This window comes from Eleutherodactylus coqui, chromosome 11 (assembly GCF_035609145.1).
Source record: "Eleutherodactylus coqui strain aEleCoq1 chromosome 11, aEleCoq1.hap1, whole genome shotgun sequence".
Classification (NCBI taxonomy): Eukaryota; Metazoa; Chordata; class Amphibia; order Anura; family Eleutherodactylidae; genus Eleutherodactylus; species Eleutherodactylus coqui.
This window is the reverse complement of record NC_089847.1, coordinates 101,305,688-101,426,379: the sequence shown is the minus strand read 5'-3', so window position 1 is coordinate 101,426,379 and position 120,692 is coordinate 101,305,688. Positions and strand designations below refer to the sequence as shown.

The 120,692-nt window shown below is 47.5% G+C and overlaps 3 protein-coding genes across 5 annotated transcripts; 2 read left to right on the top strand and 1 right to left on the bottom strand.

Moving 5' to 3' along the window:
• Positions 1-12,934: 12,934 nt before the first annotated feature.
• Positions 12,935-51,307, bottom strand: DDB1 (damage specific DNA binding protein 1). The gene is made up of 26 exons (XM_066583177.1): positions 51,159-51,307; positions 42,173-42,321; positions 41,593-41,709; positions 41,154-41,490; positions 39,039-39,136; positions 38,771-38,929; positions 35,131-35,214; positions 30,819-30,935; positions 30,642-30,744; positions 30,379-30,454; positions 30,182-30,290; positions 27,740-27,918; positions 27,503-27,666; positions 27,315-27,422; positions 26,875-27,082; positions 25,283-25,378; positions 25,060-25,171; positions 22,910-23,033; positions 22,656-22,820; positions 19,497-19,591; positions 19,234-19,404; positions 16,842-16,951; positions 16,527-16,696; positions 16,345-16,447; positions 14,356-14,479; positions 12,935-14,270 (listed from the first exon to the last, which is right to left on the bottom strand). The coding sequence occupies exons 1-26, from the start codon at positions 51,217-51,219 to the stop codon at positions 14,187-14,189; spliced, it is 3,423 nt and encodes a 1,140-aa protein (XP_066439274.1). The 5' UTR covers positions 51,220-51,307; the 3' UTR covers positions 12,935-14,186.
• A 263-nt stretch (positions 51,308-51,570) lies between these two features.
• TKFC (triokinase and FMN cyclase) lies at positions 51,571-96,619 on the top strand. Of its 2 annotated transcripts, none has more exons than XM_066583176.1 (18): positions 51,571-51,669; positions 76,979-77,016; positions 77,104-77,293; positions 78,556-78,666; positions 80,703-80,884; positions 84,131-84,209; positions 84,602-84,691; positions 84,816-84,850; positions 88,016-88,100; positions 90,964-91,053; positions 91,147-91,263; positions 91,359-91,475; positions 92,456-92,593; positions 92,670-92,776; positions 93,057-93,160; positions 95,519-95,552; positions 95,630-95,719; positions 95,799-96,619. In XM_066583176.1, exons 2-18 carry the CDS (start codon positions 77,011-77,013, stop codon positions 95,955-95,957), a joined length of 1,734 nt encoding a protein of 577 aa, XP_066439273.1. In that variant the 5' UTR covers positions 51,571-51,669; positions 76,979-77,010; the 3' UTR covers positions 95,958-96,619. The 2 variants fall into 2 exon arrangements, with proteins under 2 accessions (XP_066439273.1, XP_066439272.1); XM_066583175.1 differs by lacking the exon at positions 51,571-51,669 and adding an exon at positions 66,044-66,142.
• Positions 96,620-99,552: 2,933 nt separating this feature from the next.
• On the top strand, positions 99,553-115,741 carry TMEM138 (transmembrane protein 138). Of its 2 annotated transcripts, none has more exons than XM_066584169.1 (5): positions 99,553-99,690; positions 105,821-105,968; positions 109,786-109,957; positions 110,045-110,120; positions 115,259-115,741. In XM_066584169.1, the coding sequence occupies exons 2-5, from the start codon at positions 105,841-105,843 to the stop codon at positions 115,369-115,371; spliced, it is 489 nt and encodes a 162-aa protein (XP_066440266.1). In that variant the 5' UTR covers positions 99,553-99,690; positions 105,821-105,840; the 3' UTR covers positions 115,372-115,741. The 2 variants fall into 2 exon arrangements, with proteins under 2 accessions (XP_066440266.1, XP_066440265.1); XM_066584168.1 differs by having other exon boundaries at positions 99,554-99,690; positions 105,824-105,968.
• The last annotated feature ends 4,951 nt before the right edge of the window (positions 115,742-120,692 follow it).

Here is a 120,692-nt window from a genome sequence, read left to right as displayed (position 1 = left end):
GGAGCCGCCGCTAAGGCCATGGATACATCTGTGCACACAAAACGCAGAGAATAGAACACATCGATTTGAACACATTTTCATATTTTGTGCGTGCATTTCAGCGTTTTTTCTAGTCGTATTTGTGCACCAATGGTCCCCATAGAAGTCAATGCTGGGGGGGGGGGGGCATACGCAAAGAGATGCATGAAACGCTGCGGAATTCCGCTGGAGAAACAACACATCTGGAACTCATTAGACAAATTAGCCATTTCTATGGGTGCGCCTTTGTTGCCTGCAGACAGAAAACAAGTCCAGTAAAATACGCCGATCTGCTCAAAAAAACCTTGTTCATAGCGCAACAATGTCCCACTAGGGGGCGTGCAATTACACGTGCGTCCGTGTGCAGCTGGCCTAAGTATAAACCTATGGAAACAAATACTGACTTTTGATTCTTGCTCAGGGGTCCAATCACTTCTGGTAGGATAGTGTAATAGAGGACCGAGACCAGACCGCACTAAAAAGATGGTGTCGATTGCCTAGACCAAGTGGCAGGCCCGATATTCGGGGACTCGCCCCTTTCTGGTTCTGCACACCAATCCAGAAAAGATCCCGATGCTGAAACAGGAAAGCTCAGGAACGGGGAGCCATCGGGGAGAGTTGGCAAGTATACCATAAACTTTTATGGCATAGCAAATAGGGGACAACTCGTGGTGGTTCCCACTGATTTCCATTCCGGATGGGTCCGGGCCCTAGGGGAAAAATGGCATATATGTACAGTACTTCTCACACTATTAAAGAGGCTGCACCAAGATCTAAAGTTATCTCCTCTGCATAGGATAGGGGATAACTTTATGATTGGTGGGGTATGACCACTGCGACCCCACTGATCCTGTAGACGGGGGTCCCGATTGTCCCTGTTTGAATAAAGTTCGGGCAGCAGTAACTACTATTAACTGATAGTGACCCCATACGTACCGCCACTTCTCCACCAGGACCTCTACTGCAGGTTGGTGGGAGTTCTGCATCTCGTATGCCATAAAAGCCTATGACCCTTTTCATTCAGTATGCATCCTGATCGTCTCGCGGTACGGGGAACCAAGGTCAGACCGGTCGAATTATAACATATCCAACTCCAGGGACGTAATCTACACAAAAGGAATTTGTCATCTGATTATTTCACTACCCTTATTAAAATAAATCAAGTGGGAGCCCCGTGTTCATGGGGAGGTCATGGAAGAAAGCGGTTGACGGAGCAATGTGTATGGCCAAGGGGAGTTCCGTGTTTATCATCACTGTTCCAGCTTTCCAACCATTATACACAACATGTCGTGATGTACTAGCCGGAAACCTATGGAACTTGGCGTCCTCACTAGATTGGAAGAGTCAATCTTTAGTGGCAGATTAGGCCTGCTTTCTTGTAGTTCTATGGATTAAGGCCGGCCGCACACAAAATTTGCATGCACAAAACGTAGCAAATAGAACCCATTGATTTCAATGGCTCCGTTCACATGTGCGCGTTTTTTTCCTACGCATTTCGGTTGCACCAAAAAAGCTCAGCATGCTCCATTTTCTTGCACATTTGAGCACCAAAAGTCCCCCTAGAAGTCAATGGGGACGGGCAAATGTGTGCGCAATGCGCTAGTAGATGCGTGACACACTGTGTAATTGGGCAGGAAAAAGAACAAATCTGGAGCTCAGACTAATTAGCCATTTTAATAAGTGTGTCTTTGTTTGCCACGAGCAAATTAAAATGCCTTGAGGGTGGAAAAAGTACAGTAAACTATGCCGATGTGCACGCAAAGAAACATGGTTCAGCCTGCAAATATGCTGAGCTCAGCCGCATGCACATAAGCAAACGCTCGTTGGAAGGGGGCCTAAGAGCTCTTTTACACAGACCAATTCTTGGCCTGATGTAACAAGTGTGAGCTGAAACGATGCTGGCCTGCTGTGCCTCCATTCACTTAAATGACTATCACCACTGTGTAAGTGCAGGAGTAATAGTCGGGTGTCAGTCGTCCCATGTAAAGAGAACGTAAGAAAAGTTCGAATGCTGGAGATGTTTTTGAGGTGCAGGTGGCACGAGTGTGACGTGTTCAATGTGAAAAGTGAAGGAAAGATCTAAGTCTAATAAAACCTCAAGACAGCGGGCGCGATGCCTAGTAGTTATGGTGACACCACACACTGAAATGGAAACATCAGATTTAGGTCAATTAGTAAATAGAGGAGACACGAGAAGTTCAGTTTTTCAAAGCTTCCGTTTCAGATAGAGAGAAGTGAGTCAGGAAGAGTATTGCTTTCCTTAGGGAGAGCACTAGAGATGAGCGAGTATACTCGCTAAAGGCAATTGCTCGGCGAGCATTGCCTTTAGCGAGTATCTCCCCCGCTCGAGACTGAAGGTTCGGGTGCCGGCGCGGGGGAGCGGTGAGTAGCGGCTGTCAGCAGGAGGGAGCGGGGGGAAGAGAGGGAGAGAGAGATCTCCCCTCCGTTCCACCCCGCTCTCCCCGGCAGCTCCCTGCCCGCTGCAGGCACCCGAACCCTCTGTCTCGAGCGGGGAAGATGCTCGCTAAAGGCAATGCTCGCTCAAGCAATTGCCTTTAGCGAGTATACTCGCTCATCTATAGAGAGCACCTAAAGGGTGTAAAGAGACTTATAAGGCCATCCATGCTCCTCTGGGAAATATGCAAATGGAAAGATGGAACAATACCTCTACAGCACCACCTATTGGAAGGAAGCATTCCTTCAAGTCAATGTCAGGCCTTTTAACAAGCCTTGCAACACTTAGAGAGAGCACCTAGAATGTGTGGGGAGACTTATAAAGCCATGCAGGCTCTTCTGGGAAATATGCAAATGAAAGATGGAGCAAAACCTCTACAGCACCACCTATTGAAAAGCAGCATTCCTGCAAGTCAATGGCAGACTTTTTAACAAACTTTGCAACAATGGCTTGGAATTGAAAGCCAAAATCTTCTCCAGAAGAAAATGATTAGCATGCACAGACAGCTGTTTCGGGGTGATTGCCCCTCTGTTAGAGACAGCTTCGAGACAATCACTGGTGTTTTGTAGTAGTGAAGTTGTGACGTCATGGAAAGAGGTATATAATTGGGTGTCATCAGTGTAGAGATGCTACTAAAACCAAATCTGCTAATAGTTGGTCCAATAATTTTTGTATAGGGCTAAAAGAAGAGAGGACGTAGGACCAAACACTAAAGAACCTCAACAGCAAGAGGGAGACGAGAAGAAGCAGAGCCGGCAAATGATACACCGAATGAGTGGTCAGAGAAGTCGGAAGAAAACCAAAACAGAGCAATGGCAAACAGAGGAGGTGACTGATCTACAGTGTCAAATACTGCAAGGAGAATCAGGGGAATCCATACAGAGTTGTCAGAGTTACGTTTAGCCTTCAAGAGATTATTGGCGACCTTAATAAGTGCGGAGACCAGAATGTAGGTTGTTGAGAAGAGAGGATAGAGCTGATTAGGCGAGAATAGACCAAACATTCCAGTAGCTTAGAGAAGAAGGGCAGATTAGAGGCAGGTCAGTAGTTACCGGAGTCAAATGAGTCAAGAGTTTTTTTTTTCTTTCGGCAATGGAGTCATAAAAGAGAAGGGAAAGTCATGCAGAAGAAGGAGAAAGGTGAAATACTTTAGTTAGGGGAGTAGTGACATCCAGGAAGAGACTAAACAAGGTGTAAGAAAATAGGATCACTAATGTAGGTAATGGCGAGAAGAGCCTGGAGAGTGAAGAAGAGGAAGGGAGGGAAGGGGGTAGATGCTGCTTAGGGCCTTCTTACACAAAATGATTATTGTTCAAAAAATTGTTTAAACGAGCGAAAATTAACTATAATCATTCAGTGTAAACGCGATCGAACAATGAACGATAAATTCATGCAGGCGTAAAAATCATTGTTGACTCGTCCGCTAATCGTTCGGTTTAAATACCGATCGTTCAGTCATTTACTTAGACAATGAATGATTATTTGTTTGAATGAGCCAACAATGTATCAGCCTGTATTAATAGCTGCCCGAGCGAACTCTTAGGGACTAGATGATCATTTAATTCTGGAAGTTGCCAATTTTAGCATTGAAGTAAGTGCTAGGGGTTTCTATTTACCTGCTCCGTTCTGGAAGTAGGAGAACGGAAACCCCTGGCCAAATGGAACGGTCATATGACGGAACCAACTGGTGCCGAACGGACCCTATTGACTACAATGGGGTCTGTTTGGTTATTGCCGCATTTTGCCATATTTCACATTCCGAAATAGCGCTTTCTTGTCCTGAAATCAAATCAAACAAAACCTCCGCCGCTGATGTGAATAAACCTTAGTGGCCGGGTCTTCAACACCGAGATCAGTCGTAGGCTGGTGCACTGTAGGATGAAGAATGTGAGAGGTATCAAAGAGTTGTTTAGTATTATTAGTTATTCAGGGGGGTGATTAGGCGTCTTTGGCGTGGTGACAGGCAGAGTCAGAGTTGGTCAACAAGGAAATGTAATGGAGGAAATCTATTGATCTGTTTTTGTTCATAGATGTTCGGCGCACCACTGATGAGAAGGTACTTGAACTGTGTGCCCAAGGCTGCTGCCGCCTGGATTAGATGGGGTACGGTTTTTTTGAGTTTTGTCGTAATGTCTGAAAACCAGACTGAGAGGGAAGAGATTGAGGACAATAAAGAGTGTAAAGTGTCTATAAGTTGTTTAGCCCCTTAACAACAAAGGACGTTCAGTTACGTCCTGGTGATTCAGGGTTTGTATGGAGGAGGATCAGGAGCCGATCCTGCTCCAAACATGGCGAGTACTGGGTGTTTCTGACAGCTAATAGCAACGATCAGCATTCACACCGATCGTGACTGTTAACCGTGTGAACGCCACAGTTCTGACAGCGGTATTTAAATTTCCTGATTGGTTTTCCGGGGTCCTGAGCAGCCCAATCGCAATGAGCTGAAGGTGAACATATGCTAGGGTGGAATCTTCCTGGAGACAAGTAGCCAACCTCATCTTTTGAGTCTTTTATGAAATTTTCCCTCTTATCCCCTCTGTTTGTCTCCTAGCTGATACACTATCTGGGTTCAACGGCAGCATAAATGATTAGAGGTTATCTGCATAGCCACTAGAAGTCATATTGCCTCTCAGTGACTTTCAGCCAATCTTTCAATTGGTTCTGTTCAGGCTCGGGTCTCCAGAATACTTTATGAAACGTTTTTGGCTATGGGACGAGAGGATGGAGTTCTTTATTAAGACCTGGTCCACCTACTTCCAGATTCCAAGCCTACACCGATTACTACTCATCGCATGCTGTGTGTATCTCGCTTCAGCTTAACTCTTTCTCCCTTGCAAATTGATACCAATATCTACTTATCTTATCTAATGATGATATATGTGATTACAATATTAGAGCAAAATTAAATTCAGTGGAGACTCTAGTACCTGGTTCTACCGCCTTTGGCCTGGAAACTTGATATGGTCAGGCATGGTTCCATATGTCATCCTGGGGCATATTTGCCCATGGATGTTGCCAATGGGCCTCTAGATCCTGCACACTCGTAGGCTGCTAAAGCTGGTGTCCCAGTAGGTCCCATATATGCTCAATCGGGGATAAATCTGCTGACTGGCAGGCCAAGAAAGTGTGGCAACCTGGCGGAGACATTCATGGGAAATCCTTGCTGTGTGCGGGCGAGCATGATCCTGCTGATAAAGGCCTCCTGGAAGCCTTGCCATGACAGACAACACGTGGCCGAAGGATTTTGTGCACGTATCACTGAACTGGTAGTGGCCCTTGATCACTACTAGGGGTTGACTGACTGTCATATGCAATGGCCCCCTAAATCATCACAGTTGAGGTAGTGTGTTACTGCACAGCAGGATTGAGGCGCTTACCACAAGGCCTCCATACTCAAACACAACTGTCGGTGGCTCCCAAACAGAACCTGCATTTATTTCTAAAGACAATACCGTTCCAATCCGTAGCAGTCAAGGTTTCTCACTCATTGCAAACAAAGGCATCGGCGTTGGGGTGTTAATGGCCGTGACTCCACACTTCCTTTTGCTAAGTGCCTGAAAATGGTCCGGGAGACAGAGGTAAGGGTTTGTAATGTATGCACCCCCTGTGTCTGGATGGTGGACAACAAAACTGTTGGCTCTACTTGTGCTGGTCAATGGATCAAATGATCCTCTCCACTGGTGGTCTGTCTGGGTTGGTGCATGCCCGCACATAACCACTGCTCTCCTCCCAGCTTGGTCATCCGTCAAAATGACCATCCTGCTTTTTGCAATCCAATGCTGCACCCCCTCTCAAAGTCTGATAATTGGGCAAAATGTCTTCAAGTGCACCATGGAGGCATGTCTAGTGGTCAGCGATCTCTCAACATGACGTACACTACACAAACGTCGTCTCCGAGAGCCTTTGAGAGGCAATGGGGGAAGCACCTTTACGACTACCGTGGCATGACCCACAGACTTGTGTTTGTTAGGAGATCTCACAAAACAACTCCAGGCTGGTGACAGATGACTTTCATATTCCACCTACCATGAAGAGTCTTGGCAGTCAGGAGGAACGCTTTGTACGAGGTTCTGATTTTTATGCATTGCTGAAAAGAATGTTTCTCGGCGGATAGAATAAATACAACGATCATAACAATAAGAGCCGATGCACACGGCCATATTACAGCCCTGTTATGTATAGAGCCAGACTAGGACGTCCATAGTGGTTCATGAGACCTACTCTACCTCTGTACTCCTCCAATTTCATATGTATGAAGCGGTCATTAAAAAAAAATCATTCCCTGCTCAAACGGACTCCATAGTTCTTCGCCTCTAGGAGCTTTTCTACTAGGGGAGAAAGGCCCCTGTGAATGTGTGGGCCTATGAAGCCAATACAGAAATTCTTGAAGGCCCCATAGTAATCCCTACCTATCAGACCTTATTGTGAAGCAAATCCAATAAGATAATGTCCACACACAGCAAATTTGTTGCAAAAGTTTTATAATTGAGTATCCAGTCTCCATTGGTTTCGACTGTTCATTTTAGTTTTCTTTAAATATTGTCATTATTGTATGGATCATTAACACTAAAGTGTCCCCATACACATAAGAGAAACATCGGCCGATCCAGCCAATTATGATGCATCTGTGGGAGCCTCCTGACTCTCAAAGAAGGGAAGCAGCGCACAACACGTTGAATCCTTTTGTTGTCAGGGAAAATAAGCCAGTGACTTACTCCCCTGTTCCCATTCAGCGCATGAGACCGAGCATACATGTATATGGGGGTCTTGGGGGAAACAGCAGTTTGCCGAAGGTGCATAGGCAACTTGAAGCATAACTGCACTTTTTACAAAGTTTTAACATGTTACGTTTTGATCAGTCGGGGTCCTGCTGCTTAAATCGCTGAAACAAGGGGGCTGCAGTGCTCACCCACCCAAGCGCCATGCCCTTTCTTCGCCGCTTTTCGACCCCTGCCAGCAGCTGAAGACAGCCTCATAGAGGTCTGTGGACCTCTATGCATCTGTCTTCAGCTGTAGCGAGAAGACAGCCGAAGGGGGCACAGCGCTCGGGTGAGCGGCTGCAGCTTTCACTTTTCTGCGATCAGGCATCTAAGTAGTGGGATCACCAGTGATCAAAACTTTTGACACGTGGCTTTGACAAACTTTCAAAAGTTTGTAAAAAGTGCAGTTACACTTTAAGAGCTCGGTTGTGGCTAGTCTTTGGCTTTTTGCATAGTGGTTTGTCTTTTCCTGTGGGTTTCTGAGTTGACGACGCTTTTCTGTCCTGAAATACAAGAAAAGAACAGAAACCATATCAGACAGACACCAAAGTAGTCTCAGTCTGACATAATAAAGCCTACGGTTCTGTGCAGGGTTGCATCTAAATGCAGTTTTTGGATTTTGAGATAAAATTTGAGATGGAAACGAACAGTGAAAGACAAAGTGCTGCGTCCAAGAAGTTGTTGGATTCTTGTTTTTATGTTTTTGTTGTATTTTTTAACTATTCTTCAGAACGACATAGTACACACAAGAACCCTTTTGAAACCATCTACATGGTTAGGGATGTAGATGCCTCAGAATGAGGACCCTGGTGGGTGACATACCTATAATTTCTGCAGTATACGATCTTCAGTTTTTGTAAGCAGCAGTTGAAGGAGGGGGGGGGGGGGGGTTAAGATGGCTTTAAAGCACTTTTTGTACATCTAAAGAGATGAGTTAAAAGGGGTTAACCCAAGTTTGACTTTTATCACCTATCCACAGGATAAGTGGTAAAAATCTGATCGGTGGGGAGTTTCACGGCCGAGACCCCCACCGATCCTGAGAAATGGAGTCTTCTATATCCCGCTCTGCTTACTGTGGGCTCACTGCATACCCCACAGTGAGGAGATTGAAACGGCAGTGAAGCGTGTGTGGTGCTTCTCCATTCATCTTCAGTGGGGCTGCGGAACATAGCCGAGCGCCTGTACTCAACCGTTTCCATCAGCCCCATTAAAATGAATGAAGCAGCTCCGTTCAATCTCCACGTCACTGCAGAAGGTGCAGCGAGCCCACTGAGAGGAGGACATAGCTTCCACATTCTCAGGATTTGTAGGGGTCTTAGTGGTGCCAAGGATTAGGCCATGACTTCACACCCAAAGAGGCGACTGTTGTGCAAGTCAAGTCTTGCAACTTTCACAGACCTAAGGCTCCTCACAGCGGAGTATTTGCGCATACAGAGAAGAGAACCCATTGATTTCAATGGGTTCGTTCACATTTCTGTATTTCGGCTGCAGAAAAAAACCCCCAAAAAACAGCATGTTCTACTTTTCTGCACATTTGCGAACTAAAGATCCTCATAGAAGCCAATGGCAGGGGCGCAAATGCATGCGCAATATGTAAGGAGATGCTTAATTGTGTCGGTAAACACACATCTAGAACTCAGACTTATTAGTCATTACAAGGGGAAATGAACATGCCCTGCGGGTGGAAAAAGGAGAGTATACGACGCCGATACGCCCTAAAAAATATTTAAGGAGCCCTAAATGTTGCAGATGCATAGGGGCCAACTTTCTCATACTGTCTAACAGACAGCGCAAACTAAAGGCTCTGCAAATAATCGTAAGATCAAGTTTTTTCACAATAATTATGAGATGTAAATGCACACAGCGACCGAACAATCAGCGCTGGCAATAAGGTTATCGCTGATTGCATGTTTCACGTGGACCTAAAAATCATTTGTCTGCTGCAAATCCTTTGGTATAAACAGACGTCGTGATGATTGGTGGGATAGAAAGCAGCAGCAGAAGGGCTGAGTGGTGATGTGGTTATGATGCAGGGAGGATAGGTGATAAAAGTCTGATTGGTGGGGGGCTCAGCACAGAGACCACCCCTGATCCTGAGAACCGGGATCCTGTTATTCCCCCTCCTACACACTGTGGGCTCGCTTCGGCTCCTGCAGTGAAGGGTTGAATGACGTAACGGTTTTGAGATAACCCCTTTGGGGCCTTTCACACGCGCAAAAGAAATTGCAGCATGCTCCATTGTAGTGCAGATTCTATGCAGACGGCTTCCATTGAAATCAATGGAAGCCGTCCAATCCCAGACCCCCATTGACATTGCAGACGGGCCGCGGATTCCATGGCAAAGTAGGAGATAGGCTAAAACAAAGAAAAAAACGTAAAAAAAATAATGCGCATGTGCGCCGGCCAGTACTTCCACAGTATAGAAAAAAGAACCAGACAGGTACACAGGGTCCTCAGCAATGGGCAGGGTCGGATTCCGCTGCGGGCTCCCTGCATAAGGTGTTGCCTTAGGCTGCCTGTCCACGGGCTTTTTTGAATTGCGTTCCCCGTGACAATAATCCGGCCGTGGGGAACGCAATGAACACTTTCCATAGTGTTGCTATGGAAAGCGCTTCCCCAGTCCACAAGCGGAGAATCATAGCGATTTCTCCACTCGCGGCCGGCAATTTGTAGCATGCTGTGAATTGCCACGATTCTCCGCAGTAAGCCTATCTGTCAGATAGGCTGACAGCGGAGATCCGTCTGCAGGCTCCTGCTCTTCGCAACGCCCATAGACAGAAGGCCTTAAGGTGCCATTTGGGGAAGTGACTGGGTGTATTTCTTATACTCACCCACTTCCTCGTTTCCTTTGATGAAGTCTGCATGTGGTCCAAAAATCGGACTCTTTTAGACCGCTGTGCGTGCTCTGTCCTGTAGAAGTCTATGGGAGAATGACAGAATGAATGATAGAATCTGAACACTATAGGTGCCCATGGCTGCTGTAAAGCACATCTCTGAATGGTGCTAACAGCAAGATGCATATAATAAATCACAGACACCATAGTCGAATACTTACTTAATATCTTGGACACTTCAAACCCCTTGCTTTTTCTTTGGGCCATTCTTAACACACAGGTTTTGAGCGAACCCTTTTTCTATACTGCATCTATAAAGTCACCCTGCAAAATCGGAACCTAATGGATGTGAATGCAGTCGCTTTGCGGCACGCAAGTTGCCATGTTTCTGATAGGCACAAGTACTTCAGACCTGCTGGGCTTTCTGCAATTGTCGGGCTGCAGCAAAGCGAGACGCAATGTGACCGCATTCACATTTCGATTGCACACAAAGCTGTAACTGCAATCTTTAGCCAAGCCAAGTGTGTTGCAATCACAATCGCGGTGTATCCCTAACCTTAGCTATGAGTTCTGGATTGATTTGCTCAGAAAGAAAAAGTCTGTATCCTGTGCACATTTATGTGTTTTAGATACTTTTTGTGCCTTGGTCAATAAGGGGGCGCACTTTGAAGTGTACCAATGGATTCAAAGTTAGACAAAAGTGCCTAAAAGTTGCACCAATGTTGATCATCCAGCATGGGTCACGGTGATAGATCTGACAGGCCTTTAGACTGGTTTAAGTCTGGGGAAAAATTTGTAAAAAATCTGGCCATATGTCTACGAAAAAGCACAAATAACATTGTACCATGTGACATCTTTTACTCCAGCCTATCCCGCTTGTTCTATGCTAGTAGTAGTACTGGCTCAGTCACACCCCAAGTATATGTACAGAGCCCTATGATGGAAGTGCGAATATAAAAGGTTTTAGGACGATATCCTTTAAATGAACATTATTTCACTTCCCAACTTTTCTCCTACCACCCCGGAATATGTAACATCTTCTGCGGTCAGCAGTACAATACCTCCAGGATGGTGCGATTTCCTTTTGAGAAACTTTTTGACACCGAGAGGGTTCGCATTCCCTGTACAATGGCGCTGTCTCTACAGATTGGTGGGACCTGAGCACACTCTGAAGGAGTGGATTCCCCTTATTTGGGAAGCACAGGAATAAAAAAAAGGTACTAACCACTGCATACCAGGAACACCCCAGAAGATCTACCGTCTTGCGGACGCTCTGACCCAGTCGTCTAGACATCAATATAATTGGTCCTTGTAAATGTGGCTCAGAACTGTATGCTTCCCACACATCAACTAGAACTGACTGTTCACTTGCAGCCTAGTATATCACAACCCTTGACAGGCGCCGCTGTCACAAGATAATCTCAAAGACAATTTTTTTTTTTAAAAGCACTCCAATGTGCAGGACCACCCAGCAACTTAACCCCTTAAGGACCAGGGTGATTTGATCCTAAAACACTTATTAGGGATTTTACCCATTTGGTGGTTTTTCTGGCCTACTTTTTTTTTCCCCTTTAGCTACAAAAGTAGAACCAGAAGTAAGGCTGCCTGTCCATGGGCGAGTTTGAATTGCGTTCCCCGCGGCGATAATCCGGCCATGGGGAATGCAGTTCAAGCTCTGCATAGCATTGCGATTCTCCGCTAGCGGCCTGCAAATTGCAGCATGCTGCGATTTGCAGCGATTCACCATGGTCAGCCTATTAGATAAGGCTGACAGCGGAGATCCGTGTGCTGGCTCCTGCTCCCGGGCAGCAGATCCAGCGGCGGATCTCTGCCGCGGGATACTGCAACGCCCGTGGACAGGCAGCCTAACATTCCTGCTTTCCGTCATTAGTAAAGAGTGCTCATTGAGCGCTATATTGCCTGGAAAGGCGAAGGCAGAAGCGGCTAAAACCCGCTTCTACCTTCTCCTAATGGTCCTCGGCTGTTAGTTACTGCTTGATTGCAGGAGCTTTAATCCCACGCTGTACTTTTGCTGTCAACCAGGAATAAAGCCCAGGACCAAACGCCGTGAATTTACCACGCTTGGTCATTAACAGTTAAATACACAAAAGGTTGAAGCTCCCATCTTAAGAGGTTGTGGCACAACTCATTCCATGCCTGTCAGCTGCTGCCTCCTCCAAACTGGTTGGATGCAGGAACATCTCTGTGACCGCTGGAATTAAGTACAAGAAGCAGCAAGAGGAGAACTTTGGGTTTTACTGAAAACCAATGAAGGTTTGGGAGAAAGGACTGATAGGTTTATTAGGGTAAGGCAACGTGTTTTGGCGCCGCACCAATGCCGCCTTCTTCTGGCTTGTCCAGGTAATCTTTGGCAAATGTTTCTTTCATGAGCAGCTGCTTTCTTCTTGCCTCCTTCACCTAGTCTTCGGAGGTCCTCAGAAATCTCCTTTTTCATGCTAGGATAGATCTCCACAAACGTGTTGTGCAGATCAGACTGTCATAGATCTCTAAAACCGGCTGCCCACTCACACCTGTCATCCCACTGATTGAAAACCCCTAATTCCGCCATCAAATTATCTGCTGATCGTTAAGGTTCACATACTTTTGCGGCACTGTAGCTATGGGTGGCATTGCATACGTCAGATGTGTATGTTGAAGGAATATTCCCATCCTATAGATTTCAAGCTATGCTAAGACATGATAACAGTCTAACCGGGGTTGTCAAAAAAGTGTGCTAATATACCAGTGCCTTTGAAAGGGATACGTCCATGCAAAACCCCGGAGTTTTATTCCTTGTGTATTGTCGCCAATTTACCAAATTCTATTTTAACCGAGCGTCTGAGCGAAATAATAAAGACACGAATATACAGCGTTACGTCATACGTTTCATTAAGTTGTGCATAACAATACATATACAACCTATTCCAGACAATGTACTGTACAACATTAGTAAACGCTATGCATCTCCTGCCAATTCATGACACAAACTCTGTTAATTGGCGTTTCTGAAAGATACAGATTCAGTTATTGATTTTAGAGACTAGAAGAAAAAAAAAGAAAAAAAATACAAAAACAAACGGAAACCCAAGTTTTTAGAACTAATCTAGGAAATGGTCTGTCTCACCGCTTGGCTTATTTCAGCAGCCATGTATTGCCCCCACAGGTAGAACTAACCCGCCGACTATCCTTAAGCAAATATTGTGCGGTCTGCTTAAAGGAGCCGTCCTACCAAAAGAAGTTACCTGGTAACTATCTGATCAGCGTAGGGATTGATCATGATTATGGTAGGCCCAGAAGTCCCCAAATGAATGGAGCCTTGGTCATGCGTGCACACCACCACCTGAGCCCGCTTATCTTTGACAGTCCAGCTGATACCAATACAGCAATGATACGCATCGATCAGCTAGTTATACCCTATCCTGTAGATAGGGGATAACTTATTTTGGTGGGACAACCCCTTTAAGCAAAAAAAACGAGCAAAAGACCAACACACGCAAGACGCAGGACAGGTAAAACACACTTCCCATACTGTGAGAGAGCCTCAGAAAAGACGCTAAGAGCAATTTCAATTCCAGTATGATTTATTTCCTAAAATTCTGGAAAATAACCTCCCCTTTTAACCCTTTTTTTTGTAAGGGAAGGGAGGGACACCATTAGGCGAAAACTAGCACTTGCAAATACCCCACAGTTGCTGCAGATGACGTCACATGCCCCATTTCCTGCACAGGTTATGATGTCACAGCTCAACCTTGCTATGCAGAATGTCCATAGGGTGGGGGGGGAACAACCCTACTTTTCACAACATAATATATGAAAAAATACGTACAATATAGAAGAACAGCAAAATGAATGGCGCAAAGGAGCGAGGCAGAGATCAACCTGTACGACAACTCTTTTTCTCCTATTGACGGTGGGAGGCCTTCATTGCACTGACTCATCTCTGGATGCAAAGAAGTGCCACTAGGGCAGCAAAGCGAGGTATTCCTTCCCTAAACAATGATGGGATGCATACAAGCTTATCTTGCTGTCCTTCAGGCCCATGGGAGGTTGCTCCCAAAATGCACGGAGGATACTGGAGAAGCCTAAGGGTAGGGTGAACAAGATTTGAAGGGACACAAATCAGTGAATCCTGGTTAGCTCTTCTACAATCTTTATCAGGTCATCCACCGTGGTCTCTCTCTTCATGCCGCTTCCATCGTCAATCTGCAAAATAATAGCTTGCGTTTAGGAGACAGCGATATGTGAGATCTGCTGACCGAACACCAGAGTAGAGCCGATATGTCCTCACCTGTAGGTTTGCTACCACCTCCTGCATCTTTGACCGACTGATGTCCAAAAAGCTCTCAATAAGATCTCCATCTATGAAGCCGGTTGCAGCTTCTGTCTTTCTCTCTGTATGGAATGACCTCCAGGTAGCAAATCATGTTAAGGAAACGTCATTGCGTACATTAAACCAGACCTTAAAAAGGGAGTTTCCTTAACGCTACAGGTCATATATTTATGTTCGGGGTTTGTATGGAGGGGGAGCAGGGGTCGATCCCGCTCCATAAGATGCGGGTGCCAGCTGTTTATTACAGCCGACACCCGCCCACGACAACACCGATAAGCAGCGCCGCTGATCAGAACAGTTAACCCTTTAAATACCGTCAATTCTGACAGTGGCACTGAAATGCTCAGATCGATTTTCGGGTGTCCAACACTGCCACCCACGTTAAGATCGCGGGTTGCCATGCAGCTGCGATGGCAGCTGGGGTCCTTCTGAAAGGCCCCGGGGCTGCCATTGCCTATCATGGGTTAATAGTTTGCTATGGCATTGCAAGTTCTTGTCACCTCTAAAAAAAAAAAAATATGTGAAAATAAGTTTTTAAAAATTGTATTAATTATTTTATAAAATGAAAGGTAATAAAAGTTTGACCCCCCCACCTCCCCATTTACCATATTCATAATAAAAATCTAAATATTTAAACAAAAAAACATATTTGGCATCGCTGCGTCCATAAAAGTCTGATCTATCAAAGTAATGCATTATTTAACCCGCACGGTGAACATTGTAAAAAAAATAAAATGGGTTTAAAACCCAGAATTGCGCTTTCTTTTGCTCACCTTGTCTCCGAGAAAAAATGTAATTAAAAAATTAAAAAGAGATCAAAAAGTCGTATGTACTTTAAAGTGGTACCAAAAGAAACTACAGGATGCCCCTTTTAAAAAGTTCTTCAGTACATTATACAATGCCCTAGAAAAATACAACTAGTCCCACAAAAAACAAGCCCTCAGACATCTACATCAACGATTAAATAAGAGAGTTATGATTTCTTTTAAAAGGAGGAAGGATACAACAAAAATTGAGGAAAAAAAAAAAAGGGCTGCGTCCTTAAGGGGTTTTGTCATACAAAAAAAAAAAAGCACCTATTCCTCCCAGTCAGTCTTCTTATTGCATCTTCTCCTCGCTGATCTTTTCCAGTCCCCTGCGTTACCTCATCTACAGCCAGCCGGATCATCTTCTTGTTAGGATGCATCTATTCTCTGCAGTTTTCTTCCTGCCAGTCAGTGTAGGTTATGTCACTAGTGTCGTAGCGTTCACTGCCAAGGAAGGAATGCCGATCTATTGCAGAGACTGCACATGAGCGCTGTCTTGCTGTGACAGTTCACATACTCATTGCAGAGAGACAGCAAGCATGCGCAGTCTCTGCAAAGCTCGGCACTCTCTGCTAGGCTATGAATGCTACGTCACTGCCCTACAGGAAGGAGGCTGCAGCTAAAGGACGCTTCGTCCCCGGAAGAAGAGGATCCGGATGACTGGAGGTGAGGTGACCGGGGAACTGCAGGAGCCAGGAGAGGATCGGCGGGGAGAAGATGCGGTATTAAGACTGCCTGGGGAGGAATAGGTAAGTATTGAATTTTTGTTTTCTAATGAAAGAACCCCTTTAAGGGATAAGTGTCTGATTGGTGGAGGTGCGACTACTAGGACCTCCCAGCGATCCCGAGAACAGCAGATCCCGTTCTATTCTCTTTTTGGGATAGAAGGAGACAGCCAAGTGCATTGATCTCCTTCCATCCCATTAAAAAGTGAATGGAGCAATGGTCACACTCATCAGATGAAATGATAACTTTTGTGTACATTAATGCATTGCAAAGTTTTGTGCCACACTAAAAAGAACTAAAACATACCCCAACTAAGAGGAACACATCACTTGGATTCACTCCATTATGTGGAGCATGGGAGGGCGGGCACAGCTACATTGTTGGTAACCAATCACCATAAAAACAAAAAGGATATAATGAGTGCTCAATCTTGCCCACGCTCTTGATAACTTTGTTGAGTCTGTTCTGAACATCTAGTAAGAGGTTGTACCAGCTCTCAGACACCGATGTCACCAGACCTAAGATACAAAAAGTTTAGCTTAAGTGGATTAAAGCATCATGGGACAACTGAGAGATTATTAACAGCTCCTTACTTACCAATCATCCCATTGACGGTGCCAAAGAGCACGGAGCCTTGTGTAGGAGGAGAGGTCTCCCCAAGATTCTGCATGACCAGCGAGCCATGACAGAAAACATTAACAAACTCCCCTAAGTGGAAGAGTCCAACTTCTTGTAAGTGTTGTCTTTCCTCATCTGTCGTAGCAGCGCTGGGAACAAAAACGGAAATTATGACTACTGGGCACTAATCAGATCATCATCGGCATCTAATGCACATGTGCATCATATAAATATCCCTCACAATAACATAAATCTGGGCTACTATTTATAGGCAGACCATCCGCCATTATTTACCTGTCTTTTTGGCATACAAATAAGTTAAATGCATTCTCCGCCCCCAAGAAGTTATCGTCGTCTAGTATCTCCACTGCACTCATCCAGTTGGGGTTAAAATCCCGGGCAATCTGTACAGAGAAAGAGCAAACATGTAATACAAATACGCACCAGCAAACAACATGCGGGCTTCTAGACTTTCACAAATAAGCCCAGGTTTTACATACATCACTCTATGGAAAGAACAGCTTCCCACAAGTGAAGAGTAATTGCGCTTTTCATAAAACTTTTTACATGTCGGACAGAAACGTCAGAAGTTTTGACTGATGGGGGTCAGCGTGCCAAGCCCTCTATTGATCGCTACAACAATGGAGCAGACTTCTATTTGCCGTTCTTCAGCTAACAACGCCTTTCTGAGCTTCACAGGAAAAAAGTTACAGCATTCAGGCAACCACTTCCGCCTCTTTGTATTAGCAATCGGTGGAGTTCTCAGTTCTTGGACCACCATCAATGAAAACGTCAGACGTGCAAACCTCCAGCGATGACATTAACGGGACCTAAACTTTTTACAGAGTTATTCCCAACTTCCAAGGTGGTTGCTTACCACTAAGATCTATCATTGGTCTGACCCCCACCTCTGGGACCTCATTCTGAAAATGAAAGGGCCGCAGTGCTGGTTTAGGGCCGTGTTCCCTTCTAAGTTTTCCCAGTACATAGGCGTTCCTGGTCGTCTGGCTGTGCAGGGAACTCCAGCCGGTTACATTCAATTAAATGGGACCAAGCTGTCTCTTCATTCTCAAGATCGGTATGGGTGCCAGAGGTCAGTCCTCCACTGATCATAAGGTGATATGCCATATCTTAAAATCCAGAAGCTTTATATAAAAGGTCTTTAGCACACAGGAATGAGTGGGGGAAGGAAGGGGGAGGGGGGAGTTTATTTGTACCAAAATTTATAAAATCTATGTTCCTATTACAAAACTTAGTGTTCTGGCCAGAGGCGTAACTTGAATTTTCTGGGCCCCAATGCAGAACCTGTAAGAGGGCCCCCAACTTTAATGGTTTATTCATAGTACTGGGCTCCCTATATGGAGAAGAGTGTCCTTATGGGCCCCCTAAGGCTCCTGAGTCTGGGTGCAACCGCATCCCCTATAGTTATGCCAGTGGTTCTGGCCTTCTTCAACCTTACTTTGTGTAGATCTAAAATACCATGCACATCACTATCGTCATTTGTGGCTTGTACACCGGCGGTTATGTGCGAACATTGATGTAGATGGGGTTTGGTTTAACACACAATCTCTGTAACAAAGGCTGAACAATCAGCACAGAAGCAGTAGATGCCGGGGTTGTAACTTCATATCCATCAAACATGTACATTTAAATGGCCTGTAAGTCCCATAAACTAAGGCCGGGCTCACATGAACATATGGTAAAACACTACGTATAAAACGTCTTTTACCCGGATGTTGTTGTGTTTTTTTGCCTGTGCATGACCGTGTATCTCACACACGCTGTAATGCGCTGGCTTCCTGGTTTCTTCCTTTTTTTATTTTAAACTTTCCTTCTATTGACTCTTGCGTACATATGCAATGTAACTACGTGCGTACAGCGTTTTTCATCCGCACCCATAAAGAACAACAGGGCTCTACAGTGCGTAATATGTGGTGAAATAGAACATGCTGCGTTCTTTTTTACGTGCATATTATATGCAATGAATATACGCAAGTGTGAGTGGAACAGCGAAAATCAATTTTATTTGAATTTCCGCGATTTAGCGTGTATTATACGCATTTCAAATACGCTCAAGAGAGCCTGGCCTAGGGGTAGAAGGTTGAGCCGAGTTGGAAGGTGTAATTTCTGACTTACATCCCCGAACCTACATATTGGCCGCTCATTACATAGAGCAGACTAGTGAGCACTCCCGCACATAATGAGAGGACTAGGTTTTTCATGATGTGCTTGTCACTCCGCTCTATACAGCAAGCAGCTTTTTATGGGCACATAGGGGGAAAAGTTTAAAAGTTACATCCTTCAACTCACCACCCCTTTTACTATTCCCCCATTACTGTACCTGGTTGTGCTCACCAGAGCTGACAGAGTCTCTGACGCCCAATGCCCACGGAAGGGGATTCCGCAGCGAGAATTTGTGCGGAATTTCCGCCGTTGCACACTGCCATAGGATTGCATACACGCACGCAATCCTATGCAGACAACAGCGATTTTGATTGCGGAAAATCCGCGCGGTAACAAAATCGCGGCGTGTCCAGTCGGCACATCGGAGAGCAGAGAGAGAAAACGCCGGACAGGTAAGTGAGAGATCACTGTAGGGGCACGGGTCGCATCCCGCCACGAGAATCTCGCAGTTTGAATCCGACCCAGCCGTATGCACGAGGCTTAACCATTCTCCATCTCTTACCTCCTCGAAGTTTCCTTCCATTGGTTTGTAAGCCAGCAGTAGAACTGAGCGCATCAGATCTCCCACTAGGATAAAATCCCCCTTGGTTTTCAGATATAAAGCCATGATATTGTTGTAATGGTTGCACTCCGTCCGCAGCTCCTTTTCTGCTGTCCATTCATACAGTCGCACCTGTGTAAAAACAGAAAAGTTGGCTTCGTGCCCCTAAACAATAGCACGGTTAAGTAAATGTAGGACTCCCATTTTAATCCTAGAAACCTTACTGTGCTGTTGATGCTGGCCAGTAGCTTTCCATTAAATTCAACCATAGAGTACACAGCGCCCTTAACTTCCTTCTCTGCAACCGTCTGCAGCTTCCCTGAGGAGATCAGCAATTGGATTAATTTAGTGCCGCACATTCCCGAAAATAGTTTATCATTTACAAATCCATCATTTCATTTCTAAATATGATGTAGGGAAAAATACTTCTTGTTAATTTAATCATAGATTTCCAGGAGGAATAACTGAGGAATGGCACAACCTAAAGTTCTAAGAAAATATGTAGCAGAATTGTTATTTGATGGAAAAGACATATAATAATAAAAAAAAAGACAGGTTAGGAAGCCCAAAAGATCCTATTTAACCCTTTACAATCACGGCCTATAATGGACACTGATTTTTGGGGGATTTTCATCCCCACTTTTCGAAGGCCATAACTTTTGTATTTCTCCGTCGACGCAGCCGTATGAGGACTTATTAGTTGCATGGTAAGTTGTAGTTTTTATTGGCACCATTTTGGGGTACATATAACGTATTGTATAACTTATGTTTTTTCATATCACCCCCGCCAAAAAAACTATTCTGCAATTGTTTTTTACAACGTTCACTATGCATTATTAATTACATAACTTTTCTACTTTTCTCCAGGCCAGTTTGATTCCAATGATATGAAAATTATGTATTTGGCTTTTCAGGTTTTTCAACTTTTTTTTTTAACACAATAAAAACCTTTTTTTTTTTTTTTTAAATGCTTTTTTGCTCTCGATCGCTGCATTGAAAGACCCATGACTATAGACTCTCCTTTAGCGAGTACCTGCCCGCTCGAGACTGCAGGTTCGGGTGCTGGCAGCGGCAACGGAGCTGCGGGGGAGAGCGGGGCGGAACGGAGGGGAGATCTCTCTCTCCCCTCCGCTCCCTCCTGCTGACAGCCGCTACTCACCGCTCCCCCGCAGCTCCCTGCCCGCTGCCAGCACCCGAACCTGCAGTCTCGAGCGGGGGAGATACTCGCTAAAGGCAATGCTCGCTCGAGCAATTGCCTTTAGCAAGTATACTCGCTCATCTCTACCCATGACTTTTTTTTTTCATTCTTCCATCGATGGAGCTGTGTAAGGGCTTAGTTTTTGTGTGCATGCTATAGTTTTTATTGGTACCATTTTGGGGTATATTGAACTTACTGATCACATTCATTGTGCGTTTCTGGGAGGCAAAATGAGCAAAAAGCATTCTGGCAGGTTTTTTTTTCATATTAAATAGTCTTTGTCGTTCTGCCTAGTTCAATTCACTCTGACCAAGTGGGCTTGATTCCTACGAAAGTACACTTAAAACCTTGGACATCATTCATTATGTCCAATCTCAGTATAGTCCTGCTTATGATTCTAGCACTAGAAGCCAAAAAGGCATTTAACCGGATAGTCTGCCCGCTTCTCATCACACCCTACAGCATATAGGCTTAGGACCTACATTAATTTCTAAAACATTTTCCCTTTCGGCCCCCTTCACTCTCTGTAATGGCAGCCGTCAGGGTTGCCCCCTATTTCCCCTTCTGTATGTTTTGGTCATGGGGCATTTGTTAGCCTCCATCAGGGGCTGTTTGGATGTCCAGGGTATCTCTATTCAAGGAGTGTAATACAAATGATTACCCTTTGGCTGATAGGCTGCTGGTCTATCTAACCAAACCTCATGTCCCCCTCCCTAATGTCCATGCTGCCTTGGTTTGGGGAATGGTCCAATTTTAAGATCAACATTTCTATAATTCTGAAGCTCTCATGGTTTTCTTTCTCGCATCCCTGGTTGCAACTCTTAAACCCAACTGGTCAAAACTGCCTGGGAATGCGACACATCCTAGAGAAGTCCACCAAACCAAGGGAGAAGGCAGCAGTGTGCAGACCCATTATCCAGCACAGATCCGGGAGGGCGTGATTGGACCGTAGGGCAGCTATAAGGGACGGACCGTGGGGCACAGAGCAGTAAGGAGAATACGAAGGGATCACTGGCCGTGAATACTTCTCTTTTCTGGAGTTCCCAGGAATTCCGGTATCTTGCAGCAGGCAGGTCTGCCTCCTATGGACACGTAGCTAAACTGATTTGGCTTAATGGCTGCAGGAAGGGTATAGCTGGTAGGAAGAGTTAACTCTTCTTTTGGTGTCAGCCTCCTAGTGACAGGGAGCTATACCCAAGGTCTTCGCTGTGTCCCCCAATGACACAGACGACAAAATAGACCGGATAAAAAGTGATTTCTATACTGTAATGGTTGTGACATTGCCAAACATATGGCTTTTTATTACTTTCAATGAAAAAGGGGAAAAAAGTGCACAAAAAGTTGATTTTTTTATGTGAATTTTTTTTTTCACCATTTGTTACGGCTATTTAGGAGACTTACACCCGCGATCTTCCCAACAGCTCAGATAATACAGTACTGTATTAAATGGTGCAGTGCTGATGACGTCACAGAGGAAGCTTCCTCCCTCTGTTAACTCCATATATGCTGTGATCAGTATTGACCATAGCATGTGAGGGGCTGATTAGGTCTAGGAGAGGGAGAACCTTTCACCGGCAGTCACAGCTACAGATAGCACAGGCCAACGTAAATATACTTCATTTCGTGCTAACACTTTCCCACTCAGGACGTATATACACAACCTGGGCTGAAAGGGGTTAAAAACGGTAGAGTTTCATTAGGGCAACCCCCCTTTATAATGAAGCCAGCCTGGCAATCAGCTGAATACTGATTCTGGCTTCTGAAACTCCGGGTGATCAGCGGTTATCACAAGTAGTTCTACTTACACAATACACTGAAATGTAGTACTTGGCAGACCATGTGATAAGTGGCCAGACAAGTTCAGAGTGGAAGTTGCTTTTTGTTATGTCTTCAGTGTAGCTAATAAAAAGGGTCTTCCCCCTCCATAATGTCCGTATGTTCTGATAGGGTACATGGAAACAGAATACATCTAACAGTAACATAGCTTAGAAAGTCCCATGCATGTTCTATAATACACTGCAGTACTAGTAAGGAGAGCCGCCTACGTATATAAAAGCCATTTCTGTGTATATATATATATATATATATACACACACACACACACACACACACACACACACACACACACACACACACACACACACACACACACACACACACACACACACACACAGCTTTTTCTCACCATCAGAATACTGGAAAACCACAATCCTTCCTTGCTTTGGTTCGGCCTCATCTGGGTACACCATGGCAGTTCCCACAATGAAATAAGTGCTTGGATCTTTTCCAAGCTTACAAGACACCAGGCTGAGGGTGTACTCGTTCTGCAAGAACTGATGAGTGTGCAGGACTAAGGGGCAAGAAATGAACACAACAAGAATAAATATGGCAAATCAACAACTGCATCAGATCTTCATGAAATCAAGTTTCATTCACTACCTTCAAACGTGTGTTGATCTATGATAAGAAGGTTGTGGACCTCGATTTCTTCTCCAAATGAGGTTTCGTGGGGGGATGTGCTCCCTGAAAACAACTTACTGCTGCTCACGCTGGAGGAGAGGGCCTGCAAGAATACAAGACGTGTTGGAAAGTAGCACAAGACACAAAGCCAATGGCAAAATATTATATGGAAACAATATGAGCTGCGGAGTCTCTAAGCCAAACTTCCGACTCGTTTACTTTTGATCTCCAACCCCTTCAAAAATTGCTCATGCGTAATTAGTGATAACAAATATTACCCAAAGTTGAAAAACTTTTTACACAAGGAATAGTCTTTCTTTGCTGGAACTAGAGTACCGGCATAAAGAGTAGCTGCACTTTTAAAAACCTTTTGACACATCAGAGCGAAATGTCAAAAGTTTTGATTGATGGGGCTCCAGGCGCTGAGGATCCCTACTGATCGCTAAACAAAGGGGCTGCAGGGCTCACCCGAACGCTGTGCTCCGACCAGCTACCTTCACTACCCGTCGACTCCTCTTGGCAGCTGAAGATAGACGCATAGACTTCTGTAGATCTAGGCAAGATTAACAATTCCTTCCTGCCCCACAAATTTCCTTTAGGACAACTATACACTGAATGCCCACTTCATTGAGGGTGTGGCAAAAAGCACACTGCCCACACTATTACTCCACTCCGTCTGAATTGCAGATACCTGACAGGAAGGGTTAATCAATTCATGCTGCGTAAGTTGTGCATTCAGACAAGTTAGTTGGATCACCAGTGTTTACTTGGCTGCATTTGCCTGACCGTGCACAGCCTGTTCATCAAAACAAATCTTGACATCCTTCTATGATCGCTCGTCGACGAGTTGTTTACATCCAAAGGATCCCCTTTCGCTGCATGTTTTTCCTTAATCACATCTTTCTCGGTATAATCTCCGCACCGTTGCAAGAGAAAACCCTACATGTTTGGCAGTGTATGAAATCCTGGCCCTGGCTAGTTCAGCACTGATGACAAGCCTTACTTAGGCCTCATGCCCATGGGCGGATCGGATTCCGTAGCGGGAGACCTGTGGAAACCATTTACTGGAGATCGCAGATGTGCTGCGGATCATCCACGCGGGAAAAAAATCTGCAACCCCACCTCCAGCCTTTTCCCCACCTCCCCAATTGATTTAAACCTTCAAATCTGCAGTGCATCCATAATTGTATTTGTATATGCACTGCAGATCGTCCGCACCCATTAACTTCTATTGAGTCCGTCCGCACGGAATTCGCACTGAAATAGAGCACGCTGCAATTTGTTTTCCACACCAAACGGTCCGTAAATCAAATCCGCATGCTTAAATTCAGTTGCGGATGACAATGCTTCCCTATGGGTGGCCCATGCAGATTCCACAAATCAAATCCGCCCGTGGACATTGGGCCTTAGAGATACTCAGACCGGTCGATCCTCCTAATCTAATGTGGATTCACACCAAGACTGATCCACGGGAAACTTGCTCACTTGATTTTACGCTGCACTTCGAGGTCACGTCTAATTTTCATACAGAGAAGCTCCAATCGTGAAAGAGCTGGTGTCTCTACTATAGTGGCCATTCGGTGTGAATTGATATATTGATACGCCATAGATAGAGATGAGCGAACGTACTCGCTAAGGCAAACTACTCGAGCGAGTAGTGCCTTATTCGAGTACCTGCCCGCTCGTCTCTAAAGAGTCGGGTGCAGGTGGGGGAGAGCGGTGAGTTGCAGGAGTAAGCAGGGAGGAGCAGGGGTGAGATTGTGAGAGAGAGATTCCCCCCTCCCCCCGTTCCTCTCCGCTCTCCCCCGCAGCTCCCCATCAGCACCCGAATCTTTAGAGACGAGCGGGCAGGTACTCACATAAGGCACTGCTCGCTCGAGTAGTTTGCCTTAGCGAGTATGCTCGCTCATCTCTAGCTATAGATAATTATTAATACCAAACATTGAAATGATAGTAACATGTATGTATGACATATAAAATGCCCGATAACAAACCTCTTGATAGAGAATCAGCCCTCTGACCATTATCGCTGTGTAGAGGTCTACTTTACCACTGTATGACCAGTTCTTGTTTAACTGCAACATCTACCTTTTCCATTATACGATGCTGACAGTAGTATTTCCACTGACCTGAGTACTGGCACTGGGTCGGAGTGGAGAGCTGCCTCCACTAGCATCTTGCACCTCCGTTCGGCTGGAAAGCACTCCGAAACATTGTGATACCTCCTGGTAACAAATCTTCCTGCAAAAAACAAGACTCATAGTTAAGAGTACGAATGTTTATACCATTTCTTAAGAGTCATGATGAGAGATCAATAAATCATGTCAACTGTCGTCTTCACTGCAAACCCACCTGGGAGACTCGTACAGAGGAACTGTGCGGATATGAAGCTTCTGTATTTCATCAATCGTTCCGATGGTGAGTGTGCTGTTATTCGCTAGGGCCAAGCTGTAAATAACAGAAATGGTTTAAAAGAATCGGCATAGAACTTATTTTCATACATAATGTCCTAAAAGATGTTTTCCATGGAAATACTATTGATGATTCATCCTCAGCATAAAATTATCAATAGTTGATCAGAAGGGATCCTCCGCTCGGGACCCTGGCCAATCAGTTGTCCGAGGAGCCTGCTGTCAGCGCCGGTATACACTGGGGTATAAAAGTGTAAGCTGCAGCTGCAACCCCTTTATAGTGGCCGGCGCTTGTATCTGCAGGCTGGGGTGTAATTGTTATTGTAAGCTGTAGTTACAAGTGCTGGCCACTACACAAGTATTTTAAGGATAAGTCACCAATAGTATTGTCCTGGAAAACCCCTTTAAAAACTATTTTAAAGTATTTTACAGTAATTTTAGCAGGAAATTTCTCATCATTTTTTGCTTGGTGCTGATTTGTGCTAATTGGGGCAGGCTGTGGATAGAATCAGTCTCCTTCCCCTTCTGGCAGTTGACAATTTAATCCTTTTCTTACTTTCTCTACAGAGACTCTCTGCTCCTTCTCTGACATGTAAACATAAAGCCATTTCCATTGGCTGCATTGCAGTGAACATGCGTTTCCCTCTTGGTGCTGAATTGTGCTGCTGGGTGCAGACTTTGGATCGTTTCAGTTTCCTTTCCCCTCTGGCAGCTGTAAACATAATCCCTTCTTTCTTCCACTACAGAACCTCTGCCTATTTCTCTGACAAGCAGGCAGACAGACATTTCTATTGGCTGCTCTGCATTGAACAGAGGATCACAATGTAGTGATTTGGCAGTGGGGATAGTGACTGAGCATGTGTGTCCACCAACACTCAGCTTATTTGGTGGGCGTGCACATTGCTATACACTTTGAACACCAGGTGGCGCAATACTATAAGCAAATGTCACAACTTTTCACTGGATTATATTTTTAACAGTATGTAAATGGAAAACATTGTTCACTGTTTATGATACAAATGAAGATGATATTTAAAGTGACCTTCCGGTTTCGGAACAAAGTTCTGTTTCAAGGCAGAAATGTACATTACCCACTGTCATTCTCTGCTGCCCCTGAAATCCACTGGTTTTGGGCCCAGTTTCCAGCTGTCAAAGAGGACTGCAGCAGTGTTCTGACTATCAAATGTGCACTGCTCTCTGACTGGCCAGTGCTGATCACATGAGTAGCTTTGGCCAATCAGAGAGCAAGTATAGTAGCATTAGTAGCCTATGTGGAGAAATAGGTAGTCTGAAGATTGCGTCAGCCATTTTGGACAGGACCCAGAAGCAGTGGATCATAGGAATGACAGATAACTGCAGGCAATGCACCCTCCTGCCCCTCCAGTCCCGGGACAGTTTTGTCTAAACATCAGATGGGTCGCTTTAATTGTGGGACAATTACTTTAATAAACCAACTGAAACAATATAAGCCCCAAACCAATTCACACACAAGACAATAAAACAAACTATAATCCAACTAAAAACATGACTTGCCTATCAGGATAACCTTCAGAGTTCAGGGGACACATATAGTTGACCTCTTTCAAGTTAACATTAGAGAAGACCAGCTTATGATTGCTGCTGTAGATGACGGTAGGCCGGTCAGAACAGGCAAATACATTTGTTGTGGATAGAGATCGGAAAGTCCTCAAAACGGTGGGCTGTGTCCCCAGGGTCACCTTCTTTCTGTCACTCAAAAGACCTGAGAAGAGAGAGGGATATGACTTCAATAAGGCCCCTGCACACTAGTGTATTTTGGGCCATGTGCAGTCCATGCCAATCCAGAACTTGGCCCCATTATATGCCTAGGAGGACAGGCAGATTGACAATTTTCTCTAATGCGAGATGCACCCGAGTCTCTTGGGCGCAACTCGAACACATAGCTAGTGTGAACCTAGCCTTATACTGAAGTTACTTCCAAGTAGATCACTAACCTGTTTCTGTGTTGAGGCTAAAATAGAAGAGCGCCCCATCCCCCAGTGCACACAGCAGGTAGTGACTGTTTTCGAATGATGTCATGAGAATGGACCTTGGGATAATCTCTGAAGTCATAAAAAAAGAATGACACATTATCTACAGATTACGCTACAAACCAAAGTACCAAGTTCCATTTCTGACTTACCTCCACCCAGCATCTCTTTGTGCAATAACTGAAATCCAGGTAAACTAAGGATTCGTGAGGAGATATCTGTCCACAAGCCAATTGCGCAAAGTGTGGACATGGCATCACTGCCGCCCAACGGAGTGACATCCAGGCAGGCAACTTCATGTTCCATTTCAGTACAACTGTTGGGAAAGGAGGGATTCTGATTAATGAGCAGAGCCATCAAGAGACAGAGCGCCCATTAATCTGTCTTACCTGATCTGTTTCAGCTCCCCAGGTTGGATTTCCAGGTAGTAGAGGACTCTGCCGACTGCAAGCAGTACTTGGCGGCTGTTGCAGGAGCAGACGCTGACTTTACGACCTTGTGGCTCTTTCCATTCACTAACCAGGTTTTGTGGGTCCTGTGATACAAGTCGCACTGAGGCTGATGTGATCTGAAAAACAGAAATCAACACAAAGTTGCATAAAAAAAAACTTTGAAATTTTAATATGTGCAGGTAGATGACTGCAAACAATGATGAGACTTCATATCAGCACTGAACCATATGTAACAGCCTTAGGTCTTATTAAACCTAACTAAGTAGTGTTCTATATAATAAATAATCCTGAAAACAATTGCGACCTTAAAGGGGTTGTTCCGTTTTGCTGCAAGAAGCAGACGGAGTCTTACTGAAGTAAATGTAAGTCAGCCTGCAGTACCAACCAGAGCCACTGCACGATATATGGAGCTGTCTGTTTCCTGCAGTAAAACAGCTAGATGTGGGACAAACCTGTTAAACCCTTCCCGACAAGTCATACATGTACAGTGTACCTCAGGGGTCTATTTATAGTGCGTGCTCAGAACTCCATACACGGCTGGTGTTGGTTGCCTTTGACAGCCAACACCCACCTGCTATAAATATGACTTCCATGTTTCCCCGAAAATAAGACCCTGTCTTATATTATTTTTGTGTCAACAGAGGAACCAAATCTTATTTTTGAGGAAGATCTTATTATACTTACCTAGCAGACTCTGTCTACATCCTTCCCACTGCCCTTCACCGCTCCGACACACTTCCCGCAGTCCTCAGCTGCTCATACAACATCACGTCCTGGTTACAGGATTCATAAATCCCGCCTCCAGGAATCTATGGCTGCGATTGGTACTTCGACCACTGCTCAGTCAATCAATGCAGCGCAGGATGAACCAATGCGATGGCTGTGATCGGTTCATCCTGCGCTGCATTGAATGGCTGAGCAGCGGTGGAAGAACCAAACAGCCATGGCGTTGAAGAGGTGGGATTTACGAATTGGCTGAGCCGCAGCCTGTCGCAGGCATCGCATTGGTTCATCCAGCGCTGCATTGATTGGCTGAGCAGCAGTCGAAGAACAAATCACAGCCATCGCTTCCTGATAGGATTTATGAACCCTGTAACCAAGAGGTGGTTGTAAATTCCTATTGGCATTGTATAGGAGTCTCACATGGCCTTTCTGTAAGGAGATCGCAGGGAGTTGTCCAGGTGTTATGGCAGCCAGAGGCATTCTGCCATGGGCGAGCGCCTATACAGAAGAGCCTGTGGTTCATCTTAATAGAATGTCTGTGGGAATACAGTATAATACAATATACTGTATATTACAGTATTGCGTTATACTGTATAAGCAATCAAACAATCGCTAGTTCAATTCCCCTGTGGGGGTCTTAAAAGTTAAAATGAGTGAAAATTTTTAATTACTGTAAAAAAATATTAAACGTTAAAAAACCCTATTCCAAGTCATCATGACAAAAAATGTTTAAAAAAAATGTATCGCTTCCATAAAAGTACAATTAAAATAACATTATTATTCCAGCACAGCGAACTCTATCAAAACAAAACAGCACACAGAAATGCAGGCATTGCGCATTTTTGGTCACCTCAACTCTAAGAAAATAAATAAGAGTTCAAACCTTTCAAAAAAAATCCCATAACCCCATCGACAGAAAGAAAAAAAAAATATGGACATCAAAAGATGGTAAAAGAAATTTTTTTTTGTTTCTTTTTAATTTAACACTACATTTAAAAAAAAAAAAAAGAAAACTATACAAATTTGGTAATGTTCCAATCGTACTGACCAACAGAATAAAGAGAACATGTCATTTTTTTTACTGCAATGTAAACGTTATAAAAGCAATCCCCCCCACCCCACCCCAAAATGATGCACACTGCCTTATTTTTCACCATTTCTCTCCTCTGACATTTTAAGTTTCCTTATACCTTATGGCATCATTGCAAAATACAATTTGATCTGCAAAAACCAAGCCCCCATGTAGCTATGTCACTGGAAAAACAAGAGCGCGAGATGAAAACGAAAAAACAAACAAGGTCTGCAGCAGAAGGGGTTACGCTACATACTCTATATACCATATATTTCTATATACGTACAGCATATATTTTACCTCTCTTCTTCACCTTTCAACAACCACAACGTTTAATATTTCTGACTGACTTAGCTTAGGGGGTCTTCCAGGCCCCACTATGTGATTAAAGGGGAAGGCCCCTTTGATTATGCTGTCGGTATTGAGTATAGAAAGTGTTGAGAAACGCTAACTGGTCATTGGCTGGTATGTGGGGTTCTTTTTCTTCAAGAACTGCGCTGCTATCTACGCAACTGCAATAAAACTAGTGACGGGGTGAGAGCTACAAGTCCTTCTTTATTTCTGGACATCTGCCATTCTGTTACCTGAATGAGTTGTTGATGTGCGACATTCCCACAGAAAAAAGTTTGCTGATCATCCACAAAGCCTGCGAGGTCCGTTTCTTCCACTTCTTCCCCCGACAATGTCAAAACCCTGCAAGACAACTGGAGGTTATTAGGGCCAAATACAGTCTGTGATGAGTTACCCGCTGCATAACCGACTACTTCAGTTCATTACGCACCTCGTCTGTCCCACAAAGGACAAAACCAACGTATCGTCTGTCTCACGACTGGCAGCAACCCGGAGCGGCCACAAACCTGACCGAGCAGAAAGTGGGGAAAAACAGAAAATCATTAAGTACCAGGAACATTTTTACTATTGACTATACACTGTACAGTAGTCTGATGGATCTGATGAGATCTGTCTGACCGCACACCATAGCAATCAGCAGAATTGTAAAACGCTAACAGAGCCGAGCTCCTTGTCTGCAAGTTTCAAGATTACCTTTGATCCCTGGTAGGTCGATGCTGGCGTGTTCATGGATACCAATGCCATTCCTGATAATTCGTAGTGAACCTTCCTTAAAGGCTCCGGAGCAAGTAACGAGCTGCAGAAAGAGAGTAGAAGTATAAAAAACTGTGTAGAGATATGATGGTAAATACATTAATATATTGATCTCACCTGTCCCTGACCCTGTCTCTCCAGGTCTACAACACACATGTCCACAATGGGGCCCAGGTTAGTAAAAGTTTCCATTGCCACGACATATGAGCCCTGCTCGTTGCTGTCCGCCGTAAGCTATGAAGAGACAACAATTATATGATGAGTGGTCAGGATGTCACAAGAGAAGTGTCAGCACTCACACAAACATATACATGAAATAGCAGATATAAATCCCCATACGCAGATATATGCATAAGCCAACCCATAGAGCTGATGAAGTGGGTTTCCTGTCAACGACATATTTATTAGGTATAGTATCAATGTCTGATCTGTAGGGGTCCAACCGCTGGGATCTCCACCAAAGTGCTAGAACACTTGGTAAAGCCTCAGCAACCTGAGGACTACAAATCAATACGTCAGCTATGGTATTAGGTACGAAAACCTCTGCTGTCTAACACTTTAAAATATTGCATTAGAGAATCCTGATAAAGTCTGTTCCACTAACAGGGTAGAAGTTATATTAGGAGTCGTGATTTACGCCGCTGTCCCTCAGATCCCGTTTTCGGTCTTCCAATATGGCCTCTACAGTTTCCGGACGCACGCTGGGCATTGCTAGTGTCCGACTACCCATGCACTACACCTGCTCACTGACTGGTCAGTGCTGCTGATCTGAGCCGCTCTGGCCAATCAGAAAGTAGCAGAGAGTGCCTCAGACTACTAATATACTGGTAGCACCACCACCTTGGAAGAACGAAGAGGGGCCAGGAAACCGCAGATAGAGGGGACCGTGACACAAAGGACATACAGCAGGCAGTATCACTCCCCCTCGGGGCAAATTATATCCTTGGGACCAAAGCGTCCCTTTAAGAGAGAAGGGTTTTTAAATTCAGGACTCTCAACTCTGTTTCAAGAAAGCCCGACATGTCCATAGCATTATATGAACGGGACTTTGATTGCAATGGGCACTTTGCTATACTTCATTTCCTCTGTGGGGAGACCACAACTGCTGGCATATGAGCTCACAAATACAACTGATCATTACAGAACATCAAAAGGGACAATTCTGATATAAAGGGATTGTTAAAAGCTCACAACTCCTTTAAGAACCAGGGTCAAAGTTGGCAATAACTAAACTACTAGTAATTATTAGGAAATTATAGTAACGGTGTTTCTAGCCACACAGCTGTGCTACAGACCCATCACACACACACACAGCACTGCTACATGCACATCACACACACACACACAGCACTGCTACATGCACATCACACACACACACAGCACTGCTACATGCACATCACACACACACAGCACTGCTACATGCACATCACACACACAGCACTGCTACATGCACATCACACACACAGCACTGCTACATACATTGTTCATCCCATACAACAGGGATTAAAAGCAGCCAGCACTGGAGATGAAGGACCTGTGAAGTCGTCACCGTCATGCTCCGCCCCTGATCACATGACTCTGACACTCATCCCGAGTGAATAACTTACATGCTCCGCCCCTGATCACATGACTGTGTCGTCATCAAAAGTCCTTCTTCGCCAGTGGAGTCACATGCTTCGCCCCTGATCACATAGCGGTGACACGATCAAAGGTCCTGTATCCTTGTGCAGATTATAGGCAGACTCTTTGATCGTGTCCACCGCTCTGTGCTCAGGGAGCGAACAGCAATCCGGACAGCAGCCGTGTCCGTACAGAACCTGTGATGACGCCATAGCCATGTGATCAGGGGCGGAGAATATAACTCCTGCACTTGGGATGAAGGACATTTGAGTTTGTCACAGTCACGTGACCAGGGGCGGAACATGTAAAGGCCCATTTACACGGAGCGATGATCGCTCAAACAACAGTTTGAGTGACAGTTTTGAGTGATCATCTTTGTATAACTCTAAGCGAATACCGCCGCAATAGCTCGGAGAACAATGCAGCTGTTTTGTATATGCAAACAGCTGCTTTGTTCTCGCGGTGTCCCGCTGAGCTGCTAGCTCTGAGAAACAGCAGGAGCACTGACAGTTCCTTTGTTCTCAGGGCCTTCAGGTGGTATCCCGCTGGGAAATCCCAGCGGGATACTAGTTGAAAGAATGCTAGCAGCACTGGCAGCTAAGTAAATCAGCATGCGGCACTGATAAGGCTCATCACTAATTTCTAGTTGGCTAGAAATGAGCGATGAACGAACAGTGCACAATGGCAGAGCATTTAGACAGAACGATTAATGCTCAAAAGATAGCTTTTGAGCGATAATCGTTGTCTACACTAAGGTCATGTCGCATATCCATGTGCTGCCATACAGGGCCAAATACCATCGCTGCATAAAATGAACGATTATCATTGGCGTGCATTCCACCTATAAGGGCCTTAAAGGGGTTGTCCCGCGCCGAAACGGGTTTTTTTTTTTTTTTCAATAGCCCCCCCCCCCGTTCGGCGCGAGACAAACCCGATGCAGGGATAAAAAAAAAAACGGGTAGTACTTACCCGAATCCCCGCGCTCTGGTGACTTCTTACTTACCTTGTGAAGATGGCCGCCGGGATCTTCACCCTCGGTGGACCGCAGGTCTTCTGTGCGGTCCATTGCCGATTCCAGCCTCCTGATTGGCTGGAATCGGCACACGCGACGGGGTGGAGCTACGAGGAGCAGCTCTCTGGCACGAGCGGCCCCATTCAGAAGGGAGAAGACCGGACTGCGCAAGCGTGTCTAATCGGGCGATTAGACGCTGAAAATTAGACGGCACCATGGAGACGGGGACGCTAGCAACGGAACAGGTAAGTGAATAACTTCTGTATGGCTCATAATTAATGCACAATGTACATTACAAAGTGCATTAATATGGCCATACAGAAGTGTATAACCCCACTTGCTTTCGTGGGACAACCCCTTTAATGACTGTAAGCTTTAGGAGTTACCTAGACGATATTCCCAGAGCCAGTTTAGTGCTTGTAGTAGTCAAGACAATCAGAACTTCCATAAACCTTAAATGACAACAAAAACTAGGGGCGAGCAGTAAATTTCCAGTAGCACTGACTACCTGGCATCTGACCAAACAACCAGATGTGATTTCTAACCCACCAGAAACCAAGGGAGGATTTTTCAACTTTGCTTTCAAGGCTACGGAAGTCCCCATAACCAAAGCAGTTCATCTTTTTAAGCACAGCTCCGAAGAGAGGAAAGAAAGAACTCTTCTAGCAGCTGCCAAGCAGATTAGTATTGTAAAGCCTGGTCTGAAGAATTGCTTCCATTAAGGGATTTTCTAGACTTAACTTAAACTGGTCACCTCAAATCAGAGAGTCCAAGTGCTGCAGACTGCCAAAACTGGTGCCGTAGACGATTTCCAGGCTTCATGTATGAAGCAAAATGCGCTTCAAGAAAAACCTTGCACAGTCAATATATCACTAACTATTGATGGCGGTCATGCCCAAAAGAAAACTAGAGTGCAATGAAGCCACCTGGTGGCATAATGAAGATACTGCAGGCCAATATTAAAGGGGAATTTCCACGGTTGCATCCTAATTTACTCTGTTAGATCAAACAAACATAAAAGTCTTCAGTTCGAATCATTAAAAAAAATGAAAAAAGCTCCCGTGTCCACATATCGCTGTTACAATGTTATGGTAACCCCTGATCTTTGTTTCCCCCTCCATCTAATGTGTTCTGTGCTAGTGAGAAGAAGCCAATTGTAGGATATCTACACGTTTCCTGCAGTGGAAACCATGCAATAATAATCTTTATTTATATAGCGCCAACATATTCCGCAGCGCTTACCTGCAATGAAAGTGCGTCAAAATCCTCTTGCAAGTAGCGTGGATAGTGCGCATCCCTTTCACGCTCTACATGGCTTGATACGATCCAGATCTATATTTTTAGTAGCCACCTTGCCTGGTATTACAGCTCAGTCGCATTCACTTGAAAGGAACAGTGCTGTAGCGAATTAATATAACAGGTACTGTGGCTACTAAAACTACATAGCTGTGCTGTATAGAGCGATGTAAGCAATGAAAAGGATTTGGCCTTCGCTGGAGAACCTTGGCTTGTTGAAACAGCTAATCCGCAAAGGAGCCAAAAGTTGGACCCCCGCTGATGCGAACCACAAAACCCTTTCCAATGCCTGATTCAGAAGAGGATCCAGAGAAGACAATGGACATATCAGATTACACCATTTGCCATTATTTTCTAGCTAGATGTTGTATGTTTTGCACAACACCATTGAATAACTGTATTGCCGGCCTTATAAAGCACTTCAGCAGAGGCAAATTGTGGTCACCGAAATGCCTCCTAAAACGTACAGCACACTTCACTGTTTCCAGACCATCAGCTTACCTTCACCAGTTGGGAATCTCCAAGTCGAGAGCCTACAAACACTACTCCATTATCCAGGTAAGTGAGGCATTCTGCAATGGAGGTCTGTAACAAAAAACAAACCTAATTTATAGAAATGTTCCCAATTACAGTGTATGAGAAAAGTCAGGTATTACCCCATTTTCCAATTTAATGTTAGACCTCGTACGGTCGAGATTTCCCTGCATAGCTCCAATGTCAGGCGAGGTACGCCATGTTTCTATCACTACGCAGGACAGAGCTCCGATGTGGGAGTCTGTTCTGCATCAGTATATTACACTATGCAGGACAGCGCTCCATTGTCCTGCATAGTGTAACATACAGATGCAGAACAGCCTCAGACATTAGAGCTCTGTCCTGCATAGTGTTAGTAACATATGAAAATACATTGTATGCAGTTATAGGATGGCGCTGCATGAGAGATAGAGATAAGAGACACAGAGAGAGATATCAGAGAAACTAGAAATGAATAGAGTCTTACTATATAAATGTCTGTTATCTACTCATATATTTACCGGATTATTACAAATGTTCTTCCCGATGTGAAACACTCATAACGCACGTTTAATTTTTTTTTTAAATTGCTAATAAAATCATCATAAGGGATAGTTTTTATGCGTTTCTGTAGGGTAATTCCAAGGAACCCACAACGCACTTTCCCACCCAAAATAAATAAGAGCTGGGGAGTGTGCGGGTGGCAGAGAACTTGGATTGGAAAGGGTTAACTTTCTGCCCACAGAAAATGAGGCCTAGATTACAGATTACCAGCTACTACATGTCTCATTAAAAGATGCTGGTACCTGTACATTACAAGGGTAAAAGGACATTCCACTTGCGGGTCGTTTTACGATTCCCCCAAGGGGTAACATCAGACCATCGGTGATTTTTACAAAACTTTGTACATTTGTTTGTTACTAGAATGTATATAAAAATCTCAATTTTCAGAGCTGCAGGGTCAAGAAATACAGGGGCTCAATTATCCAAAGTTCACCAAGAAACAATATTTGATCATTCATATCTCAGAAACAATGTAGCTTGTAGGAAGGATGTGCGGGGGTCATTCTCTTCATAAGAATTTGTAGATTTCTAAACATTTTCTTTCAAATTTTCTTTTTTTTGGGGGGGGGGGGGGGGGGGGGTTTGGGGGGGGCAGAGTCACTCCCGAGAGAAAGCTGAAAGAAAAAATGGTATCACTACAGCATGTATCCACATAAGGTTTTTAATATAGAACCGGTCAAGAAACAATGTCAAACAAGAACTTCTTTTTGTTTTCTTGTTGTTTAACATTGTTTATTTGAGTGGATCTTTATTAGAGACCTAATGTGGACACACGATGTTGTAATACCAAAAAAAACTATATATACGCCTCATACGCTGAAGTTTCTTATCGCAACATTTTCAGAAATCGATCTTTGTAAGAAAAAAATTTGACCTCTTTCACAGGGGCGATAAAATTGCACGATTATCGCGAGATGCAAAAGAGAGAAGAAAAAAAGCAGATTTATGAAACCGATGGTTTCCTCCCCGTTAGCAAAGCTTTCACTGATGCGACGTTCTGAGAATAAAAAAATTGCGGCGTGCTCTGTCTGCGGTTTCCAATTTTTTTTATCTCCCATGTTTTCCTCTGGAGCCTCTTTGTTATCGCATCATAACGCACAAACTTGTGCTGTGATGCAATGCAATTTTAACTTCAGAAAGTTCTATTGACTTTCGCAATAATTTTTTTTTTTAATTATTACGGGCGGCAGCGATGCGATATTATTCTCGAAAAAAAAAACGAACATATTTGATGCTCAAAAATCACAGGAAGAAAGACGCGATCACCTTTACTGACAATAAAATAATGCATCTTTTAGGATGGATTCCACTGAATTCCATTTTCTGTGTGATTAAGTGTCCCACAATCCGATCAAAGTCCTCAGTCAGTAATTGCACACTACAACCTAGGATTTTACCGGGACCGAGGCTCAATGGAAGAGAATCACAAGCAAGAAATGACATGATTGTCTGGCTGAACAAGTTGAATGTCCAAAAGCAGATTTCTCACCCAGTTCATGTTTTGAAGCATATTCTGGTGTATCTCATACCACTACAATGGTTCTCAGTATAGCGTTGGCCACCATCCAGAAGTTTATACTCAAAAACTCCAAAGAACACCTCCCTGAAGTTTTGTGGTTGAACAATTTCAATGTATGGGCTTATATATACTGTATATACTCGAGTATAAGCCTAGTTTTTCAGAACATTTTTCTGTGCTGAAAAAGCCCCCCTCGGCTTATACTCGAGTCAGGGAAGGCTTAAAAAAGAAAAACCTCTATACTCACCTCCAAGCCAGTGTGTGTGTCTCCGGCGGCGGGGCGTCAGGCTGCTTGAATTCTCTCTGCTGTTATCTCCCACCATCCTCTTTGCTCGGCCCTGTCATCCCCCGCCATCAGCACTTTGTAAGTAAGAGCTGTGATTGGATCGAGCGTCAGCCAATCACAGCCGGTGCTCGATCACTCACAGCCAATCAAGCTGCTTTAGAATTCTCCCTGCTGTCATCTTCTTGCTCGGCTGGCGCTTAATCCAATCACAGCACTTACTTAGGCCACCTGCAGACAGCCGGGTCAGATTCGGCTGTCAGAGTTCTCGCCGCGGGACCCGAACGCCTGCAGAGAGCAGCGCTTCACTCACCTGCTCTTGCGGCCCCGGCTCTTTCATGTGCCGGCGCATGCGCAGGGCGGAGCCGGTGAGTGAGAAATAGAGCATGCCGCAATCCTATGGCAGCTTCCAGGGGCGGAAATTCCGCGGGAAATCCCGCTGCGGAAATTCCGCCCGTCTGCATGCGGCTTTACACAGCACTGACAGAGCCGAGCAGAGAGGACGACGGGGGATAACAGCGTGGAGAATTCAAGCAGCTTGTCGCACAGACGCCGGCTGGCAGTTGAGCATGGAGGGTTTTTTTTACCTAGTATATACTCGAGTATAGCTCGGCTTATACTCGAGTCAATACGTTTTCCAAGTTTTTTGTGGTGAAACTTATTGTCTCGGCTTATACTCGGATCGGCTAATACTCGAGTATATACGGTACACATATATAGATAGCAGCAAACATTTCTGCAGCTTTCTCTCTGCAGTGGCTCACTTCCAAGAGATTTGAAATTTTTGTTTGAATTTTACTTTAACTTTCATTGAAACTACATTGTTAGGACAAATGTTATAAGTCTACATGTATATTATCATGAAGAGAATGCCCGCTCGCACATCCTTCCTACACCCAATAGTTTCCAAGATATAAATCAGCAAAAATTATCGAAAAGCTGACCGCCTTACCCTGTATCTTCTGACCCCATAACCTAATGAGTCTGAAAACAGAGATTTTTTAAATATACATTCTAGTAATAAACAAACGTGCAACGTTTTGTAAAAATAAGAGATGGTCAGATGTTACCCCATGGGCGATTTGTCCTGCAAAGACCCTGATAGCAATCCTTATGGAAACTGGAATGGCTTTCTGCAGATGAATAAATAATACTTGTATATGGTCTGCTGGATTTATCATTTCTTCCATATTGATCATTGGAAGACTCTAAGTCAGGCAACGGTTAAAACATACTAGAAGTGACCACTAAACCCATCTTACCTCCCCCAACAGCTCCACTCGGAGGTCCATCAGAGTGACGCTTCCATCCATCTGCTCCTCCTTTTCCAGCAGCAGCATAAACAAGCGTCCTTCCATGTCTCCGAGAAGATACCGGGAGCCATTGACATCCACACGATTGTGACACACAATTGTACTTTGCTGCAAAAAAAGAAAAAAAACTATCCTGTTCCAATTATACCATTCACAAATTGAGATAGAAAGGTCACGTTCATCTGAGCCCCTTTCAGGGAGTCTACAGACGGCTCACCTTAATGATTGGAGGAGCTATTGCCAAGTACTTTTCCCCGTTGTGGTAAGTTATAGATTCTTGACCTATTATAATGGCTCCTCCAAATGGCTCCGGAACTGAGAAAGCGAGACATAAATCAGGTTACGGATTAAGGCCACATTATGATATATGTACAGTATATTATGCTTAAAGGGGCTTTTCAAGTTATATTAAAAAAGGTAGGAAATGCTTAAAAATAAACTAAGTTATACTCTTTGTTCCAATTCCATGCCGATCTAGCACCGCTGCTCCAGGCCTCAGTGCCTCGTTTACTTGGGTTGCAGTGATGACGGTCAATAGAGATACATGACTGCTGCAGCCAATCAGTGGCCTCAGCGGGATACGGCCAGTGATTGGCTGCAGCACCCACATGTATCTACAGAATGTGACTGCTGCAGCCATGTAAACAAGATGGGCAGTCAGGATGGCAGCTGCGGTGATTTGATCGCAGAGGATCAGAGTGGCAAGCATACCTTTGTTTTATCTTTAACCATTTCCTGCACTCCCCCTTTTTTTACCATAGAAAATTCCTTTAAAAGGAATTTTCAATTATTCAAGTCCCAGTTCTGGAACCTCCTCGATCAACTGAGCACAAGACTTGTGGTTGTTCAGGAAGTCCAGCATTTTAAAAGCAAGGTTTGATCCCGAGTCCCCCAGTTTCAGGGGTAAAGGTACAGGCAATCTCCATTACAGTCCACGGGACACAGAGTTGCGCAGATGGTCACATGTTCTGTATATATCTAATACCTGTGTGCGATATTTTCTTTTAAGGGGTTGTCCCTGGGGCTGACTGCTGGGTCCACAACCGATTGAGAGAACTGGGGTCCAAAGCGTTCCAAAATGAATGGAGCAATGGTCACACATGTGCATCACTACTCTATTCATTTCAATGGGACTACACGAGATAGGCCGCCTGCACACGGGCATATTTGCATTGCGGAATCCGGGGCACATGTCCGCCTCTGGATTCTGCAGCAAATACCGCCCATGGCATGTTATGGAAAAGCGCTTTTTCCTGCAAATGAGTGGAAATCAATTGTGATTTTCTGCTCACGGGAGGAACCGCAGCATGCTCTATTTTTGAGAACTCAATGGACGCCGTCCAACTCACGGCCCTTCCTCAATTAAAGTGCGGAAAGGTCACAGAATCCGCGTTATCACCTAGCGACAGCGTGGGAATATTTGTACTGCGCATGTTCGACAGCTCGCTGGCCGGAGCATCCGCAGTACAGAAGAAAGAGGAAAATGGCAGGTACGAGGGGTCACCGACTGGGCACAGGGTCGAATTCTGATGCGGGATCCCGCATCCGGAATCTGACCTGGTTGTGTGCAGCTGGCCATAGTTTAAGCCCTTGGACATCTCAAGCAGTCCCATGGAAACGATTGGAGCAGTGCTGCACATATGCTACCATTCCTCCATTAACTGGGGGATGATTCAGACTCCCATATTCCTAATCAGCAACGGTCCCAGCAGTCAGATCTCTAATGATCAGTTACTCATCCTCTATTAACAGGACAAAGAAATAACTTAAAAGGGGTTTTCTATCCTCAGCATAAGTCATCAATAGTTAATTGGCTGGGCTCAGGACCCTGGCTTATCAGCTGTTCCGAAGCCCGCTGTTACCATTGAAGCACACAGTATGGAGTGGAAGCAGATCGCTCTGACTTCTGTGTAGTGGCCGGCACTGGCAATTGCAGGTACAGCTGTCATTGATTTTAATAGGAGCTACTGCTCCTGCAATTATAAGCACCTGCCCCTACACAGATGTCGGAGCTGTCTGCTTCCTCTCCGTGTCTTTGCTGGTAACAGTGGGCGCCAGAACAGCTGAATGCCAGGGTCCTGAGCAACAGAACCGAACCAATCAACTATTTATGACCTAGGTCACCCTAAGAAAAAAAATAAAAATAAACGTTAATGTTGGTGGTACAACCCCTTAAAGGGCTTTTCTAAATAGTTATCTCTGGGGTTGTGACTACTGGAAAACCAGAGCACAAACCCAATTGGAGTGAACTGGCAAATCTTTTACTTCTCCTCTGCAACCCATTTTGTAGTCTCCAATGTTTGCTGCAATATTGTGTAACCTCTATTAGTACCTGCGATCACCATAGACGCCTCAGCCTCCACGTTCTCCTGCTTCCACGGACCTTTACTGAACTCTTTTTCCCTGAGGGAGACCTCATAAGTTTTTACGTGGCGGCCTTGCGGATCTTGGTACACAAAGCAAATAGTGGGAGCTTGACAACTGTACAAGAACTTGACGTCGATAACATGCAGCTCTTCCAATCGGATGTTGAATGCTTTTAACTCCTTATTGTCTCTCTCGAGGGGGATTACTTTGAATAGACCGTCGTACAGACGCAATCCGATCATGCGGCAATCTGGATCAATAATTCCAATGATTCCCGTTTCAGACGGCCGGCCAATGCGATCCTGGGTGAAGCAGAAGATAAGAATTTAGGAACAGAAATAGGAAAAATGTCTCATAATACCATATAAAATGATTAGAAATGGCAAATCTGCTCTCGGCATTACCTGTACATTGCCATGTGCGCGGGTTATGATATCAATGCTGTCTCCAGTCTGCTTATATTCAAGGATGCAGGCGTTGTACTTAGCGGTCAGTACAAAAAGCAGATCTTTACTCTCACCCTGGGCAGAAGCAAGGAAACGTCATTTATTACTAGAGTCAAAAATTACAATTTTATGAATTCCATTGGTTTATGTTTTACTGATAAGGGATCGCTGATATCTGCATTAGGGCTTTCTGTTTAAATTCCGTCTCTCTGTTCCATTTTCGGAACCAAAAAATGAATTTAAACAGAATTAAGCGTTTCCATTTTTCTGCTCCAAAAACAGGATGGAATTTAAACGTACATCCCTAACGCAAATGTGAATGATCCCCTATCTATGTAAAGTCTTTACAGGATCAGACCTTACGACCCATTGAAAAAAAAACGGTCACCAAGACACGATTCTTTTCGATCTGAGAGATATCTTATCATACTGGATGCTCGGTAGCACTGCTCCAGCACATGGTGCCAAATATGCCAATCGGTTGGCCACGACACATCTACCATCTACAGACGCAACAAACGGCAATTAGTGCGGCTACCTTGGGTCTAAAGAGCTCCATTACAGCAATCTTGCCGTACATCCCGACCTCCTTTACAGGTCGCAGTCCCTCCGGTGTCACCACATAAATTTCAAGACGTGTATTCTTGGCTATCAGGAGATTCAAGTCATCTTCAGACGTGAAGTGTCCTGTTAGAAAGGGAGAATTCAATAAGGACGTTATTCAATTGCAATTATAAAAACATACATTTGGCTAAAACAGACCATTAATTGGTTCCTAATTAGATAAGAATATTTGTGATGCTAAATCCACATGAAGGATTGACTCCATATTAGATGTAAGTTTCTAGATCACTTCTGTCTGGATATGCTGTGCAGCAATTGGAGAGAAAAAAAAAAAGATGGTAGGTGGTCTGCCATTAGGCCGATAGTGGTGGTCTTCATTTAGCAGAGCTGCAGGCTTCAAACCTTAAGTCCCAGCATGTCTGGTATTTTACATTCTGGAAAGTGTCGCCTTATCGAATCGCTCCTGTAAGGGTACGTGCTCACATCCCAGTTTAAAGGGCTTGTACCAAGATTGTAAGTTATGTCCTATCCACAGGATAGGTATAACCTGCTGATTGGTGGGAATCTCTCTGCCTAGACCCCCGCTGATCCCCAGAACTCACTTCCCGTCATTGCAAGGGTCTCTTCTCCACCGGCAGTGACGTCAGCACGAAGGGATCTCGAGATCGGTGGGGGGTCTCACAGTTGATGGATAGGGAATAACATGCAATCTTGGTACAACCTCTTTAACTCCAACATGTACTTACAAGAGAATCTGCTGCTGAAAACTGAAGTTGTGGCACTTCTGTTGTGGATCCACACGAGGACCGGCCCACTGAAGTTGTGGCACTTCTGATGTGGATCCACACGAGGACCAGCCCACTGAAGTTGTGGCACTTCTGATGTGGATCCACACGAGGACCAGCCCACTGAAGTCGTGGCAGTTCTGATGTTGATCCACACGAGGACCAGCCCACTGAAGTCGTGGCAGTTCTGATGTTGATCCACACGAGGACCAGCCCACTGAAGTCGTGGCAGTTCTGATGTTGATCCACACGAGGACCAGCCCACGGAAGTCGTGGCAGTTCTGAGGTTGATCCACACGAGGACCAGCCCACGGAAGTCGTGGCAGTTCTGATGTTGATCCACACGAGGACCAGCTCACTGAAGTCGTGGCAGTTCTGATGTTGATCCACACGAGGACCAGCCCACTGAAGTCGTGGCAGTTCTGATGTGGATCCACACGAGGACCGGCCCACTGAAGTCGTGGCACTTCTGATGTGGATCCACACGAGGACCGGCCCACTGAAGTCGTGGCACTTCTGATGTGGATCCACACGAGGACCGGCCCACTGAAGTCGTGGCACTTCTGATGTGGATCCACACGAGGACCGGCCCACTGAAGTCGTGGCACTTCTGATGTGGATCCACACGAGGACCGGCCCACTGAAGTCGTGGCACTTCTGATGTGGATCCACACAAGGACCAGCCCACTGAAGTCGTGGCAGTTCTGATGTTGATCCACAGGAGGACCAGCCCACTAAAGTCGTGGCAGTTCTGATGTTGATCCACACGAGGACCGGCCCACTGAAGTTGTGGCACTTCTGATGTGGATCCACACGAGGACCGGCCCACTGAAGTGTGGCACTTCTGATGTGGATCCACACGAGGACCAGCCCGCTGAAGTTGTTGCACTTCTGATGTGGATCCACACGAGGACCAGCCCGCTGAAGTTGTTGCACTTCTGATGTGGATCCACACGAGGACCAGCCCGCTGAAGTTGTTGCACTTCTGATGTGGATCCACACGAGGACCAGCCCGCTGAAGTTGTTGCACTTCTGATGTGGATCCACACGAGGACCAGCCCGCTGAAGTTGTTGCACTTCTGATGTGGATCCACACGAGGACCGGCCCGCTGAAGTTGTTGCACTTCTGATGTGGATCCACACGAGGATCGGCCCCAATGTCATTCAATGTGGCTAATCTACAGCTTTTCAGAGCATGCTGCATATTCCACACGGCTTTCTTGTGATAGGGGTGTTAAACACCCCATTAACTTGTACTGAATGCAGGATGGCAGCACACTTGATGGCGTGAAATTGGAGGATATAAAATGGCTCCTTCATATGCGACAATGCTGTTTGCCAATTCTCACCCCCTCTCCGCTCATCATGCTGGAGACAAGGATTTATTATAAATGCTTGCATCCCAGATATTATAGTCATCACTGGAACTGTGACTGACTCAGACATCTAAGACAATGGAAGTTACCATCCTTGACCTCATTTGGTAACAATGTGTTCCAGTTTTCTTATATATTCTTAATTGTTTGGTTTAAAGAGCTTGTGCCTGAAAAATATTGTTTATAGTTACATCCGGTCAATAAGTATAAACACTTTTTGGAATTACACTTAATATTTTTTTTCTCTGTCCCCAAATATTCCAGGACTAATGTTAGAATAGCGCCACCCGCTGTGCCTATTCTGTGTCCACCTCAGTAACTGTTCCAAGGTGGTCGCACATGCTCAGACTTGCTTCCCTCTCAGCTCCGCTGGGTATGTGGGGGGATCCCTGGTGTGTTGAGCGGCTGCTGCTGTCAGAACAGAGTAGATATATGAAAACTGACGGAAAGAAAAAAACGGTCTCTGTTGCCCACGGCAACCAATCACAGAGACATTTTCATATTTGAAGAGCAGGAATGAAAGAAGAGTTCTGATTGGTTGCTATGGGCAACAAGGTGTCCGGGCTCAGACGGCCGTAATTCCTGGAGTGCCAATTGCCGATCACCATACATGTACCAGCTTGGCGTGCATGCACGTAATGTGTGCCAAGATAGAACATGCTGCGATTTTTCTTGCCGGCATTTTATTTGCGCAACTTGTGCGAGCGGCAACATGGCGCCTATGAGAGACTGGTACAGCATATTCTTCCCACAAAACCCGTACGCGGGATGCACTATAGCAGCACAGGGGTGTGAGCCCGGCCTACAGTTTCATAAATGTCCCCCATAGTGTAAAAAATTAGACTAAACAGTCTAAAAATACGCCGCACTTGTCATCCAGCGGAGACTTTGTGATAAATCTGGCGCTAAGCTTGTACCGTCTAAGTATCAGACAGTATTAGTAAATACGCTCCATTGTGTCTTAATAAGTGTAAATCCAAAAAACTTTATAACTCTGGGCAGGATTTAACTAGAAGTGTACCCTTTGTGGACGACTGCTATAAGGCTGGTGGAGGGCGGTGCGGGAGTTATTGGTAGCTTTCCTCCATGGCTTGCACTTCCCCTACATCGGTTCAGTGGTCATCTGGTTAAGGCCCTTTTACACACAACGATTATCGCTGAAAAGCCATCTTTTGATCAAATTGTTGCTTGTAAATGTGTGCCCATCGCAGGGTTCAGCTCAGCTGAAAACCCGTCATTCCTCATAAGAGGGACGGCATACTGTGTTCTCTGCGGGCAGCGCTGATAATATTCTTCCAGCAGCTGTCCCGCTTGAGAACAATAAAGATGTGTTTTGAGAACAGACCACCCGCTGTTCTCTAAATACATGCAAATGAAGCTAGTTAGCTACTAATGGGTTGATTAGCCCATTAGTACCTATGCAAATGATCACTCAAAACTGTCAGTTTCTGACGAATTTTAAGCGATCATCTGTGTGAGTAAACGGACCTTTAATCATTAGCTTTATCTCCATGTAAAAGGCCACTGGTCCTTTTATGTGTCACTTTGCTTTCCGACACGTACCCTCCCCTTTTTTTTTCTCCCTCTTTCTACTAACTCTTAATATGAACAATTGGATACTTTGTTAATTTGATGTTTAGTCTGGGTTCACACAGGGCGGAATCCCGCCGGAATCCCCGCGGTTTGGCCACAGCAAAAAACGCGAGATTTCCGCCGGGAGAACCGCCGCGGAAAAGCCTGCGGCGGCTTTGAGGCGGCCCAGCCGCTCACTCTTCTGCTGTGGCCGGCGCTCCCATAGAGGAGAGCGCGGCCGCAGCGGAAAGGAAAAATAAATAGACATGCTGCATATTGTAAAGCCGTGGCTGCAGTCGCCGCCGCCGTGGTTCCTGCCTGACTTACCGCAGCGGATTGGCCATCCCGTGTGGACGAGATTTCTGAGAAATCTCGTCCACATGGCTGGCTAATCCCGAGATTAGCGGCCGCAGGCGGATTTGCCACGGCGAAATTCCACGCGGAATTTCCGTGGCAAATCCGCTCTGTGTGAACCCAGCTTTAGAGAGCAAGGGGTGAATACACGGCGACAAAGTAACTGATTTTAACCAGCCAAACTAGATCCATTTTACCCAAAATAACACTAAAACCAAATGGGTCTCTGCCCCAGATGGACCCACGTGGCAGATGATATGGCATTTCCGTTTCTGCAGATCTCTTTTGCATCACGTCTTAACCAGGGATAAGTGGGTTTCACGTTTTCGGCGCTGCATGGGTTAGCAGGCTGCGGAGTCCGAAAGCCAAACCTCCGACTCCTCAATTTTCCCGGTCTCTGACTCCACAGCCCTGCAGGGAACTTACACCGGACTATTAATTCCTGCAAAGTTTATGGAAAGTTTAGATATGGTTATATTTGCCGTCTTCCCGTTCTGACATGACTGCCGGATGGCCAGCGCCCTTTTCCTCTGCAGGGGCGGAGCTTCACTACTGAGCATGTGCAGATACTGCAGCACAGACTCATCCCAAAGAAAAGCCTTGCAGCATAAGGACACTTCAGGCCCCTTTACACGAAACGATTATCGTTCAAACAAGCTAAAGTGGACAATAATCTTCAGTGTAAACGCAGCCAACGATTGAATGACGAGCGATAAATCATTCACTTTTCGTTCATTCTATGCAGGCATAAAGCTCATCGCTGGCTCCGTCACCAATTGTTCAGTTTAAATACCGATCGTTCAGTCACTTATACAGCGAATGTAAACGACTGAACGATTTCTTGTTAAAATGAGCCAACGATGTATTTGCCGGTATAAACAGTTGAACGCGCGAAGCATGAGGCCATTCAATCGTTCAAATGATATATCATTTGGTGTAAACGGACCCTTAAGGCCCATTTAGACGCAACGACAGTTTGACTGACAGTTTTGAGAGATCATTTTGCATAAACTCTTAAGTAGTTACTCCACTACTTAAGAGTTTATTAGCGTGCAATTGAAGCCTTTCGCTGAATGCAGATAACAGCTGGAGGTCTGTTATCAGCATTCAGCTGCTTTGTTCTCGAGCGGGACTGCAGCTGAAAGAATGCTATCAGAGCTATCCCGATAAGACACATTGCTGACTTTAAGCTGGCTTGAAGTCAGCGATGAACGAATAGTGCATGATGGGCATATGTTTAGACGCAGTGATTATTGCTCAAAAGACGGTTTTTGAGCGAATTTTGAGCGATAATTGTTGTGTCTAAAAGGCCTTTTAATCTAACGGAGAGGAAAGGCAATAACTATTTTTCTATTGCTGCTTCCACGTCCTAGTTATCAATGCTTTTGATAAATGGGGGCTTAGATGAATAAACATATTTATAGGGCACTTTAAAATTTTCCCTAAATTCCTGTGAAAGGAGAATTGCAAAAAAAAATCTGCCCTGAATTCATTATAGCTATAGATGAGCGAGTATACTCGCTAAAGGCAATTGCTTGAGCGAGCATTGCCTTTAGCGAGTATCTCCCAGCTCGAGACTGAAGGTTCGGGTGCCGGCGCGGGGGAGCGGTGAGTAGCGGTTGTCAGCAGGAGGGAGCGGGGGGGAGATCTCCCCTCCGTTCCTCCCCGCAGCTCCGTGCCCGCTGCCGGCCCCCCGAACCTGCAGTCTCGAGCGGGGAGATACTCGCTAAAGGCAATGCTCGCTCAAGCAATTGCCTTTAGCGAGTATACTTGCTCATCTCTAATTATAGCATATAATAGTGCAGCTCCCTGCAGTAGCCGTCTATTGGAGGCCAGTGATGCCATTCAGGATCCTATGGAAGCGTTTATCATGCAAATTCATGACAGTTGCACTAAAAAGGTACAGAAACAATGACTAAACCCCCTTAACCAAACTCGGCTTAGGGCCAGATCTAAGAACCATTTAAATAAAGCCAACTTTTAGGAGGATTTGAAAGGACTCTGCAAACTTCTCTAACTTTTTGGGCTGTGGATTCAGATTCCCATTTTGGTGGAGACATGTACTGACCCCGATGTATGGGATTTCATATATATATTATATATCATTATACACGTATACTACAGGGAGTTCCAGTGATATCACTGTCCATATATGAACATATAGATTCAGTTTGCAGAAACGGAATGGGCAGTACCCCGGCTGCAGGCGTATGGGTCAGACCCCAGAAGTTGGAGCGCTCTGCTATCTCTGGCACCCCCATGAAAATGCTGCCGACTTAATTGCAGGGCGGACCGGATCCCCATTATCGCGGATCACGTTAACCCCATCCTGTAGATAGAGAATATCTATCAAATTCATTTCATTTTCCCCGTTTCTCTCTACTTCTGCAGCGCTGAATAGAGAACGTAGACTGCAGCCGCACCAGGATGACACGTCCTCGCCATAACAAACATCGGCGGAGAGCAGACCCTTTTTTTTTAACCCATGTTTAGCCGCTATAAAATATTTTATGGGGCTGTAAAAATTCTTGAAGGGCGCGCTCACACGGGGCGGATACACCGTGGATTCAACGTCACAGGTTTAGGTGCGTGATACAAGCCAAGTGGAGGAGGGTTCAAAAATCTCATCCACCTGCTGCGGAGAAAAAAAACACAGCGCTGTATTCACCGTGAAAACCGCAAGCAGAACCAGATACGCAGGGAATATGAGGAATCTCGGTCTGTAAATACGCTGCGTTTTCACGGGCAGATTAAATACGCCAGTGCGAACGAGCCCTACGGCTAAATCCACTCGTGCGATTTTCGGTTCGAGAAAAAATGGGCCAAAATCACACGAAACAGGAGGTCATGGATCTGAATGCAGGTATTCACACGGGTGCTTTCTTATTCAGGCCGCACAAATATATCCGGCTGCAGAGAAAAACCGTGAGATTTCCGCCGGGAGAAGCGCTGCTTCAAAACCCGCGGCACTTTGCCGCAGGTTTTGAAGCGGCCTTGCCGCTTGCTCTTCTGCTGCAGCCGGCGCTCCCATAGAGGAGAACGCCACCGCAGCGGAAGAAGTAAAAAAATGAACATGCTGCAGCCGGCAAATCCGCGGCAGATTCGTTGTCACGTGTGGGTGAGATTTCTGAGAAATCTTGCCCACATGGTTGGCTAATTGCGGCATTAGCGGCTGCAGGCGGATTTGCCGCGGCAAAATTCCAGACAGAATTTCCGCGGCAAATTCGCCCTGTGTGACCCCAGCCTTAGGCTGCACGAGTAAAACTCTGCCAGAGTTGCGCTGGGTTTTACCACTGTAGTGTGGGCAGTGACCCAGCCCATCACCGTGTATGGCAGTGATATTGCCTGCACAGTATACTGCACATGACAGCGTATCTCACATGCAGTCTTCACGGTTTTTTTTTTTTGTGTGTTTATATTTCCGGCGCTGAAGCTTCGAAATGGCGCGTATACGCACCGCCCATAGAAAGCAATGGGCTCTCACACTTAATACGCCGCAAAACAGGGCACGCTGCATTCTTTTTTGCACTTGAGTATTATGCAATTCCTACACGCGGATGTCAACGAAACAGCGTAAGGCAATGTATTTGATTGCCTGCAAAATGACCGCGCATCCCACCCGTGTACGGCGCACGTGTAATATGCGGTAATCTTACACTGGTGAGAGTCCGGCCTCAGTGACATTATTTGGATCACCTTGGCATTTATTTTCACACATTTGGAAAAAAGGATGCAAACTGATAAAAATTGCGCGTGAAAAAAGAAAAAAAAATTAAAATAGATGAAAATCGAACCGAATCCCCCAAGTCTTATTACGGATATTGATTAGGAATCGCCGCAGAATTAAGCCATTTTCAATTTTGCAGATTTTGATGTGGAGTATACAGCAGCTTGTGGCGCTCAGAAGGGAACCATCTGCTGCGGTTCCGTGTCAAAAACCGCACCAAAATAAGTAGCGCAAATTATGCTGCGGAATTTGGTGCGGATCAGCAGCAAAACATAAAACCCGCACCGCCGGTCAATTTACGCGGCAGATTTGTTTCCCAGTGGGTGGATGACGTTTCTTGAAATGTAGCAGATTTTCGGCAGCCAATTGTTCCTTAGGCCGGCTCCACACGGGCGGACGCACAACAGCGCAATTTTTCCCCCAGCACAATTAGGCCTCATGTACACAGCGGGTCTGGATTTCGCTTGCGGAATCCTGCTCTGACCGCGGTGGGTGACCCTGCGGGTGCAGGTTGGCTTTCATCTCCGGAGTCCGCGTGGCCCTGTCTTCTTCCGACTTCTTTGTACCGCGGATGATCTGCACGGCTCACTTGACTTCAATGGAAGCCGTCCACGCGGAAACCGCTGGAAAATGGAGCGCGCAAATTGGTTTCCGCTCGTGGGCTTGAAAAATCACTAAGCTATAGCATGCTATGGAGGGCTATGGCTTCGGAACCTGGAGGCGAACGTCTGTGCCGAATTCCGCAGCAAAAATACGCCCGCGTGCAGCCGGCCTTATGCAGTTTTTCCTGCATCTCCTTACGTATTGCGAATGCATTTGCGCCCCCCATTGACTTCTATCGGAGCCTTTAGTGCGCAAATACGTTGAAAAATATAACTTGAAATGCGTGCAAAAAAATACAGAAACATGAACGAATACGTGTGAATGCGCGTGAATACGTCCGTGCGAAGCGCGCCTTAACACGTAAACAGACCCCGACTGGTCGCATAGACAAGGGCGACAACACTGGAGGAGACAACAAGGATTCAGGCTGCTACATAGGGGACAAATACAGATATGGCAAGAGCACGGTGCACAAGGGGTTAACCTGCAGTGAGCTCAGAGACCGCCCGCAGGATGAGCTCCACAGCGCCCCCGGGGACTGACCTGTCACACAGGCATTCACCGCAGTGGGCTTCTGCGCGGTCACCACGTAGTTGTAGGACATGTTGTCGCCGGGCTGAGCTCCTGTCGCTCTAATTCACGTAGCGACAGGCGCGAAAACAGACAGCAACAGGCCGTCTATCGCCGGAACCGGAAAGGGCAGACCATAGAGACCGAGCAGGGAGGCCAGCGCGCCTAACACACCATAGAGAGGAGGCGGTCTGACTAGAGCGTCTCTCTAAAAACGTAGATTACATAGCACACCGACTCCGTACGGGCAGCGCGAACGGTACACCGGGAAGCGGCTTGTTTAGGGCTGATAGTACGATAGGCCGGCGAGGATTTGTTGTTGTGAAACATAAAGGGCCGCGAGTGACTGAGTTCTACCATAGAGTCGGGGGTGGTGAGGGATAGAGCGCCGCTGTAAAATAATAGAGCGTTTATGTGTGAGGGGCAGAGCGACCCCTGGAGCAGCAGAGCTGGAGGAATGTAATCAGCTGGTATAACTAGCAAGGTACTATAGGCTGAGCATTGGCTGTAGGGTATATTCGTGCTGAGCTAAGGCCGCCTTCACACGAGCGTACCTGCGTTTGCACGTGCCTGAGCGCTGCGTTTTTGCGTGCATATTTTTCTGCACCGTTTTTTGCCTGCAAGTCGTGTTCATTTGCACGGGGCAAACAAATGACAAATTGGACTAATGAGCTTCAGATTTTTTTTTTTCCGCAGCGTATTGCGCATCTCCTTGTGTATTGAGTGTGCGTTAGTGCACCCCTCTGTTGACTTCTATGGTGCGCAAATGTGCAAAAAAATTGGAACATGCTGTATTTGTTTTTTTAACATTTTTTTAGTGCAACCGTAATGCACAGCCAAAATGCAGAAATGTGAAGGAACCCATCTAGACCAATGGGTTCTATTCTCTGCATATGGTGCGTGCAAATACGCCCGTGTGAAGGAGCCCTAGTGGTGTCGCGGTAAATCGGTAACTTGTAAACAGCATTTCCTCGAAGGCCACTTTCACACAGCTGAGAAAACAGCCTGAGATTTGTGCGTTGTGAGACGCGCCAATGTGAGCGCCATTCTTTTGAATGGAGTCATTTACATGAGCGATTATTTTTAGGGGGTTTTTTGACTCACATCATGGGAAACGTTTGGGGCATGTCCTGAGCGTGGAGCGAGGCTTCCCACTGAAAAAGGTTATGGAGAGGTCTTTAATAGAGATGAGCGAGCAGGCTCGGTCGAGCATTAACATACTCGTTGGTGCTTGTCACTTGCTTGAGCACCACGCGGTGCTCGAGAAACTTTAATGTCCCCTCCTCATGTTTAGCGCCATTTTTTGCCTACTAAACATGCAGGGAAGGCATTGCCACTTCCTGCTGAGACGTGCCAACAGTCTGCACGCCTACAGCGGTGAGTGGCTGGCCGGATCAGGTGACCGCCGAGTACTTAAACTGGTGCCACCCGTGGCTCGCCTAAAGCGCATGCTGGCAGAGTTTAGGGATAGAGCTGCTGCTGAGATAGGGAAAGTGTAAGTGTAGGGATTAGGTTGCGGTTAGGTAGGGATCCTGACTATAAGAACCCAACAGTCCTTCTTAGGACTACTCTAATTGTGTGCATTAGCATTTTGGCTGGCTGGGACCAGTAGTGCACCACATTTTTTTTTTTTTTTTTACAAGCGTCCCGGCTGTATTCTGCCCACTGTTGGAGATTTTGTGCAGTGTACTGCCAGGGCTGTACACAGAGTACATAGAAATTTACAAAACTCCTATTATTTCTTTTATTTTTAGTTTTTGGGGGGCTCAAAGTGTTGGTGCTGTATTAGAGCATACTGTATCTACCAGTCTCTGTATGCGGTGAATTAGCCCTAGTTCTCAGCGCTATACAGTGGGTTAATTTTTTTCTGGCCCTGCGCAGAGTCTCTCAAATCTACCAGTCTCTGTGTGCGGTAAATAAGCCCTAGTTCTTAGCGCTATACAGTGGGTGATTTTTTTCTGGCCCTGCGCAGAGTCTCTCAAATCTACCAGTCTCTGTGTGCGGTAAATAAGGCCTAGTTCTTAGCGCTATACAGTGGGTGATTTTTTTTCTGGCCCTGCGCAGAGTCTATCAAATCTACAAGTCTCTGTGGGCCGTGATTTAGGCCTAGGTATCTGTGGTATACACTGGTTAACTTTTTTTTCTAGCCCTGCACAGCGTCTCTCATATCTACCAGTCTCTGTGGGCGGTGAATTACCACTAGGTATCTGCGGTATACAGTGGGTTAATATTTTCTGGCCCTGCGCAAAGCCTCTCAAATCTACAAATCTCTGTGTGCGGTGAATTAGGCCTAGATCTCAGCCGTTTAGACTGGTTCAATTTTTTTCTGGCCCTTCTCAAAGCCTATCAAATCTACCAATCTCTGTGGGCGGCGATTTACACCTAGGTATCAGCGGTATAGACTGATTAAATTTTTTTCTGGCCTTGCTCTTTCCTTTATCCTACATGAAGAAGAATAGGGGTAAGGGTAGAGGACGTGGACGCGGGCGTCCGAATGAGGGTGTGGGCAAAGGCCGAGGTCCTGGGCGGGGGGAAACAGTGCCTGCTGCTGAGGGATTGGTAGAGCGCTGCATATCTGCACTCCCCAGCTTTATGTCACATTTTGCAGGTCTGCATGGTACACCATTATTAAAAAGCACAACAGTGCGATCAGCTACTGACGTGGATAGCGGATAACGCCTCCAGTACTTTATCCAACACCGAGTCTTCCATGCAGTCCACTCATGCCACCCAAGGTACTGTACCTCTGAATCCTCAGGCTGCTCCTCCTTCCTCCCAGCCTGGTCACTCCAGGAAAAGGAGAGATGATGATGAACAGGCATACACCCAAGAACTCTTCTCTGGTCCCTGCCCTGAGTCTGAAAAAACGGTTCCACAGCCACATGATGAGTTTGTCGTGACCGTTGCCGAAAATGTGGAACTTTCACAGACTCATGGCAAGGTGGGACGAAAGCCATTCACCGCATGCGGGTCACACCACTGCCTCTTCCCCATTGTCACAACCTGGCACAGAGATGCAATAACCCTCCCAGGACGCAGGCACGAGTGTCTTCCCGCCTGAACCCACACCCTCACCTCCAAGGTCCTTCACTGCCTCCACCAATGTGTCCCAGCGCAGTGTTCAGCTGTTGCTAACCCAATCGTTGGGATTGCGGAAATACGTGGCCACTCACCCGCGTGCACAATCTTTAAACGTGCATATCGCACAACTACTCAGCCTGGAGATTGCCATACAGGCTAGTAGAAACGGAGGCTTTCCACAACATGATGGCGGCGGTGGTCCCTCGGTACTCGGTCCCCAGTCGCCACTATTTTCCCGGTGCACCGTCCCCGCCCTACACCAGCACATCTCACGCAACATAAACCGTGCCCTCACCAATGCGGTTACGGGGAAGGTCCACTTAACCATGGACACGTGGACAAGTGCTGGCGGGCAGGGACACTACATCTTCCTGATGGCACATTGGGTGACCTTGGTGGAGGCTGGGACCGAGTCTGACCCTTGGTCTGCTCACCTGCTACCCACACCGAGGATTGCGGGTCCTACCTCGGTGAAAATTTCTCCGGGTTATTATGCCACCTCCTCCACCCCCTCCACCTCTCAATTACCACGTGTGAGTACATCGCCGGCAGTCGTTAGCTTGAGGCGCTGCAGCACTGTGTTGGGGAAGCGTCAGCAGGCCTGCTGAAACTACTCAGCATGGGAGAGAAGAGGCACACCACCCAAGAGCTGTTGCAGGGTTTCACAAAGCATACCAACCAGTGGCTTTCGCCGCTGAACCTCCAACCAGGCATTGTCGTGTGTGATAATGGGCGTAACCTGGTGGCGGCTCTGTAGCTTGGCAGACGAACACACGTGCCATGCCTGGCCCACGTGTTCAATCTGGTAGTTCAGCGCTTTCTGAAAAACTACCCCCATTTGACTGACCTGCTCAGCAAGGTGTGTCGCGTGTGCGCCCATTTCAGGAAGTCCACCACAGATGCTGCCACCCTCAGAACACTGCAACATCGCTTCCAGCTGCCAGTGCACCGACTGCTGTGCATCGTGCCCACGCGCTGGAATTCTACGTTGCACATGTTGGCCAGGCTGTACGAGCAGCGTAGAGCCATCGTAGAATACCAGCTGCAACATGGCCAGCGGAGTGGTAGTCAGCCTCTGCAGTTCTTCACAGAGGAGTGGGCATGGATGGCAGACATCTGTCAGGTCCTAGGAAACGTTGAGGCGTCTACACAAATGGTGAGCGGCGATGCGGCCATTATCAGCGTAACCATCCCGCTGTTTTGCCTGCTGAGAAGTTCGCTGCTAAGCATAAAGGCCGACGCTTTGCGGTTAGAACAGGGTATGGGGGATGACAATATGTCGCTTGATAGCCAGACCACATCAGTTTCTCAACACGTATTGGAGGAGGAGGGGAAAGAGACTGCTGCCCACACTGCAGAGAGTACCCATGCTACTTCCCTCAGATCTCTTCAGCATGTATGGCCTGAAGAGGAGGAGGTGGATCATGAAAGTCATCCTCCTAGTGAGGACAGCGATGTGTTGCGTACTGGGACTCTGGCACACATAGCTGACTTCATGTTAAGTTGCCTTTCCCGTAACCTTCGCGTTAGACGCATTCTGGCCAACCAGGATTACTGGGTGTTCACCCTTCTCGACCCACGGTATAAAAAGAACCTTTCCACTTTCATTCCAGGAGAGGAAAGGAGTACGAGAGTGATGGAATACCACAAGGCCCTGGTGGAAAAGCTGATGCTAAAGTTCCCATCTGACAACGCTATCGGTAGAGGACGTACTTCAGTGGCCCAACTAGCAGGGGAGGCGCGGGGATCAGGCAGCATGTCCAGCACAGGCAGGGGAACACTCTCCAAGGCCTATGTCAGTTTTATGGCACCCCAGCCAGACTGTGTCACCACTTCCCAGTCAAGGCTGAGTTGGAGGGAACACTGTAAGAAGATGGTCAGGAGTACATAGCCAACTGTACCAATGTCCTCCGTATTCCTCTGCTCCATACAACTATTGGGTGTCAAAGCTGGACACGTGGCAGGAATTTGCGCTGTATGCCTTGGAGGTGCTGGCCTGCACTGCCGCTAGTGTCTTATCAGAGAGGGTGTTTAGTGCTGCTGGGGGAATCATCTCGGATAAGCACACCTGCCTGTCAGCCGACAGGCTTACACTCATTAAGAGGAACAAAGGCTGGATTTCCCTTGACTTCTCTTCTCCACCGGTGGAAAGCAGCGGAACATAAAGATTATTTAAGCTGAAACAGGAGAATCATGCACCCTCCATCACCCCCAAAAAGGGGAGAAGTAGCTTGGTCTATCCTGCTCTAATCTTCCTCCTCCTAAACCAGCATGACATCATGCTGAATAGCCAATTTTTCAGAGAGCCAAAAGGCTCTGTTAAAACTATTTTTTTCGGAGGGCTGCCTCCAGGCTCTTTTAGCAAATTAAGCAACAACGAGCTTTATCCTTAAAAAATGTTTCTGGGTTTCACCTGCACTCTGGGTAATCCAATTTTTCAGAGGTACACCTGTACTCTTGGTACACCACTTTTTCAGGCCTTCGCCTATACTCTTAGCAAACTAATTTTTTCGGCCTTCGCCTATACTCCTGGTACAGAAATGTTTCAGGGGGTTGCCTATACTCTTGGTACACAAAAGTTTCAGGGGTTTGCCTATACTCTTGGTACAGAAATGTTTCAGAGGGTCGCCTATACTCTTGGTACACAAAAGTTTCAGGGGTTTGCCTATGATCTTGGTACACAAAAGTTTCAGGAGTTTACCTATACTCTTGGTGCACAAATGTTTCAGGGGTTTGCCTATACTGTTGATACACAAATGATTTAGGGGTTTGTCTATATACTCTGGGTACACAAAGGTTTCCCAGCGCAGTGTTCAGCTATCTGACACATACACAGAATGAATTGTCCTGCTTTGCACATTTCAATTTCTTCATGTTTCATGCTGTCTTGGGAGCGATGAAAGGAACCATAACTGATTTAATGAGACTTTCACAGAAGTATTGGCATCCAAGTCTGCTTTATGCCCACGTTTGTTGAGGGTGTGGGTAGAGGCCAAGGTCGTGGGCGGGGTGCAACTGTTCCATGTTTGGTCACTAGAATTTCTTCATGTTCATTGCTGTCTTTGGAGCGATGAAAGGAACCATAACTGATTTAATTAGACTTTCACAGAAGTACTAACATCGAAGTCCGCTTTAAATACCCTAAGGCCTCATGTCCACGGGGAAAATCAGATCCGCTGCAGATTCTCCATGGAGAATCTGCAGCGGGTCCCTCCTGCCCCGCGGACATGAGCGCTGAAAATAACAATAAATAAGAATAAACTCACCTCCCATCCGCTCCGTTTCTTCTCTTCGCTGCAGTGTCATCTTCTCTCGTCGCAGCCGGATCTTCTTTCTTCGGCTCGGCGGATGTGCATGATGACGTCGGTGACGTGCCCCGCGCATGCGCCGGGCCGAAGCAAAATGATCCGGCCGCGACTGAGAGAAGATGGCGCCGCGCCGAAGAGAAGAACCGGAGCGTGTGAGTAAAATATGATTTTTGTCTCCCGCGGGGACGGCTCCCGCGGGCTTCTATTGAAGCCTATGGAAGCCGTCCGGAGCGTGTGAGTAAAATATGATTTTTGTCTCCCGCGGATCCGGACGGCTTCCATAGGCTTCAATAGAAGCCCGCGGGAGACCCGCATGAAAATGGAGCATGGTCCAGATTTTTCCATGCTCCATTTTTTTTAAAATCACTTTTATTGACCATCCGCGGGTATTTATCTACCCCGCGGGTGGTCAATGCATCCCTATGGGGTGCGGATCCGCGCGCGGGAGAAGAGCTAAAATCCGCTGCGGATTTTAATTTTTATTTTGCCCGTGGACATGAGCCCTAAGTGGTAAACAGCCGGTTTGCTTTGGGTCTGATAGATGCACGCAGCCCTGGGGGTCAGCACTGGTCGCTATGTATTAGCTCTCGTGTTACCACAGTTATCTGAGACACTGGTTTGGACCAATCAAAAGAAGCGTAACTGATATTAATGAGACTTTCACAGGGTCACTGATGCCTGTGGTGGCAACTTTTGCGACACCTCCTGCTTTAAAGAAATCTTTTATATTCGAAAGGGTTGTTGAATTTTGCAGATGCTAGTTAGAAGTACTAGCATCCGAGTCTGCTTTATGCCCATATTTGTTGAGGGTATGGGCAGAGGTCAAGGTCCTGGGTGGGGTGCAGCTCTGCCATGTTTGGCCACTCAAATTTCTTCATACTTTATGCTGTCCGTGGAGCAATCAAAGGAAACGTAACTGATTTAACCCTTTCTAATCCATTTATTTTTCTCATCCGTTCTCCCTAGCTCCAATTTATTTGGAGCTGGGGAGAAGGGATGAGAAAAAATAAATTTTCCCTTCACCCTCCTGATCTGACAGAGTTCAGGAGGGTGCAAGTGGTCACTACACCGTGGGGGGAATGCAGAAGTAATACTTCTGCATTCTCCCTTCAGCCTCCCGGCTCGGCGATCATGTGATAGCTGGGGTCAGGTGGCACCTGGTGGTCACATGATCGCCGCATTCTCCTTTCAGCCTTCTGGCTTGGCGATCATGTGACAGCTGTGGTCAGGTGGCACCCGGCGGTCACATGATCACTGCCAGAATCTCCGTGCATTACCTAGCGCCTTCTCCTCGGGGGCCATTGATGGGGACCTGTGCAGGAGTGCATGTGCATGTGATGTTTCTGACGATCGGGTGCAGATGCACCCATGCACTGCAGTGTCGGGCCTGTCCAGACATCGGAACTGTGAAGGAAAATGATGGTGTCGGGGCAGGCCCGACATTGGATTGGAAAGCGTTAATGAGACTTTCACAGGGTCACTGTATTGCTGTGATGACAACTTTTGGGAGACCTCCTGCTTAAAAGAAATCTTTTATTTTAGAAAGGGTTGCTGAATTTGCTAGATGCTTAGAAGTACTAGCATCTGAGTCCGCTTTATGCCCTCGTTTGTTGTGCCTAGTAGTACGCTCTAGGCTTTCGCAAGCATCCCGGCTGTATAACAGGTCAACTCATTGTACACCACCTGTTTTTGGATGTCTGCTGACGTATAATGCCCTGAGTGGTAAACAGCCGGATTGGTTTAGGTCTGATAAACGTACGCATCGCTGGGGGTCAGCGCTGGTCAGCAAGGATTATCTCTCGTGTTACAATTTACCACAGTTATCCGAGATACTGGATTGGAGCGCTCACAGGAAGTGTAACTGATTTAATGAGACTTTCACAGGGTCACTGTATATCTGTGGTGGCTACTTGGGCAACACCTCCTACTTCAAACCAATCTTTGGTTTTAGTATGTGTTGCTGTATTGTGGAGATGTGTAGAAGTGCTGGCATCTGAGTCCCCTTTATGCCCACGTTTGTGGCTCCTGACAATTTTGTGACGGAGGTGGCACGGGATTGGAATTATGATCGTAGATTAATTCATCATCAATTCTCATCAGTAATGTGGGCTATCGCCCACAATTTCAAAGAGGGTCACTGCCAGGCCCTGCCAACCCTCTGCAGTGTTGTCTCCTGTTCCTTTTCATCCAATACGCACTTATAAATAGACATGAGGGTGGTGTGGCTATCAAGCCAGCGTGTGACATGAGGGCAACTGAACGCTGAGCTGGGAAAAATTTGAGTATGCTGTGGATGCAGGCTCGTGTGGGGGATTGGATAGCAATGTCAGCATGTAACACAGGAGAAGAGGCAGTGTTCTCACCCGCAGATGGTGATTGGCCGTCGTTGCACCTAGTGTGGTTCTTAGCTAAGATGTGCCAGCGCGTGTGCCTTGCTGATTATTGTCTGTGCTAAGTAAATTGTTAGGGGGGTGACCGCCAGGCTCTTGCCCCCAATTTGGCTTAATAGTGCAACCTGGAAACCCATGCATGCTGCCCCTGCCGTTCCCTATCCATTTCTGTGGTGTTTCCATGACTTTCTGATGTTTTCAGGTGATTCACACAACCTCCCCTATGCAGAGCATGGGTCACCTTAAAAAATGCTCGAGTCTCCCATTGACTTCAATGGGGTTCGTTACTCGAAACGAGCTCTTGAGCATTACGAAAAGTTTGTCTCCAGCAACGAGCACCCGAGCATTTTGGTGCTCGCTCAAGTCTAGTCTTTAACACAACATCACACGAAATTGTGCAAAAAAAAAAACACGCAGGTGTACCTGTGGGTCTTGTCGCAGAATTAAGCCATTTTCAATTCTGCATCAAAATGTGCACTGAGGCTGTGAATTTTGGTGAGCAATTTTTCCACGTCTATTGTTGCGGAGTAATGCCCAGCGTTTGTAAGAACCCTTAGGCCCCTCTCAGACAGTGTTTTTTTTCAGCTTTTAATGCTGCGCTTTCAGCACTGCACTAAATCTTGTCAGAGGCTCCCATTCTTTTCATTGGAGCCTCTCAGACATGCGCTCAATTGCGGCACTTTCCAGCGCTGTGATTTTCAAGCCCCGTCTGTTCTATATGGCCATTTTGATACACTCAAGAATGGAATGAACCTTAGCCTGGGATTCTTGAATAAGTGGAAAATATGAAAGGTCTAAAGGAGGTCAAGAGGAATGTCCTCCTCCGAATCATTTCGAATCATTTTTTTTTTAACTTCATAAAATTTCAGAACTTGACCTGTAATAATGTTGCAATCCAATAGGTGGTGCTGCATCTCCTTCCATCTGCAGGTTGAAGGAGAGATAAAACTGTCGCATTCCTGAGCTCAGTGGACTGATTTAAGTATTTATGTCTCAGCTCAGTCTGTTGTTTTTAAGTTTTGTGTTTTCTCTCACTGAGAACAATCACACTTTGCTCTACTGGCTAACACAGTGCCGAATCTTTTTTTCATTTTGTGCGTTTAGTGCACCTCATCACTGATGGGGTATACTAAAACCGTTTTTGGAGGCAGGAGCGCTGCCTCCGAAAGCAAAAGCACAGCAGAGCTCTCACGGTGCTCATGTGTGAGAGAAGGCATATTCATGCATCCATAATACAGATGAGTGTCCAATATGACCGCGGCCATCCGAATCTGAGCATCCTATGTTCTGAGTTCAGGGTAGGACTGGGACCCTCTTCCGTAACACAGCAAACAATTGACCTACTGCAGATTTGAAGGGGTTTTCCAGCTTTTCAAGACTGAAGACCTATCCGAAAGTCATTAAGGTATTCACACACAGTGGGAAAAATCCACTAGATTTCCGCATCAAAATCCACAATGAAATCTGGCCATGGGATTTTGCTTATTATATTGAAATGAATGAAATCCTCTGTGAATTTTCTGCAACAAGTAGGGCGGTGGATTTAAAAATGCGGAATGTGACTTGAATCCACAGCGGATTTTTTCTGGTTAGTGAGGAGGGTTTGTACCGTACGAACTGCGGAATTCTTGCTCACCAAAATTCCGCAACTAGTTTAATCCTTATATCAGCTGAGCGCTCTAAAAAAAACCACAGCAGCTTTTTTATGCAGCGGGAGCCTTCATTTGCGCACAAATAAGCTCTTAAGTAGCTAATTAGCTACTTAAAAGCTTATGCAAAGTGAACGCTCAAAACGGTCACTCAAACTGCCATTTGAGCGATCATGTTGCCGTATAAATGCACGCAATGATTATTGCTCAAAAGATTGCTTTTGAGCAATAATCGGTGTCTAAATAGGCCTTTCTGCAGTCAAGATTGTGTGACAATTGGCTGCCGTTGGTGGGTGGGGTTTCCACTGCAAGTCGTTTTTGCCGTATGGTAGCACAACCTAAAGCTGGCTTCACACGGGTGAGAAAATCGCATGCAATTTGTGCGTTGCGAGATGCACAAATATGAATCCCATTCTTTTTAATGCGGTTATACACGTGAGCGATGCTTCCTTGCATGGCACCGAAATGTGATGCAGCAAAAAAATCGCAGCATGTTCTATCTTGCTCCATGCTCTCACATTGCACAGCCCCTTGTTTTCAATGGGGCCGGCGGTAGCACCACACCACGTATTAGGTGCATGCGGTGCGAGGTCTCCCATTGAAAGCTGACAGCTGTGGCAAGAAGATTGCTTCTTTCCCGAAGTGATGCAAGGCTGTTTTGACATGAAAACTCCTGGCATCCTCAGGGAGTTCACATGGTGGAGAGCACGATATGGGGCTATGATTCACGGTCCCATATCGTGCTCACCAGTGTGAAGTTAGCCTTAAGGCCCATTTACACGCAAAGATAATTGTTTAAAAGGCAGGGAGAATGACAGTTTGAGCGATCATTTTGCATAAGCTGCTAAAGGCCCTTTTACACACAACGATTATCGCTCAAAATTCACTCAAAAGCCATCTTTTAAGCGATAATCGTTGTGTTTAAATGTGTGCCCATCGTGCACTTTTCGTCCATCAGTGAGTTCAGCTCAGCTTAAAATCCATCGAGACTGATAAGAGGGACCGCATGCTGAGTTCTCCACAGGCAGCGCTGATAGCATTCTTTCAGCAGCTCTCCCACTGGAGAACAATAGTGATGTATTTAGAGAACAGACCACTCGCTGTTCTCTAAATACAGGCAAATGAAGCTAAGTTAGCTACTAATCGTCTGTTTAGCCCATTAGTAGCTAATGCAAAATGATCGCGCTAAACTGGAAGTTTCTGATGAATTTTGAGTGATCATCTGTGTGTGTAAATGCACCTTAATAGGCACTAATGCCTATTAGCAGCTATTACCTTCATTTGCATGTAAATTAGACCACCTGCTGTTCTCTGCATACAATTCTTTGTTCTGCTGTAGGGCTGCAAGCTGAATATTTGTAATCGGCACTGCCCATGGAGAACACAGCATGCGTTCCCTGCTATCAGCTCTCCAGCTGAACTATGGATTTGTCCCAAATCATACGTTCGGCAAAAATTTGATTACGAGGCGCTGCACAATTAGCACATTAACCTTATGCACAATCGCCTTCAATAAGGTTTCTTTTAGCTGAAATGTTCATTAATGTCAGTAGCTGCTATATAAGTGCCACCAGCGAAGTCGCTGACATCCGAAAAGTTTGATTTGGTGGTATATCGTATATATATATATATATATATATATATATATATACCGTGTTTCCCCGAAAATAGGTCCTACCCCAATAGTAAGACCTACGGGGTTTAAAGTATAAGGCCTCCCCCGAAAATAGGACCTAGCTAAACTGCCCCAAAAATACTAAAATCAATACTCGCCTGGTCCGTGGCGTCCCGATAGTTTCCGGCGGAGCTGCGTTAAACTTCAGCCTTCTTGTCTCACAGCTGAGCTTCTGCTGGTGAAGGGGCTTTAAATACCCCACCTCCAGCAAGGCGAGCGCTGTGATTGGTCAATTGCCGCCTCAGACTATCGGAAGGCATCGGGACGCTGCGGACCAGGTGGTTAAACCCCCCCACTACCACCCTCCCCCCGAAAATGAGACACTGTGCCCTTTCTGGGGCGAAAAATAATATAAGACAGTGTCTTATTTTTGGGGAAATACTATCTACCGTATATACCGGCGTATAAGACGACTTTTGAACCCCGAAAAATCTGCTCTGCAGTCGGGGGTCGTCTTATGCGCCGGTAATACAAAAAAAAAAAAAGTGTAAAAAAAAAAATTTTTATTACTCACCTCCCACGGCGTTCTGTCGCGCTCCGGCAGGATGTCGCTCGCTCCGGCAGGCTGTCGCTCGCTCCTCGTCCCCGCCGCAGCATAGCTTTCTGAATGCGGGGCTTGAAATCCCCGCTTCCAGAAAGCTAATACACACGCCGGCAGCCATGACAGCATTGAATGGCTGTGATTGGCTAAAGCACACGTGGCTTCAGCCAATCACACTATTCAATGACATCATTGAATGGCTGTGATTGGCTGAAGGCGCACGTGTTAGCAATCACACCCATTCAATGATGTCATTGAATAGTGTGATTGGCTGAAGCCACGTGTGCTTTAGCCAATCACAGCCATTCAATGATGTCATGGCTGCCGGCGTGTGTATTAGCTTTCTGGAAGCGGGGATTTCAAGCCCCACATTCAGAAAGCTATGCTGCGCCGGGGACGAGGAGCGAGCGACAGCCTGCCGGAGCGAGCGACATCCTGCCGGAGCGCGACAGAACGCCGTGGGAGGTGAGTAATAAATTTTTTTTTTTTTCCTCCACTGAATACCGGCGTATAAGGTGACAGTTGGGGGGTCGTCTTATACGCCCCGTCGCCTTATACGCCGGTATATACGGTATCTCCTATCTATCTATATAAAAAATTACAGGGTAAGTCGGTGAGTTTTTGATTTTTAATTCGGCCAATATAAATCTTGCCTGGTGCTGAAGAACGTTCATGCACAATTTCACTCAAATCGGGCCAGAACTGTGGCTTTGTATACAACACAAACCGGCAGATTTTGCTATCATATATAAGATTTACGCTAGAAACTGGTTTAAATTAGACCAGAAATCTATGCCATTTAGAAGCTTTTTTTTTTTTTGTAGTCGCATAGAGCAGCTGAGATGCTAATACATGAAAAGATGAGCGTCTCATGTATCGGGCGCTTCCTGCACCAGCAGGGACACGGTTACGGGCTCCTTGTCACGGATGTATTTCCACATGCAATACGCAGTAAATAGAACCCATTGATTTCAATGCTTGAGCATTTTTGAACGTGCAAAAAAAAATATGGATTGTGATTGTTCCCAGCAAGAGAAACCAAGTAATCTTGTAAAGATGATACCTTTTTAATGGCTAACAAAAATACATGATGTTATAGCGAGCTTTCGGAACTAAGCAAGGTTCTTCCTCACGCATAATGGAACAGATCTAAAGACATATTTATGTAAAAATATATACACATGATCACATGAAAGGGCACAAACATGGTGTGATTAATTTACACTTGAAACGAATTCCAGAACAAGATAAGAGGGCACAGACATGATGTGATTAATAGTACTAAATACTAGAAAGGGATGAGCAGAACAGTAAATACTTAATTAGTCCAGTAACAAGGGGTGTGAAAGTTTTATGGCCTGTAAATTGGGGGTCACCACTAGAGATGAGCGAGTATACTCGGTAAAGGCAATTGCTCGAGCGAGCATTGCCTTTATCGAGTACCTGCCCGCTCAAGATGAAAGGTTCGGGTGCCGGCGCGGGGGAGCGGTGAGTAGCGGCTGTCAGCAGGGGGGAGAGAGGGGGAGAGAGAGATCTCCCCTCCGTTCCGCCCCGCTCTCCCCCGCAGCTCCCTGCCCGCCGCCGGCACCCGAACCTTTCGTCTCGAGCGGGTAGGTACCCGCTAAAGGCAATGCTCGCTCGAGTAATTGCCTTTAGCGAGTATACTCACTCATCTCTAGTCACCACCAGTCCAGCGTGATACCTTTACTCTGGGTTTCTCATATCTCATAATCTCCACTGATGTAAACCCCCCCCCCCCCCCCCCCTTCAAGATTCATACCGTTGAAGTCAATGGGGGGTGCAAATGCAAACAGAAATTACAAGAAGATGTGTGACGCATTGCGCAATTCTGCTAGAAAAAGAGCACATCTGGAACTAATTGGCCATTTAAATCAGTGCAGTAAAGTATGCTGATACCCATGCAAAAAAAGCCTCCTTCATAGCACAAAAAAATTGCACTAAGGTGAGCACAATTACACTTACTCCCATGTGAATTCGACCTAAGGCTGGTGTAAGAGGCACCAGTCTTAGGAAATCGCCTTCTATGTTCCTGTTGTATCTATGCTTCTTTTAAAGCCCACATTATTTTATTGGCCTTGCCAGCAGCTGCCTGGCATTGGTTTGTAAAGTTGAGATTGATTTCTGTTGTAGCGTAAACTACCCGGAATACACCATGGTGATTGCATGATTCTTGGCATCCGCAAAGTCACATGACCCTCCTTTCATACTCTGGCCTAAGGGTAAAGTTCTTCTTGCTGCTTTGCTCCGTAGATGTCCCTTGTGCTACGTGTAAGCACGCTGTATCTGCGCTCTGTAAGTTACCTCTTTTATTGCGACCATGTTCGCTGCATCTGCCTTGTTAAGGATTGTGCATCCTTGGCCGCTGCCACTATGTATCATGTGCGGAGGTTCTTCAGACACTGTGCATCCTGTACTGACCACCTCAAGTCATTGTTCATCCTTTACTAATATTCTCCATTCTCTGTTTAGTCTGCACTAATATTATCACTGTGCAGTCTGTGTTCTGATTCTCCAGGCATCCTGCACCCATAGTCTCCGGTCACTGCGCGTCCTGCACCCATAGTCTCCAGTCACTGCGCGTCCTGCACCCATAGTCTCCAGTCACTGCGCGTCCTGCACCCATAGTCTCCGGTCACTGCGCGCCCTGCAGCCATAGTCTCCGGTCACTAGGCGCCCTGCACCCATAGTCTCCGGTCACTAGGCGCCCTGCACCCATAGTCTCCGGTCACTGCGCGCCCTGCACCCATAGTCTCCAGTCACAGCGCGCCCTGCACCCATAGTCTCCGGTCACTGCGCGCCCTGCAGCCATAGTCTCCGGTCACTGCGCGCCCTGCACCCATAGTCTCCGATCACTGCGCGCCCTGCACCCATAGTCTCCGGTCACTGCGCGTCCTGCGCCCATAATCTCCGGTCACTGCGCGTCCTGCACCCATAGTCTCCGGTCACTGCGCGTCCTGCACCCATAGTCTCCGGTCACTGCGCGTCCTGCGCCCATAGTCTCCGGTCACTGCGCGTCCTGCACCCATAGTCTCCGGTCACTGCGCGTCCTGCACCCATAGTCTCCGGTCACTGCGCGTCCTGCACCCATAGTCTCCGGTCACTGCGCGTCCTGCACCCATAGTCTCCGGTCACTGCGCGTCCTGCACCCATAGTCTCCGGTCACTGCGCGTCCTGCACCCATAGTCTCCGGTCACTGCGCGTCCTGCACCCATAGTCTCCGGTCACTGCGCGTCCTGCACCCATAGTCTCCGGTCACTGCGCGTCCTGCACCCATAGTCTCCAGTCACTGCGCGTCCTGCACCCATAGTCTCCAGTCACTGCGCGTCCTGCACCCATAGTCTCCAGTCACTGCGCGTCCTGCACTTAAATTGTTCTGCGCCAACAGTCTCTGGGTATGGCGCGTTCTGCCCCCGTGGTGTCCTGCGCCATCAGTCTCCAGTCACTGCGCGCCCTGCGCCTATAGTCTCCGGTCACTGCGCATCCTGCACCCATAGTCTCCGGTCACTGCGCATCCTGCACCCATAGTCTCCGGTCACTGCGCGCCCTGCACCCATAGTCTCCGGTCACTGCGCGCCCTGCACCCATAGTCTCCGGTCACTGCGCGCCCTGCACCCATAGTCTCCGGTCACTGCGCGCCCTGCACCCATAGTCTCCGGTCACTGCGCGCCCTGCACCCATAGTCTCCGGTCACTGCGCGCCCTGCACCCATAGTCTCCGGTCACTGCGCGCCCTGCACCCGTAGTCTCCGGTCACTGCGCGCCCTGCACCCGTAGTCTCCGGTCACTGCGCGCCCTGCACCCATAGTCTCCGGGCACTGCGCGCCCTGCACCCATAGTCTCCGGTCACTGCGCGCCCTGCACCCATAGTCTCCGGTCACTGCGCGCCCTGCACCCATAGTCTCCAGTCACTGCGCGTCCTGCACCCATAGTCTCCGGTCACTGCGCGTCCTGCGCCCATAATCTCCGGTCACTGCGCGTCCTGCACCCATAGTCTCCGGTCACTGCGCGTCCTGCACCCATAGTCTCCGGTCACTGCGCGTCCTGCGCCCATAGTCTCCGGTCACTGCGCGTCCTGCACCCATAGTCTCCGGTCACTGCGCGTCCTGCACCCATAGTCTCCGGTCACTGCGCGTCCTGCACCCATAGTCTCCGGTCACTGCGCGTCCTGCACCCATAGTCTCCGGTCACTGCGCGTCCTGCACCCATAGTCTCCGGTCACTGCGCGTCCTGCACCCATAGTCTCCGGTCACTGCGCGTCCTGCACCCATAGTCTCCAGTCACTGCGCGTCCTGCACCCATAGTCTCCAGTCACTGCGCGTCCTGCACCCATAGTCTCCAGTCACTGCGCGTCCTGCACTTATATTGTTCTGCGCCAACAGTCTCTGGGTATGGCGCGTTCTGCCCCCGTGGTGTCCTGCGCCATCAGTCTCCAGTCACTGCGCGCCCTGCGCCTATAGTCTCCGGTCACTGCGCATCCTGCACCCATAGTCTCCGGTCACTGCGCATCCTGCACCCATAGTCTCCGGTCACTGCGCGCCCTGCACCCATAGTCTCCGGTCACTGCGCGCCCTGCACCCATAGTCTCCGGTCACTGCGCGCCCTGCACCCATAGTCTCCGGTCACTGCGCGCCCTGCACCCATAGTCTCCGGTCACTGCGCGCCCTGCACCCATAGTCTCCGGTCACTGCGCGCCCTGCACCCATAGTCTCCGGTCACTGCGCGCCCTGCACCCATAGTCTCCGGTCACTGCGCGCCCTGCACCCATAGTCTCCGGTCACTGCGCGCCCTGCACCCGTAGTCTCCGGTCACTGCGCGCCCTGCACCCATAGTCTCCGGGCACTGCGCGCCCTGCACCCATAGTCTCCGGTCACTGCGCGCCCTGCACCCATAGTCTCCGGTCACTGCGCGCCCTGCACCCATAGTCTCCAGTCACTGCGCGTCCTGCACCCATAGTCTCCAGTCACTGCGCGTCCTGCACCCATAGTCTCCAGTCACTGCGCGTCCTGCACCCATAGTCTCCAGTCACTGCGCGTCCTGCACCTATATTATTCTGCGCCAACAGTCTCTGGGTATGGCGCGTTCTGCCCCCGTGGTGTCCTGCGCCATCAGTCTCCAGTCACTGCGCGCCCTGCGCCTATAGTCTCCGGTCACTGCGCATCCTGCACCCATAGTCTCCGGTCACTGCGCGCCCTGCGCCCATAGTCTCCGGTCACTGCGCGCCCTGCACCCATAGTCTCCGGTCACTGCGCGTCCTGCACCCATAGTCTCCGGTCACGGCGCGTCCTGCACCCATAGTCTCCGGTCACGGCGCGCCCTGCACCCATAGTCTCCGGTCACGGCGCGCCCTGCACCCATAGTCTCCGGTCACTGCGCGTCCTGCACCCATAGTCTCCAGTCACTGCGCGTCCTGCACCCATAGTCTCCAGTCACTGCGCGTCCTGCACCCATAGTCTCCAGTCACTGCGCGTCCTGCACCCATAGTCTCCAGTCACTGCGCGTCCTGCACCCATAGTCTCCAGTCACTGCGCGTCCTGCACCCATAGTCTCCAGTCACTGCGCGTCCTGCACCTATATTGTTCTGCGCCAACAGTCTCTGGGTATGGCGCGTTCTGCCCCCGTGGTGTCCTGCGCCATCAGTCTCCAGTCACTGCGCGCCCTGCGCCTATAGTCTCCGGTCACTGCGCATCCTGCACCTATAGTCTCCGGTCACTGCGCGCCCTGCGCCCATAGTCTCCGGTCACTGCGCGCCCTGCGCCCATAGTCTCCGGTCACTGCGCGCCCTGCGCCCATAGTCTCCGGTCACTGCGCGCCCTGCGCCCATAGTCTCCGGTCACTGCGCGCCCTGCGCCCATAGTCTCCGGTCACTGCGCGCCCTGCGCCCATAGTCTCCGGTCACTGCGCGCCCTGCGCCCATAGTCTCCGGTCACTGCGCGCCCTGCGCCCATAGTCTCCGGTCACTGCGCGCCCTGCGCCCATAGTCTCCGGTCACTGCGCGCCCTGCGCCCATAGTCTCCGGTCACTGCGCGCCCTGCGCCCATAGTCTCCGGTCACTGCGCGCCCTGCGCCCATAGTCTCCGGTCACTGCGCGCCCTGCGCCCATAGTCTCCGGTCACTGCGCGCCCTGCGCCCATAGTCTCCGGTCACTGCGCGCCCTGCGCCCATAGTCTCCGGTCACTGCGCGCCCTGCGCCCATAGTCTCCGGTCACTGCGCGCCCTGCGCCCATAGTCTCCGGTCACTGCGCGCCCTGCGCCCATAGTCTCCGGTCACTGCGCGCCCTGCGCCCATAGTCTCCGGTCACTGCGCGCCCTGCGCCCATAGTCTCCGGTCACTGCGCGCCCTGCGCCCATAGTCTCCGGTCACGGCGCGCCCTGCGCCCATAGTCTCCGGTCACGGCGCGCCCTGCGCCCATAGTCTCCGGTCACGGCGCGCCCTGCGCCCATAGTCTCCGGTCACGGCGCGCCCTGCGCCCATAGTCTCCGGTCACGGCACGCCCTGCGCCCATAGTCTCCGGTCACGGCGCGCCCTGCGCCCATAGTCTCCGGTCACGGCGCGCCCTGCGCCCATAGTCTCCGGTCACGGCGCGCCCTGCGCCCATAGTCTCCGGTCACTGCGCGTCCTGCGCCCATAGTCTCCGGTCACTGCGCGTCCTGCGCCCATAATCTCCGGTCACTGCGCGTCCTGCGCCCATAGTCTCCGATCACTGCGCGTCCTGCACCCATAGTCTCCGGTCACTGCGCGTCCTGCGCCCATAGTCTCCGGTCACTGCGCGTCCTGCACCCATAGTCTCCGGTCACTGCGCGTCCTGCACCCATAGTCTCCGGTCACTGCGCGTCCTGCACCCATAGTCTCCGGTCACTGCGCGTCCTGCACCCATAGTCTCCGGTCACTGCGCGTCCTGCACCCATAGTCTCCAGTCACTGCGCGTCCTGCACCCATAGTCTCCAGTCACTGCGCGTCCTGCACCCATAGTCTCCAGTCACTGCGCGTCCTGCACTTATATTGTTCTGCGCCAACAGTCTCTGGGTATGGCGCGTTCTGCCCCCGTGGTGTCCTGCGCCATCAGTCTCCAGTCACTGCGCGCCCTGCGCCTATAGTCTCCGGTCACTGCGCATCCTGCACCCATAGTCTCCGGTCACTGCGCATCCTGCACCCATAGTCTCCGGTCACTGCGCGCCCTGCACCCATAGTCTCCGGTCACTGCGCGCCCTGCACCCATAGTCTCCGGTCACTGCGCGCCCTGCACCCATAGTCTCTGGTCACTGCGCGCCCTGCACCCATAGTCTCCGGTCACTGCGCGCCCTGCACCCATAGTCTCCGGTCACTGCGCGCCCTGCACCCATAGTCTCCGGTCACTGCGCGCCCTGCACCCATAGTCTCCGGTCACTGCGCGCCCTGCACCCGTAGTCTCCGGTCACTGCGCGCCCTGCACCCGTAGTCTCCGGTCACTGCGCGCCCTGCACCCATAGTCTCCGGGCACTGCGCGCCCTGCACCCATAGTCTCCGGTCACTGCGCGCCCTGCACCCATAGTCTCCGGTCACTGCGCGCCCTGCACCCATAGTCTCCAGTCACTGCGCGTCCTGCACCCATAGTCTCCGGTCACTGCGCGTCCTGCGCCCATAATCTCCGGTCACTGCGCGTCCTGCACCCATAGTCTCCGGTCACTGCGCGTCCTGCACCCATAGTCTCCGGTCACTGCGCGTCCTGCGCCCATAGTCTCCGGTCACTGCGCGTCCTGCACCCATAGTCTCCGGTCACTGCGCGTCCTGCACCCATAGTCTCCGGTCACTGCGCGTCCTGCACCCATAGTCTCCGGTCACTGCGCGTCCTGCACCCATAGTCTCCGGTCACTGCGCGTCCTGCACCCATAGTCTCCGGTCACTGCACGTCCTGCACCCATAGTCTCCGGTCACTGCGCGTCCTGCACCCATAGTCTCCGGTCACTGCGCGTCCTGCACCCATAGTCTCCAGTCACTGCGCGTCCTGCACCCATAGTCTCCAGTCACTGCGCGTCCTGCACTTATATTGTTCTGCGCCAACAGTCTCTGGGTATGGCGCGTTCTGCCCCCGTGGTGTCCTGCGCCATCAGTCTCCAGTCACTGCGCGCCCTGCGCCTATAGTCTCCGGTCACTGCGCATCCTGCACCCATAGTCTCCGGTCACTGCGCATCCTGCACCCATAGTCTCCGGTCACTGCGCGCCCTGCACCCATAGTCTCCGGTCACTGCGCGCCCTGCACCCATAGTCTCCGGTCACTGCGCGCCCTGCACCCATAGTCTCCGGTCACTGCGCGCCCTGCACCCATAGTCTCCGGTCACTGCGCGCCCTGCACCCATAGTCTCCGGTCACTGCGCGCCCTGCACCCATAGTCTCCGGTCACTGCGCGCCCTGCACCCGTAGTCTCCGGTCACTGCGCGCCCTGCACCCGTAGTCTCCGGTCACTGCGCGCCCTGCACCCATAGTCTCCGGGCACTGCGCGCCCTGCACCCATAGTCTCCGGTCACTGCGCGCCCTGCACCCATAGTCTCCGGTCACTGCGCGCCCTGCACCCATAGTCTCCAGTCACTGCGCGTCCTGCACCCATAGTCTCCAGTCACTGCGCGTCCTGCACCCATAGTCTCCAGTCACTGCGCGTCCTGCACCCATAGTCTCCAGTCACTGCGCGTCCTGCACCCATAGTCTCCAGTCACTGCGCGTCCTGCACCCATAGTCTCCAGTCACTGCGCGTCCTGCACCTATATTGTTCTGCGCCAACAGTCTCTGGGTATGGCGCGTTCTGCCCCCGTGGTGTCCTGCGCCATCAGTCTCCAGTCACTGCGCGCCCTGCGCCTATAGTCTCCGGTCACTGCGCATCCTGCACCTATAGTCTCCGGTCACTGCGCGCCCTGCGCCCATAGTCTCCGGTCACTGCGCGCCCTGCGCCCATAGTCTCCGGTCACTGCGCGCCCTGCGCCCATAGTCTCCGGTCACTGCGCGCCCTGCGCCCATAGTCTCCGGTCACTGCGCGCCCTGCGCCCATAGTCTCCGGTCACTGCGCGCCCTGCGCCCATAGTCTCCGGTCACTGCGCGCCCTGCGCCCATAGTCTCCGGTCACTGCGCGCCCTGCGCCCATAGTCTCCGGTCACTGCGCGCCCTGCGCCCATAGTCTCCGGTCACTGCGCGCCCTGCGCCCATAGTCTCCGGTCACTGCGCGCCCTGCGCCCATAGTCTCCGGTCACTGCGCGCCCTGCGCCCATAGACTCCGGTCACTGCGCGCCCTGCGCCCATAGTCTCCGGTCACTGCGCGCCCTGCGCCCATAGTCTCCGGTCACTGCGCGCCCTGCGCCCATAGTCTCCGGTCACTGCGCGCCCTGCGCCCATAGTCTCCGGTCACTGCGCGCCCTGCGCCCATAGTCTCCGGTCACTGCTCGCCCAGCGCCCATAGTCTCCGGTCACTGCGCGCCCTGCGCCCATAGTCTCCGGTCACTGCGCGCCCTGCGCCCATAGTCTCCGGTCACTGCGCGCCCTGCGCCCATAGTCTCCGGTCACTGCGCGCCCTGCGCCCATAGTCTCCGGTCACTGCGCGCCCTGCGCCCATAGTCTCCGGTCACTGCGCGCCCTGCGCCCATAGTCTCCGGTCACTGCTCGCCCAGCGCCCATAGTCTCCGGTCACGGCGCGCCCTGCGCCCCTAGTCTCCGGTCACGGCGCGCCCTGCGCCCATAGTCTCCGGTCACGGCGCGCCCTGCGCCCATAGTCTCCGGTCACGGCGCGCCCTGCGCCCATAGTCTCCGGTCACGGCGCGCCCTGCGCCCATAGTCTCCGGTCACGGCGCGCCCTGCGCCCATAGTCTCCGGTCACGGCGCGCCCTGCGCCCATAGTCTCCGGTCACGGCGCGCCCTGCGCCCATAGTCTCCGGTCACGGCGCGCCCTGCGCCCATAGTCTCCGGTCACGGCGCGCCCTGCGCCCATAGTCTCCGGTCACGGCGCGCCCTGCGCCCATAGTCTCCGGTCACGGCGCGCCCTGCACCCATAGTCTCCGGTCACGGCGCGCCCTGCACCCATAGTCTCCGGTCACGGCGCGCCCTGCACCCATAGTCTCCGGTCACGGCGCGCCCTGCACCCGTAGTCTCCGGTCACTGCGCGTTCTGCCCCCGTAGTGTCCTGCACCATCAGTCTCCAGTCACTGTGCATCCTGCGCCTATAGTCTCCGGTCACTGTGCATCCTGCACCTATAGTGTCCTGTGCGGACAGTCTCCGGTCACTGTGCATCCTGCACCTATAGTGTCCTGCACCAATAATCTCAGGCAACTGTGCATCCTGCACCTATAGTGTCCTGCGCAGACAGTCTCCGGTCACTGTGCATCCTGCACCTATAGTGTCCTGCGCGGACAGTCTCCGGTCACTGTGCATCCTGCACCTATAGTGTCCTGCGCGGACAGTCTCCGGTCACTGTGCATCCTGCACCTATAGTGTCCTGCGCGGACAGTCTCCGGTCACTGTGCATCCTGCACCTATAGTGTCCTGCGCGGACAGTCTCCGGTCACTGTGCATCCTGCACCCATAGTGTCCTGCGCGGACAGTCTCCGGCCACTGTGCATCCTGCACCCATAGTGTCCTGCGCGGACAGTCTCCGGTCACTGTGCATCCTGCACCCATAGTGTCCTGCGCGGACAGTCTCCGGTCACTGTGCATCCTGCACCCATAGTGTCCTGCGCGGACAGTCTCCGGTCACTGTGCATCCTGCACCCATAGTGTCCTGCGCGGACAGTCTCCGGTCACTGTGCATCCTGCACCCATAGTGTCCTGCGCGGACAGTCTCCGGTCACTGTGCATCCTGCACCCATAGTGTCCTGCGCGGACAGTCTCCGGTCACTGTGCATCCTGCACCCATAGTGTCCTGCGCGGACAGTCTCCGGTCACTGTGCATCCTGCACCCATAGTGTCCTGCGCGGACAGTCTCCGGTCACTGTGCATCCTGCACCCATAGTGTCCTGCGCGGACAGTCTCCGGTCACTGTGCATCCTGCACCCATAGTGTCCTGCGCGGACAGTCTCCGGTCACTGTGTATCCTGCACCCATAGTGTCCTGCGCGGACAGTCTCCGGTCACTGTGCATCCTGCACCCATAGTGTCCTGCGCGGACAGTCTCCGGTCACTGTGCATCCTGCACCCATAGTGTCCTGCGCGGACAGTCTCCGGTCACTGTGCATCCTGCACCCATAGTGTCCTGCGCGGACAGTCTCTGGTCACTGTGCATCCTGCACCCATAGTGTCCTGCGCGGACAGTCTCTGGTCACTGTGCATCCTGCACCCATAGTGTCCTGCGCGGACAGTCTCTGGTCACTGTGCATCCTGCACCCATAGTGTCCTGCGCGGACAGTCTCCGGTCACTGTGCATCCTGCACCCATAGTGTCCTGCGCGGACAGTCTCCGAGTACGGCGCATTCTGCACCTATAGTGTCCTGCGCGGACAGTCTCTGGTCACTGTGCATTCTGCACCTATAGTGTCCTGCGCGGACAGTCTCTGGTCACTGTGCATCCTGCACCCATAGTGTCCTGCGCGGACAGTCTCCGGTCACTGTGCATCCTGCACCCATAGTGTCCTGCGCGGACAGTCTCCGAGTACGGCGCATTCTGCACCTATAGTGTCCTGCGCGGACAGTCTCTGGTCACTGTGCATTCTGCACCTATAGTGTCCTGCGCGGACAGTCTCCGAGTACGGCGCATTCTGCACCTATAGTGTCCTGCGCGGACAGTCTCCGTGTACGGCGCATTCTGCACCTATAGTGTCCTGCGCGGACAGTCTCCGAGTACGGCGCATTCTGCACCTATAGTGTCCTGCGCGGACAGTCTCCGAGTACGGCGCATTCTGCACCTATAGTGTCCTGCGCGGACAGTCTCCGAGTACGGCGCATCCTGCACCTATAGTGTCCTGCGCGGACAGTCTCCGAGTACGGCGCATCCTGCACCTATAGTGTCCTGCGCGGACAGTCTCCAAATACGGCGCATTCTGCACCTATAGTGTCCTGCGCGGACAGTCTCCGTGTACGGCGCATTCTGCACCTATAGTGTCCTGCGCGGACAGTCTCCAAATACGGCGCATTCTGCACCTATAGTGTCCTGCGCGGACAGTCTCCGTGTACGGCGCATTCTGCACCTATAGTGTCCTGCGCGGACAGTCTCCGAGTACGGCGCATTCTGCACCTATAGTGTCCTGCGCGGACAGTCTCCGAGTACGGCGCATTCTGCACCTATAGTGTCCTGCGCGGACAGTCTCCGAGTACGGCGCATTCTGCACCTATAGTGTCCTGCGCGGACAGTCTCCGAGTACGGCGCATTCTGCACCTATAGTGTCCTGCGCGGACAGTCTCCGAGTACGGCGCATTCTGCACCTATAGTGTCCTGCGCGGACAGTCTCCGAGTACGGCGCATTCTGCACCTATAGTGTCCTGCGCGGACAGTCTCCGAGTACGGCGCATTCTGCACCTATAGTGTCCTGCGCGGACAGTCTCCGAGTACGGCGCATCCTGCACCTATAGTGTCCTGCGCGGACAGTCTCCGAGTACGGCGCATCCTGCACCTATAGTGTCCTGCGCGGACAGTCTCCGAGTACGGCGCATCCTGCACCTATAGTGTCCTGCGCGGACAGTCTCCAAATACGGCGCATTCTGCACCTATAGTGTCCTGCGCGGACAGTCTCCGTGTACGGCGCATTCTGCACCTATAGTGTCCTGCGCGGACAGTCTCCAAATACGGCGCATTCTGCACCTATAGTGTCCTGCGCGGACAGTCTCCGTGTACGGCGCATTCTGCACTGATAGTGTCCTGCGCGGACAGTCTCCGAGTACGGCACATTCTGCACCTATAGTGTCCTGCGCGGACAGTCTCCGAGTACGGCGCATTCTGCACCTATAGTGTCCTGCGCGGACAGTCTCCGAGTACGGCGCATTCTGCACCTATAGTGTCCTGCGCCATCGGTCTCCAGTCACTGAGCATCCTGCGCCTATAGTCTCTGGTCACTGAGCGTCCTACTCTAATGGTCTCCCGGCACTGAGCGTGCTGCTTTCTGTTCCTCTAGTCACTGAGCCTTCTATGCCCCCTCACCTATGTAGAATTTGCTCTGCTTATTAATCCTTTGTGTTTCTTGCACAGATATATCACTGCTGTCTCAGGAAGACGACAATATGGAGGTTTGTGACTTGGTTTTGCCCACATTTATCTATTGCTGTCCTATGTAGAGTCACTGGCAGCCATCATGCCCTGTTCTTATCTCGTAGGTCAGTAAGAAGCTCCTGAACTCTGTCCCTGGTTGCGTTGATGACGTTCTTCACGGCCTGACATCTTGCTCTCCTGGTCTACGTGTTCTTCAGGGACACCGCGTTGTATTACGTGCAGACCTGGATCGTGTTAAAGGACGTGTAGCACTGTTATCTGGAGGGGGCTCAGGACACGAGCCGGCACATGCAGGTAACTGCTGTAAGGTAATACCGGTGGATGATGACCGCTTGTTCTCTGCGTTATCATATGCACTCATAAGGGTTCAGGAAGCTTGGATATGGGGAGTTGTTTGAAGGATCCTTACACTGGAGAGCTCACAATTTTTCCCTCTTTCTCGACTAAAAAAAAATGTATCTGCAGAGTTAAAGGGATATTCCAGAACTTTAATGCTGATGACCTATCCTTAGATCCGATTGATGGGGGTCAATGTTGATCGCGGCATGTAGAGGGTTCAAAGAAGGAGCGAGCTCCCTATTTGTTGTCTTTTGCCAACTGCAATCGGACGACACTCTCTGGCATCCGATTTCTAGCAATAGCGACAATGCATTGCAGTACAGATGTACTGCAATGTATTATCATGGCGATCATACAATAAACGGGTTCAGGTCCCCTAAAGGGACATAAAAAGTATGTTTAAAAAAAAAAATTTTCGGCCACTTTCTCACGTTAAAAAAATAAATTAAATAAAATTTCCAAAAAACTTGCACTTGTTTGGTATCATCATGTCCATATCCTGTACAGTAAAAACCATTTTTAAAAATGTGGAAAACTGAGCCAAAATGTTTATGTTGTTCATTTTGCTTTCCAAAAAGTGGGATAGAAGGGATGAAAAAAGCCGCATGTATCGCCTCCAAAAAAACATAATTAAAGTTATACAATGTACCCCAAAAATGGTACGAAAACTACAACCTGTCACACAAAAAACAAACAAGCCCTCATACGGCCATGTTGACGAAAAATAGAAAAAGGTTGTGGCTTTTGAAAAGTGGGGATGAAAATCCCCCCAAAATCGCCGAGGCCTTATGGTCAAAATAGGCAGTTTTCTAAAGGGGTTGTGCAAGGGTTTAAATGTATTTCTCTATCAACAAGATAAGCAATAACGATCTCATCATAGGGGTTCGACCGCTGGGACCTTACAATCCTGCGAACGGGCGTCCTGAAGGTCCCTGCATGAATGTAGTAGCAGTCGAGCCTGAAAAACCAAAGCTCCATTCATTTCCGTCGGGCTGCTGGAGATACAGAATTCAAGTACCACTGAAATGAATGGAGGGGCAGTGAACATGCTTGAGCGCAGCCCCATTTGTGTGAGGACCTTCAGGACCCCCACTCTCAAGATTAATGAGAGTCTCAGCAGTCCGATAATTACCCCCTATCCTGCGGAATGGGAATAAGCCTTAAACTTCTTACAATCTATGTAATATCCTAGTAACATCTCCCCTCTTCCTTCACAGGGTACATTGGTCAGGGCATGCTCACCGGGGCCATTGCTGGTCCTGTCTTCACATCACCTCCAGTTGGAAGTATTGTAGCCGCAATCAGGACTGTAGCAGAAGCAGGAGCAGGTATAGTCATTATCTGTGTCTTTCTCTGTATTTGAGAGAGTTTTTAATGCACCAATTGGGAGAGAATTTAATGTGTACCTCATTTACATTTTCTTTAATCTAACAGGTGATTTTATGACTTTTTCTAATACATTTGATAGATTTAGGCTGCTTTAAATTGAAAATCACTCTTAAACTGCTGCACCTATCCCTTATTCAGCTATGCAGCTGAGGAACATGCTAGGGAAAATCTGTCTGCAGATGCATAGCTGAATACAACCAGTGTGTACAGACAGCTCCTTTACTGTGTGCCTACAGATTGCACTATCATTCAGGGCACAGTTCTGGAGAGAAGAGTCTTTTATTCCTGTAATAACTTCAGTCTCCATTACACTGTTGTCTTATCTCTCTGCCAGCGCTTCGAAGAGAAGCGACTTCTTGTACCGAGGAAGGGGCAGATTTAGTGCCAGGGCCAGTTAGAGAGATGAGAACATAACCATAAAAGGGAATTGAAGTAATTACAGAAATAAATGCCATGTTTAACACCAGAGTTACACGTAGTGCAAAATGGTGTGGATTTTCCACAGCAGAAGATCCATTTCGAAATCCACATAATTAATGTGTCAAAATCCGCACCAGGCTTCACTTCTGCATAAAGTAACATACGTAAGTAGAGCAGTCTCCGATATCGGAGCACTGTCCTGCATACTTTTAGAAACATGTCTGACATTGCAGCTCTGTCCTGCATGCTGTAGGATACATAAGCAGAACAGCCTCCATCATCAGAGCTCTATCCTGCATACTATAACATACATAAGCACAGCAGTGTCCGACTTAGGAGCGCTGTCCTGCATACTTTAGAAACATGTGTCGGCCCTCGTCTAACGTCTGAGCTCTGTCCTGCATGCTGTAGCATACATAAGCAGAGCAGTCTGACATCAGATCTCTATCCTGCATACTGTAACTAACATACATAAGCAGAGCAGTCTGACATCAGATCTCTATCCTGCATACTGTAACTAACATACATAAGCAGAGCAGTCTTCGATATTGGATCGGGTCCTGTATACTTTAGAAACATGTGTCGACCCTTGTCTGACATCAGAGCATTGTCCTGCATACTGTAGCATACATAAGCAGAACAGCCTCCAACTTTCTTGCATACTTTAGAAACGTGCCGGCCCTCATCTGACGTCGGAACTCAGTCCTGCATGCTGTAGCATACATAAACAGAGCCGTCTCTGACATTGAAGCTCTGTCCTACATGCTTTAAGAAACGTGTCGGCCCTCGTCCGACATCGGAGCTCTGTCCTGCATGCTGTAGCATACGTAAGCAGAACAGTTTCCGACATCGGAGTGCTGTCCTGCATACTTCTAGAAACCTGTATCGGCCCTCATCTGACATCGGAGCTCTGTTTTGCATACCGTAGCATACATATGCAGAATAGCCTCTGACATCGGATCTGCCCTGCATGCTATAGCATACATAAGCAGAGCAGTCTCTGACATCACAGTGCTGTTTTGCATACTTTTAGAAACATGTGTCGGCCCTCGTCCGACATCTAAGCTATGAAGAGAAATCTTAATGTCAAACGAGGGCCGACACTGGATTGGAAAAGGGTTCATTTTCGAAGAATTGCTAAAAATTCATCATGACAGATAATTTTTATGTGTTTCTGTTGAGTAATTCTAAGAATCCACAATGTACTTTTCTACCCAAAATAAATAAGAGCTGGGGAGTGTGCGGGTGCCAGGGAAATTAGATTGGAAAGGGTTAAGTGAGCCAAAACAAGGTGACCAATGAATTCTTGCTTATCAGCTGGTTGGTCGTCATGTTTACACAGAACTGTCACTTGTATTTGCTGTATCAATCCACTATTTGAACAAATTGACCCATATAAAGCCATCCTTTTGTAGTGGTTCTCCATATTGGCTTATTGAAGGCGTCGCACGTAAGGCCCCCCTCTATGATTTTCATATCTTCTAATGGGGCATATGGAAAGGGGTTGTCCTCGTGAAACAACCCACTCAAGTCTTCCATGTTTCTTCCATCACAGCTGGAGTTCTGTTGCTGGTGAAGAATTACACAGGTGATCGCCTAAATTTTGGTTTGGCTCTTGAGCGTGCCAAGAGGGATGGATTGGACGTGGAAATGGTGGTGATAGCAGATGATTGTGCCTTTTTCTCACCTCGCAAGGCTGGACGCCGTGGGCTTTGTGGAATCATACTCATTCATAAGGTGAAGCACACATTTATTAACCTCCTAATGTTCAACTCTGCAAGCTGTAGTGCCAGGTGCAGTTTATATGATCTGGGACTGGAGGCCAAATATTGATGAGATGGTTCTTAACATGGTTCCAAGGTTCAGTAATGATAAGACAAGTTGGTGTAGTACCTGCAGCTGCCAACTATTGTGGGGCTAATGGTTATGGGTCAATTCCTTATATCTTAGGCCTACTGTATTGTTAAGGTGGCCATATACACTAGATATTTGATAGCGGGTCATACCGATTTTGGTAGTATCCACCCACGTTTATAATGACCATGGCCAACAAATACAAGGCTGTATTCCCACATTGCAATTTTCCTTGCGGATTCTGCCTGTAAAACAACAGAAATCTGCTACTTTTCTGCCACTGCATTTTGCTGTGGATTTTCCCATCATTGGGCAAAATCTGCTTGGAAATTGCGCCATGTTTAGTGCAAATTACCTTCAAGTAGTGTCATATCACTTCTTCATGCGGAAACGCAGTTGAATTCTGTACACCGATTTTCACCCATTGATGGGGTTAAATCCACATGCAGATCCGTTGCAGAATAGTTATGGATTTCTGTCGTGGATTTACAGGCAGATCCCACATGGAAAAATTTTCAGCGGATTCCACCATGTGAACCTGGTTGTAAATTTGTATTGGTCAGTACCAATTAACCTACGGTCATAATGTTCATTCTACTATTACATGTAGATGACAAAATGCACTTACAGCGATGATAATTGTAACAGTTAGAATTATTTTGGACTTTGAAATTCAGCTTTTCATTTGCAGTATTTCATTGTAGGCCCATTTTATTAACCGAATATACCGAAATATAAGGAGCAAATCTTCGTAGTCATGACCAGCTGTATCGTCGATGGCTTTAGTTACATAATGGCTTTTATTGTTTAGTTTCAGTAGAAACAATATACTGATTATGAAATGTGCTCCTGTATGGTGGAAGGAAGTCATTGTGGCCCTCACAGGGTTGTTTAGTAAAGATTCATCATTGTTTAACGTGAATAATTGTCCGCCGGCAATGGGAAAAACATGGTAGAATTCTTGGATGCATCCAAAGACTTGAGCTGCATCCCTTCTAGTGGAAATATGTTTAGTTAAGTCTTATTCTATTGTATGAATCAGAAAAGGATTGTCCATCCACTTCCATGAGTCCAGCGGTCTGGAGTCTGGTTGCTGGAACCCCTGCAAGGTCATCTGCATTTCCCATCCACAGTTCCCTTGCAGCATCCTTGTAGTGTGAATTCAATGGGCAACCGTGTAAAGGTTCTCTTACACGGTTCGACTGCCAGGCGCATAAGTGTCTGACAGCCGTCCCAGCAACTATTGCTCATATGCTTTCGCACAGGAGCTAAAGTCATTAATGCTGGAGATCTTATCCACACTGGTGAGCTCTGATGGTTGAACTTGGGTTCAAGAGAAAAAAGAAAATAATTTTGAGGAAAAGTGTGCATAATCTAAACATAGCAACGTACTATGGTTGAAAAAAAAAAAACACACATCCGTTATCCTGAATCTATAGGCCTACAGTCTCGACCAGGGAAAGACAACAACCCTAAAGAGAGAGAGAGAGAGAGAGAGAGAGTATTAGAAATTATTATTTGATGCATAGAGTGTTCCTCCAAAAGGAACCTCCGGTCCTGGACAAATCAAGATGGCCACACCGCTTCTCTGACTAGCTGATACACACTGTGCACTAGTAGCGGATCATAGAATCCTAGAATGGTAGTGTTGGAAGGGACCTCCAGGGTCATTGGGTCCAACCCCCTGCTCAGTGCAGGATTAAAGGGGTTGTCCCGCGAAACAAAGTTGGGGTATACACTTCTGTATGGCCATATTAATGCACTTTGTAATGTAGATCGTGCATTAATTATGAGCCATACAGAAGTTATTCACTTACCTGCTCCGTTACTAGCGTCCTCGTCTCCATGGTGCCGTCTAATCTTCAGCGTCTAATCGCCCGATTAGACGCACTTGCACAGTCCGGTCTTCTCCCTTCTGAATGGGGCCGCTCGTGCCGGAGAGCGGCTCCTCGTAGCTCTGCCCCGTCACGTGTGCCAATTCCAGCCAATCAGGAGGCTGGAATCGGCAATGGACCGCACAGAAGACCTGCGGTCCACCGAGGGTGAAGATCCCGGCGGCCATCTTCACAAGGTAAGTCAGAAGTCGCCGGAGCGCGGGGATTCGGGTAAGTACTGGACGGTTTTTTTTTTTTTTATGCCTGCATCGGGTTTGTCTCGCGCCGAACGGGGGGGGGGGCTATTGAAAAAAAAAAAAAAACGTTTCGGCGTGGGACAACCCCTTTAAGTAAATCATCCCAGAAAGGTGTCTGTCCAGCCTTTGTTTGTACACTTTCATTGAAGCAGAACTCACCACATCCCATGGTAAACTGTTCCACTCATTGATCCCCCTCACTGTCCAATATCTAATTTGTGTCTCCTCCCTTACAGTTTCATCCCATTGCTTCTAGTCTTTCCTTGTGCAGATGAGAATAGGGCTGATCCCTCTACACTGTGACAGCCCTTCAGATATTTGTAGACAGCTGTTAAGTCTCCTCTCAGCCTTTTTTTTTTTGCAAGCTAAGCATTCCCAGATCCTTAACTGTTCCTCATAGGACATGATTTGCAGACCGCTCACCATCCTGGTAGCTCTTCTCTGAACTTGCTTCAGTTTGTCGATGTTTGTTTTTTTTTATATCTGGGTGCCCAGAACTGGACACAGTATTCTAGATCAGGTCTGACCAAGGAAGAGTAGAGGGGGGATAATTACTTTATGTGATCTAGATTCTATGCTTCTCTTAACACAACCCAGAACTGTGTTTGCCTTTTTTTTGCTGTTGCATCACTCTGTTGACTCATGTTCAGTCTGTGATTCATTAGTATACTCAAGTCTTTTTCACACATGCTGCTGCTTAGCTCAATTCCTCTCATTGTGTATCTACTTTTTTTTTCATTTTCCTCACTAGATGTAGAACTTTGCATTTCTCAATCAGTAATCTAAGACCCTACACCCTGCTCTGGTTGGCCAGTGCTGCTCACATAAATAGTTCTGCCCGATCAAAGCAACGTGTATTATCTTAGAGTATTAGTACATAGTGTGCATCAGGTAGTCGGAGAAGTAATCTTGATTTGTTCAGGACCAGAGGGTCGCTTTAATCATGTTAGCACTTAAAAATGTTAATTTACAAATTGCTATTATTTTCCACATTGTAGATTGCCGGAGCTCTAGCAGAGGAAGGAAAAAGTTTGAAAGAAATTGCTTCCTTCGTGAAAACTGCTGCTGCAGGAATTGGTACGGAAAAGTTGCATTATTTTCCTAACATACCATTGAAAATTAATGTGCAGATGCCATTTGTTGTTTTCGCCTGTGTTTTAGATGTAACGACTATTGTTTAAAAAGTTGCTAAAACGAGAAAAAGTGAATGATAAAATCGTTCAGTTTACACGCGAGCTAATGACCGAACAGCGAATGAGAATCGTTCACTTTCGCTCATCATTCTGTTTCAGCAGGACTAGTGTTGCTGGCACTTTTGTCACGACAGCATGAAGATTTATAATAGTAACCACAACCCACTGCTTCCCAAATTCATAGGAAGTTCTGCTTTCTAAATAGTTTCCTGTATATTCAGGGATAGTTGTTGAGGTCCTCTATATTACTGATGTATGGGCTCATCTCTTCTGCAGGTACCCTGGGAGTCAGCCTCTCACCATGCAGTGTGCCAGGCTCTGGACCAACTTTTAAACTTGGCTCTGATGAGATAGAACTGGGACTGGGTAAGAAGACACCCTACAGAGCCGTACATTTGTTTATGTTCTGTGTTTAGGAGTATTTTAGTGATTACTTTACACTTTTTAACCCTGTGCTGTTTAACTGGTTTAACTTTTTGTGTTTGCACAGGTATACATGGAGAAGCCGGGGTACAAAGATACAAGGTATTCGGTTAGCAGATGTCTAATAGTGATGAGCGAGCATACTCGCTAAGGGCAATTGCTGGAGCGAGCATTGCCCTTAGCGAGTACCTGCCGCTCGAGAGAAAAGGTTCGGGTGCCGGCGGCGGGCAGGGAGCTGCGGGGCAGAGCGGGGAGGAATGAAGGGGAGATCTCTCCCTCCCTCTCTCCCCCCCGCTCCACCCTGCTGACTGCCACAACTCACCGCTCCCCCGCGCTGGCACCCGAACCTTTTCCCTCAAGCGGGCAGGTACTCGCTAAGGGCAATGCTCGCTCGACCAATTGCCCTAAGCGAGTATGCTCGCTCATCTCTAATGTCTAACCTTTGTTATTTCAGTAAGGGTGGAGATGTATATGCATATAGACACACACATAACACACTCCCCTTCTTTTTTTTTTTCACTCTCCTCTAAGGCTAACTTTACACGGGCGAGTGCGATATGGGGCTGTGAATCCGCCCCGATATCGTGCTCCCCACCATGTAAAAATCCCTATAGAAAAACATTCTCACATCACTTTGAGGATTCAGGGATCATCCGGCGCAGCAGTCACGATTGCAGCAGATGATCACTGAGTTTCTCCCATTGCTTTCAATAGGCCAGCGCTGCTCTGTCCAGCCCCATTGGGCGTTGTGATGTGAGATCATGCAGCCAGATAGAACATGCCACGATTTGGACCTGCGGTGCCATGCAGGGAAATATCGCTCATGTGCATGACCCCATTCAAAAGAATGGGGTTCATATTTGTGTGAGATTTAGGCATCTTAAAATGCTCAAATCTTGCACGATTTTTTGCGCTCGTGTGAAGGCAGCCTAAATTTTAAGTTGGCGGTTTTCTTAATGTGTATCCACTCTAGACAATCCTTCAGCTGAATGCATCCATCAGCAGTACAAATCTCTCTGGTCCTGATACTTTGCTAGAGTGTAGATCAAGCTTATCAACCTGGAGTCTACCTTGCTTATCAACAGGTGATTACCTAGGACCTCATGTACACAGGCGGATCAGATCCCACATGTGGGAGCCCACAGCGGAATCGTAATCCGACCCTGCCCGCTGCCGAGGACAGTGCTTACCTGTGCAGGTCTTCACTGCGGATGCATGTGGAAGCGGCGGACGGCGCACATGCGCAATGGAGATTTTTATTTCTTTTAAATCTCCTGCTTACCTGCGGAATCCGGGGCCCTCCGCAATTCAGTTGCAGACAGACCCCCCAATTGGATGGCTTCCATTGACTTAAATGGAAGCTATCCATGCAGGAACCACAGCAAAATGGAGCATGCTGCAATTTGTTTTCCAGACAAGAAGGTCCACAAAACAAATCTGCATGCTATAATTAAGCCGCAGACACCCATGTCTCCCTATGGGCGGCTTGAATTGCGGATTCCACAATTCAAACTTGTCTGTGGACATTGTGCCTCAGGCTCCTTTTATATAGACAGATTATTGCTCATAACAAGCGCTAATTGCCTCTTGTTGGTTTTAGATTAGCATGCCAAGTGATTGTGCAGCCATTCATATAAACAGTCATTTGAGTGATCTTACCAACAGTTTACATTGTTGTCGGCAGCACATTTCCTGTTTATATAAGGAGATGTACTGCCAACAAAATGATAATTTTTATGACTGTATCGAAGGTGCGATGATGACAAACAAGCGTGTTATCGTTTTTGGTTCAGTCGCTGGGTACCTCTCCTACAGGGAAACCTGTCAGTCGCTGAGCAGGACCACCCGGATAACCAGATTGAGAAAAGGTTTAAATGAAGAAATGACAAGTTATACTGGAACTTTTCTAACAAAAGAAATCCCACCCCTAGAAGAAGTTGTTGTTTTGCTATAAAACTCGGCATGCGGTTACATCTCAGACAGATATGCAAATGATTACAGTTGTGGTGTGATTAGATGAACAGTCTTGTCACCAAAGGCCATAAAAGTGGTTCCCCCTTGGCCTATAAAAAGGCTCCCTTGTGTGTAGTGACCTCTTCTTCCGCTTGTGTAGAGCTTGTTTTCATCCCATTACCAGAGTCTGAGAGTGGCGCAATATTGGGATGTGAGAAGCTGGATGGTCTTATTGACAAATTGTCCTCCACCGGGCCGTACTGACTAGACTGTTAGGAGGTGTTGGGACCAGTGGATGTGTGACGGCACACAAGGTGACCGGGATCAGGACGCCCCCTACAGACCACCAGTAGAGAGGATTGTTTGATCTTCTAACAAGCATAAGCAGCTCTAAATGTTTCATTACCCGCCATTCAGAGACAAGTGGCGCCATCATAATAGGCTGTTTGACGGTTGGAACCATTTCCAGATGCTTGGTTGAAGGACATTTGGTCTCACAAGGCCCATTACATGTACGGCCTTTAACATCCACCGTCGCCTCCGTTTGCAGTGGTGTCGTGAACGACAGAACCGGACTGCTACAGAGTGGAACCAGGTTGTCTTTAGTGACAAATCCAGGTTTAGTTTGGCCACTGATGATGGCTGTGTTCATGTCTGGAGACCTAGAGGTGAGCGCCTCAATCCTGCCTTGGCTGTGGAGCGGCACACTGCCTTCTGCTGGTGTGATGGTCTGGGGGGACATCGCATAGGACAGTCGATCTTCCCTAGTAGTGCTATGAGGGACATTGTCAGCTGCAGCCACATGTGTTCCTCTCATGGCGGCTTCCAAAAGTCATTTTCCAGCAGGATAATGCTCAGCCGCACACACAAGGGGGTCACAGGAGCCTCCACAACATTGTCACACTTACATGGCTGCCGGGTCGCAAGATTTATAGCCAATAGAACATGTATGGAACCATCTGGAACACCAACTTCGCCAGCCTATGAGTTTGCAATGATCTAGAGGCTCAGTTACAGCTTCTGGGGGAGGGATTGGTTTTGACGATGAGTCTATACATTAGTCTGCTCAGCTCCTCCTGCTCTATAACATGCCAACTGCAGATTGCACTGCATTTTCACTATGACAGGTTCCCTTTAAATGAGCCAAATAACTTTGCATTGTATAGCTACATAAACCAGAAGTGTAACACTCATATCTAACTTGATTTTAGTTCAGTCTTCTACCTGATTGGCTCTGCTGCTCTGGCTTCTAATGTCTTATGTTTCAGGATGTTTGGTAGTTGTTAGGTAGACCGTCACTTCTCACTTTTACAGATGATGTCTTGTGATGAGGTTGTGAAGATCATGATTGACCACATGACTGATCCAGCCAACAAGTCAAGAGTGGACGTAAAATCAAGTGAGCACAACCAACGTATCTGACGATCTCCGCTACTGTAGAGTTGTGGTTTTCTAAACCTTTGCATGAATGGGGCAGCAGAATGAGTGGACTTTATCTAAAGGCCATCGATGCAAATTTTTTAATGATCTATGAAACCCGGAGATAATTCAGAAATATTTATAAATAGTTTTAATGTCAGAGATCTACAATGAGGAAAGGTTTTACACCCACCTTTCTGTTTTGGATAATAAAGCAGTAAGAAGTAGAGTATTACCTTGTACTGATCCTGAGTTAGGCTCCTTGTAGATGAGCCGGTTCTCGTGTGAACAAGCGAGTGACGTCATCGGTAGCTCATTTGCCCTCGTGCAGACTGTTCAGACAGGCAGATACATCGTTGGCTCGTTCACACGAGAATCATTCAAAATTGTTCAGTCTTTCACATTTGCTGTATAAGTGACTGACAGGGACTGAACGATTGCTGATTAAACCGAATGATGAGCGAATGAGTCAACGATGGTTTTTATGCCCGCATAAAACAAACAATAAGTGAACGTTCTCGTTCGTTGTTCAGTCGCGTTTAGACTAAACAATTAGCCTTCACTTAGCTCGTTAGAACGATTTTTTGAACGATAATCGTTCCGTCTAAAAGCAACTTTACAGCTGTATTGTCTCTATCATCCAGAGCTGCATTCAACATTTTGCTGGCTTCAGAGCTGAAATCTTAGAGATTGGTCTGCTTTAGAAAGTATAGTCTTTACAGATACTGTACAGGGATCTGATGAAGTAAAAAAGCTATTCTCTTCATAGGAGCTTAAAGCGTACCTGAGTTTTCAACAAGTTTTCTAAAATACACTAGGTTCTCCCTTAGGCCTTATGTCCACTAGCAAAATTCAATAGCAGTTTCCGCAGCAGATTCCGCAGGTGAAATCCGCATTCAATTTTGCCTATGAGGAATCATTGGCCATCTGCAGTCAATTAAATTGAATTTTGCACCCGCGGATGGCATTTTAATTGATTTGCGTTTTTCACACGCGGGAAAAAAACACAGCATGCTCCATTTTACCGTGGATTCTGCAGGGATCGGCCTACATTGCTATCGATAGGTGGAAATATCCGCATGCAAAAAAAAAAAACCATTTAAAGCAATCTGCAGCAGATTCTGCGCGGATTACATTTTTCTAGTGGACATGAGGCCTTGGACCTCATGTCCACGGGGAAAATCAGGTCCGCCGCGGATTCTTCATGTAGAATCCGCAGCGGGTCCCTCCTGCCGCACGGACATGAGGCCTAAAAATAAGAATAAACTCACCTGCTCCAGACGATGGGAATCTTCCTTCCTTCGCGTCCGGATCTTCTTTCTTCGTCTTGGCGGATGTGCTCGGCATGCCGGCAGTGTGCCGCGCGCATGTGCCGGGCACATCCGCCGGGCCGAAGAAAGAAGATCCGGCCGCAAAGGAAGGAAGATCTGCATCGTCCGGAGCAGGTGAGTTTAATTCTGGTACGGGTCTCCTGCGGATCCGGACGGCTTCCATAGGCTTCAATAGAAGCCTGCGGCAGCCGTCCCCGCGGGAGACCCGCACTAAAATGGAGCGTGTCCATTTTTTTTCCCGCACGCGGATCCGTGCCTGACGGGAAAAATGACATCCGCAGATATTTAACTACCTGCGGGTGTCCAATGCATCCCTATGGGGCGCGGATCCGCGTGCGGGAGAAACGCTGCGGATTTAAAATAAAAATTATCCCGTGGACATAAGGCCTTACTCTCCCATTTGCTGCTGTTTGCATCCTGTTTTATGTTTAACACAAGGGGGTGGAGATCCACAAAATAACTGGGTGTGTTTGGGGGGGGGGGGAATATAAACAAAGTGCTACAGAACACCTATGTGTACCATGAAACACTAACACAAAAGCCTACCATTCTACCAAGTAGTTCACTGTCCTGTGGGGGGGGTCTCACATGAACAGATTCTATTTGCGGAGTCCATGAACGCGGTCTGCGCAGACTTTCCATGGCAAAACACAGGCATTGAAAGTCATGTACTTTCGATTTTTCCTTCACGCTCGTGAATACAAACTGCGTATTCCGCAAGCAGAAGTAAAATCGCAGCATGCGTTATTTTGCCATAGAGTCCATGCAGGTTGCCTCCATTAAAGCCAATGGTGGCTGTCTAACCCACAGTTAACATTGCATATGGCTGTGGGTATTCACATCATTGCTAAGCGGCGGTGTGGGAAATGCAAAGGAGAAGAAAGCTGTACTGCACATGTCCGCCTGCATGTGCATGAAGCCGGAATCTGTGTGACCCAGGGCCTTAAGGCCCTTTCAGGCTGCCTGTCCACGGGCAGACGGATCTCCGCCGGTCAGCCTATCTGACAGATAGGCTGACCACAGAGAATCGTGGCGAATCGCAATGATTCTCCGCTCCTGGACAGAGGGGAAGCGCTCTCCATAGCATTGAGAGCGTTCACTGCGTTCCCCAGAAGTGGATTATCGCCGCGGGGAACGCAATGAAAACTCGCCCGTGGACAGGCAGCCTTAGGCCACTTTCACACAGGCGGTGATAAAAGCACAGCTTATTTACTAGGGTAGAGTTGGTCCAGCGTTCGTTGACTCATTTCATGCAGACATTAAAATCATCGTCGGCTCGTTCACTTATTCTTTCTTTTTAAATACTGATCATTCAGACGTTCCCACTTATACAGCGAATGTGAATGAATGAATCATTTCTCATTTGAATGAGCCAATCATGTACTTGGCTGTGTAAACAGGCTGCACAAGCGAATTCCGACCTCGTTCACTTATTCAAACGATGATCATTTGGTGTAAACGGACCCTTAGTCGTCCCTGTGAATTGTTTTTCTCCGGTTATTGCTTCCTTAGGTGACTCCGTTATACTGATTGTTAATAACCTGGGAGGTTTATCCTGTCTGGAGCTACAGATCGTCGCCAGCTCGGCGGTCCGTTTTCTAGGTCAGTAAACATATATATGACCCATTCTTTTAACTCATCCTTCAAGTAACTATATTAACCTCGTACTAAAACTCACCCGCTCTTGTGTTCTAGAGGGTCGTGGGCTGCACATAGAGCGGGCGATGACTGGATCCTTCATGACGGCTCTTGAGATGAGTGGAGTCTCCCTCACCCTAATGAAGGCTTCACCAGAAATTCTGCAGCTCTTTGGTAATGGCGTCTCTCACCTGTCTGCATTAGGCACGTACTTGTGCTTCACCTTTCTGCCATTTTATAATGGTTATTGAATGTTTGTGTTGTCACAGACAAGGACACATCAGCTCCCGCTTGGCCTCGGGTTCTCCATGTTCCTGTAACGGGTCGGACACGCACTTTCCCATGTGCTGCTGAAAGCCCACAGCCGAAGGAGCCTCATCCCGATGGTGAACATGTAGCACTAACCTATTCTCTGTATTATGTATGACCATATGTAGACTGATCGGCCCAAATACAGTCCTCATACGTGAGATATACAACATTGTTTCCAGGCGGTTAATGGGTTATTCAGGAATTAGTTGTTGATGACCTGTATAGGATAGGATATCAATATCAGAGTGGTGAGGTCCCACTTCTGTCATCCCTATGGAATGGTTTGAAAAAGCGATGACTCTTTGGAGAATGCTGTGGCCTCTTCCTCGGCCTGTAATGTCAGGTCCATCGATCATATGCCCTTTCATTGGCTTAGTCCCATTCAAATGAATTGGAGTAGCCTTCACTGCAAGGCACTTCCGCTACAAAATACATGGTGCTATGCCTGGTATATAATGGCGGCTGCAGAACTTTCCTGGGCACCGTGGCTCCTTCAAACAGTTGATCAGTGGGAGTGTCAGGAGTTAGACCTCCGCTGATCTGATATTGATGATCTATCATGATGACTGGCCATCAATATCTAATAGGATAGGTGATAAAAAGTCTGATCGATGGGACTTTTACTGCCGACACCTCCACCAATATTGTGACGAGAGCCACAAGTTCCCTTCTCCTTCTCACTGCCGACTTGTTGCACCCTCCACAGTGGAGATTGAATGGAGCAGCGGCCGAGCCTGTGCATCTCTGCTCTATTCATTTCATAGGGGTTGGTGAAAGTAGCCCAGCGCTTGTACTCAGCTATCTCTCATTGAAAATGAATGGAGCAGCACCGAGCATGCTCAACCGCTGCTTTATTCAATCTTCCCTCAGTGAGCCCTCGGTGAGGAGGACCCAGGAACCCCCAATTCAGGAATGGTGGGGATATCAGATGTGAGGACCCCACTCCCCCGAGTCCTTAAATGTTTTATCTGCTATCCTGTTAATAAGTAATAATAGTCAATTTTGGGAATACCTCTTTAAGTATACTATAACTCATGTACCATCCTTTCTTTAGTCAAGAGTGTGCAGGTCTACAGCCGTGTTCTTGGGTACGTGTGCAGCTCTCTTCTATCCCTGGAGGAGGAGTTAAATGACCTGGACCGGGCCGCTGGGGACGGTGATTGTGGAAGCACACATGCAAGAGCAGCACATGGTAAATTACGTCTTATGACATTGCGATGATCTTTGGTGTCTGCTATACATTGGTTCTAAGTCTCAAATCTCCGCAGCCATCAAGGACTGGATAAACAGCGGGCAGCTTCCCTCTCAGCCATCACAGTTCCTCGCAGCATTGTCACACGTACTGCTGGAGAAGATGGGCGGCACTTCTGGCGCAGTAAGGCAATATCATAACTTTTATATAGAACCATTTGGTTATTGTACCTCAAGATATAAATGAAAAATCATACTCAACTATAAGCTTTAACTTGGGATGATGGCTTGGATTTATCATCCATAGCTGAGTGATGGAAGGTTCACATAACAAGTGAGGAGCAACTTAACAACCCAACACAAGCAGATTTCACTTAGAATGTGATCACATTATTAAATTGTCTTTATGTGTTAGTTGAAGGCACCAATGTACTTACATCAGTCAATTTTATTGTTCATTATAGCTGTATAGTCTATTCTTAATGGCCGCCGCTCAACCCTTGCAAAATCAATCTGGACCCCAGGCATGGGCAGCAGCGATGGAGGCTGGAATAGGAGCTATGAAGAGGTAAAGAGAAATATTAAAGAGTGTCCTCCTTTTTTATATTAGACTATAGTGAGGACTTCAGAAAGAATTCATGCAGTATAATAATGCTATGGAGATCCACCCTCTTAATGAGCAATATGTAAATGGACAGTAGGCTGCAGTCTATGGTTAACGAGACTAGTCTACTGGCGGGTGATTCGAAAAAAAAAGTCCAAAAGAAAAAAGTTTGGTACCTTGTTAGCCAGTAGAGCACAATGTGATTGTTCCCAGCAAGAGAAACCAAGTCATCTTGTAGATATGATACCTTTTAATGGCTAACAAAAATACATGAGGTTATAGCAAGCTTTCAGACCTCTCGGGGTTCTTCCTCAGGCCTGAGAGGTTTGAAAGCTAGCTATAATCTCATGTATTTTTGTTAGCCAATAAAAGGTATCATAGTGAAAAAAATCCATACATATTAGATTGACATAATAGGAGGCATTGTTATATAGAGGAGATGTGTCACCTGACTATTCTGCAGCATGATACAATGACGCCCGCCTGTTAGACCAAATGACGCACAAAAATACTGTGCTGTTTGGCTAATGAGAATACTTAATCCTAACCTCGTCCATGACCCTCTCTGCACCCTGGTATGAAACTATATCATATCCTATGTCTCACCCAAGGGTTGGGAAGATGCACAGAATAGCTGTGTGTCGGGGATGGTATCAATAACCCCAATTAAAAAAACGCAGTAAGCAAAGTGCTACAGAACACCTGTGTGCACCATGAAACACTAACACAAAAAGTATGGTCTGAGATCAGGTGATTGCTGGGGGTCCCAAGCAGCAGATCCCTGCTGACTACTACTGATGACCTATCCTATGCCCAGAATACCCCTTTAACCCCTTAAGGACACGGCCTATTTTAGCGTTGAGGATGCAACGATTTTTGGGGGATTTTTATCTCCACTTTTCAAAAGCCATAACTTTTTTAATTTTCCATCGATATGGCCGTATGAGGGTTTGTTTTTTGCGTGGCGAACTGTAGTTTTTATTAGTATCATTTTTGGGTGCATATAATGTATTGTAAAACTTTTTTATATATATATATATATATATTTTTTTTTTTTTTGAGAACAGGGAGAGAAAACACTTCAATTCTGCCATTGTTTTTTTTTTTTTTTTAACTGCGTCAATCATACAGAATAAATGACACATTACGTTTTTTCTGCAGGTCGATACGATTACAACTCCTTTTGGGAAATTATATAAGCGTTTTGCCTCCATTTTTTACTTTTTTTTTGGTGTGCAGGGTTAATAGTGTCCTTAAATCATAGAACAGGTCATTACAGACACGATGATACCAAATGTGGGATTTTTCTTACATTTTTAATTTTTCTTCTACAAATAGGGAAAAATAAGATTTTTTTTAACTTTTTGTGGTTTTTGGGGGGGGGGGGGGTTATACCATTTTTTTTCTTACACTATTTATGTCCTTGTAGGGGATCTGAACCATAGCTATGATCGCTATGGTAAGGCATTGCAGGACTTATGTGCTGCAATGCCTTATTGCTTGTAAGGCTGGGTTCACACGGGACGGTAATCCTGCGGAAATCTCGCAGTTTGATTGCACTTAAAAACCGTGAGAGCCGCAGCTTCAAAACCCGCGGCATTTTGCTGCGGGCTTCGGAGCGGTTCGGCCACCGGCATTCTGCTGCAGCTTTCTCTCCCCATAGAAAAGAGTGAGGCCCCAGTGGGGAAAAAAAAAGAATTGACATGCCACGGAATTCCGCACCGCATGTCCGTTTCCATTCGGCTTTGCTGCAACGGATTGGCCGCCCCCTATGGATTTTTGCAAAATCTCGTCCACATGGCTGGCTAATTCTGGGATTAGGAGCCGCGGGAGGAATTGTCGCACGGAAATTCCGTCCCGTGTGAACTCAGCCTAACAGCGATCATAGGCTATGGCAAAGCAGGACGCCAGTATCTGGCATCCTATTGCCATGGCAACCCGCTGGCCCTCCGTGATTTCATCGCGAGGCTTCAAGGATGTCACAGAGGTAGCGCCTTCCCTCTGTTAACCTTTTACATGCCGCGATCTACATAGATCACGGCACGCATGGGCTTAACAGTGGGGATCGCTATCCTGATGTACCCCCTCTGTTGCAGCGGCAGGCCTGCTATTGGTAACAGCCGGCTGCCGGATGGTGCAGGCTCACTTCTGAACCCGTTACGTCATTTTGCGTTAAGTACCCCGCTGCCAAGATGTAACCTTACGTCCTGTGGTGTTAAGGGGTTAAAAAGCAATAAAAATAATATACTACACAGAAAGCGATGACATGCTGCCATCTATTACTAATTTATAAGTTAACTTTGGTTTATGTTGTCTGTCTAGATATGGAGGAGCAGAGCCCGGCGACAGGACAATGGTAAGTGCCACTTAGTTCGCTCTTGGTCTCCAGCCCTTGAGTTATCACCTTCCCATATCCCTTCCATTGTACTCTAGCTGGACTCTCTGTCTGCTGCTAACGTCGTCCTGCAATCTCTGCGCACCCCAAACTGTAACACCATGGAGATACTTGATCGTGCAGTAAAGGTACGGTTTTGATCAACTCTATATGTTCGATAAGAGCCTATGTCATACGGTGATCTGAGTCTGTTTGTCTTTCATGCAGAGTGCATCCGATGCTGCGGAGGAGACAAAGCACATGACAGCAGGAGCTGGCCGGGCCAGTTACATCGGGTCCTCCACGCTCAGCCGTCCAGATCCAGGCGCCAAAGCTGCTGCTGCCATCTTACAAGCAATACGGGATGGCTTAAATGACGGTTCCTAAGAGTGGAAGTTACACAAAGAATTCTTCCTCTTAAATCAAAACGGGAAGTTTCAATGATATCATTTTCCTAAGAGTGCAATCATACAAGGTAAGGCTGGTATCACATCCGCATCAGAACATCCGGACGGAGGTTCTGGCTGAAAAGACCGGAAGAAAAATTGCTGCATGCAACGCTTTTTCTTCTTTCCACAAGCTGGGCGGACTCCAATCTAGTCAATGGGGGCCATCTGGCACTGTTCAGAGACGGAATTTTTCGGCTATGGGGATTCCCCTTTCCTGAATGGACCAGGAAAGGGGAATCCCTGCTGCAGATGTGAAACCACCCCTACTGACCTAAGCATTCACCTGTCTATACATTTGTTGATCCAAATAAGAGGAGTGATTTCCTTCTTCTCCTGCTACAACCATTCTCACTTTTGCGCAGTGTAAACCAGCCCTGAAGCTGAACGACACGCCTAGTAATGCGTTAATCATAGTGTGCACTCTTCTGCCAGAACTGATTTGCTAACCTGATAAGTGGCTCCCGGTTTCCAGACCTACCCTAGCAGAACCGGCATTGCATTTTTACATAATGTAACCATTTCTGCAGCAAATATATTGTCATTCCAGCAAAGCATTCCTCTGTTCCGTTCCTGAAATAAACAATCCAAGAGTTATTACGATGTACATCGTGGAGAAAGAATCATTCGGCTTCATTGTGATATTATATGTGGTAGGTCGAATGTGCACGGCCGGTCGGACTCCGCATGTGGGATCCCACAGCGGAATCCGACCCTGTTCCCGGCCGATGACCCCTGCGTACCTGTCCGCAGTCGTCTTTTCTTTATTGCGGATGTGCCAGCTGGGGCAGTATGGAAAATGCCGCGATGATGCGGAATCCACAAATCTTCCGCAATGTCACTGCAGAAGAGCCGCAGATTGGACAGCTTCCGTTTGACTTCAAGGGAAGCCGTCCGTGTAGAATCTGCGCTGGTATAGGACATGCTGCAATTTTATATCCACAAGCGGAAAATCGCAATTGATTTCCGCCCGTGGGCAGGGAAAAGTAATTTTCCATAGCGTGTCTATGGGCAGTATTTGCTGTGGAATCCGGGGGCAGACGTTTGCTCCAGATTCCGCAACGCAAATACGCCCGTGTGCATTGGGCCATACATAGAAATCATGCATCAGTGTACTGTATTATGGGGGGCCGGCCTGTTCTGCATCTCACATCTCAGTCTATTGCTCCCTACTTGCATGCAGTCTCTGTCATCACTAATGGTGCGTTTAGATGGAACGATTATCCTTCAAAAGACAGAAAGTGAATGATAACCATTCAGTTTAAACACGAGCCAACGATGAGAATTGTTCAGTTTCAGCCAGCGTAAGAATCGGCGCCGACTCGCTCACTTGTCGGGCAGCTTAAACACTGATCTTTCATAGGAATGTGGAATACTGAACGATGAGTGAATGAAGAACTTCACCATTCTCAACAAGAATCATGCAGGCTGAATGGGCGGCCCAAGCGTGGACAAACTGGTGATGACATCATCAGCTCGGCCAAGCCAGAATGGTAAGGTTCTCGTTCTGTCTATAAGGGCCATAACTTAACCATATTAAGCCATGTTCACATCTGTGCTGGAGGCTCCGTTCAGGGTCTCTTCTGCAGATCCAGCATAACATTTCGGACAGAATAGCGCAGAATTCTATGCTCTTTAGGAAACTGTACTGCATTATAGCCAGTGGGGTTCATTCATAGGACTATGAATGAACCCCATTCGGGCAGGGATTCCATTTTTCTGCTCCCATAACAGAGCAAGTTGGAAGAAGAGACATGTATTTACTTGAGGAGCTGTGGAAGAAATCCAAGACTGACATGAGGATGAGTGCCAGTTACTGGAGCTGACCTACTGGCTTGTCTGGGCAGAACATGTGGAAGCAGTGAACATGCCCATAGATGAGGGCAGCCAAAACATTCATGACAAAGTACATAATGAAAAACACGACTATTATGTAAACGGTAGTTCAAATATCAATTCATGCATGATAAGATGATAAATAGAAAATATGTGAACATAACACATACCACGTGACTACCCAGGAGTAATCCCAGCTGCCGGTAATGTCAATACACAGCATACATGTTGGCATCCCCTGGCACTGCCGCCCGTCGGCGTCTGATATCTGCAGGATGTTACGGGGTTTCCAGCACAGAAATCGGCATAAAATGTAGAATTTCTGAATGAAGCCTACAGAAACTTATGGTGAGTGTAAGAACGGAGAATGGCGCTGATGATGGGTATGATGATTATCTACCTGTAGGGCCTTCACACTTGCGAGAAAATTGTACATTTTTTGAGCAATGCAAGAGTGAGGGAAAATGCAGAATTATGAAACCGATGATTTTCAATGGTTTCATTCCCATTTGCCAACTTTTCACTCATGCGATGTGGAGTGGAAAAAAAATGCAGCATGCCCGTTTTTTTTCTCTCTCCCATGTTTCCCTATGGAGCCTCCTTTTTAGCGCAACGCATAAACGTTTTTTATGCAGCGCGTTTTAAACATCAGACACTCCTATTAAGTTTTGCGCGATAAAATCGCGGTGGCAGCGATACGATTCTCAGGGATGAGCATCGCTGATGCTCAAAGATCACGGGAACAAAAACACGATTTTGCCACGATTTTCACACCGCAAAATCACAATCGCCAGTGTGAAGGAGCCCTGTGGTTTAAGTGATACGTTAAAATGTGCAGTAAAAGGACCGTTTTCCCTTAAACTAAACATTTTTAAATTATGTTTTTTTACGTTTTCCCACACATTGTAGCATTCGAAGTCACGTTTTTGTTTTTTTTATTTTACCATGCATGGAGCTCTGTGAGGGCTTGTTTTTTGTGCGACGAGCTTTCGTTTTTATTGGTACCATTTTGGGGTACATACAGCATTTTTGACCACTTTTATTCAGTTTTTTTAGGAGGAAAAATTAAGAAATTAAGCAATTTGCCTCATTTTTTTCCGCTTTGCCGTACAGTGTCTTCAGTTTATTGTACAGATGTCATGGATATGATAGCAGCAAATGTGTTTTTTTTTTATTTTATTTGTTCTACAAATGGGAAAGTGTGCAAAAAAGGGTGTTTTCTGTTTTTTGGGTTTTTTTATATTTCTTATGCACCTGTAGGGGACTTTAAGCATAAAAACTCCAATGTCTATGATAATGCTAATTTTATATATATATATATATATATATATATATATATATATATATAAATAATATTTTTATAAATAATCGGGGGGAGAGCAGGCTTTGCGGGTGGGTAGGCTAAATTGAGCTTGGTAAAAGACAAAACCTCTAGTCACAGAGATTGTAATATAGAATCTGTGTGACTATATGTTTTTCTTTGACCAACCTCCATTGAGCCTGCCCTCCCTCACAGCCTGCTCTCCTTTTCCCCCACTACAGCACTTTGCACTTTTCTCTACGAGCTCCAACAGGCCGTAGTCATGTGACCTCAAGCCCTGGAAGCTTGTACGTCATCTGCCCTAAGTGAAGCGGCTTCATTCCAGACAATAACAGCACGTTGCCCTTATCAAAAATGGCCGCTTTCTTCCTAAACGTCACAGTATAACGCTCCCCTATTGGTAGAAGAATCGACAAGAGGTGTTTATATTACACGTCCTGTGCTAATGGATAACGGTTGTCATGGCAGCGAGCACTCCAGGATCATGGCGGCGGTGCTATAGATAGAGCAGACTTGGGTAAGTAATCCTTCAGTGTGTATCGTCCAGTCTCGGCTCTTGCTGCCTCTATTCTCTCGCTGTTCTCGTATTCCTAGTGATGTCCCTCCTGCTACCACTAACATTCCTGCATTCTGAGGCTCCTGGTGTGGAACTACAAGTACCAGAATTCCTTGCCTGAGTTAGAATTGATTAGCGTGCTGAGACTTGCAGCGCCACACGCCCAGTAAAGCCACCTGGTGATACAGGGGCAGATTTATAAAACTGTCTTAGTTACCCGTAGCAACCAATCAGAGCGCAGTTTCATTTTACCAGAGCAGAATACAAGATGGAAGCTGCGCTGTGATTGGTTGCTAGGGGAAAGTAAAACTTTTCTAAATCCCCCCCCCCCCATAGTCCCGGCCTGTGGTACTGAGGTGGATCTCTCATGAGGGTGACAGCACGCCGCCATTTATTGCTCTCGCAAAATCACGAGGGTAATAAAAAATCGCTAATGGGAAGAAAAGCATTATTTGATTCTTAATCTGCTTTTTTTTAACTAATTATCACATCAGGCAAAAATTGCGCAACTTTCTCACCTGTGTGAAACCAACCGTAGGCGTCCTTCACACAGGCGAGGAAATCGTACGAGATTTGTTCGCTGTGAGACGCACAAGTCTCTCACATATATAAACCCCATTCTTCTGAATAGGGGCCATACACACGAGCGACGTTTTCCCGCAGGGCACCGCTATGCGAAGCGGGAAACAAAAGCGTATGAAAACCACGTGGAAAAAAATCGCAGAAACCCATTAAAAAAGAAAAAAAATGGGCAGATTTTTCAGGACTGAAAGAAAAAGCCCGCGCGAACACAGGAATCGAACAAACGTGTTGACGCATGAAAAATCTGCGCACGCAATACTCAGAAAATAGAAGCCATTGATTTGCGTGCGCAGTTCCTTTGCGCAAAAAACAATTGGCAGCGTGTTCTACTCTCCTGCGTGTTCGCACAGGGGAGGAGAACATTCAGAACTCCTGAAGCTTGTGGCCATTTCAACGGCTGAGCGCCTCGATGCGTCATCTATTTGTACGCGCGACTTGTGTGCGCAAAAAGTACAATAAAGGCTACACATACACGGGCGTGAGTTTAAAAAAAAAAAAAAAAGTACCGACCCCAGTCACTATTCAGGGTCTTAAATGTTCCTGAACGACAAAGCACAGTATGCTGCGATTTGCCCCGATTCTCCGCGGTCAGCCTCTCTGTCAGATAGGCTGACCGGCGGAGATCCGTCTGTTGGCTCCTGCTCCCGGGCGGCGGCTCCCACGGCAGAATACCGCAACGCCCGTGGACAGGCAGCCTAACCCTTTATTGCCACTCCTCTCGCCAGGTTTTGTTCCGCAGTTCCAGTTTTCCTATTTTCAAAAAAATTACCCTTTTTTTTGGGTGACATCGAGGGATTGTTTTTTTACGGTACGTGTTGTATTTTTCAGTGGCACTACTTAACCCCTTAGTGACGGCCCTATAGTGTTTTTACGTCCTGCCGCTGCAGGACATGTATGGAGGGAGATAGCGCTTCTGTCTCCCCCCATACAGCGCGGGCGTCAGCTGTTCATTATAGCTGACACCTGCGGGCGATAGCTGCAATCGACCATGCAGCTGATCGCGTCTATTAACCCTCTAAATGCCGCTGTTCTGACAGCGGTATTTAAATCCCCCGAACGATGTTTGGGGGTCCTTACAGCCCCCCCCGCGGTGAGATCGCAGGGAGCCGTGTGGGTGCTATGGCAGCCGGGGGCCTTCTAAAAGGCCGCATGGCTGTCTTGGGAGACTGCCTATCAAGCCGTCCCTGTGGAGTGTTATGGCATTACATCATAGTGCAGGAGCGATCAAAGTCCTAGGAGGACTAAGGCCTCATGTCCACGGGCAAAATCAGATCCGCTGCAGATTCTACATGTAGAATCTGCAGCGGGTCCCTCCTGCCCCGCGGACATGAGCGCCGAAAATAGCAATTTAAAAGTATTTACCATCCGGCGCGGGCGGAGAATGTCAGCTGTTCCTCACGGCCGGATCTTCATTTTCGGCCGGCGGATGAATTCCTGACGCCGGCGGCACGTCGCCGGCACGTCGTCGACGTGCCGCGCGCATGCGCCGGGCACATCCGCCGAGCCGAAGCAAGGAAGATCCGGCCGTGAGGAACAGCTGACATTCCGCGCCCGCGCCGGATAGGTAAATACTTTAAATTCCTATTTTAGGTCTCCCGCGGATCCGGACGGCTTCCATAGGCTTCAATAGAAGCCCGCGGGAGCCGTCCCCGCGGGAGACCCGCATGAAAATGGAGCATGGTCCAGATTTTTTCATGCTCCATTTTTTTTTAAATCACTTTTATTGACGATCCGCGGGTATTTATGTACCCGCGGGTGGTCAATGCATCCCTATGGGGTGCGGATCCGCGCGCGGGAGATCCGCTGCGGATTTTAAATGTCATTTTGCCCGTGGACATGAGCCCTAAAAGTGTAAAAATAGGAACAAAAACGTTTTGCTAATTATTAAAAAAAAAAAAGTAATACAAGTTGAAAACCCCCCTTTTTGCCATATTTGCAATAAAAAAATCAAAATAATAAACCAAAAAAACCTGTCTGGCATCGCTACGTCCGTAAAAGTCCAATCTATCAAAGTAATGCATTATTTACCCCGCACAGTGAACGTGGTCCGAAAATAAAATAATAAAGAACACCAGAAATACACTTTTTTTGGTCACCCTATCTCCGAGAAAAAAATGTAATAAAAAGCGATCAAAAAGTCGATTGCATGCAAAAATGGTATCAACTGAAACGACAGGACGGACCTCACAAAGTGAGCGCTCACGTAACTATGTCAGCAAAAAAATAAAAAAGTTATAAGAAAATGGACTCAGAAAATGATTTTAAAAAATTAAATATCTTTTAAAAAATGCAAGTACTACAGCAAAAAAAAGCCTACATAAGTTTGGTATCGTAGCAATCGTACTTTTTTGTTGCAGTTTGTGCGCCGTAGAAACCAGACGCACTGAATGTCTTTTTTTTTTTTTTTCATTTTACTCCACTTAGAATTTTTTTTAGTTTTTCAGTACATTATATGGTATAATAAGTAGCACCATTGAAAAATACAACTCGTTCTGCAAAAAACAAGCCCTCATACAGCGAAGTCAATGGATGAATAAAAGAGTTACGATTTTTTTAAAGGGGGGAGAAAAAAACGAAAATGGTAAAAAAGCAAAAAAAAGCTTCATCACTAAGGGGTTAATAATAATAATAATAAACTTTATTTGTATAGCCCCAATATATTCCGCAGCGCTTACATAGACAGGGGATACAGAAAGACAAAAGTACAAACATTACAGAACCACGGTTACATAGTAATCAGCTGATGGAAACAATAGGGGTGAGGGTCCTGCTCCAACGAGCTTACATACTACAAGTAATGGGGTGATACAGAAGGTAAAGGGCTGGAGATGTGCATGGTATGGTGAGGTGGAGAGTGAGGGATGCTATATACATAGACAATAGTCAGACATTTAGCCGTGTGACGGCAGAAACAGTATGACTGCAGGAGCGGTTTATGATGGCTAGCAGGGATTGCAGTCAGTAGGTCAGGGAGCATGTTATTAGGCGGAGTACAGAGGGGTTTATTTAGGGAATGCGGTATGCCTCCCTGAAGAGGTGCGTTTTTAGAGCACGCCTGAAGTTCTGCGAGTCCTGGATTGCTCGGGTAGCCTTTGGTAGTGCGTTCCAGAGGACCGGTGCTGCTCTGGAGAAGTCTTGGAGGCGGGAATGAGAAGTTCGAATTAAAGGGGCGCTCAGTCTGGTTTCATTAGCAGAGCGGAGAGCCCGAGCTGGGTGATGGATTGAGATGAGGGAGGCGATATAGGGTGGCGCTGTACTGTGGAGGGCTTTGTGGATGAAGGTAGCGAGTTTATATTGAATTCCGTATTTAACGGGCAGCCAGTGCAGTGACCGACACAGGGCAGAGGCGTCCGAGTAGCGGCTGGACAGGAAGATGAGCCTGGCTGCCGCATTCAGGATGGATTGGAGAGGGTAGAGTCTGGTGCAGGGGAGGCCGATCAGCAATGAGTTGAAATAATCGAGCCGGGAGTGGATGAGGGCAACAGTAAGCGTTTTTAGCGTGTCCACAGTGAGAAAAGAGCGGATTCTTGCGATGTTCTTGAGGTGCAGCTGACAGGTTCGGGCAAGAGATTGGATGTAGGGGGTAAAAGAGAGATCAGAATCAAATATGACCCCAAGGCAGCGGGCATGTTGTCTAGGACTTATGGTGGCGCCACACACTGAGATGGAGATGTCAGGATGAGGTCGGTTAGTGGAGGGTGGAAATACCAGCAGGTCAGTTTTAGAGAGGTTTAGTTTTAGGTAGAGAGAGGACATGGTGTTAGAGACAGCAGACAGACAGTTAGTGATGTTTTGGAGTAAAGGTGCAGAGAGGTCACGGGAAGAGGTGTATAGCTGGGTGTCATCAGCATACAGGTGGTATTGGAGGCCAAATCTCCTGCTGGTTTGTCCAATAGGGGCTGTGTAGATAGAGAAAAGAAGGGGGCCTAGGACAGAGCCCTGGGGGACCCCAACAGCAAGGGGAAGAGGAGGGGAGGTAGAGCCAGCAAAGGAGACACTGAAAGAGCGGTCAGATAGGTAAGAGGAGAACCAGGAGAGGGCAGTGTCCTTTAGGCCAATGGAGCGAAGCATACTGAGGAGGAGTTTGTGGTCAACAGTGTCAAACGCTGCGGAAAGGTCGAGGAGGATCAGTAGGGAGTAATCGCCCCTCGATTTGGCTGTCAGTAGGTCATTGGATACCCTAGTAAGGGCAGTTTCTGTCGAGTGTTGAGGTTAGAAGCCGGACTGTAGGGGGTCTAGGAGAGAGTGCTCTGATAGATGGCTTAGAAGGCGAGAGTCAACCAGGCGTTGTAGTAGTTTGGAGATAAAGGGGAAGTTTGAGATGGGTCGGTAGTTGGCAGCATCAGTCGCGTCCAGAGTTGGCTTCTTTAGCAGTGGGGATATGATGGCGTGTTTGAAAGAAGAGGGAAAGATGCCAGAGGTTAGAGAGAGGTTGAATATAGTGGTGAGATGGGAGATGACCACTGGGGAGAAGGAACGGAGGAGGTGTGAGGGGAGGGGGTCGCTAGTGCAGGTGGTGGGGTGAGCGGAGAAGAGCAATTTGGAGACTTCATATACAATGTAATGTTTTGGAAGAGTTTTAGAAATGCCTAAGTAGGACAAAACCACCATTGCAGCATTTTGGGGTAGTTTTATACTTCTAGCATGCATAGTGTAGTAAAAATGGCTTGTCCTTATTCTGTGGGTAAATTCGATTTACAGCCATATCAAATTTATATATATATATTTTTTAATATATAGTAGCAATACTTTAAAAAAAAATTAAATACCTTTTAATTAAAAATATGCTGCCATATTTTGACCCCCATAACTTTTTTATTTTTCTGCCGATGGGGCTGTGTGAGGACTTGTTTTTTGCGAGGCGATCTGTAGTTTCCATTGGTACTTTTTGAACATTTTTCATTCAATTTTTTTCGAAGTTGACGTGATCAAAAACATTTTTAGATTCATTATATTTAAATTTTTTGCGACAACTGGGAAAAGCTGTGTGTTTGTTTGTTTAAATTAACATTTTTTTATAGCAATTTAAAAAAATCTTTATTTTACTTTTTTATTAGTTCTCATGGGGGACTTGAACTTGCGATCATCTGATCACTTATGCAGTACAATGCGATATTATGATATTGCATTATACTGTACCTTAACCTGTATCTCCTTGAAGATGTGCCACAGGCACGTCTTTAATAGGCAAACAATCACGGCAGCCCTGGGGGCTTTCAGAAGGCCCCAAACTGCCATATCACCCTACTGTGACGGGACCATTCAGGACATTTAAATGCTGCTGTTAAAATTGACAGCAGCATTTAAAGGGCTAACGGCAGCAAACTAAGTTATCTCTGATCGCGCGAGTCATCTGTCAGAGACAGCCAATACCTGGTGTGTATGAAGTGGATGACCAAATACTGAGGTGTACGGGGGTCTAAAATGTGGATTAGATCTGCCTAATTCTGTCCTACTTTCATCTTCGCCCATGCATGTCTTCTATTGCGTTTTTTGCCTTTTCTGCCAGCAGATCGGTGCCGGAAGAGGATGCTGCAGCCGGGGAACTACAGCCTAGTCCTTACTCTGCAGTTCCTGCTCCTCATATATGATCTGTTTGTGAATTCCTTTTCGGAGCTCCTGCGATCGGCACCGGTCATCCAGCTAGTGCTTTTCATGTAAGTGATTTGTTTTAGAGGGTCCGGCTGGTTCACACAACCCCTTCCTAGTAGGACTCACACATATTACAGTTTAGCTGTCTGAGCCCCCGATCACTCATCCGACAGTTGTTGAAGGTTATGGGCAGCTTAAGAATCGGCTATCAATGCTTACATCCTGGAGAAATCCTTAAACCCCTTGGTGACCACCCATACGCCTTTCTATGGCGGTCACTAAAGGGCTTTAACCCTTTCCAATCCAATTGGTATCCTGGTTTTCCTAGGGGTATTACTCCTTCTTCTGCTGTTATACAATGGCGCTATCTGCTGGCTAAAGCCAGTACTGCATGAGGTGACACGTTGGATACGCTCCGACAGCAGAGAGGCTGGCAATATACAGTAAGAGAACCCTGACGGCCGTCTTTGAACATCGGAGCTGTACAGCCTTAAATCATAACGTCTTCAGACGTCAGACAGGGGATTGGAAAGAGTTAAAACCTGTACAATCGCCTTATAATGGCAGTGCAAGTTTAAACCAGCATTTGTCTCCCGTGCCAAGAAGAGAAACCTCCATTCCCGACTGTTTAACCCCTTCCATGCCACGATTAGTAACAATCGCCGCATGTAAGCAGTTGATAGAGGAATGGGGGCCATTGGCACCCTGCGATGCAATTGTGAGATGCCAATGAGTTTCTATGGCAGCAGGAGGCTTCCATGTCTGCCATTTAGCTCAGCCTATCAGACGCTGCCTCCTGCAGAGTCTTAATAGGCTGACGGCATATGCATAGTATACAGCATTACAGAAGTCATGTCATGTAATATGTTATTAGTGATCCAACGATCGCCTCTTCAAGTCCCATTGAGGGACTAAAAAATAGTGTTAAAATTCAATAAAGTGTAGTCTAAAAAAAGATCAAGTGTAAAATAAAATAGAATTCTCCACAAAACACTTGAAATAAATGTTAAAAAAAGTACACCTAATAGGTGAAATGAAAAAATGGGGACAATAGCTTGGTGACCAAGGTGCAAAGTAGGCCCAATACTAAGGGGTTAATAGAAATAGGATCCAGCATCCATAAAATCATGGCTTCATTGAGACATATTAAAACCCCAAGAGGAAGGCTATACAATGGCGCGACAAACTGACGCATTTCAAGCCGCCACAGCAGCTCCTAAGACCCGTTTACACGGAACGATCATTCAGATAATTATTCAAATGAACGAAAAAGTGAGACAATCATTCAGTTTAAACACGAGCCAACGAGGTTCTCGCTCAGTCTCGGGCCAGCGTAAAACCCAGCGCCAGCTCGGGCACTTATCCTGCCGTTTACACACTGATCTTTCCATGTTTCACATAGGAATGTGGGCCATTCCTATGTATCGTTTCTGCTAAAGGAGAGCACTTTGAAGGTGTGCGAGGAGATACCAAAAGGTAGGGTGGAGACTTATAAGGCCATCCGTGCTCCCCTGGGAAATATGCAAATAGGGAGATAGAACAATACCTCTGCAGCGCCACATATTGGAAGGCAGCAGTCCTGCAAGTCAGTCTTAGACTTCTTAAAAAAGCCTTATAACAATGACTGGTAATTGTAAGCCAAAGCCAGAATCCATACGCAGACAGCTGTTTCGGGGTGATTGCTCCTTATAGACTCCTATGGGTGCTGGAAAACACACATTTCAGATCGTGTGGACGGACTAATTCAAATAGCTGTAATGCACCCGTTCACGCGCCTATACTGCACGCAAACAGCACTCATGTAAACGAGGCCTTAAGGAGAGCACCTAGAAGGTGAGTGAGGAGGTGTACGGGTATTCTGGCTTTGGCTTACAATTTCCAGTCATCGTTACAAGGCTCGTTACCTTAGGGTTAAGGGGTTACCTTAGTGACGGCCCTATAGTGTTTTTACGTCCTGCTATCACCCTCCATATATCGCAGGTGTCAGTTGTTTCTTACAGCTGACACCTGCAGGCAACAGTCTTGACACGCTGCGCAGACGATCGGGACTGTTAACCCTTTAAATGCAACTGTCAATTCTGTCCAGTACGCCCCCAACCACCGCCTCCCCCGTCTCCAAGAAAAATGTAATAAAAATCGATCAAAAAGTCACATGTATTCAAAAATGCTACCAACAGAAACAACAGGAAGTCCCGCAAAGAATGAGCCCTCTTACAACTATGTGGACAGAAAAATTAAAAAGTTATTGTACGTAGAAAGTGAAGACAGAAAATTTTTAAAAATGAAATATCTTTAAAAAAAAAAAGTAGTTCAGCAAAAAAAAAAATATATGAGTGGTATCGTAGTAATCGTACTGACCCATAGACTAAAGTTATCGGGTCATTTTTGTTGCAGTTTGTGCGCCGTCAAAAACAAGACACACTGAAAGATGGAAGAATGTCGGGGGTTTTTCCATTTCTCTCCATTTAGAATGTTTGTAAAGTTTTTCAGTACATTAAATGGCACCATTGAAAAATACAGCTTGTCCCGCAAAAAACAAGCCCTCATACAGCGACGGCGATGGCTGAATAAAGGAGCTACGATATTTTAAAAGTGAGGAGGAAAAAGCGAAAATGGGAAAAAAGCAAAACCGCTCCGTCACTAAGGGGTTAAGGCAGGAATGCTGCCTTCCAATAGGTGGCGCTGTAGAGGTATTGTTCCATCTTACCATTTGCATAGGAACGCGAAACCCAATGATAGGCTGCCTCGAAGAAATCTCGCAGCGGGACCTGACCCGCGCCCCTGCAGGGGACCAGTGTGGCTCTCACCTTCTCCTGCGGCCCCGGCTCTGTGATGTGCCAGCTGCTAGGCAGCCGGCGCATGCGCAGAGCAGAGCCGGGGTGCCGGGAGTGACATTTATGTGCTGACCTCTGCAAAACACGCACAGAAATAGAACATGCCGCGATTTGTTTTCCGCTTGTAGTTTCACGAGGACAAATCGCGGACGTCTGCATAGAATTGCGTTTTTGTAATGCAGGCCTATGCATGCGGGCAGGGGCGGGAAATCCCGCCGCAGAGTTTCCGCCCGTGTGCAGGGGGCCATAAGTGCCTGAGGACTGCCCGAGCACGGACGGGCTGTGGGGCTGACGTCATCAGCTCGTTCTGTTGGGCAAACGGGAATCATGAGATTCTCAGCCTATGTAAAAGGACCATTAGTTATAGACGCGTTCGATTGTCGCGCCATTGTATGTCCTTCCTGTTGGGATTTTAACATGTCTCAATAAAGCTGTGATTTTTATGGATGCTGGATCCTTTTCTTACTGTCTGCTGCAATTAATTCCGGTCAAGTCCGTGCATCCTGCTGGTGCATTTTCTCCAGACGCACACGCAACAGCCACACTAGTGTGATATGTGATAAGTATTATCAAATAGGGAAGATGGAACAATACCTCTGTAGCGCCACCTCTTGGTTGGCAATATTCCTGCAAATCAGTGTCCCATCCTTTATACAGGTCTATGCAATAATGATTGGGATATGAAAACCAAGCCAGAATCCATACACCGGCAGCTATTTTGGGGTATTTGCCCCTCATTAGTGTGCAGTAGGATTCTGGCTTGGTAATTCCAAATCAGTGTTACAAAGACCTGTACAAAGGGCCAGACTTTGATTTGCAGGAATGCTGCCATCCAATAGGTGGCGCTGCAGAGGTATTGTCTCATCTTCCTTATTTGCATATATTTCCCATAGGAGCATGCATGGCCTTATAAGTCTCCTCCCCCACCTTCTAGGTGCTCTCCCTAAGGAGTGATGATACTCCTCCCGATATAAGTGTTATCATTCATGCTTCCGTTATTGCATTACAGTAGAGCGGGGCTAATGATCAGTTTCTCCTTCCGTTTCAGACTGCAGGATGTCGGCACGTTGTTTGCAGCCATTGTCCTTTTCCTTATGCTATTTAACACTTTTGTGTTCCAAGCTGGGCTGCTGGGCTTACTAAGCCAGCGCTTCCAAGCCACGGTTCTACTCTGTGCTATGCATCTGACCCTGAGTGTGGCATTACACGTATGGCTCATGGTAAGTCTATATCCATTACATGACCTATCAGTGCTCTCCTCACATTTGACTCTACTGGTTTTCCATATATATTTTTTTTCGTCTTAGAATCTACGATGGAAAGCTGAAAACACCTTTGTGTGGTCGGATGGATTGCAGGCGGTGTTTGTACTGCAAAGAGTTGGTGAGTCTTTCTGCTACATGGGTGGACATATTTTTTTAGGGGTTTTTCACAACTTGATCGTTTCTCCTTAAGATAGGTAATCCGTATCTGATCAGTCTGGGGGTGGATTCAGACGACCGTATATCGGCTCGGTTTTCACGCCGAGCCGATATACGGTATCCTCATCTGCAGGGGGGGGGTGGAAGAGCCAGGAGGAGGAACTGAGCTCCCGCCCCCTCTCTGCCTCCTCTCCGCCCCTCTGCACTATTTGCAATGAAAGGAGGTGGGACAGGGGCAGGGCTAAGTTCCGAGAATTAGCCCCGCCCCGCGTCTCCCTATTGCAAATAGTGCAGAGGGGCGGAGAGGAGGCAGAGAGGGGGTGGGAGCTCAGAGCACTGCTCCCGGCTCTTCCAGCCTCCTCCCTGCAGAGAGAGACGACGTATATCGGCCGGCGTAAAAACCCAGCCGATATACGGTCGTCTGAATCCAGCCTGGGTCTGATTTTGGGCAACTCTGTTAATCTACTGATTGAGTCATACCCTCACCAATCTATTATTGTTATCAATATCAATCCGATCCTGTATTGCAGCTTACTCCCGTTCACTCTAAGGATTTTTTTTTTGGGACGGAAAAATAGCGCTATTTTTCTGTCCATAACAAACAGAATGCTAACGGAAATCAAGCGAATGGAAACTATCTCATTTGCTTTCTACTGTTTGATGCCCCATTGAAATCAGTGGCGTAAAAATGGAAATTTTAATTCCTTTTTTTATCCGTTTCTCTGCTCCAACAATGGAACAGAAGGACAGAAACCGTAAATTAAGCCCTACCAAGGAATGTGAAACATGCATGAGTCTCAGCCGTTATACAGTGCAGTGGCGGGAGGAGTGGACTGCGCCTGCGTGGCCAAGTCTCCACTGTCAGTCAGGGCGGCGGCAGGCGGGACTGACTGGACACACGTGATCGCTGCAGTGGGGGCGAGACTGCAGAGACCCGAGCGGCAGACTGCAGTAGGTATTGCTGCGCATGCTCAACCATTGCCCATGGAACTATAGCAGGACATGTCCATTGGCAACGCTGAGCCATTTTTCCAGGGGGCGGCATTATTGAGGTGCACCAAACAAAGAAAGCAGCATTATTTTAAAGGACGGCAAGTGGCATAGTTCGACCTAATTTATAATGCTCGATAGAATCATAATTTTGGTAAAACCCTCTTTACGGACCCTACAGCCATTCCAGTGAATATCGCTTCTGTGCTTTCACACAGGAGTGATGATTGCTCACTAAAAGGCGGAGCCCCCCAGAGAACTTTCATCCAATCGCCCACCTCGATTTAGAGTAAACAGGCAGTCATTCATAGATGAACAACTGCCTGTTTCACGGGCCGACAGACGCTTGGCTCATAGGTGCGCTGATAAACAAACAGCTCTGACAAGTGCCGACTCGCCATGTTGGATCTCGTGTTTACACGGGACAAGAGTCACTCTTTTGAGCAATTACTTGGCCAAATATCGGCCCTTGTATGATTAGATCGGCCCCTGTAGAAGTACCCTAATTGTACAGAGCTGAAAGCAGATAGACCATTCCATACGCTCTACAGTGGCCCAGGCTGGTATTATAGGCAACTTTCCTTAGGGTAGGCCATCCGTAGTTCAATGGTGGACAACCCCTTTAGAAAGCTGTCGCCATGACAGACCCCATTAACCTAGGACTTCTATTAGATGTCCTTCAAAACACAGGCCAGAGAGTGCCATTGTACCCTATGACTGCTCCTCTGCCCCTGAATCCTCAGCTAGCAATTATTTTGAGTAGCTCATAATGTACTTGTCTTGCATAAACAGAACAATTACTCATAAAATATTGAATCGCTCAGATGTGGATGTCGTCATACCCCAGTGCTCTCCCAAAATAACCAGTCTATAAAGCACAGCCCAGATGGAAGGATCCGTGCAGGTAACGTCTGCCAGACAGCGTTGTTACATCTCTCCTGGACCACCTTTCATACTGACACAACTGGAGCCTTTCTTGCTCCGTGTATCATCTCTCCCTGGTATATTAAAGTTGTTGATTATTTAAAGTAGCCCCCTCCTGATCGCTTCATTCTTTCTTCTCCAAGACTTCGCCAGGCTCTAGCATTAGGCTCATTAGTACTTGCTGATGGTTTCTCCACAAGAAGAGAGAGAATTTTGCTGTCTGTTCCTGGTCATCAAAATATTGTTCAGGGCTGATGGTGTCAAAGCCGAGGCATTAAAGCATGTAGTTACACTTAACCTGAAATTAATAATCCCGAACGTCTTAGCGTTTGGCACCTATTACCAGTGCAAATTTCAATATAATATGAAATTTGCTAGACCAGAAACACAAAATGCATGGGATTTTAATCATTAGCACTGAGCTGCCCTTTTGACCCAGGCTTTCTTGCCAAATTTGTGTTTACTTCACCTCTTGCCCTGCTCTGGGTGGTTTTGGTCGCAGCTGGTAACAGCAGCTGAGTGGCTCAAACCACTGACCAATGGAACCTTGTAGCTTGGGCAGATGTTCACTTCTGCCCGCCGGCATCTGTGTCATATTACGTCCGTGTCCGCGCATACTTGTTACTTTCATTTTTCATCTATACTGCACAGTACAGATTTTTTTAATTATTTTTTTTAACTCCTACTCTTTCCGCATCATCGTTTAGCGGTGACACGGAATCCACAACGTTTCCGCAATGTGATTGACTTCAATGGAAGCCGTCAGTGCGGAATCCGTGTTGGCATGCCGCATCGTATGCTGAATACTAGAGTTATCCTTTCCTCGCAGCAGTATTTCTAGGGGAGAGCACGAGGGTGCATGGTAGGGTGGCACAGGAAGTCCCTAGATCTCCTACACACAGTCCTGCCAAGTGTTTGAGGACTTGTACTGTGTTTCCCCGATAATAAGCAGTGGTCCGCGGTGTCCCGATGCCTCGAGATGGTCTCTGGCTGCTCTGCGGCAAGCTGCAGTGTCCTCTGCACTGACATCTCACCTTCTTTCTGGTGACGAGGCTTTGAATACCCCACCTCCAGCAAAGCGATCATTCACAGCCATTCAGTGAATGACCTCACTGAATGGCTGTGATTGGTCCATCGAGTGCCGGCTGTGATTGGCTGGCACTTGATCCAATCACAGCACTCGCCTTGCTGGAGGTGGGGTATTCAAAGCCCTGTCACCAGAAAGAAGCTGAGATGTCAGCTTTGAGGACACTGCAGCTTGCTACAGCGCCGCAGGAGATGATCGCCAGGACGCCGCGGACCAGGTGAGTATTACCCAGCCCCCCCCCCTTTTGGGGCAAAAATTAATATAAGACAGTCTTATTTTCGGGGAAACACGGTACATGTGTATGCGGTATGAACATTTTATTTTGGTCTTTCTTCCAGAAGTTCTACACCTGTGCAAGTGAGTTTTACACAAGTTTCTGTGCCCGTCCGATATTCTGATAATCCAGCATCTCCTTGGTTCTTTGTATTGATGACTGATTAAGGGATTTTACTGTATATTATAAAATGCCTTTGTTTTTATGCAGAACTGGTGATGCTGGATGCAGAGCTTCACTTTCCCATAAGATTCTGCAGAGCGTCTCGTCATCTCATGAATTATACAATATATGACAGTTTATAAATACTTTATAAATCCAGTGGGCTAATCGTAACCATGTGGTGCTGCAGAATATCCTCGATGCCCTTTATGGCTGATGCATAATGCGACCACTAATGTATTATTTGTTATAGTGTGTATATATACACTGAACAACCACTGCATTAGGAACACTTGGTCAATAATGAGTTGGACACATTTTTGGGTGATCACAATTATTCTAACATCCCACAAGGTGGCACACCTCCTCCATGCTCAAATCGACCCTTGCCCACTGTAACAGCGCCGTCGATCGGTGCACATTTTGTGGGATCAGATCTCACATCTTTTTCCAGCATATACCAAACATGTTCAATGGGGTTACAGTCCGGTGAGTTTGGGGGCCGAGGCAATGTGGAGAACATGCTTAGTGTAGAAAGGTGGCAGTGTGGTCTGCGAAGACTTCCTGAAGATATGGGTACGAGATGGTCAGGTAATGTTCAGTATTTAAAGATTGTGGTATGATGACCAACCGTACCAGGCTGTGCCAGGAAGACATTTCCCAGTCCATGACACCGCCAGCACTGGCCTGTTGAACCCCAATGGTGCACCCATGGGATATGGCTTTATGATGTCTACACGAGATGCATACCCCATATGGTTCAGTAGGAAATGGGACTCCTTACTCTAGACGAACTTCTGCCATGTGTCCAAGGCCCATTGAGGGACGCTGATATTAATATATCTGAGGAAGACCCCATTCTGGGGGTGAAACAGTACTTGAGGGGTAGCACCTTTATCAGTTGGATTTCTTTGTGCTGCAAGGTCCATTGATGTATTCCTGGGCCCATGCAAGGCGTTATTGGTGATGGCACTCTTGTCAGTCTTGAGCTATTGAACCCCAATCGACTCCAGGTACACCCCATGGTCATTGTTGAAATTTGTCTAACTTCCCAGCTGTTGGGTCAGTTGGTCCACTATGGCATGTAGTTTCTGAGATACTAGATGTGCCACCTGACACACACCTCTAGGATCAACCACACCTTGCCTGCCATCAAGTCGTACCGCATTCCTGATCACAAGATATCTAGTGCCAGTCGTTCCTAATGCAGTGATCATTCAGTGTATACTTTGAGAACCAATTAAAGGGGTTTTCCAGGGAAATACTATTGATGACCTATCATCAGGATAGATCCTCAATAGTTGATCGGCTGTGGTCTGTCGCTCAGGACCCCGACCGATCAGCTGAGTGGGCGTATGCTGTTAGTGCCACAAATACACAGAGGTCGGAGCAGAAGCCTCCGCGCCGACCTCTGTATAGTGGCCGGCACTTGTAACTGCAGGCATGGTTCTCATTGAAATCAACACAAGCTGATCAGTCGGAATCCCAGCGACGGACCCCAGCCGATCAACTATTGATGACCTATCCTGATGACAGGTCATCACTCGTATTACCCTGGAAAACCCCTTTTAAACATTTCAACAGTTCATAAAAGTGTCCACAATAGAAAAAAAAAAGATACTTTCACAAAAACTTTGACAGCTGTCCTTTCTTCTATTAACAGTGGCCGTGCTGTACTTCTACTTCTACAAGAGGACTGCTTTAAGCCTAGGAGATTCCCGCTACTACCACGACTCTCTGTGGCTACGCAATGAGTTTGCCCGAATACGGGGCTAAACAAACTGATGGCGATTTGGGACTAAGCACTAAGTGATTTGGGGGGCTTGGGCTTCAGTGCATACAGAGTCCTCTGGAGCTCCGGAGGAACGGAGCAATTGATCTTCAAGATGAACCATGAAAAGATTGTCCGACAACAATGTTTATTACGTTCTTGCCTTACGGTATTTCCTTTCACCTCGGGGAGCACACGTTTTGTAAATTATACGTCCAGTATTTTCAGAGCTATTGATTTTCTAGTTTATTATTTGAGAAATGTGTGTTCATGTGTTAAAGAAAACCCATCCCTCTCCAGTTTTTGGAACTTGTTTGTAATCACGGATGTTTGATAGTTTGTGTTTTAATAAAAATATATTTGAATATATATTCATCTTGTAGTAAGCTGTGCCACCCGGCGTATGTGCTCCCATTTTACTAGTGACTCAGGAGACTTGTCAGAAGATGGCATGAGTAGGCATCGGGGTGCTAAGACCCCACCACCACCACCACCAATCTCTAGAATACAACAGCCATAGCATTCATCTGGGCAGCATGCTCCTTAGGCCGGGCTCACACAAGCATCTTGGTATACCGTACCAATCTTCCATATGCAGCCATGTTGCCGTTCACGTGAGTTGCACAAAATACGCGTGCAAGAGAAAGTGCGGCATGTTCTATCTTGGCACGTATTACATGCGCATACAGGGCAAGATAATACGTGTGTAGCGCCCTGTCAGGGACGCCAAAGGTTGTGATGGTTTGACGGGGAAATGAACCACTGGACTTGGGTATAGCTGGAGGCCTGGTCCTTGTCACGGTGTAGCAGAATGGTAACACAAGGGGGAATGTTTGTTGAGACCCGATAAACTTGAATAAACAGGATCATTCATGGCAATAGTTACAGGCAAAAGCTCAGAGGTTGGGAGGATAAAACGCACAGGAACAGTACGGCCTTATAGTCGATATAGTTATCTATATGTCACTGGTCCTGGACATGAAGTATACTGTGGAGGAGGGAAAAGATAAGAATCCCTCCACATACTCTACGGCAAGAAAGTTACTGAAGAAAAAGGCTTCGCCTAGATGCACGCCGCACATCATTCATGTGGGTGTCACAATCACGTACCTCTGTGTGGTGATCCTAATGGCGCACGGCCACACAGGAAAAATTAATGCCTGTAGTGTGAACGGGTACCTGGTAGAGTGGGTCGCTTTATACAGAATTACTAGCTTGGATACAAGATGTAATACGGGCAAGCATGGAGGCTCTAGTATCTTGTACCGCCTCTAGCTTGGACACAAGATGTGATACGGGCAAGCATGGAGGCTCTAGTACCCTGTTGTACTGCCTCTAGCTTGGATACAAGATGTGATACAGACGGGCATGGAGGCTCTAGTACTTTGTACCGCCTCTAGCTTGGATGCAAAATGTAATACTGCTGGCATGGAGGCTCTAGTACCCTGTTGTACCGCCTCTAGCTTGTATACAAGATGTGATACGGGTGGGCATGGAGGCTCTAGTACCCTGTTGTACCGCCTCTAGCTTGGATACAAGATGTGATACGGGTGGGCATGAAAGCTCTAGTACCCTGTTGTACCGCCTCTAGCTTGGATACAAGATGTGATACGGGCAGGCATGGAGTCTTTGTTACCCTGTTGTACTGCCTCTAGTTAGGATACAAGATGTGATATGGGTGGGCATGAAGGCTCTAGTAGCCTGTTGTACCACCTCTAGCTTGGATACAAGATGTGATACGGGTGGGCATGGAGGCTCTAGTAGCCTGTTGTACCGCCTCTAGCTTGGATACAAGATGTGATACGGGTGGGCATGGAGGCTCTAGTACCCTGTTGTACCGCCTCTAGCTTGGATACAAGATGTGATACGGGTGGGCATGGAGGCTCTAGTACCCTGTTGTACCACCTCTAGCTTGGATGCAATATGTGATACGGGTGGGCATGGAGGCTCTAGTACCCTGTTGTACCGCCTCTAGCTTGGATACAAGATGTGATACGGGTGGGCATGGAGGCTCTAGTACCCTGTTGTACCGCCTCTAGCTTGGATACAAGATGTGATACGGGTGGGCATGGAGGCTCTAGTACCCAGTTGTACCGCCTCTAGCTTGTATACAAGATGTGATACAGGCGGGCATGGAGGCTCTAGTACCCTGTTGTACCACCTCTAGCTTGGATACAAGATGTGATACGGGCAGGCATGGAGGCTCTAGTACCCGGTTATATATAGAATAGCGCACAAAATGCTCTGAATGTTGCGTTTGCAACATAAACACAACCGTGTGAATGCGACCTTAGTTTGTAGAGCGGTGCAGTACTTTGGCATCATATGATAGCAATAACTGGACACTGAGGACATTTATTAGTATTACTATACTGTCAGGACACAAGCCCTCCTTATCAGCCCCTCAGTTATTTGGGTCTTGAATACATTGCAGTTTTTTCATCTTTCCATAATTTCTTTCTTTGTGCCATAACTGTTTAATTATTAAATAATTATTTAATCGCTGTAGCTTATCTCCTATCGCTAATAATGCCTCCCTTGTGCCCCCATTTCTATTAAGTCTTCCTCTTGTGCTGCCATTGCCACAAAGCCACAAGTGTATCTTGGGCTGCTTGTTGGGTTAGGGTGGTTTCACATGGGACGACCGTTGGGCACATAACCCCCTGACAGTCGTCCCAAAACTTATTGTTCCTGTACGTTCACACGATGGTCGTTCAGTGGATGGAGGTGGAGCGCCGCAGATCTCTTCTGGCCATCCGCCTCCATTCACTGTGACGAGGGGGTCCTTTCAAGATGAACGACTGCCTGTTTAAACGAAGCAAGAACTCGCTGACTGGTGGCTTTCTTTGATTGATTTTTCGGGTGATGGTTGTCCTGTATTAAGCCACCATTAGGGCGCATTCAGACGACCGTATATCAGCTCGGTTTTCACGCCCCGCCGATATACGGCGTCTCTCTCTGCAGGGGGAGGAGGCTGGAAGAGCCGGGAGCAGTGCTCTGAGCTCCCGCCCCCTCTCCGCCTCCTCTCCGCCCCTCTACACTATTTGCAATGAGAGGAGGCGGAATGAGGTGGGGCTAAATTCCAGGAATTAGCTCCACCCCCATCCCGCCTCTCCTCATTGAAAATCGTGCATGGCTATGGAAAGCGCTTCCCCCGTCCATGATCAGAGAATCATAGCAATTCTCTGCTCGCAGCCGGCTATTCGCAGCATGCTGCGAATTGCCACGATTCTCCGCAGACAGCCTATCTGTCAGATAGGCTAACCGCGGAGATCCGCCTGCTGGCTCCTGCTCCCGGGCGGCGGCTGTCGTGCGGATATTTGCCGCATGATATCGCAACACCCGTGGACAGGAGGCCTAAAGAAAAAAAAAGCTGTTTAATTTTGTGTCATCCAGCGGCGTCTAATGAGTTTGGGTTCATGGCAGACCTGAAGGTCATTATTAGGCTTCTGGCTGTGATGGTCACCCATCAGCCCCTTGCAGTTGCATCTTTGGAAGCTGACAGGTGATGCTACTGACTACAGCATCTAAGTGGTTGAACAGCTGAGATCAGAAGTTTCTCTGTTCCTGCTCTTTAGAGCTGGAGCCTGACTGTCATCTGACAGCCTCTCCCAGTAAGGGGCTTCTGTGCTAGCCTTAGGTCTAATGGCCATGAGTGTATACGTAAAATACTGCGGTGTTGTACGCGTACACAGCCCATACGCTCTGCCAGCAGAGACAACGTATGGACTATTTTTCAGATTTCCCGCTGTGTTCAGAGTGGGATGCGTATCGAAACGCTGCCCATACCCAATGTATTGCATACAGGCAGCGTATCATACAGAGCCCATAGAAGGGCTGCGTATGATACGCAGAGAAATAGAGCATACTGCAATTTATTTCCCTTGCGTATGGATACACAGTGTCCGCATGCTGGTGTGCATGGAATGATGAGAGTCCATTGACTTTTATTGCCTCCATCCACCGCACATCACGTACCACATATGTGTGCAACGCAGACGCATACAGTGAAAAAACGCCTGTGGACATGAGCCCTTAAGGGTAATTTCACACAGGCAAGTACGATATTGGGCCGTTATCACACTTGTTATGCGGATGCGAGGTGGTTTTTCTCAAGACAGTGTATTACTCCTATTCCGGGGTCAATCTTAATCCTGTGTTCAGGGATTCCGATGGAACTTGGAGGCATAACATAAATCGTGCAGTGAATGACCCCCAAACTGGCCCTATACATAGGACATTTATCTGCAGCTCATTGGTAGATTCGCCCTATACTGTAATAACATTTGCTATTCATCTTATGTGTACGCCATTGGCCATCAGTGTCCCAGCAAATTCTGGTTGGATCTGTCAGTGGTCCGCAGATGAATATCTCGTATAGAGTTAGAATAAAGAGTGACCGCAGTTCTTACAAACTTTTGATATATCAGAAGTTTTGATCGTGGGAGTCCGGGTGCTGAGACCCCCGCTGATCACTGAAACAAGGGGGCAGTAGCTGAAGTCTAAAGGTGCATTTAGACACAAATCGCTCAAAAGATGGCTTTTGAGCAATCATTTTGCACCATCTACTAATTGGTACTAATGCCTATTAGTACCAATTAGTAGCGTGTGAGCCGCCAGGAGCTGTATTCAGGGAACAGACCACCCACTGTTCTCTGAATACATTCTCTTTGTTCTGCCAGGGGGCTGACAGCTGAGACAATGTAATCAGCTGTTCTCAGCGCTCCCCAGGCTGAACACAGCGTGCGGTCCTGCTTATCAGCTGTTCTGCCGAACGATGGATTTCATGCCGAACTGAAATCCATTGTTTGGCAGACAACTGAAAGATGGGCACATTTACATGCAATGATTATCACTCAAAAGATGTCTTTTGAGTGAATTTTGAGCGATAATCGTTTTGTCTCAATGGGCCTTACCACGGAGCGATCTACTGAAGATGTCTATAGACCTCTATGCATCGGCGAGCAATGAAGACAGCCAAAGGAGCACAGTGATTAGGTGAGCGCTGCAGCCCCCTTGTTTCAGCAATCAGCGGGAACGCAACTGATCAAAACCTTCACATGTGAAAACTTTGTAAAGAGCGCAGTTACTCTAAGTTTAACCATACACTCACATTGTCATGTTACTTGTCAGTGACCGGAGGGTTGGCCCAGCGCTCCCCTCACTTTCAATGGTGCTGCGGAGATACGGAGCAGCAACCACTCAGGTCTTTCCATCAGCCCCATGGGAATGGAGTGCTGACTGTGCATGCTCGCCAGCGCTCCCTTCATGCTGACATCACAACTGGGGGAGAAGCAACCCCCGCAGTGACAGGGGAGTCCTGGAG

Coding starts and splice junctions, on each gene's coding strand:
- TMEM138 (XM_066584169.1), top strand. CDS start 105,841: ATGCTGCAGCCGGGGAACTACAGCCTAGTCCTTACTCTGCAGTTCCTG. Junction 105,969..109,785: donor ATCCAGCTAGTGCTTTTCAT/GTAAGTGATTTG, acceptor CTTCCGTTTCAG/ACTGCAGGATGTCGGCACGT. Junction 109,958..110,044: donor CATTACACGTATGGCTCATG/GTAAGTCTATAT, acceptor TTTTCGTCTTAG/AATCTACGATGGAAAGCTGA.
- TKFC (XM_066583176.1), top strand. Junction 92,777..93,056: donor TGGGCGGCACTTCTGGCGCA/GTAAGGCAATAT, acceptor TGTTCATTATAG/CTGTATAGTCTATTCTTAAT. Junction 93,161..95,518: donor GGAATAGGAGCTATGAAGAG/GTAAAGAGAAAT, acceptor TTGTCTGTCTAG/ATATGGAGGAGCAGAGCCCG.
- DDB1 (XM_066583177.1), bottom strand. CDS start 51,219: ATGTCCTACAACTACGTGGTGACCGCGCAGAAGCCCACTGCGGTGAAT. Junction 27,919..30,181: donor CACATCAACAACTCATTCAG/GTAACAGAATGG, acceptor TCTGTTTTTCAG/ATCACATCAGCCTCAGTGCG. Junction 27,667..27,739: donor GGGGAGCTGAAACAGATCAG/GTAAGACAGATT, acceptor CTTTCCCAACAG/TTGTACTGAAATGGAACATG.